This window comes from Arachis stenosperma, chromosome 4, assembly GCF_014773155.1.
Source record: "Arachis stenosperma cultivar V10309 chromosome 4, arast.V10309.gnm1.PFL2, whole genome shotgun sequence".
Classification (NCBI taxonomy): Eukaryota; Viridiplantae; Streptophyta; class Magnoliopsida; order Fabales; family Fabaceae; genus Arachis; species Arachis stenosperma.
In genome coordinates, this window is record NC_080380.1 from 12,728,570 (window position 1) to 12,842,094 (window position 113,525).

At 32.0% G+C, this 113,525-nt stretch overlaps 8 protein-coding genes across 10 annotated transcripts; 5 read left to right on the forward strand and 3 right to left on the reverse strand.

The window, feature by feature from the left end:
* The first annotated feature begins 20,570 nt into the window (after positions 1–20,570).
* Positions 20,571–25,001, forward strand: LOC130977153 (probable WRKY transcription factor 35). The gene is made up of 3 exons (XM_057902182.1): positions 20,571–21,621; positions 22,268–22,408; positions 22,909–25,001. Exons 1-3 carry the CDS (start codon positions 20,963–20,965, stop codon positions 23,582–23,584), a joined length of 1,476 nt encoding a protein of 491 aa, XP_057758165.1. The 5' UTR covers positions 20,571–20,962; the 3' UTR covers positions 23,585–25,001.
* Positions 25,002–33,101: 8,100 nt separating this feature from the next.
* Positions 33,102–35,671, forward strand: LOC130976456 (uncharacterized). Its single transcript, XM_057901328.1, has 6 exons — positions 33,102–33,396; positions 33,792–33,944; positions 34,194–34,287; positions 34,377–34,459; positions 34,908–35,061; positions 35,292–35,671. Exons 1-6 carry the CDS (start codon positions 33,235–33,237, stop codon positions 35,525–35,527), a joined length of 882 nt encoding a protein of 293 aa, XP_057757311.1. The 5' UTR covers positions 33,102–33,234; the 3' UTR covers positions 35,528–35,671.
* A 229-nt stretch (positions 35,672–35,900) lies between these two features.
* Positions 35,901–42,282, forward strand: LOC130974628 (annexin D8-like). The gene is made up of 6 exons (XM_057899488.1): positions 35,901–36,027; positions 36,135–36,280; positions 38,982–39,203; positions 39,331–39,543; positions 41,915–42,004; positions 42,073–42,282. Exons 1-6 carry the CDS (start codon positions 35,955–35,957, stop codon positions 42,280–42,282), a joined length of 954 nt encoding a protein of 317 aa, XP_057755471.1. The 5' UTR covers positions 35,901–35,954.
* A 288-nt stretch (positions 42,283–42,570) lies between these two features.
* Positions 42,571–44,158, reverse strand: LOC130974341 (uncharacterized). The gene has a single exon (XM_057899184.1). The coding sequence runs from the start codon at positions 44,149–44,151 to the stop codon at positions 43,582–43,584; it is 570 nt and encodes a 189-aa protein (XP_057755167.1). The 5' UTR covers positions 44,152–44,158; the 3' UTR covers positions 42,571–43,581.
* A 59-nt stretch (positions 44,159–44,217) lies between these two features.
* LOC130974629 (primase homolog protein-like) lies at positions 44,218–47,896 on the forward strand. The gene is made up of 12 exons (XM_057899491.1): positions 44,218–44,238; positions 44,297–44,352; positions 44,448–44,499; positions 44,592–44,672; positions 44,870–44,950; positions 45,417–45,497; positions 45,687–45,752; positions 45,847–45,960; positions 46,175–46,222; positions 46,309–46,394; positions 46,873–46,933; positions 47,111–47,896. Exons 1-12 carry the CDS (start codon positions 44,218–44,220, stop codon positions 47,192–47,194), a joined length of 831 nt encoding a protein of 276 aa, XP_057755474.1. The 3' UTR covers positions 47,195–47,896.
* A 7-nt stretch (positions 47,897–47,903) lies between these two features.
* LOC130974342 (protein WHAT'S THIS FACTOR 9, mitochondrial) lies at positions 47,904–51,627 on the reverse strand. Of its 2 annotated transcripts, none has more exons than XM_057899185.1 (2): positions 51,350–51,627; positions 47,904–49,509 (listed from the first exon to the last, which is right to left on the reverse strand). In XM_057899185.1, exon 2 carries the CDS (start codon positions 49,349–49,351, stop codon positions 48,086–48,088), a length of 1,266 nt encoding a protein of 421 aa, XP_057755168.1. In that variant the 5' UTR covers positions 49,352–49,509; positions 51,350–51,627; the 3' UTR covers positions 47,904–48,085. The 2 variants fall into 2 exon arrangements, with proteins under 2 accessions (XP_057755168.1, XP_057755169.1); XM_057899186.1 differs by lacking the exon at positions 51,350–51,627 and adding an exon at positions 49,642–49,661.
* Positions 51,628–68,304: 16,677 nt separating this feature from the next.
* Positions 68,305–74,968, forward strand: LOC130974023 (ent-kaurenoic acid oxidase 1-like). Its single transcript, XM_057898743.1, has 8 exons — positions 68,305–68,613; positions 72,103–72,580; positions 73,199–73,462; positions 73,548–73,637; positions 73,728–73,806; positions 73,948–74,057; positions 74,155–74,273; positions 74,368–74,968. Exons 1-8 carry the CDS (start codon positions 68,387–68,389, stop codon positions 74,468–74,470), a joined length of 1,470 nt encoding a protein of 489 aa, XP_057754726.1. The 5' UTR covers positions 68,305–68,386; the 3' UTR covers positions 74,471–74,968.
* A 938-nt stretch (positions 74,969–75,906) lies between these two features.
* On the reverse strand, positions 75,907–80,375 carry LOC130974024 (telomere repeat-binding factor 1). Of its 2 annotated transcripts, none has more exons than XM_057898744.1 (7): positions 80,160–80,375; positions 79,371–79,548; positions 78,829–79,046; positions 78,585–78,669; positions 77,654–77,737; positions 76,572–76,919; positions 75,907–76,294 (listed from the first exon to the last, which is right to left on the reverse strand). In XM_057898744.1, exons 2-7 carry the CDS (start codon positions 79,518–79,520, stop codon positions 76,280–76,282), a joined length of 900 nt encoding a protein of 299 aa, XP_057754727.1. In that variant the 5' UTR covers positions 79,521–79,548; positions 80,160–80,375; the 3' UTR covers positions 75,907–76,279. The 2 variants fall into 2 exon arrangements, with proteins under 2 accessions (XP_057754727.1, XP_057754728.1); XM_057898745.1 differs by having other exon boundaries at positions 79,371–79,582; positions 80,160–80,342.
* Between the last annotated feature and the right edge of the window lie 33,150 nt (positions 80,376–113,525).

The window sequence follows — 113,525 nt, forward strand, 5'->3', positions numbered from 1 at the left end:
GTTGGATTCTGACCTCCCTGCACTCGAAGTGAATTTTCTGGAGCTACAGAAGCCCAATTGGCGCGCTCTCAACGGCGTTGGAAAGTAGACATTCTGGGCTTTCCAGCAATGTATAATAGTTCATACTTTGCCCGAGATTTGATGGCCCAAACCGGCGTTCCAAATCAGCTCAAAACTGCCTGGCGTTAAACGCCATAACTGACACAAGAATGGGAGTTAAACGCCCAAACTGGCACAAAAGCTGGCGTTTAACTCCAAGAGGAGTCTCTACACGAAAATGCTTCAATGCTCAACCCAAGCACACACCAAGTGGGCCCGGAAGTGGATTTTTATGTCATTTACTCATTTCTGTAAACCTTAGGCTACTAGTTCTTTATAAATAGGACCTTTTACTATTGTATTTTCATCTTCGGACATCTAGTTCTTAGATCAGATCTTGGTTCTTCTGGTTCCCTCTCTGGGGCCGAGGCCAATGATCACTTTTGTTCTTATGTATTTTCAACGGTGGAGTTTCTACACACCATAGATTAAGGTGTGGAGCTCTGCTGTACCTCGAGTATTAATGCAATTACTATTGTTCTTCTATTCAATTCAGCTTGTTCTTATTCCAAGATATTCATTCGCACTCAAGAACTTGATGAATGTGATGATTATGTGACGCTCATCATCATTCTCACTTATGAACGCGTGCCTGACAACCACTCCCGTTCTACAAGCAAACAAGGCTTGAATGTTTATCTCTTGGATTCTTTAACCTGAATCTTCGTGGTATAAGCTAGAATTGATGGCGGCATTCAAGAGAATCCGGAAGGTCTAAACCTTGTCTGTGGTATTCTGAGTAGGATTCAATGATTGAATGACTGTGACGAGCTTCAAACTCCTGAAGGCTGGGCGTTAGTGACAGACGCAAAAGAATCAATGGATTCTATTCCAACCTGATTGAGAACCGACAGATGATTAGCCGTGCCGTGACAGGGTGCGTTGAACATTTTCACTGAGAGGACGGGATTGTAGCCACTGACAACGGTGATGCCCAACATACAGCTTGCCATGGAAAGGAGTAAGAAGGATTGGATGAAGACAGTAGAAAAGCAGAGAGACGGAAGGGACAAAGCATCTTCATACGCTTATCTGAAGTTCTCACCAATGAATTGCATAAGTATCTCTATCTTTATCTTTATGTTCTATTCATAAATCATTCATAACCATTTGAGTCTGTCTGACTGAGATTTACAAGATGGCCATAGCTTGCTTCATACCAACAATCTCCGTGGGATCGACCCTTACTCGCGTAAGGTTTATTACTTGGACGACCCAGTGCACTTGCTGGTTAGTTGTGCGAAGTTGTGTTTATGCCATGGTATTGAGCACCAAGTTTTTGGATTCATTACCGGGGATTAATTGAGTTGTGAAAAGTAGTGATCACAATTTCGTGCACCAAAAGCTCTCCATGGCCGGCTTCCGGTGCTTGCTCAAATTTATCACCGCATCCCATCTATATCACCATTATGCCCCTGCTGTCATGAAGCCACAGAAACAATCACTCATTGTTTGATCGATAGCTCTAGAATTAAAGATGTATGATCTCAGAGTTATCTTTGTGACTGTCTTCCCCCTCAGAGTCCTAATGACTTTTGGACATGGTGGACTGCATCAACAGAGATGCTTAACCCGTTGAAGAATGCTGACAGTAATCCTCAATTGCTTGCCATCATTTGCTGGAACTGCTGAAGAGCTCGCAACCAGTTGATTTTTGAAGGTTCTACTTCAATGCCGTCTGCCATTCTTGCAAGCTCTGTCAAGTTGCTCCGTGAAATCCAAAGAACTCCTAGTTTAGATCGTCTTCTCCATGAGGCAAACTCTTAGTTTCATTCAATTTGATTTATGATTCTTTCTTCTTTAAAATTTTTCTTCATTTTTTGACCACGTACCATTGGATGAATACCTTCAGTGTAGTATTTTTGAAAAATTCCCACCTTTTATTATGCTGTCCTGCTTTTGGATATCTTTGTATTTCATTTTTCAATAAATAATGAAATATAACCTACTATCTTTGAAAAAAAAAAGTTAGGAGAGTGATTTACATTTTCTGATAAGTGCAAATATTATTAATCATATATTTTATTTATTGTCTATAATATTTTGGCTACCTAACATTACTTAAAACTAAAGTAAAAATATTTGATAACAAAAAATATCAAAACAGTTAGAATTTGTATTATTAATTATTGTAATAATTAATAAATACTAAATAAAATAAGTTTTGAATTTTTTTTTCTTTAGGCACTAGCATTACCGAAACCAAAAATATAAAATTTGGTGATTCAAAAAAATAATTCAGCATAAGATAACTAAAAAAAAAGAATTATGTAAAATATTCGCACAAATTAAAAATAAAAAAAGACTTTTATGTAACAATAATGTTTAGTAGATAATAAAAAACATACAACTTAATTAACTCAAAATGATTTTATTTAAGTTTTATAAATTATTACTAAAATAATTATATAATTTTAAATATAATAAATATATAATTATAAATATTATATATATAAAATTATAAATATATTATATAAAATAATTTTAAATATTATTTTTTTAGTATTATGTATGTTTATATAAAGATAAATTTTATAATACTTATAATTTAATGTCTAACTTTTACTTAATTTATTTTTTATGATACATTTTAAATATTTAATAATTATTTATTTTTATATTTAAAAATTAAAAATTAATTTACAAATATTTTTAAACACTAACAATCACCTTACGTAAATTGGTGTTGGAGAGATATAATTATTATCAAACAATTTTAATGAATAATTTCTGACAAAGGGCAGCATCGAAGCAGGCATAGGTTTAGTTATTGCCATGTTTGAGATAGCACAAGGGACAACTGTACTAAGATGTTAATATGTACGGCCATTGGGATTCTGCCCATTCTAGCTGCAACCAAAACTAAATAAACCACCACCCCTATGCTCTTCACACCAATTTATATAAGGTGACTATTCAAATAAAAATAGTAAAAATATTTTTTTATAAAAATATTTTGTTAAAAATGTGATTAAAAAAATAACATTTTTATAAATATTAAAATTTAACCATTTAATTTATTATCTAAAGGTTAAAAAAATATTTTTATATAAAGATAAATATAAAATTTTTATATAGTATTCACCGTTAATACGATATTAGATAACTATGTTATAATTCTTAAAGTTTAAATCAAAATTAAATTTTTTTTAATTTTATTTTTAATTTAAAATCATTTTCAATGTTAAAATTATTTTTAAAATTGTTCTTTTGACAATTTTATTCATATCTCACTAATCCTATTTTCTTATTTCTCAGATATCAATTCTATTTTTATTTTCATTAACCTAATTAGATTAATCATCACACATATACATTCAAATAAAAAAAAAGTGAATAAGAATATGGTGTAACAAGAAAAAGAAGAAGAGAGAAGAAGAAGGAACGACATCGATAGGTCGAGGACCGTTGTTGTCGACGCAATAGATATAGAAAGGGAGTAGGAGCACCAACGACAGTAGTTTTAGATATTCTTTTTCTCCGTAATCTCTACCGTTTTTATCGATTTTATCGCTACATTAAATGCAGGTAGATTCTCTAACTGTCCAAACGTGTTTGTCTTTACAATAGGTGGCAGCAGAGGCTGTGAATTGTTTTCATCATCGTCGTCGTAATATAGCTCAAAGGCAGCACATCTTTCACGATCGACGTCATCATTAAGGCCACCACAAAAAGAAAAGAGGAAGCGGACTGTCTCTCACTGTCTTGCGTGGTCTCTCTCTGCGTTTGTTATCTTGTCTTTCTCTCTAGCGGTGGCAACGACTCCTCCATAAGCCAGTGCCATGCTATCATTCTCCTCTTTCTTTTTTCTTCTTCTTCTCCCCCATCACTACATCTTTCTATGTCCTAATTTTTGTCTTTTTTTATTATTTTCAAAAAAAGAAAAAAAATGTTGTGTGTTATTTTTGTTGCTGAATTTGATGTTGTTGTTGTTGAATCTGAATGATGTGTTATTGTTAGTGATGGATGAAATTGATAATTGTTTGAATTTAAATACTGAATTATTTTTGTTGAATATTGTGTTCTTGAATTTGATTGTTGGTATTTTGTGGGATTAAGGAGGTGATAATGGTGGTAAGAGTGGTGGTAGTAGATGATGAGATTGGAGTCAGAACAAACACAGAAATATTTTTGTTCATAACAAATCGAAAGAACAATTTTAATACCAAATGAAATGTTAAGGATGATTTCGAATTAAAAAAAAATTAGAGACAAGAGTATAAAAGTTTCTAGAAAAAAAAAACATAAACCAGTCAGTCCATCACCACTTTATTATGATCCAACTCTTTCTTCATTCTCCATCTTCCCCCTCCCCCCCCCCCCCCCCGAAATTCTTATTTCACAACTATATATATTCTCCTTCTTATTCTTTTAATTCAAAATAAAAAACTTCTCATCTCAAACTCATTCTTATCCTCTTTTAATAGAATAACAACTAGTATAGTGATGAAAATAAGAAAAAGGCATGACAAATTTTAGATTTTAGAGATAAGAGATCGTGAGAGGTGAAAATGAAAAGAATTTAGGGTTTTAGTGCCTTCTTATCAATGAAATAGATTTTAGATTTGGATTGAATTTTGAATTGGATAACAAAATCAAATTCTGAACTGACTTTTTATTGAAAATATAGGGTCATTAACATAATCGCAATTCTGATGAGTCTACGATTTTTTTTCGGCATTTTTGTGCAGAAACAACTCCACCAACTCAGAACAACAAAAACGTAATGAAAAGAGAGAGTAAAACGTAAAATTGTACGTTTTAGCGAGTTAACTAGCTCGCGCTTTTGTCTACCTTAGTTATAATTACTTAATTTTTCTTAAATGCACATCCTTACAAACTCATTACACCATAGACAAAAGATTGCGATGGCCAATTAGCGGCAGTTATGTAACCGCCGTTAAATAGAAGGATTGCAACTATTTAACTAGTGTATGTAAATTCTAAATGTATAGCATCATATGATAAATTGGCAGCAATTTTTAGGATAACTTAATTTTTTTAATGTATTTATAGTCTTTAAATGCATTGGTCTTAAATGTGAAAGGAATGTATTATATATATCTAAATTAAATGTTTGGATAATTTTTTCTTCTTGATGAGTTAGAATTTTTAAATTAAGATATAGACTCATCACTCGCTTAATTAATTGTTAAAGTATGAGTTTATTTTAAGAAAGTTAATTAAACACGTTAAACATGCTTAATTTTAAGTTCTAGTTAAGTTATGGTGGCTAAAGTTTAATTGATTTTTTGTTAAACAAACATGCTTTATATATATACCAATTTCTATTTATGATATATTATATTGAGTAGAAATGTAACACTGAACTTTAAGTCTTGTGGGGGAAAACAATAACAAAAATGTACTCAATTCCACTATAATATAAACTCCTTTACTTGTGTATGATGACAAAATAAAAGACAAAAGCGAGCTAAGGTTAGTTATAAAAGGAAAATAATACAAGAACACACACATCATGGCTTAATTTTCTTAGCTTGAACTTGAATTGCACTTAAAGGAGGGTAACATAGGATCTCTAAATAATCCCCAAAATAAAGGCCAAATGGATTGAACAAGTTCCATTATCTATCTACCACTCGGAAGTAAAGTCATTTAAATAGCACATGGGAATGGGCCACGTGTCCCTAGAGCCAAGGGCCTATACCTATTATTCCTGTTTTTCAGTTAATGCGGATCAAGAAGTTGGAAACAATAACAAGATTATATTTTTTTATTTATAAATTATACAAGTGATGAAAGGATTAATTAAACCCGCATGCAAGGGATCTTATTTTGCAACTCCCAATAGTGTGCATCTTGCATATATGAATTATTAAGAGAAAAATTCTAAATAACTTTTGATAATTATTTTGAAAGATGATGAAGTTTTTAACAAAAAACATATCTAATTCGATTCTTAAAATTTATTTTTGTAGGATTGATTAATTTTTATGGTAGTATTTTTTTTGATACAGAGATTAATTAGTGCCATAAAAATAAAATTCAGGAGTCGAGTTAGGTATTTTTTTGATTGAGAACCTCATAATCCTTTCGAAATAATTGTCAAATGCCGAATTGGATATTTACTCAATTATTAATTATTATGAAGTAGTAACTAAGATCCTCATTATCTTCATAAATTGAACATGTCTATACAGTTTCCATTTGAAACGGGTCTGTATTGTCTTTTGCTTGCTCTACTTTAATTTTCTTTTTTATATTCATGCTGATAAATTGCGGGGAAAGTAAACATAATTTATATATAATATATGTGTAAGTGTGAATATATTAGTAACGAAATGGCGTTAGACTCTATTCAAATAATGATCTAACGCTTGTTATAACTTTTAATTTTGTGACTGACACAAGTATATTTAAGAAAGTTTTGACCTTGACCAATTATTAGACTCAATAATGTAGTCAGTTTAATTACTTATATAAATATAACATTAATAAATTTAAAATACTAGCTAGATTCAATAGTTTAAAGGAATTAAAAGGGTGCTGTATTAAGGTGCATTTTACTGTTGTGACTATGCTTTCGGTATCTGTAGCTCACTATGCTAATATAACTATTACTATTCAAATATACCATGATGGTTTGAATGTTTCATTTTACAATCATAATTAGGAGACAATAAAAATTCAGTTAAAATAATTTAAATTTATTTTATTTAATATTTATTAATTTTTATTATAATAAATAAATTCTAAATAAAATAAATTTATTTTTTTTGTCTTTCTAATAATACCGTTATTTTTATTTGGCTCCCTTAATAAATAGAGTATTTTTTACTGGGTTAAGAATAATGATAAATTAATTATTACAACTTTTAGTTGCGTCAAATCATTTTACGATTCGATACTTATTCCATAGTAATTATCTAGGTTTAATCTTTTAGAAATGATGAAAATTTTCAATAAATCAGTAATTTTTGAGTCGAATGAGACAATATAATCAAATCAATCTAAATATAAAAGATACGAGAATTAGGATAAAATAACATACTTTAAGATAGATGTATGTTCTACTTGATATTTATAGTGTATTCAAATATAATAAAAGCTTTATATAAGATCTTCGTTAAATTTAACATAATATAATATAATTTAAATATTTGGTATTTTTAGAAAATAACATGTACAATCTTATTTTTTCATTTTTTTTCCTATTTATGATGATTTAATCATACATACGTGAGTTTAGAATTTATAATTCATTTGATAAATCATGATTAATAAAACTAAAGAAATTCAAACAATTGTTACATATTCAGCATATATAAGTATAATAAGCATAAAACCCAGGGTATATGAATTAATTATAAAGATGTGAGGAGAATAATATACGTACACATAAGATGGAGAGTGCAAATGGTATTCCATGGCGTGCATATAAAATTGAACAGCTAAGCCTATGATGTAGGCACTGTGGTTGGTGGTCGGGTGCAAGCTAAGAACCCCACACCCTATCACATAATATATAATGTATAAAGTCATTTTGTCCTCTTCTTATTGGCTTTCATTTCTTTTTTATTCTATCTAATTGCACCTCACTAATTGTATCAAGCAATCTTTGATCATTTAGCTAGCAAAAGTAGTGGGTGCGAAAGTGATTCAAAATTTTCAAGTGGACCCCTACTTTGACCTCAGCTTGTTTTAAACTTTTAATTAAGTCGTTGTGCTTCACTACATATGCACGTATTAAAATGTGAAAAAATCTATTTACACACTAAAAATAATTATTGTAATTTATTTTTAATGTATTTTTTTTTACCGAAAATAGGGAGATGCGACTTCTTAGATAAATATGAAAAGATTATATCATTTGAATTATAATTCATTGATAAATTTATTTATTTTTAATGTGTATTTTATATTTTAATATATATTTTATTTTAGTAATTAATTTTAGTAGTTAATTTTAATGTATACTTAATATATATAGTTATAAAATATATTAATCTTCAAGAAAAAATGTGAGAAATATAATTAATTTTAATTAGTTAATTATTCATTTTTTAATTGTAAATTTATTTGTTTAATATTTATTTTTTTTAAAGAATTAAAATTTAGAAATAAATTATTTAAATTTTAGAATTTAAAATTTAAAATAAAAAATAACAAAAAAAATACAAGAACCAACTTTTAAATAATTAATCTATAAGATTAGAGTTAAAATTTATAATTTATAGTTTAAAATTTAGGATTAAAAAAAGTGAGCCGAAACAATTTGGCTCCCTAATTAAACTCAAACGTAATTTTAGAAAGTTAGCAGATATTGATTGCGAAAATCTGGCTCCTTACATAAATTATTTTTATTGAAGATCAATAAAAAGAGAGGTGGGATGCACGATCATAGCCGTCCAACAACACACATAGTGGGATTAATTTAATTAATTAATTAATGACAGTAATCAGCGAGCATGAAGGGTTGGCATTTTAAGAGTCACTTGTTTAAATTAAAATAATGAGAGGGGTGCTTCACATACATGTGGCGTGGTAGTGGCAAGACAAAAACGAATGTGGTTTTATAATGCTCTAAGAATCCCAGTTCACTTTTGTTGTTTTCTGCTGCTCAAGAACGTGACCAACCCAATCCACTTTAATAATCGCTATTATAACTTGAATAATATTAATTATTTAATTGGGCGAATAGTATAAGGTAGAATATGATGTTTAGTTATATCAATTCATTACTAGCTTAAAGATGCACACTTCAACATACTTTAGAATAAAAGTTGGATGCACAATATTAATAAGGAAAAATAATAAATTAAAGAAGGTGCGCAATGGTGAACCAAAATATATATGATGCTAACTTGAAAAATTCCAAATTCCATGCTACTATGATTATGATGTATCCGCAGAAATTAACTATGCGATTGCGATATATGAAAATTCAGGAAATTATGTGTTTAACTAATTTAATTTGGTTGATATGTGATTATGTTTCCCAACACATGTTTTAAGGAGTGTACACGAAAATTCAGGCCAGATTCAACAATCCGTGCTTAAAACCTAATTTGGGTACTCTCTGTTTTTTATTTTAATTGTGTTTAACATTAATTATCTGAGTTATATATATCCTTAGTTGGGGATGTTTGGGGATGTTTTTTATTAGTTATATATATCCTTAATTGGATTCTCAATATATTTTAACACAGGAATTTAGATGCACAATACATAAATTTTGGTGTATAACATACAAATTTTAGTATATAGTAAAATATTTTTTTAAAGATCATATGTTCAAAACATTAACATTTATCCAATGAAATATGCATAATACATAAATTTTGATGTACAATACAAAAATTTTGTGCATATCATAAAATTTTTTATGTATAGTATAAAATTTTTTAAAAAATTACATAAAGATAATATTGACTCATTTAATTAACAAAATATATTCGCAGTAAAAATTTGTATTATGTACAAAGATTTATGTGCTATATATAAAAATATGTGTATTATGCATAAAAATTTGTATACTATACTAATAAGTTTGTATTATATACAAAATTTTATGTAATATTTAAAAAATTTATGTATTATATCAATAAATTTTTATACTATCTAACAAAAATTTGTGTACTGTCAAAAAAAATAGTAATGTATACACAATTTTTTTATTAGATTTTATATTAATTTAATTGGATTTAATTATAAAAAAATCTATACACGTGGCACAAATAAATAAAAGACCCTATAGATTCTAACCAAAAGAAAAAAAAAGGCTCCTTATTAGATAGATAGAAAAAGATAAGGGAGCAATGGTGTTGTCTTACCTATATATATGTGGTAGATTCTCAAAATGTCTCATCAAACATAAGAGGTCGGTGATTCTCTCTATGATCATTGGCCCTTTGAACAAAAACTTCAAAATTATTATAAAAAGTAAAAACAAAACCAAGGGCCAGTTCTTTGTCCCCACAACATGGCCACATCATAGTTTAATTTTTCACACATGAAAACAAAATAACATAGTGGTGGTGGTGGAAGGGGAGGAAATTAAATTAAATTAAATATATTATAGAAACGTTTAGAAACCTATGCCTTCTTTGTCTAAAGTGAAATTGATAAAATAAAATAAGAGCCTTCAAAAGTGTCTTATCATGTTTTGTATCATTTTATCAACTAGACCAGATGATTCTTTCAGCATTATCTTTAATTTGAACCTGTTATTATTACTTATATATTTATAGTTAGATACGCCTAAACCCAATGCAAGACCTAATTAACTTTTGGAACCAAATAACCGGCATACACATTAATATGACCCTTTACATGAAGTTACTAATAAGCCAACAGATTTATATATATAATATATGCTAAGTTTTGTATTTAGGGTTTTCTCACAATTTATTAATGATTGTCCATTATCACTCCGACATGTTAATCGCATCCCACAATCTCATCATAATCACTTTTAGATGTTTGATTTTACCCCGCAAAAAGCCGTCCTTAGTCTCCATATGTGGATTGTTTAACTAATTAATTTGGCTCTTAAAATATTATTTAATTACACTCCTAATATATATATATATATATACCTATATCATCTATCATATCTAGCTTATGAGCTAGCTAGCTCTATCATTCATCAATAATGCTTTATATATCATCAAGTTGTGACCTCACAATATGATGAAAAGTGAGCATGCTTTTAATTAGAGTAATAATGATAAAACAATCAAAAGTGGCTCAAATTTATTATTTATTATATATTATTAATTTTATAATTAAAATATATTCTGTATCATTTTTTTATTACGATTGAAATCAATTTTTTTTTAAGATTAAAGACTTTTTTTTTCTCCTCCTCCTCTCCTTTAGCGTGATCTCTTTCTCATTCTTTCATTCCCATTTTATCTCTCTTATATATTATTATCAATAAATTAAAATTAAAATTAAAATATAGCTATATGATATTACTAATTTAACAAGTAAAATATATCATATGACACTATCTCATTAAAATTGATATGAAATATTTTTGTCTAAATTTAGTAAACTCCCTTCTTCCATTCTCTTATTTACCCATCTCTCCTTCTCTATTTCTCTATCTCTACCCTTTCCATTCAATAGAATACTTATAATTTATATTTTATATTACTAATTTGACAAACTCCTAAAATATTCTTACAAAATGTCTCATAAGATATTCTTTTATTACAATTAAAATAAAATATTTTTTTCTAAAATTAACATATTCCTTCTCTCTCATTCTCTTTCTCTTTCATTCTCTATGTCGCTCTCCCTTATTATTGTATAAAATATAAAATTAATAAAATAATATAATTCAAATAAATTCATAAAATTATAAAAAATATATTAAATTTATAATTAAAAAATAATTTTATAATATTATTTACATAAAAAATATTATTCATTTTTTATTTATTTTTAAATTTTTATTATTTATTTTTTTAATTTATATTTATATTTTTTTTAAATATTTATTTCATATAATTTGGAGAGAATGCTAATGTTGTGATTAATAATTAAAATTATTATTTAATTGTGTCAAAAAATAATTTTAAGTTAATTTTATAACTATTAATGTTATTTTTATACTAATATTTAATTATATATAATATTATTTTTAAATAACAAGTATAAAAATTTATTATTTTTATTTATACAATAAATTTAACATCTAATTAAATATAAAAGTATATATATTAAATTTTTTTAAATTTTTATAATATCTATGAAATTAATTATTAGTAAAAAATTAAACTCTTTTACATAAAAATAATAACTAAAAAATTTATTATTTTATTTTTTTATTTACAGAGAGACCCAGTCTTTTTAGTTGATAAAAATTATTATCATTTTTAAAGTAGTTTAATTTTATAATTTTTTTTATCATAATCTATAATATTAAAACAAAATCAATATAATTTTAAAAGATTTATATTTTTATAATATTGTTATTAACAAAAATACTAGTTAAAGTAATAAAGACTTAACCAAAAATAAAGAGATAAATTAAAAATTTTAGGGATAGATGTGAAGTCAGTTGAGTTTGACTTTGAATATGGAGTAATAATAAGTGGACCTAAGTGCTCTCAATAGCATAAACACATACATTCACTCACTCAACACGCGCAGGATCTAATGTTCAATCGATAATAATTAAGATCAACAGAATTTTTATTGATGAAAATTGATATACTTTGAATATTTGTTATTCCTCGGCTCCATTCCATTGTCTTTATTATTAGTCACTATTTAGTGGTTTAGACGCAGTATTATATATAAATGTGACGATATAAATTAAATAAAATAATAAGCTTGCTTAATGGCCATTAGTAGAGGAGTTTGTGGTACGATTTGAATTGATTTTGAGTAAAATGATTTAAATATTAATTTTATTTGCGATATGGTTTAAATTGGATAATTAGAAAAAAAATTTATATCCGACCTAATTTTAAGCGGTTTGAATTTGATTGAATTTGCATTTTTATAAATTAAAAGAATTAAATATATAAAGGGTTTTTTATTTAAATAAAATATTTGGGCTCCTATATTACCTAATTCCCCTAAATGGTTTTTTTGAACGTGAATCCCTTAAACCATATAATATATAAATCGTCCTAGGGTTGTGTGTTTTAATGAATACATAAATCATTGTATCCTGGGATGATTTATGCATGAATTGCATAGGTGAATAAGGCATAAATCGTCCCAGCCCACTGTGTGTTACGAATAACACGTAAATCGTCCTAGCCTAGAATGATTTATGCATTTTAACCTAAAACACTCTACCCTGACACGATTTACGTGCTTCTTCCTAACCCTCTACCCCTAGCACGATTTACGTGCAAATCCCAAACCCACAAGTCCCTAGGACGATTTTTATTTGTATTTAAAAATAATTTTTTTAATTTAAAAATTAATTTCTAATCAACATTTAACACTTGATTATTAGTAAAAATTATATATTAATTTTATAAAAAATATAAAATAATATATACTATTTTTAAAAATTAATCATTTAATCTTTGATTTTTCATAAAAAATAATTAATTAATACAAATAATATTTTAAAAACTTAAATTTTGGAAACAAAATAAAATTATTTTAAATATTTTAACATTTTAAAATAATTTTTTTAGTTACAAAAATTCTTATATTTTGTGACAAACAAACAACTTGTTACAAACAATATTAAATTTTGTGACTAATTAATTTTTTATTACAAAATAATTGGAGTTTTTAAAATAAATGAATATTTTGTTACAAAATATTTTGAACGTTTGCAACAACTTCATTTTTTATTACAAAATATTATAAAATTTTGCAAAAACCAAAATAATTTGTAACAAAAAAATCAAATTATTACAAAATATCAAAATATTTTGTAACAAATTGTATTATTGTTACAAAATATTATTATTATTATGTAACAATCACTAATTTTTGTTACAAAAATTAATTTTTTGTAACAATTTTAAATTTGTTACAAAATTTTTGTTACAAATATTTTATTTTTTTATAATATATATATAATCAAGCCCATAATGTGATTTACATAAATATTTATGTAGTAGAATATTCTAGAACAAATAAATAAGTCAATACAATATAAATTTGATGAATAAAATATATGAAAGTTAACTTTAATTAATATTAGTTTATTTTTTATTGTAAATTAATTTTTTGTTTTTATTTTTTAAAATTTAAAATTTAAAATTTAAAATTTAAAATAAAAATAAATTAAAAAAAATTATAACTTAAAAATTAACTTCTTAATTGAACTCAAATTGGATATAGTAGTAAATATGGTGTGATTGCATAAAAAAATGGTTGTCATATATTAAAGAAACACATGTCTTTTTACTTTAGATGAGTTAAAATTCGAATTACACATAAAAGTTATCATATAAATCGTCCTAGAAGCTTGTGGGTTTGGGATTTGTACGTAAATCGTGTTAGCGGGTAGAGGGTTAGGAAGAAGCACTTAAATCGTGTCAGGATAGAGTGTTTTAGGTTAAAATGCATAAATTATCCTAGGCTAGGACGATTTACGTGTTATTCGTAATACACAGTGGGCTGGAATGATTTATGCCGTATTCACTTATGCAATTCATGCATAAATCGTCCCAGGGTACAATGATTTATATATTCATTAAAACACACGACCCTAGGACGATTTATATATTATATGGTTTAGGGGATTCACGTTCAAGAAAACCATTTAGGGGAATCAGGTAATATAGAAGCCCAAATATTTTATTTAAATAAAAAACCCATATATATATAACAAGTCTTAAAATTAAATTTTAAATAACCAACAATAATATAACAAGTCTCAATAATATTTTAAAAATCAATGATAACATAACAATAGAAATAAAATTATAAGTTAGTTAAAATAAATAAATAAATCACATTTTGAATATAAAATATTTATTAAATAATAATAATACATGAATAATATAAAAATGCATAACAAAGTAAACAAATTATAAGTATAATTATAAATATAATAATAAAATAATAACATTATAAGTTTATAACACATCGTGCGGGTTGAATTGGATTGGATCGGTTATGAAAAATAGATATGAAATTCGACCCGATCCAACAGTTTGCAAAAAATAAAATCCAATCAAATTCGATTTTAAATCGATTTTTGATTTGAATTGAATTGAATAAACGGTTTAATTTAGATCAGTTTGAATTTGAACACTCATAACCTTTACTCCTCCTCTAGATAAAGGTATATATATTTTAAAAATTTAATAAGGGAGATATTTTTTGGACTAACATCAGTTAATTTTTTTACTAAATTTTAAGATATAAACTTTAATTAAATTCTAACTTTAAATCTCAAAATTTTTGAAAAAATAAAATAAAAAAATAGTTTTACAATTAAAAAAAAATGCTAACATAGACTCCTTAAAAAGTGTTTTCTTATATTCTTCGTACGATGTCATCATTAATTAATCTAAATTCCCGATGATGACGTGTAAATAAAAGGATTACTATGTAAGTTGATTATCATTTTATCACAGCTATCACCATGACTTGGCATGCACATGTTCATTCACAATTGTAATTAAGATTTATATACTAATATATGCATAACACAAAGAACAAGCTAAGCAGAAGAAAACGACAGTAACTGTAATGACAAAATTATCTTTTTTCTTTTTTAGAGAAAAACAAAGAGGATGAAAGAGACTAATAATATTATTTCATAAACATGATTTTGATACTAATTGAACACTTGCCTTGCTTAATTACTTTGCGTATGGGTGCAACTTTCATAGCGTTTAATTAGAAAATGTATATTATGTTATTAACAATTATGACGGTGCATTCCTTCCATGAATTTGTCTATGAATGCAGTTTTTGTCTACGGTATGCAAAATCTTGAGAGTGACACTAAAACAAATGGTGATAAATAATTGTAAAAGCAAAAGAAATGGTTTAGTTTTAATTTATTAGGTTGTCTATTTGGATAATCATATTTTCATATTAATTTAATTTCTCTTCTAATAAAAGTTTGATTATTATAAATACGTTTCACAATTTTTGCATAAATTTGTAGTAGTAAATCATAATGAGAAATAGTAAATAAGTATTTTTGTGATTAAATTTCTAAACAAATTACTGGTTTTATTTTTTTAATAATAGAAGTATAAAAGTTTTATAAAAATATAAGGTGAAAACTCAGCTGCAGTTAGGGCTGAAAGTGAGCCAAACTAGCTCATGAGCTAGTTCGAGCTCAACTCGTTAATAGCTTGATAAGCTAAGCTCGTGAGCTAATGAGCCAAGTTTGAGTTTGGAATTGAACTCATAAATTAAATGAGTCGAGCTTGAGTTTAGATAAGCTCAGTTTATTAGCTCGTGAGCTGACTCGATTATATATATATATATATATATATATATATATATATATATATATATATATATATATATATATATATATATATATAATACACATATCCTATATGCATTTAATCTATACTTTTAATATTATATACATACATATGAAATAGTAATATATAATTATATATATTAATGATCTTAATTATTTAAAAGTTTATATTTATTTTTTACATATAATTTTGATGTAGGATATAAATAAAAAATTTATAATTTATTGATAGATAACAATATATAAAATTAATCTTTTTAAATATTTTTTAAAATATATAAGTTATAATTTATTGATATAAAATTATAGATTATGTATTTATGTTTCTATTATTTGAGTCAGCTCGTGAGCTTTCGGTGAGTCGAGTTTGAGCTTAAGAAATAGGCTCGATTGTTAATGAGTCGAGCTGTGAGCCAAGCTCAATTTTTGTGAGTCGAGCTTGAGCTTGGTCTAGCTCGGCTCATTTCCAACCCTAGCTGCAGTCGACTTCACATGAGTTTTCACCAAAACATAAACTTTTTATAAATACATAAAAAAATTTAAGAAAAATATATTTTTTAAAAAATATATAAATTATTAAATAAAAATGCAGAAATTTTATATATATAACAAAATATAAAGAAGTAAAAAAGTAAAAAAAAAAACTTGTTGAAAAAGAAAAATACAACAATAACATAATTTTTTAATCTATCTCAGTTTTTGTAATTTTTTAACACTTAACTAAATAAAATTTAGTTAAATAATAACGTATATACTTAATAATATTCAATTATACACTACAAAACATACGTGTAATATAATTTTACAATGTGGCATATAACTATTAGTAAAATATTATAGAATCAATATAAATTAAAATTAATGATGATACATTTTTTCTCTGAAATTATAAATAATAATGATGCGAATAATGAGCATGCTGTGTTAGTGTGTAGCTTTGCTTTAGGAAATATAGATCATCTTTATTGGATATTTCTTTTTCATCTAAATCTATTACATAAAGGGAAATGATTAGACACGTGTAATTAGATGTGTTTTAATGTATGCTAAAAGTTGGCATGTACAATGAATGTATATAGCTAGCTATAGGATAATATGATATCAATATCAATATCAATATTTTTAAAAAATAAAAGTTTGGAAAAAGTTTTTACCCGAAAGAATTATTGACAGTAGTTTTCACATGTCCCTTCAAATTCATAGACTTCATACCTAACATAAGACAGGCATTATCAAATATCTAATCTAATGTGGTATATATAGGGCCACATATTTAATTCTTTTTTTATAGAGAAAATACGTTCACATTATTGAAATTCATTATTATTAATTATTTTTTACGTATATATATGGCACATGTGCCATCAATCTTTTCCTATATATAGGGCCAGAGTTAAATTACTTTTTTTGTGGTTAAAAAGATTCAAACTTTAGTCAGATAGTGTGTGATGGAATATATATGGTCCTGTTTACCTAATTTTGGTATACCAAATTAAACAACACTACTAAGTGTCCATAAGACCTTCAATAAAGTTCCAATTCATAACTGTTTCATTCTATCTTCACTCCCATCAAAACACTGTTACATTCTCCCATCATTTGTTTTTGCTTTCAACACCACGTTAATTACCATAAACATCTTCCTCATCAACCTTGTAATGCAATTATATATTAGTAATCACAATTTCTAAATAGCATTAATTATTTTTCAAAAATATTTAATAACAAAAAAGTTAACCAAAAAAAATTAAAATTTATTTTATTTGCTATTAGTTAATTATTAACAATTAATGATGAATACGGATTAAGATAAATTCTGGATGATTTTTTTTCTATCTAGCACTATCAATTATTTTCAATGTCAAATATATATTATGAAAACGAAAATATTTGATAATAAAAAAAATTAGTCAAAAATAATGTAAATTTATTTTATTTAGTCTTTATTAATTTTAACAATAATTAATAAATATTAAATACGATAAATTTGGATTTTTTTAGCATTATATTATTATTGTTATGAAAATAAAAATTAAAGGAATAATATTAAACATGATACATGAAATTAAGTAACAATAATAACTTATTATTTATTTATTTATTTATTTATTTTTAACCAAAAATAAGGAGACTTGAATCTACGACTTTTTAGGTGAATATGGGAAGACTATGCCATTTGAACTATAACTCATTGGCATAGAACGATTTAATTTAGTTTCAACATAAAAGACCAATGTAATTTTAGTCCATACTCTAAACTAACCTTATACAGGGTTCATTTGTTTAAGCTTTCATAGAGAAATCAGTACTTTTATTTAAAGAAAATAACAACTTATTTTATTTTTGGAGTTATTTCTTTATACTTTTAAAAAATGTAGAAGTAAAAAATAAACAATTTTCTGTGTTGTTTGAGAAACATGTTGAAACCTGTTTCTGGTAGCTGTCACAACTAACATAACTAACAAATCAACTAATAACACAGAACTAATTTTAGTTTGTCCCTAATTAATTTGAGAAAGCTAGGTGGGTGTAGAAAGAGATTTTCGTTAGTGTATCTATCAACTAATGATCTTGAATAGGAATGTGTTGAACACAATGCAGTCTCTAGCTAACAATGGACTGATTTAAGACAAAATATTTTGACTTGTTATGAAAAACTGGATAAGCAGTTATAAGAGTATTGTGGTTTGATTATCATAGAAAATTACAAATTTGATTATATATATACAGGGTATGTATTCTTATCTCAAGAGAACAAGTTTTAGAATTACATTATCTCCATTGTGGACAAGATATATGAATTTGTCAATTATCTTTACCTGTATTTATTACATTCTAACATAAATATAACTTTTCATATCATCTTTAGGTCCGTATACCTATTATTATTATTTAAAAACGCTAATATGCAAAATACTCTCTTTTGGACTATTGGTTAACTCATCATGTAGGCACAAGTGCACAACACCTCCTCTACTTGACGTACACATACATCTATCTCTCACACTCACTTGAACATGGCTTTTAAAGCTACTTTTTACATTCTGATTGATTTGATCATTTAATATTTTTTTAAGATGTTCATGGCTCGGATTAATTCGAATTTGGGATAAAATGAAAATTGAATTAATTAAATTTTAATTAATTCAGATGGATTTAAAGTTGAGCTTTTTTTAGAGTAAATCTGAACCGATTAAATTTAAATTGGATTAGTTCAGAAAATTAGATATAAAATTTGAAAAAAATTAAAAATATTCTCTAAATAATAATAATAAAAATAAAAGCACTCTATATCATTAATTTAAATTTATATAACTATCCTAGTTTGAAAGATTTTTGGATTAAGAAATAAAAATATATATTATTGGATTTTATTTATTTTTTAATTAATATTAAACTAATCGAATAATTGAGTTAGTTCGAATTTTGTGATTCCAAAACTGATATCTGAATCAATTAAGGTTGGATTTAATTGAGCTTGACTTTGATTGTACTCGATTATTTAAAGTTCAGAACCAATACAACGGAATTGGATCGATTTTGAACAAATAATCGAATTATCCATATCCGTAAATATTTTTTTAATTCTATTTTTAAAAATTTGTTGTTCATTATTCTTTATCGAACCACCATTATACTAATCTCACTTACCGTCTTTTGCATATAATGTGAAGTCTATGTAATAAATTTTTAATCCATCATCAAATTATTAAATTTTAAATTCTAAATCTTGATTAAAGGTTAGATATTACTGATATTATAAATGCTTTTTTTTTAAAGATTAAATTATTAAATATTAAATATATAGAAAGAATTATGTATCTAACAACTAGATAGAGCATTTACACAAAATCTGCTTTTAAAAGTTTTGATGGAAAAAAATTTACCTGGAGGGAAAAAATACCCTAAATTTTGTAATAGGTGGTCCTTGTTTGGGTTGAAAAAGAGAAAACTGAATTTGTATATATGAAATTGTTGGAAGAGCTGTGGAAATTTTGAGATAGTGGTATGGTTATGTGAATATATTGATTTATTTATAATTAAAGAAGGAAAAACCCTTGCATATAGCTAGTTACATATATGCCAAAAGATGCATGAGTGGCATGTTCAAAAACATTCTTTTCTTTATGGAAAGATAGAAAGAGAGAAAGAAATGAGAGTGAGGAGGTGATTGAATGGGTCGAAACGTTTCTCCGAGAAATGCGGCTACTTGCCGCCTCTTTTGTTTCTTGTCAATTGTTTCATGGAAATGACCATTCTACAACCCCTTTCTTCTTTTTCATTAAGCAAACATATATAATCATTATTAACAAACACAGTGGCACAATTTGACCCTTGGATCCTGCTTCTTCTTATATCTATCTCTCACCTCTACACTTGTGTCTTTTGTATAAACTGTCATCATTATAGTATTATTTGTGAAATTGGACGGAAGCTAAGAGTAAGATGGAGGTTAATTAAATGAAATAATATTTAAAGGAACCAATAAGCTTGCCTTGCTTACACTTGTGTTTAGTTTATTAGTATTATTATACTAATACACAGAGGTACCCATTTGTTTGTTGTTTAGTTTTAAAAATGGGTTCTCTTTCTCTCTCTCTGCTCAAGTTGCGTGTGTGGGAGTGGGATGGAGGTGTTTATGTGTGAAAAGTCAGCGTCTTCTCTCTCTTGTTCTTCTTCGTATAAACCTCCTCATATCCTCTTTTGTTTGAGAATCGAGAAAAGAAAGAAAGGTGTATCTGTATAAAGCTACTGTAATTTAATTTGCTTTTTCGTGCTTCTTAATAGCCATAATAACTCTCCCCACAAAAACACTCTAATCCTATATATTCATAACCCCGTAACGGCGTAACCAACTGAATTACTCAATATCCTTGCATGCTTCAATTCTTCACGTCTTCCACATGACAACAGAATAGAAGCACTTCGTTCTTCATTGTTAACGGAGAAGGTGGAAAAAGCATGTGCAGCAGTAGCGTCAGGGCACCAATGGAGAATAATAATAATTACAAGCATCAGGGTGATTTAACCGATATACTCCGTGGAGGACCATACGGCGGTGCTGCCACTGCTTCCGATGAACCGCCCTCGTCATATCACTGGCAACAGCAACTTGAAAACGACACCACCGCCTGCTACTTTGGGGATCCATTCTCAACCATGAGAGATCCTTTCCTTCACCAGCTCCACATCCCTCCTACTTCTTCCTCCTCTTACTTCGAAGAACCACCGCTACCACCGCCACCGCTGCCGCCGCCGCCGCCTCCTAGCTTGCCTACTCCATGTTATAACAGTTATGGTGGTGCACACCTTCAACATGACATGAGATCTTCCTCCTCTTCTTCTTCTTCCTCTTCTTCTTCAATTAGCTGCAACAACATATTCTCCAACATGATTCAGATCTCTCCCAGCACTAATAACACTTCTTCTTCTTGTTCCTCTTCGTCTTCTTCAAAATTAGCCATCTCTTCCTCTTCTTCTTCTCCTCCTTCTATGCTCTCAAATGTTAACGCCATGGTCAATGCAACGTCAATCCCCTCCAACAAGCAAGATTGCCATCTTCTCGACAACGCTTCCGCACTTCAGATCTCATCTCCGCGCAATCCCGCTCTTAAGCGCAGGTACTCTTCTTTGTTCTTCTTATGATGAATTATGTGAAACCAAAAAAAAAGCATATAAATTAATTAATTATTATTATTATTCGCTAACTCGAGAATTAAATTTTTAATTTTAATTCTGATGTAGTATATATAATTTTGGGGCCGGGTGTTACTGTAGAGAAAATAGGGTTTGGCATGAGTTAGGTACTTGTTGAATTCATTCATTTAAGTGTATTTTTCTTTTCCTTATGTTTTCCAAATTTGTTTCCGTTGACTGCACACACACACAGACTCCGCTTCAATTAGTTTGGTTTGGAGGGAGATTCAATTGTTTCTTTTGTTTCTTTGTTTCGTAGGGTTTAATCCACCTGAAAAGGTACAGTTACCTGCGCTATAGCTATGCAAAAACTGAGCTTTCAAGCAGTTAATTGTTTCGACCAGCTACTTTTCTTTTCCCACCTGAAATGTCCTATTCATTTCATCGTCATCCACCATCATACGGACAAAAACTTAACCCCCTTGCTTGCTCTTCAATTTTCAAAAACAATAATATTTTTGAGATCTTAATTGATATGCCATGTAAATGTTACACTATATAATATGTATAACATAAAGTAATTAAATTAAATTAATTAAGTTAAATTAAATGTATGTGTTGTATGTGCAGGAAGAATCAGGCGAAAAAGGTGGTGTGTATTCCTGCACCAGCAGCTGCAAACAGCAGACAAACTGGAGAGGTTGTTCCTTCAGATTTGTGGGCTTGGAGGAAATACGGTCAGAAACCTATCAAAGGTTCACCTTATCCAAGGTAACTACTTCATTCACATTCTTAATTTCTTTTTCTTTACCTCCTTATTAATTACAATAACATCCATCAAATATTAATTAAAAAGTAAAAACACGCTAGCTAGATGCAACAATTAATAATGTACACATATTACTATCAATATGTGTATGTATTCTTATAGTAAGTTATATAATATTGCTGACCTATAACTGAAATCATCAATTTCTTGCAGTGTACTACTGTGTCTCTTCCATGTTTCTTGACCATTATTCAACACTCACACCTTCGAGGTTTTAAAAAACACAAACCACATACTATTTAACAAGCTTCAGTTAATTTCTTTAGCAACCCGAAGTTAAAAGCAATATCTCCTTTTAATTATTATTGATTGAAGAAATGACATTGTCAATTTATCAAAATTATACAATTTGATTATTGTTGGTGATAGAGAAGTTAAATTTGTGTTTCTTAAGATGAATAAGGCTGTGACATTAATTATTATTTATTTTTATTATTATTAGGGGCTATTATAGATGCAGCAGCTCAAAGGGTTGTTCAGCAAGGAAACAAGTAGAGAGGAGCAGAACAGACCCAAACATGCTTGTTATTACTTACACTTCAGAGCACAATCATCCATGGCCTACTCAGAGAAACGCTCTTGCTGGTTCAACAAGGTCTCAGCCATCCAAGAACAACACCAATGCTAATATTGCTTCTTCAAAGAATTCAGAAACCTCAAAGGTTTCTGGTAATAATAACAAGCCAAAGGAGGAGAATAATAATCAGCAGCATGAGATAGGCAACAACAACAGCCAAGGAGGGAGTGCTTCAGTAGTGAAGGAAGAGATGGATCATCATCATCATAGCAATCATGATCTTGAGCTTGAGTTGGATAATGATGAAGAATTCAGTGACGGACTTTCATACAAGCCATCAATGATTGAAGAGGGTAGTAATAACAATAACCAATCTTCTGAGGATTTCTTTGCAGATTTGGGGGAAATTGAAGCTGATCCATTGAACCTGTTGTTCAGTAGTCATCAAGGTTTCAATGCAGGTGGTGGTGGTGGTGGTGGTGATAATCAAAGGGAATCCAAGGCCTTAGATCCATTCAAGCTCTTTGATAATTGGTCTTCAGGAGACACTAATAACAACAACTCATCATTTGAAGAACCTAATAATAAGGGAAGGTTATAACAAAGACCTTCAAAATCACAAGAAAAAAGCACCCTCTAGTAGTTAATCATACTCCAATTACATTGTGGTGCAATATCATCATTATTGAAGGTCATGTTATATATACACCTCTCTTATGTTATGGTTTTCTTTAAACTGATTCATTTTTCTAGTACTAGTCAATTATGTATTTATTATTTTATTATTATACAATAAAGTGTATTTTTTTTGTTGAAAACGAAAAAATTGCACTTTATTAAATAAAATAATGAATACATAATCATCTTCTAATTGATCATCAGTGTTGTCTTTGAAATGGGTCATGCGGCCTATGGAAGAAGATTTGATGATTTGAGAGAGAGATTTTCAAACCTTTTTCTTTTCTTGTTATTTACCAGAACAACAACAGTTACAAGAGAGTGAAAATGAAAAGGAAAAAAAGAGAGAGAAAGAGTGCTGGTTGATTGGAAGCAAAACCAAAGGAGTGCCCACATTCCTTTTGGGAATATTGGTGGATGGGACAGAAAGCTGAGGAACAGAAGGTTTGAACAGTTGATGGCAAGTACAGTCACTTATATATGAATTGTATTGTATATGTGAGAGACATGATTCGAAAGCTCAGTGATGAGGATGGAGTAGATTAGATTGATGATAAAAAGGAGGATTCATCTTTTCAAATTTCAAGTGATGGCCACAATTATCTGAACCCTCCATAGTTTCTTCACTTTCCTCTCATGTCTCAAAGAAAAGAGTGGAGTTCGGAGATGATCATCAACAATTTGATCAAAGAAGACAAAAGCATATAATATAATATAAATAGGGTTAATTAAAGTTATATATTATATTTTTTATAGTATAATATAAAGCTTGACTTTTCATATCAGTCATCTTCTACTAATCTAGGGATGTGTGACATAAGGGTGGGAAAATGCATGCTTTGGTTCCTCGGCTTTCTGTTTTTCTTTTATTATCCACCAACTTGTGTTCCTTGTTTTCAATTTATTATTAATTTCTTTCTTACATTGCTACTTAACTTGATTAGTGCTTATTATTGTTTCATATATACTATTTTGTATATTCATGTACGTGGACCTTCTTAATTATTATTATGATTTTAGATAACAAGGTTCCAGCAAAACGAGGTTGGCAATTAATCATTTTGCATGTGCATGATCCCTTGTTTCTGAATTTAATATTTTAGGGTCCTCGATCAGTTTAAATAATTATAATATACTACTAGGTTTGGATGATTGTAATGCATAACATATATAAAAATCATATAACAGCTAGCGAGGAACCTGCATCTTCCTTAGTATTAATTTTATGCCTCATGATTTGTAATTTGTCAATGCTTATGAGATAGAACAGAACTTTACTAATTAATGCAAATGTTTGTAATAAATTACTGGATTATTTAATTTACTAATTATTTTGGCAACTGTCACAATAAATATCAGGGTTTCTTTTTTAATTAAAATTTCAAAATATTTAGTTAAGAATTGCTGGTGAAGAGATAAAACTGTTTTGGCACATAGATTAAAGATTTGCATTATTTTTCTACAGTTGTGAGGGTGAATTATTATTACTTTTTTCCGGGAACAGCAGTGATGTATATGATCCTATTTAGAAATGAGACACCCTTTCTATTGTAAATGAACTTTAATACTGTGTGTACCAAAAACTGTAATAAAATTTTGTAGTATAACATAAGCATTTATTGACACAATGTACATCTACACATTATTCTTGTTCACACACACACATGACCATAAATAATTGTTGGAAATTTCGATAGCCAACAAGTTAAGGAATGTCATCCAATATTATTGTCCTCAAGTTCTTTGATGGTTAAAAAATTTATTTTTCTCCCTAGTAAAAAAATTTAAACTTGAGACCTTATTGAAAGGACGAATATCAACTATTTTTTAACTATAAGTGTTGCACCTACTTAAGAAAAAATGAAAATTAAACTTGCGAATAAATATAAGAACTAACTTTGAATTGGTCAATATTAGTTAGTTAACTTTCTATTATTGTTAAATTATTTTTTTTATCCCCATTTTTGAAAAGTTTAGGATTTATGGATTAGAATTTAGATGTTATAATTTAGGATTTAAAATTTAAACAAAAAATAATTTAAAAATATTGAGTGATGTTAACAAAAAAACAAAATTGGTTTTTAGTTAAACTAAAAAATTATATATATAATTGACACACTTGTTGACTTTAAAAATTATTAAACACTTTTCTTTTACAAATTAATTACCATATATAGCTCTATCAAAATAATTATTTTGGTTATTCCTAAGAACCTACTTATTTTTCTATATTTGTGATAATATAACATGAGCCTATTTACAAAAGAAATTATTATTGGATATTTAAACATAAACATTCTTCATGCAATTGCAATATATAGACACATGTGCATGTTAATGTCAAATGCATTATATGATTAGCGGTTATATGGTGAAGGTGCTACTCTATATATCTTGTGTCTAAAATGTGACATTTTATGCCTCAACTCAACACCTTCAACTGAAGCCACATATCTCCAATTCATAATGGAGACAACTTTTATTTTGCTCAAGCTAAGTTATTGGCTTTGGTCTTGTCAAATCCATGAACTTTAGTGAATTCCATTCTCACTCTCCTTACAAAATAATGAAGTCACTTCCCTAGACAAGCTAAGGAAAAATAAAATAAAATAAAATAAAGTCCAATTGGTGCTTTTGCAGATATATGGGGTTACCTTCTCCTATTAATTGATTGACAAGTAAGAGCCATTATATATGTATTTCAAGGAATAATAATAATTATAGGGATCAGCTGCTAATAATCTCTTTTTTTGTGGGAGTAACTGTAGTTCATGATTTTGAAGAAAGAAATGAGAGTTGTCATCAATAGATGACTCAGATCATGGTGGATTTTATATTCATTATATATGCCAAAAAAAAATTACATATTTAAATTTTTTGTTAGTCAAATTTTACTAAGTTGTTGGTCTAAGTCTAATATAATAAAAATCAGTTATAATTAGCATTATTTCAATTTTTATTATTTAATTTAATTAGATTTAATTCATAAAAAAATTAAATGTGTATGTAACATTATAAAAAAAATAATTTGGGTATTAATGGATATTAATTATTTTTTTATTAAAATCACAATATATTTTTATATTCTTTTGTATAGAGATCAATTTATGAATCACTTATTCAAGTGATTTTTAGATTATAAATAAAAGTTGAATTTTTATTTTAATAAAATTGAAATTTATTTTTTTCATCAATTATACCAATAATTATAGAAATAAAATATTATAGATAGAACTGTTAAAATGGACTAAATCTATCAAGTTAGTCTGTTAATGCGTTTTAAAATAGATGAATTTTTTATTTTAAAATTATACCTGTAGACATGAGCAATTAAATAAGTCATTTCGTTTAACTCTAATAAAATTGGACTAGCCTGTTAATTTTTTTTCTTAAAAATACTATTTTTTTAAAAGAAAAACAACCCAAACTCAATAAAATAGACCATACATGTAATTTTTTTTACCTAAAATAACGTATTTTGTGTTTTTAAATAAAATTGTTATTTTATTACCAAATAAATAAAAAATCTAATAAATGAGCCCATCTATTTAGCCCAACGAATTTTCATTAAGACAAACTTCATATTTATAGACTTATGAATATTTGATGTATAACTAATTAACCTAACATGATTAAAATGTTGAACCTAATGCAACTTTGATCCATTTAACAAACCTAATTATACGAATTCGTTTTTCAAATGATTGATCTTAAATATTCCTCTCAGGCTTCTTAGGGCGGTGAATTAATTTTCTGTATTGTGTGCATCAATCTTAATATGATTTGATATAAAATATAAATTTTATTATTTAAATTAATTAATCAAATATCTTTTAAAAAATAAAATCTACAAATAACAATATATACGTCAAATATATGAAATAAAATTATTGATACGGCTAAAATTGGTTGGTTTTAGTTAAATTTCTATTAGACTTGAGATATTTTTTTAAATTATATTTTAAAAAAATTATGAAAATATTTTAGATTAATTATTCCAGGAAGAGGTTTCTGCTTATATGAAAGCAAGCTTATACCCATAAATACTGAAAGAATAGAAAACAAAATAATAATATTTTTTTTTTCTTTGGTAGTCATACATTATTTTACTATTATTTTATAAGTTGTTGGTTGCCAATCATATCTGAGCTATAGCATATAAAAAGGTATTAAATTTTCAAGTTCACATGGATTTGAATATTTAGTTGTCTGAATCGTACTAAATAATAAACTATAAGTAGAATTCGGCTTTTAATAAATATAATATTTAGTACATTGAATAATTTATTGTTTTGTTTCCGTTTTATTTATCTCTCAAAATTGTTATAAAATCTGAATTTCAGAACCGATTTTTTTCATGATAATTGCTTCATTATAATATTATTTGATACGTCTATTATAATTCAGAAAAAAAAAACCGAATTTTATTGAATATAGCAATATATTTCATATTCTGTAACTAATAATTCTAAATGCCAATATCAGACTATTCGAAATGCCAATTTCATTATAATATTACTTTCTTTCTTTTGCTTCCCTCTCTAATCTTGTTGCCACAAAATAATTTTGGCTGAATTTTTTGTTGACAGATTGTTGAGTTTAAAAAGTTGGTTCTCTATTTAAATCAGAACTAATGTGGTGATAAATAACTTTTGAAGGCTAAAGTAGTCGCGATTATTTTTTAATTAACTAAGAGAATGCCAGAAATTTTTCGTGGGACTTATTAGTAATCAATGTCTTAATATATTTAGAAAATTAATATGATAAATGACAAGTTTTTTTTTTTTGTTGACTAGATAAATGATAAGTTGATAACTCTTTGAAGTATTGAATATTTTAATTATAAGAGGCAAGGTTTTGTGCAAAATAAAAATAATTAGGCTTATATATTGCTTATCTTCTAGGAGTGATGGCAGTGAATGTAGAAATCTTTCCACCAACGATTCACTTCAAATAAATTTAGAGTCTATTATTCATATTATTCACAAAAATAATTGTCTATCTAATAAAGTTCTTTGCAAAATAACAAATTCGTGTTGAATCAAGTTAAACATCAATCATTTCAAGATAAATGTAAAAAAAAAAAATATTACACTACTGAACCAACTTTTAATTAGTCAATATTAGTTAATTTTAAAATTTAGATTTATAATTTAAAATTTAAAATTTAAAATTTATGATTTAAAATTTAGATTTAAAATAACCAAAAAGTAATTTTAAAAACATTACTTGACTTTAGCTCGAAAAAGTTAATTACCTATCATTACTCATAAAAAAAGTTATGTATAATCGATTGTCGTGTATACACTAATTTGATATGATGATTCAAGACTAATTTGATTTTAATGTCAAATTCCACTTTAATTTGAGTACCGTTCTCTTTGTGTGGACTTGAAGTTATGCATATACTTGGTGGCCATCGTCATCATTAATCATGTGTTAGATTATGAGAAGAAGAGCATATTTTTGGGTGGAGAATTTCAAAGATCAATAATGAAAAGGGAAAGGCATTTTTCACTTTCAAAGTAATATAGTTCCTTAATATTTTTTATATAGCCAAAAAAAGAAGAGGAAAATTTTATAGTAGGTTATCTCTTTTGTTTTGTTTGGAAATTTCTCATATCTGTTCATATAATAAAAATTTTATTTCTTCAACTTCAAACTTATAAGAGTGATATAGTGTGCATATATGGAACATTTGACTTACAAAAGAGATGTAAACACCACATATTTTACCTAAAATTTTAAGTGAACAGGACATATAAAAATTATCTAACTATTGTCTATCAATAGGAGTAATAAATATTTTCTAGAATAAATAGCTATTTTTTATCATAAAAAATTCAGACATTGACAAAATTAATCATAAAAAATTGAAATTAAAGTTATATTTATATAAGATAAATTTTATTTGACAAAAATGATATATAGTTAAATTTTTGTTGATAATTCTATAAATATTATCTCTCCTATTCTAAATCGATTCATCTATTTTCTCTCTCCACAATCATTGCCGCCTACCATACCTCTTTCAAGAAGCCTTTAAGATTGGCATCATCGAAGGCGAAACGATTCTCAACAAAGATATATAGGGTTGGTGGCATTGGCATTGAAGAAGTGAAAGAACTTGTCGGGATTGCGCTCCGATTTGATTTTGTCGAGGGTGGAGGCCAATAAAGATTTTGATGGAGAGGTGGCAGTGGTTGATTCAGAAATAGTTGCATATGACCAGATGCGGTGGTGGCTGCAGTAGAAAAGAAATTGCAGAGTCTACGAGTGAATCGTATTAGGGAGAGAAAGTAGATGAATCAATTTAGGGTAGAAAGGAATATTTATGCAATTATTAATAAAAATTTAATAATTGGTTATTTTTATCAAATAAAATTTATCTTATATGCGTATAACTTTAGTTTCAATTTTATTAGTATCTAAACATTTTATGATAAAAAATAATTATTTACTCTATTTTCTATGTATACCTATGTAAATAATTCTCAACGAATTAACACAGCAGAAAATAAATAAAAGAAACAGCATAATTCATCAATTCTTAAGTAATTTATCATATTATTTTTTATTTTTTTTATTTGGACCACCAAGATTCTTAATATATCTTTTGAGTTAATACTCAAAATCGTCCTTCAAAGATACCCCGATCTCTATTTTGGTCCTCGAAAGATAAAGTTAATCGAAATCGTCTCCAAAAGATACACGACTTGGTCACGTTAGTCCTTCAGTTGGATGATGATGTGTCACGTTAAGCGCCACGTGGCACATGACGAAATGGCAGGTTGATGCCACGTGTCACGAGATAATTGGTTGACGTGTCATATCAGTGACACCTGGCATGTCACGTGTCAGGTCAGTGACACGTGGCATGTCACGTGTCAGTTGACATGTAAAAAAGTTATTTTTAATCAAAATAGTCTTTGAAAGTTCAGACGTAAGTCATTTTCATCCCTAAAATTTTAAAAAATAATCAAATTAGTCATTATATAATTTTTTTTATTTTTTCTTGATAATATTAAATTTGAAATACTTTTTGAAACTACTAATTTTAATAGAAATGTAATTAACAAACAAAAAATTAGTAATAGTATTTTTTCTTCTTAAAAATTTTGTCAATAAAATTATCTCTCTTTTTAAGTCTTCTCAAAATCTCTTTTATTCTTTTCTATTCTAAAACTTTTTTCTTACATTATCACATTTTGCTAGAATATATATACTCAAAATTGAAATGTATGTATTTGTTAACCTAAACAAAGTTATATGCTCAAAATTAAAATTTATGTATTAAAAGAAAAATTATATAATCTATCTCAAACATATGAAACACACAAAAATTTATGTAATTTATTATATGAAACATATGAAATACACATATAATCTATCATAATAAATTTATGTTGTGACCTTTCCATGTTTAGGAACTTGACTACCTTGTTGGGGTTGTATCAAACCCAAAAAGGCCATTTGCTGCCATTGTGAGTGGTTCCAAGGTCTCATCCAAAATTGGAGTGTGTTTATTATGATAAATTATATGTGTGTTTCATATGATAAATTACATAAATTTTTGTGTGTTTCATATGTTTGAGATAGATTATATAATTTTTCTTTTAATACATAAATTTTGATTTTGAACATATAACTTTGTTTGTTAATTACATTTCTATTAAAATTAATAGTATCAAAAAAATTTCAAATTTAATATTATCAAGAAAAAATTAAAAAAAATTTATATAATGACTAATTTGATTATTTTTTAAAATTTTATGGATGAAAATGACTTACATCTGAATTTTCAAGGACTATTTTGATTAAAAATAACTTTTTTACATGTCAACTGACATATGGCACTGATTTGACACGTCAACCAATTATCTCATGACACATGGCATCAATCCGCTACGTTATCATGTGCCACGTGGCACTTAACGTGACACGTTATCATCTAACTGACGGAAGGACTAACATGACCAACGTTATCATCTAACTGACGGAAGGACTAACATGACCAAGTCGTGTATCTTTCAGGAACGATTTCGATTAACTTTATCTTTCGAGAACCAAAATAGAGATTGAGATGTCTTTTAAGGACGATTTTAAGTATTAACTCTATATCTTTTGCCACCTAAGACAAAGCTTTATCTTAAGTGAAAAAAGGTATATTAAAAATCTTGGTGGCCCAAATAAAAAAATTAAAAAATGTATGATAAATTACTTAAGTACCATCGTCTTCTTCCTCTTGTTTTTCTCCGTAATAATAACTACCATCACCACAATACTTACAAGTTACAACCAACATTATTAACAATATTATTACCAACTAATTATTGTTTTTTCCTTTCTTTCTATATTGTTAGGACGAGGTTCCTTCGCTCAATTCCAACGCTCCACAATCATAGATTTCATAAACTGGTTTGGGATAAAAACACTGGTAAAAAGTAACAATTAATTTTTATATAATTTTTAACACCAAACTGAACTGATCCTTGATAACTGGGTTGTGCCTTGTTAAATGGTAACTAATATACAACTTCAATGCCTTGCCAGTTGCCACTTCACAGATCCAATATGTTGTGTACTTGTGTTCTAGACTAACCTCAATAAACCACGAGTTCACTTGGTCAAGAGTGCTATAGATGCTTCATACCCATGATAAGTAGGTGATGCGTGTTGTTTTTTATAGGAGCTTCTATTTTTGCTTCAAAGCTCACATTAATTAGAGAAAAATATTCATAATTAAATCTAATTTTCTATCAAAAGAGAAAGATAGCAAAGTGGATGATAGGACAAAAAATGAACAAATTGAAAAGAAGGAATAAAAAAGTAAAATTAAAATTTTACAAATGTTAAATAATTTATTTATATTGTTATAATTTTTAATATATAATAATCATTTAATCTAAATTATTTATCACTATTTTTTAATGGTTAAGATGAAAGATTCTATTTGGACCACCAAAATCCAAATATACTTTCACCACCATAGAACCAGCCCTAAGACAAAGCCAAGTTCCCATCACCTTGTTTGGCAAGATACTTTCATTTGTTGAAAATTGGTTAATTAATCCTTTTAATTTTGGACAAAAAAAATCAATCTTCAATTTTTATTAAATTGGATTTTAGTTATGGACCAAGCCCAAGAAAGGACCCAATATCTGAAGCATGTTTATTGGGTTGGGTCAAACAAAAAGATCAGAGAGTAAATGGAAAAGTTTGATCCAATATTTATAAATGTGTCCAAAACCCAAAAATACATATTTTAGACATTTAGTTGAAAGTAGAAAAAAAAGGACGATATCTCAAATTAATTTGTATATAATCAAATTATTTGATACTAAATTATAATGATAAATTAGATTGTAAAAATAAGAGATTAATTTATTTTTCTATTTTAGTAAAACTTAATTTGTTTATTTTATATTCTAAAGTACTAGAGACCCATTTCAACAACACATGCATTACTGATTCTAACGACGTTGCCATGTTCCATGAGAAAGTGAACAACAATTTTCATGGTTATTAACAAGCCACGCTTCTTCAACATTTTTCAGTTCAAGCTTTGATTTGATGCAGCTGTCGACCCAGAACTCTTTCATGGCATCGTCACGCGCCACGCGAGTCTTATCACTCACCCGAAGGCCCTTTTCTTCTTCTTCTTCTTCTTCTCTCAAATTTGATGCTGGGGTTTCCATGGTTCAGGGAGCTTCCAGAGGAATTGGCCTTGAATTTGTGAATTCTTTACTCTTTCTACATTTCCCATATTCTCAAAATTTTACCTTTTTATTATCTTACTATTTTGCTCCCTTTATGTTATTGATGATTCTGTTCTTATAATATTGTGTTGCTATTTAAATAATAGTTTTAGTATTACTTGTGAGAATTGGAGTTGTTTTACTTTTACCATGTATAAGAGTTCTGGGTTTAGAAATTGTTTTTGTATAAAAAATTATAAGCTCTTTAGAATAGACAAGTCCTTCCACAATTCTCAGCTGTTTTAGTCTCATTAGTAAGGTTATGAATTATGGATTCCCTTTTTCAGGTGAATAACTTGGAGCAATCTTATGTCTTTTCTTAAAGAACCTTGGGTGTATAGTAACACTGCTTTCAGTTTCTGCCTTGTACAGGTAAAACAGCTGCTAGAGAAAGATGATAAAGGGCATGTTGTTGCTACTTGCCGAAATCCTGATGCTTCAACAGGTCTTGCCCACCTCAAACATAAATTTCCTGATCGTCTAAAACTTTTGCCCTTGGATTTGACTGTTGAAACTTCAATTCAGGTCATACTTTTCCCTTACAACATTCCACATATCCATCCTAATCTATTATCAATGCAACATTATTAAATCTACTTACCTTTCCCCTTAGTCCAACCTTAATGGATTAGGCTAGCATCTATAAGCCTACTTGCTGACGAAATTATCGAATTCATATCATCTTTTAGGCACTATGGTGGCTCACTTCTAGATCTAACTAATTCCAAAACAGAATAAGTTGCTAAGCTTTGTGTTTCATTCATACTATTTCAGGCATCTGCATCATCAGTTAGAGAGACATACGGCCATCTAAACCTTCTCATTAATGCGTCTGGCATTCTTTCCATACCTCAAGTATTACAACCAGGTAATGGTTTTTGTTTCATTCTTTGGTATTGGACTTGAAATGGAAGCTTCCTTTTGTAATCTCAAGCAAAAGCTGGTTTTATAATACAGAGACATCACTCAACAAATTGGAAAAATCAGCCTTGATGCTTACTTATGAGATTAACGCCGTCGGTCCTATCTTAGTTATCAAGGTAACAAAGACATAGTTACATTTATCTGCATGCAATTACATTACTAGTGGCTTTGAGAGAGCATCTTTGTTCAAGATCATTGCTATTAGCAGAAGTTCAAGATTGATAAGGACCTTTGGAGAACCACACCACAAAAACTAGCCTATTATGTTGGAGAGTTCTGTCCAAGGCCTTAATAGACGATTAAAAGTTTAAAACTCATTCTTGTTCAATGTAATCCAAATTGACATGGATCAAGCAACACCATAGTGTTCTGTTTATCATGGGAGGATTCCTTTTAATAGATTCATCAAGGCCATTTAAGAAATAAGGATTTGAACTATTTTATCCAATGACAGCCATCATTATTTCTCTCTAGTCCTGTATTCTATTTATTTCTTTCCATTATTCAGTTTTATGAACATATATTCTGAAATATGCTATTATTCTTTGAATTAAAAAAAATCAGCACATGTGGCCCCTTTTAAAAGTTGGAGGTGGCTTTGGAACTGAAAGAAGTACTGCAGTGGTGGCCAGCTTGAGTGCAAGGGTTGGATCTATTGGGGACAATCATCTTGGTGGTTGGCACTCGTATCGATCTTCAAAGACTGCACTCAATCAATGTAAGACTTTTTTTTTTTTTTGGTTAAATTCTTAAATGATCATTGTCATGGGATTTTCAATATGATAACTCTCTTAGTCTCATCATGCATGTATGTTAAGATTCTACACAGATGTAGCAGATGAGTTGCTAGTTGTAGTTCTTGTTTTTCAGTGCCCTTAAAGTTGAATTTGAAATTTCCAAAACTGTTTGAATGGCAAATGTTGATGAACTTTATATTTCTGTTGGCAGTGTCAAAGACGGCTGCGGTTGAATTTGCAAGAAAAAAGGATCCAATTGTCTGCATTTTGCTGCATCCTGGCACAGTTGACACCGATCTCTCGAAGCCATTTCAGAAGAATGTTCCAAAAGAGAAGCTCTTCAGCAAAGAGTTCTCAGTGCAAAAGCTGCTAAGCATCATTGACAATGTCAAGAGTAATGACAATGGCAAGTTCTTTGCTTGGGATGGCCAAGAAATTCCTTGGTAACCCATATCAATTTTTTTTTAAATATTTATTTAAGTATAAGATGTAATAATGATATCAGTGACTAGTGTTGAATTCATTGATTCATTGATTATTCCTGAACATATGCTTTTGGTGAATATCAATAACACTCTTCTTGTTTCACAATAGTATAATGCACTTGGTTCATTGTTTCACTACATTAACATTTTTTAATGCTAATTCCGTTATCATTATTTATTAAAAAAAAAACTTCCCTTTGGAGTAACATTTGCTTCGGTTAATTTCTTAATTGAATGAGAGGATAAAACCTTAACATGTTCGGTTATTAAGAATGTTACTTTAATATTCTGAAACAGCTTTATAGCTTTCTCTCCTATAAAATGAAGAAATGGGAACTTAACCATTTCACACAAATCCTGGCATTGAACAAAGATAAGAAACAAATCAAATGGCTACTCTTGTTGTTCCCAAAGATTCTTCTCCCATTGAAGATGCTGAAACTATCAAGAGGGCATGCAAAGGTTTCATCATTCTGCAATTCTGTTCTTTCAAAATATCAATTGTTGCAAAATACATATAAATCTAATAATTATTACCATGCTTATTTTATTTTGTATAATATATATAGGATTAGGGACTGATGAGAGAGCCCTGATATCCATATTAGCACATCGAAATGAAGCACAAAGAAAACTTCTTCGGCAGGCTTATTTAGATCTTTATCACCAAGATCTTATCCAACAACTTAAATGTGAAGTTTCAGGAAAATTTGAGGTAATACAATCTTACACTTTGTAATAGGAATCAACCTTAAATTTTCTTGCCAAAATTAAAGGTAATGTCGTCTATACTTCTATACCTATATATAATAATAGTAAAGGATCTAAAATATCTTTCATTATATTTAATCTATAGATTTTTTTTTTGAACTATTTTCAAGATTTAAACCCAAAATCTTTGTTAAATTATTACTTTCCATCTCATCATTACTATTTTTTTTTTCAGAGCTGCTACATATCCATATAACCATATAATTATATAGGCCAAGCCCAAATTATTTCAAGCGCATTAAATGCTGAGTGAGAAACACGCGCTACACAAAAAACCTCTCATTTTTCCATTCGCGCTTCATTATGAACGAACATTACATCTTTAACACTAAACCAATACCCCAAAAAACTCACTCTCTTCGAATCTCTCTAAACATCACTCAAACTTCAATCACATTCTTTGTGGAAACCACCAAACGAATCGGAAGAAGATTTGCAAGCAACAACCAGAAACAAACGAAAATAGCAACAAAGACTACAAAAGGTATGAGAAAACTACTGTTCACTCAAAATCTTGCAATGTCGCGTTTTCCTTAGTTTTATTTCAGTTTTACTGGTTTAATTTGCTTCGTTTAGTGGATTGAACTATTGTGAATGATTTTTACAGTATAACTAGGGCTTTAAGATATAGTTGCTTGTTCTTATTGGTTTGGATAGTTTAATTAGAGCTCTGTTAGTATCTTCAGTACTTATTTTCCATTGAAGAACACTATTCTTATTGATTAAAAATTGATAATGAAGGATTAACCACATGAACGTATTTCAGTTCGGTGGCCTTTGTGATTTTAGTTCTGTGCATTAAGAATTTTCGGTTCGGTGGTTTGTTGATGTATTGAATGAATTTTGTTTAAAAAAATTCACATTAGAGACAAGTCTTTCACTTTGATAATCCATACTACTATAATAGTATTTTTGTTGATTGAAAGTTGATCATCATTTATTAACCAGATGAACATTTTTCGGTTTGGTAACCTTTTTTATTTTTATGTTCATCTGGTTAATAAAAAAGGTTACCGAACTGAAAAATGTTCATCTGGTTAATAAATGATGATCAACTTTCAATCAACAAAAATACTATTACAGTAGTATGGGTTATCAAAGTGAAAGACTTGTCACTAATGTGAATTTTTTTTAAACAAAACTCATTCAATACATCAACAAACTACCGAACCGAAAATCCTTCATGCATAGAACCAGAATCACAAAGGCCACCGAACCGAAATACATTCATGTGGTTAATCCTTCATTATCAATTTTCAATCAACAAAAATAGTGTTCTTCAATGAAAAATAAGTACTGAAGATACTAACAGAGCTCTAATTAAACTATCCAAACCAATAAAAATAAGCAACTATATCTTAAAGCCCTAGTTATACTGTAAAAATCATTCACAATAGTTTAATCCACTAAACAAAGCAAATCAAACCAGTTAAAATTGAAATGAAACTAAGGGAAACGCGACATTGCAAGATTTTGAGTGAACAGTAGTTTTCTCATACCTTTTGTAGTCTTTGTTGCTGTTTTCGTTTGTTTCTGGTTGTTGCTTGCGAAATCTTTTTCCGATTTGTTTGCAGTAGTAGTTTCCGCAAAGAATGTAATTGAAGTTTGAGTGATGTTCAGAGAGATTCGAAGAGAGTGAGTTTTTTGGGGTATTGGCTTCATGTTGAAGATGTAACGTTCGTTCATAATGAAGCGCGAATGAGAAAACGAGGGGTTTTTTGTGTGGTGCGTGTTTCTCACTCAGCATTTAATGCGCTTGAAATAATTTGGATTTGGGCCTATATGGTTATATGGTTATATGGATGTGTAGCAGCATGATAATCTTAATGTTAACTCATTCTTCAATGATTACTAATCCATTTTTTTATGATAATTTGGTTATATTAAAAAAATAAACTATATCAGATAATCAATAAGGGTGTGTTTGGTTTAGTGTTAAAAACACAAGAAGCATGTTCAATCTTTTTAAACGCCATAATTTTTTGTTTAGCAAATTTATTTTTCTCTAAATGCAAACATCAATTTATATTATTGTATTTTTAATAGAATTTCTAGTATTTATTATTCATATAAATTTTTTAATCATTTTGATTGATGTATATTTTTTTTATAGAATTTTATTATTATTTTATTCAACTTTGTATAATTTTGTATAATTTTTACTATGCCGTTTGTAAATTAATATGTAATTTATTTATTATTGTTATTTTTTAGAATATAAGTTATTGATTTTAGTAGAAAAATTAATTAAATACAAAAAAAAGTACTAAAGAAGAGTACTAAAAAATTATGACTTTAAAAAATACTAAATTTCAACATATAAATTTAAGTTGTTTTCAAAAAGAATATAGTTAAATAATGTTAAAATAATATGATTTTAAATGATATAAATTCATGTCTTTTTTTTAATAATTTTTATCTAAACATAATTTTGAATAATGAAATCCAAACAATATTTATTTTACTATAATTCACTTGATATAAAATTACCAAATATAAATTACGTTAACACCGACTTACTTTTTATTAAAATCAAATTTATAAAATCAATTGATACAAACTCCCATTTGCAATCTTTAATCCAAACACACACTAAAAGAATTTACCATAGGGTAATTTGAGCTGAGTTCAAAGTTTGTAAGCAGAGAGGTTTATGCTATTGGATAATGGAACCAGCTGAAAGAGATGCTGCATATGCTAAAGAAGCATTGGAGAAAGCAACACCAAATTATTATAAAATAATTATTGAAATTGGTTGCACTAGAACTTCAGAAGAGCTTTTGGCTATAAAGCGTTCATACCAGTTTCTATACAAACACTCCCTTGAAGAAGATGTGGCCTCTCACACATTTGGTGACATTAGGAGAGTATGTGGACTACTATTCTTTATCTTGAATATGAATATGAATATTTAAAGCCATTCACCTTTTTGTGTTCTTTTTTTACACTAACAATTATGATCCAAATTATGAGGTCTATGATTTTTTCATGCAGTTGTTGGTTGCAATAGTAAGCACTTACAGGTATGAGGGACATGTGATTGATGAGAGTGTGGCTATTTCAGAAGCAAATATTATTCATCAAATAATTGAAAAGAAGGATTTTAGCAATGATGAAATCATTAGAATCTTAAGCACAAGAAGTAAGAAGCAGCTGTGTGTCACTTTCAATTCCTTTAGGAACCTTTATGGCTCAACAATCACCAAGGTAATGTTAGCTTTAGTTGTTACTCTGTTCTTCAAACATAGCACAAGGAAAATAATTTAGATTATGTGGGGTTTGACACAAAAACAACGGAGACAACAACACAAAATTACATTATTTTTTAAATGGATCTTATATTGGTGTATTGCACAAATGTGAACTAGAAAGGTGAAATATTAATATTATAGATCAGGGCATTTGGGTGAGGCGAAAAAAACTTTTTGATGGGAATGAAAAGAGAACACAATTTTGATCAACTCTTTTTCACAAAAGTGTTACTCTGTGTTAAATCCATAGTGATCCACATATACCCGCAGTCACAGCCGCTTCATTCTCAAAAATAATTTGATTCACCTAAATACATACTGAAAGAACAAGCATCATCTGTTATTATCAATAAATAACGGGGGGACATGATTACAGCTGCACAAGCAACTAGACGAAAAGCCAAACCAGCACAGGAAAGAGATATGAAATGAACGAATCTAAGAGTAGAGTGCGAGAACTGGATCTTGATTCCTCTTATAGAACTGAGGTCCTCATGTAATTTCTTAAATTTGTCAATCAAAGCAGCTAAACCGTCTGCTGGATCCTCAAATTTCTGAGACCTGCAATAACAACAGATCAAGAGAATTAGATCTCTACTTTCTCTGTAAAAATAAGTCATCTAGTGCAGTTCTAAAATTGCTTACACTAAACGATGGAAGAGATCTCCCAATCGATGCTTGATAACAGTGTAGGTGATCTTTTGACCATGAGTACCTGCTCCCCTCTCTACTGCCTGCAAATGTAGTCAGCACCATGTAAACAAAATACTCTAGCTGACTTAGGAACAAGAATGCATAACACAATGAATGAACAATTTTATGGGGGAGGGTGGCACGAGAGATTAAATGTGGTTTCAAATCATGCCAACATTTACATGGATAATGTTGCACATCATCCAAACAGACTTGTAGAAGGGACAGAATTTGTCATATCTATCACAGCCAAACAAGAGGTAGCAATATAAGATAAGCTGCATAATAATACATGTCAAAGAATTTAGCCAATTAGAAAGGAACTTACGGTGTCTCAGAAGTTTTGCAGTTTCTAAGGTGATCTTATCCACTTCAGCTAAAGCATCCTTGCCTACAAGCTGGAGCAATGATTTGCAACAAATGACCCAGTTTAGTTTACAACTTACAGAACAAATACATAGATATCCTCTCAGATTTTGTCAAGAAATGCAAAGCAATGCCATATCATGGTGTTAAAGATAAACTTATCAGACTATTCCTTAGGTTGAAGATAATTTGCAACATCTAGGAGTTTGAGATGCTATACTTCTTAACAGTCTGTTCTCATGTAACATAAATATACCTTCTCTATCCCCAAAATAGTTTAATAATGCTATCCTGTATAGGAGAGAACAGGGACAACTCTTTAACCTATAACCAAGATGATATTAGAACCAATAAAGGTGTACCTGAACAATTTCATTCAGGTCATCTTCTCTTTGCAGTACTTCACCAGCCTTTGTCCTAATGTTGATCAAATCTGGATCGAATTGCTCATAAAAGGATTCAAGTGCCTGAAGGTACAAAATATAAATTAATATAATTGTACAATCATGCGAGGGAGTATAAGCATACAAATGAAGGAACTTTAAAGGGAGAATATGAATTACAAAGCAAACAAATGTAGGGCATAGCGTTGAGTACTTTGAATAAGAAATAAGCCAGTTCACAGAGGGAAAGTGCTTTCTTTGAGCAAGCTTTTTGTCCAACCCCCAGAAAACCTGCAAGATAAGCTACCTTCACTGGCAGTTACCAACAGATCATATATAATAAGTAAGAGTTGCAGATGTCACAGGATCTGAAAAATCTCCTCCAAGGCATTTTACTTTTCCAGCACGTTCATAGAAAGAGGCTAAACGTGCAGCAAGGTAAGCAGGATATCCACTGTCAGCAGGCATTTCTGCCTGTGGAACACAACATGAACATCAAGATATATTAGTCAGTGTCAATATTTGCATTTGCACCTTTTGCTTAATGACACATAACTTGTCTGTCATACGCTAGTCAAGAAAGATGATCCCACCATAAATCACACTGTGAGAACTATTTTATGGTATATACTATATACACTATGGCTCTTCCATATCTAAATTTTTCAGTCCACACAATTAGTCAATTATATCTAGTTTAGTTATAATAGACAAAGCTTCAAATGAGAGTAGAATGAGGATATAATGGAAATGCAATTTCATTAACACATCGAAATACTATGCTCAGGTTCAGTATAAATTATTATATATGAGTGATTGGATAACCTTATTATTTGAATTTGTATTATGAAGTTAATACAATGGTGTGTCATTTGGTAATTGTAGGGATTAGTAGCCAGTCCAAGTGATGAATACTTAGATGCAGTGAGAACAACTATTCGTTGCATTAAGTACCCCCAAAGATACTTTGCCAGGGTAATTACTAAACTCACTAATTAATTACTTTATTTAACTAAAGATGTGATACAATGACTTTTATTTAGGTGTTACGCAATGCCAAGAATGAGTTGGGAATTGATGATGATGGTGTTAGCCGAGTTATAATCACCCGTGCGGAGGAGGATCTAAAAGAAATCAAGGATCTCTATTTTAAGAGGAATAATGTCACCCTTGAAGATTTTATAACTAACAACATATCAGCAGATGGAGATTACAAGAATTTTCTTCTTGCTTTGTTAGGAAGTAATTTCTAACACCACAGATTATCATCTAGGACCAGTTTTAATATTGAGAGACAAAATTTCTGATATGTTTCAGAAAATAATAACAAAATGTGAAAAAGATAAAGAGAAAAAAGTAATTCGCTTGATAGTGTGGAAAAAGTTAACATGACCATTGCCTTGATAGTGTGGAAAAAGTAATTCGCTTCCAAATACCATTGGCGATTTATAACACACATCACAATTTTAAGGCAAATAGAGAAAAAAAATAAAGAGATAATATCAAGATTTAAATAGCTTCTCAATTCATTGTAAGGTCCTCAAATTCAACAATATATTTCCCAGAAGTAACTTCAGTTCATCCTTTGAGTCTGTATATACAACCATATGTTGTGAACCAGGATCTTCGCTATTCACACATACATATGACAGATCTTGAAAGTTTTTTGATGACCTGAAATTTTCAATGTATAATCAGATTAATTTGTTCTTCTTAACTTTGCTCCTGTAATAACCCATCACGCCATTTACTGAATTTGTTTTTCTGCTTCCCTTTCTTGCTCTCTGGATAAATAAGATATTCCTGACATTATATCTCAAACCACAGAACTATTAAAGTTGTGAAGAATTATGCACGTAGAAAAAATGGCCTATTTCAAATAGAAAAACTCTCTGGCAACTTTTAGTATTTTTTGTCATCATTTGGCCAGCACAAATAGATTCATGTGTGTAAACTCTAGTAAATACTATAAATGTGGATGTAAATTATTGCTGACTAAGTGATGGCCAAAAATAATAATATGTTAGTCACGTAACATTGCTTTTTCAAAAATTAATATCAGAGATTTTTTTTATGATCAACGAATCCAAAATTCCTCCAAGTTTGGTTAGTCCTTCAGAAGGTTCAATGTCCCAGAAATTTTTTAGTTTCCTATAAACCTAATATTCATGTAGCTAGAGGCCTTTATTTATCACCATTGAACCATGCAAGCATCTAATCTATCAAGAAGTGAAGTAATTTCTAACAACACAGATTATCATCTAGGTCCAGCTTTAATATTGAGAGACAAAATTTCTGATATGTTTCAGAAAATAATAACAATGAGATATAAACTAATAAACTCTCTTAAACTTAGACCATGGTTGGTTCATGTTTCTTTTTACTGGTATAGTGAAAATTATTCATTATCGTTCCAAGTCCTTATTATGTTTATATAACTTTTGTATTTGAGAACTAAAAAACACATTATCATCACATTTCAATGAAAATGAAGCTATGGAGGCAAGTGATGAATGATTCTACAACCAAAAAGAAAAAAAAAGAATTAGGAATCAATCCAATACAACAGTGGCACCCAAATCTTTGAGCTTCTGGAGAATGGGATCAGCTTCGTCCTTAGTGAGACCCTTCTTCAAGACGCAAGGAACCTTCTCGACCAAATCCTTCGCTTCCTTAAGCCCCAAATCGGTGAAAGCCCTAACTTCCTTTATGATCTTTATCTTCGATGCGGCGTCGTATTTCTCCAGCTTTATATCGAACACCGTCTTCTCCTCCGCCGCCGCTCCCGCACTAGCATCCGCCCCCGCACCACCAGCACCTGATGCTGGGCCAACTGGGCCGAGATCCGCGGCTGGGCCAGCGAATCGGTCGAGGCCCAATTTGAGCCTCCAGAGGACGGAGAAGTCGTGGCGCTCGAGCCTGTCGAGGAGGAGGAGATCGTCAGCGATGCGCTCCAGCTTCTGGGAGCGTGTCTCCGTGGAGACGTGGCGGCGCGTGGAGATGACGGAGGAGGAGGGTTTGGGGCGGAGAGTGAAGAGCCTTCTGAGGGACCTCAAGCTGTGTGACATCTTCACGGAGGCTTTTGGGGTTTGGAGGCTCAACGGAAACAAACAAGGTGGCATTGAGTGAGGGAAGGTGTGGGAATTAGGGTGAACTGGGCTATTTTGGGCTTTTCAGACCAGCCCAACATGCCCAACCTTTTTTTGTATGTGTTGATTTGTCGATGGGGTTTCTTAGTCTTGTTTGTTTTGGATATCTGTGCTATAGTGCAAAGGTGGGAAACTAAAGGAGAGGAGTTTGTCTTTTCACATCATCCCTGATTGGTAAAAAAATTTGCTTCTACTTGCTTTCTTATGTGATTGTAATTGTATGTGATTTTAGTAACATGTTATGATAGAAACTTTTTTTGATGGTGTAGTGAATTTGCAATGTGGAGGTGTTTTCGAGCTAAATGCGGCTGGGCTGGTCGGGTAACATGACACGGCTATATGAATTTTTGTGTCATGTCAAACATAAAAATTCTAATAGGGTGACATGCTACTTCATGGTTATTTGGTTGTAGGTTTTTGCAAAGGATAGCAACTTGCACAGTTATGGACAAAGGACTGAAGAGAGCTTAGGATTGGAACCACTTGGTCCCAAGGTATTCGAAAATTTCTTCTTCTTAGTTAGTACTTAAATGCAGAGGCAAGAAGGTGAAACTATTGTCTTGAATTAGAAAAATTGTATGCCTTTGTTAAAGCCAATTTCTCAATGTCGATTTCCATATGGTGTTGATATATTGCAAAGTGCTACTCACACTATTTGCTTATGTACTGATTTCGCTTTTCCAATTTTTAGCTGATTGCATACTTTAAGGAGAGACAAATATCCGAAAAAACGCTAAGCAGAAATGCTGTCAGGCAAATGTCTGAGAGTAAGGTATTTCAAACAGTGCAATTATAACTTTATAAGGTCTCCAGTTTATTTTTCTTATGATTATAAACTTTTGTTCTTATTGATTGCTACTTGCTAGAAAAATAGAACCAAGATATCTGATTGGTGTGTGTTATACTATATTCTAATATTTTCTTACTGCTATGTTTTTGGTGGCTATGTGGCATTTGGGGTGGCATAATGATATTTTATGACCCTTGTGATGTTTAAAAACAACAACGATAAACTGATGATGGATAAAATCTTAATGCATTGCCATACTGAAAGAGATTATGAATCTTTCTATTTGAATCAAAGAGTGGCACTTTGGATATATTTTTTTTTTTATTCATAGAATTCAAACTTCTAAATTTAGTCTTATTGGGTCCGTTATCATGAAGTGGATCAAATTTCATAACTAGTAGTACTGTTATTGAAAATAGTTATTCATTGTGCATCTGAAATTATGCAGGAAATCATTGCTTTTACTTATAAACAGAATGGATTGCTTGTTGGTTGCAAGTTTAGAACAATGGAGAAAAGATTTTGGCAGGTTAAGTTTTCCATTGTTGAACTTCGTTGGGGTGTTAATGTTGTGCTTTAAACTTGAGATAGCTTGTATAATTGTAACTAAACCAATAATACAACATAGATATGCAAGTTCATCTAGTAAAAATAATTGATCCAATAAGTTTTGTGTACTTGATAAAAATATGATGTTGATGCTAAATTGGATGCTCAGGTAAAAGGCACTGAGAAGATGCTGTATGGAATTGATGACATTAATCATGCCTCTGAAGTCATCATTGTAAATTCTGTTCACTTATGTTTCCTATCTTATCTTCAAATGAAAACTTAAAAGAGGTGAATTGAAGACATTCTAGCATTGAGTATGCGAACAGGTTGAGGGGGAAATTGATAAGCTTTCACTTGAGGAGGCTGGCTTCCAGAATTGTGTCAGTGTTCCAGGGGGTGCACCTGGAAAAGTTTCAAAAGATTTACCACCAGTAGAAAAGGTTCTTGAAATTCATTACTCATAAAGTTCATTTGATTATGCACAAGAGCATGAAATAAAATTGCATCATTAATTCTTTTCCTGTTGATACTTGAAAAACTTATTTGTCATTCTAAATAACCCATTTGAGGTATATTGACAAAGTGAAAAACTTACATGAAGGTCATCTTTTCTCTAATCGTTTGATTTGTGCATGCATGTCTTTATGAAGTCAGGATACTGCATATCAGTACCTTTGGAACTGCAAAGAGTACTTTGACAAGGTAACATATTTGCTGTCTTCTTTGAGTTCAATCTTTCTAAAGCAGAAGTGAACGATTTAGTAGCTTGGCTTTTTCTCTGCTCTTAGGTAGTTAGCATCATCCTGGCAACTAATAATGATCCACCAGGTCGAGCTTTAGCAGATGAGCTGGCAAAACGCCTTGGACAAGAAAGGTCAGGACAGTCATTATTTTGTTACTTTAGAGTTAGATATGCATGTAGTTTGTTGCACATGTAGTTGCGCCTATCAGCTTGATGATCACGACACACAATTATTAAGAGCAATTCAAAAACTCAACACAGTAGGTGTAATTTGATTTCATGCCTGCCTAGTTGTTGTTTATGTATATTTGAATAAATATAGTACATTGATTCTCAAAATTTCAAGTATATAAAAAGTATAGCAAGTGATTTTAAATTAACAAGAAATTTTCTTGAAATAATCTATAGCACATGAGCTTCTAATCCAACGACTATGTGTATTTTTTTTTTAATTCTTAACTTATACTTAAATTGATTTTATTGGATTCAATGATAAGTTATGTATTCTTTTTTATTACGAGTACAACACTTACATTTGCTTTTATTACTAATTGCTCCATGTACTTTTTGCATATTACTAATTGTTTTCTTTTTTGTTTGTGGATATCAGGTGTTGGCAAGTACATTGGCCAAAGAAAGATGATACCAACTGTTTCAAAGATGCAAATGAGGTATAACCCTGGATTTTCGTACCTTATCTTTTAAAAAATTATAAAATGTTAGTTGACAATTTCATATCTATGCGTAGATTGGTATTTTCTTGATTTCTTCTTGTGTAAGACATTAATTTTCTTTGGAAAATATTCTTCTTTGCGATGTAACTATTCGATTGTGGTTTACTGGAACAGGTTCTCAAGTACATGGGAGCTGATACTTTGAAGAGAATAGTTGAAAATGCAGAGCCATATACAATTGCACACTATAGGTATTAGGAACACACATGATCAAAGATTGTATAATTAAAAATGTGAAATGAAGAAAATATTTGCTGGTTTTTACCAAGTTTCTTGGGGAAGCAATGTGAGGGGATTTTGAGGGGATTATTCTGGAAGGTCTTAGCAGGAACAGAAAGGCTCTTATCTTGGGAAAAAAAACTCAGTTAGAAAATGATAGTTTGAATCTTACACAAGCAGTGAAATCCAGAGGAGCTATCTTGGAAGACATTTGGACGCTGTTTGATGTGGAATAACATGGGTGCCAAGAGAGGGTAAAAAAGGAAATGCAGAGTTTAAATCATCCCCCAGCATTCCAGCAAGACTTTAGCAAGACTTTTGAGCAGCAGAGTAAGCGATACCCGAAAACCACTTTTGAAACCTGTACTCAAAGGGTTCCAGGAACCATGGTTCAACCAAGGTGGTTTCAGGTCTCACGCGCAGGTGGAGAGGGAAACGTAGTTGGGGCTTGGAGCTTCTGTTTTTGAGTATGGGTTAGGTTTTTGGCCCGGTCCAAAGATATGACAAATCATGAATATTTTGACTGAGATACTGTATAAAACATTTGAGATCCCAAAGTAACTTTGACTGCAAATTAGGTTTTGCTCACCAATAACTGAGATGCTGTGTAAAACATTTGAGATCCCAAAGTGCAATGCTAAAGAATGAAATATAGTTAATCAGATTGTCACTTAACACTAATCACGAGTGATAATATTTTTACTAATAAATAGATACGGAACTGAAAATATCTTAAGCACAATAATAATACAACTAAATCTGCCATCAACCCATATTGAAATAGCTAATAGGCCATTTCATTCTCATTCAGTAAAAAACAGTGTGGCGTTTCATCTGTTTTTCTTTTTCCCATAATAAATTTTTAAATTTTCATACAACCTGTTCCGCAGAGCAAGCTGCAATCTCATGCTCCTCTTTATCAACATTATCTGAATCTAAATCCTGTTTTGAACTACTCTTAGAAAATCGATTATTCACCCTCCTGTTCTTTAAAATCACTTGTGATTTCTTCATCAACTTGATATACTTCTTCCTAACACCCAACAAAGGATGCTTCTGAAAAGCTGATCTATCGAAACTATAGGCTTCCTTAAGAATAACTGAACAAGTGTTGTTCCTAAAAGATAGATAAAACATATGAGGATGCCGCTCAAATGCTCTGTGCATTTTCTGTGGCAACCCAAAATACTTTTTGAGGCAAAAGAGCTTCTTCCTCTCTGCAGAATGTTCAACAAAAAGTGAAAGCAATTCATGAAGAACCCCAATAAGTCGTTTCTCAGCTATGTCACTGTTTGGATCCAAGTTTGAGAAATCATCATAAGGTGAAATATAAGGAAGCTTTTGAAACTCATCTATCCAATTCTGAATCTTTGTCCTCAACCTCAAACCTTTTGATGGGAATAAGGGAAATTCAATGGCCTCCATTGTTCCCCCAAAGATCAAACCTTTTCTCATCGCATTCTCTTCCATTACAGAGAAAATCTTTTCTCTTCTTTCAACAGCCAATGCCTTCAATCCACCTTCCATCTCCACAAACTTGAAAGAGTCGTCAAGATTTCGTTCTGGATACTGCAAAAAGTCATCAGGCAACCCCAAATACCACTGCATCCCTTGAATTATCTTTAAAGGAAGAACATTCTCTCTGGTCATCAATATCATCTTCTTCAACCTGGATTGTAAATCCTCCCTGCAATCTTTGTATACTCTCTTCTCATCCTTGTCAATCTCGGCTGCTTCTGGTGTCAACCTGAACCAAGGAAGATTGTATTGAGGACCTGTAAACTCCTCGAAGATGGATGGATACTGTCTCATAAATCTGGCAACCTTCATGGGCACATCCAATTGTAATCCCCTCTTCGACACATCGGAGATAGGGATGCACTCATTGGGATCCCGAGCAATGCAGTTTTTGAGGGCAATTATTGGCTTGAGCAGAATGGACTGGTGAATGTCCTCAATCGAGTCATAGTATGAATCTTTCTTCCATTTCATGTACACATTGACATAACTATACCTCTGGATATGTAAAAAACTATTAACAGAAACCTTGCCATCAAAGGAGATAATTGATTCTCCAAAGTGCCCGAACAACTTTTTGATTGTTTTGACTGCAGGTTTGTTAAAGACAAAGAACATTGATTGAAAGCTTATTAGCAGCAGGAGTACTTGCCAGTAAATGAACCAGGAGAAAAAAGGAAGTCTTGGTTTCAAACTTTTGATTGATAATATCTTTCTAAGGAAGCTTGGTATTGAGCCAACCAACTACAACGACAGAGAGAAAGAGTGTGTTTAACCTGTTTATCATAAAAGCAAAGAAAATGATTCAGCCAGAAATGTAAAGAATGAGTATTCAAAAAATTAATGAAATCGTGAATCTAAAGCTTAAGCAAAAAAAGCATCTAAATTAGCCATTCACCAAAACTAACATGATGCCAAGACCTATTATCCATTGATGGTTGATAATATTTCCAACTTGTCAACATTGGTTACAATAACAAAGAAGACAATAAAGCACATTCCTGCAACATTCAAAAACACCAACAACATTTGTACCTCTATTGTTTCATACGGTCACCCGATCAAAGAGATTTAACATATAAGTCATCAAATATCAGGAAATTATATAAATTTAGAAAATACCAGAAGAAGATCATGCACTATTTGCCTTAACTAAAAATATTTAGCCATCATATTACAAAATACATCACAGGTACGACTTAAGAGCATTATATTATAGTATCTAGAACATACAACAAACCAAAAGTACAATAGTCAACTAGATATACATATGATTTAACACTCCTTTATGATATTCATTTATATCATAACTAGACACACAAAAAAAAAAAAAAAGAAATGATGGTACAACTAGATAAAGCCAATCCTCTAGAGTTAAGGAGTGGAATGATGGTACAACTAGATAAAGCCAATCCTCTAGAGTTAAGGATCCACTCGTAAAAGTAAGACGGATCAATGCAACCTAACCCTATATATATCATCCCTTATACACAAGGTTGCGAGAACCGGACCGGTCAATAAACCAGTAAAATCACTGGTTCAATAGTTTATTGGTTTGACCGAAATTCAACCGGTTTAATTAAATATTAAATAAAATTATTAAAAAACCTATATAGAATTTTAAATACATAAATTCAATAATTTCCAACTTAATACAATTCAAAATTTCACAATTTCACATAATAAATTATCCATGATTTAATATTAGAAGTTCACAAACAACTTCAAACATCAAAGTTCATAACTAAAAACAATCAAAACGCACATAGTGACAAACACATAATGTTCTACTATCAAAAAAAACATTAACAAACAAGTTTTCAACTAATCAAAGATACAACTCATCACAAATCATAATCATCCTTAAGTATTTTGAGCAACAAAGAGAAAGAATTGTAATTTCATCCACAAGCAGGATTAATTGCACCTTCAAGAAACTCCGGTGAGTTGAAGCCTTGAAAGTGGGGATTAAGTAAAAGTGTAAAACGATTCAAAGGCAGCATCTTTGCGGGAAAAAGAGAAAATAAAGAGAAAAGAATCTTCGATCAACTTTAACAAGACGCAAAGACGTGGATAACAAATAACATGAATATAACTATATAAGTGATGAACAAATGAAAGCTCAACTGTCATGAAAAATGTTGCAACTGTGTATTAACCTTTTTTTTATAATTTGGTGTACTACTTTTAATATTAAACGTCATTTATCTTTTTTATAACTAACAGAAAATATCTTTTATACTCTAAAAAGGTGCATTAAAAAAATACTAAACGTCATTTCTCTTTTTTATACTAACAAACATTTCTTCTGGAAATTTCTGTAAGATATTCCATGCGTATATCACCGTGGATTAATTTCTCTTTCATTCTTATATAGCAGGGAATGATTACAAACAGCCTATGACAAACAAAATTTTCACTTAGATTTACTGGTAGGGAGACACAAAGGTTACTAGAGTAACTACAAAATTAACTCAGCAAACTCCACAATAAAACTAAATCAGCAAAAAAATAAAAAATAATTTAGAAAAAGGGGACACCGGACACAGAGGGGAGTGACGAATTCGCTCAGCAAACTACACAGCATAAATAATTAACTATTATCACACTGCTTACCGGCGGCGAAGAGGAAGGGGAGTGACGGCGACGACAGAGGAGACGGCGCGACACCGGCGAACAGAGATAGGACTCGAATAGAGAAGAGGAGATGCGGTGGCTGTGGGTTCTGCGGGGCCTGCGGTGGGTGCGGGGCTTGCGGCGGCTGCGTTCTACGGGGCTGTTGGGTTCGGCCGCTAGGGTTCTTTTCATCTTTTGTTTGTTCTTTCAATTTTGACAGAGGAGAGGAGAAGAGAGGAGTCGGACTGGGGGGTCTGGGTCTGGGCTGCGTCGGTAGAAAATTTAGGTGTTTTTTTTTTTTAAGCTCAAAACGGCGCCGTTTTGAAGGAGGCTCCCAAACTGAATAACTTTAAAAAACCGGCCGGTTTCTCCGGTTCATTAATTAACCATTGGTTCAACCAATTTTTTTACCGGTCTTTTTTCAATATTATAAGTTTTACGTGAATTTCAAAGGAGAAAGTATGAGGAGCCAATGAAATATTTATACAATGTGTACAATGGAAGTTTATGGAGTATTAGAGATATAATTATTAGTGTTACATTTTTCTATCAGCTGAAGCTTTTGGGATGAGTGGTATTATCCCTTGTACTCGGATGGTTATTCTAAATAGTATAGGAGATGTTCATTTCATAACTCAATAGCTATTGTACACATTGTACAAATAGTCAGCGAGATCCATTTCAAAGTACCTTATTCTTATGATTAACAAAGCAAAAATAATCACAACTTATCTATACTAATATATAAAGTCAATATCAGAATTTAGTATCCAATTTTTATAGACATCATTTGTTTTTAAATAATTTATTTTACAAATTAAATTTATAAATAAAATAATAATAATACATTTTTGCTTTTTAATTAAAAAAAAAGTTATTAATCCAAAAAAGAGTTAAATAACCATGCAAATCGTGAAGAAATTAAATAAGCTCTACTTACAAACATTTATTACTGTTGTCGATCTCCATCTTACTATCTTTTGGTTCTGACCTAATAAGGAGAATTCAATAAATCAATAATCACGAATTCAATAAATCAATAATCACGACAAAGAAAAAATGCAATATCACCAAGAAGGCATGCAAATCATGGCAGATACAACTTTAATGCCAACTCCATTATTAAGCACATATATCTATATTTTGCCTTTTGAAAAAATACAAACAGATAGAAACACAGGATAATAGACGTTATAGGAGTATAAATAGTGAAAGACTAAGTTGTAATTTCAATCAAAGTTTTGATTTTTTTTAATATGTTTTTTTTTTTGCATAAATAACATTAAAATTATGAAAATGTAATTTAAACTTTTTAAATGAGTAACTAAGTCTAATATATTAACTAAAAGTTTATTTAAGATATTTTAGAATGAGATTTGGCAAAGCATATACAGGAAGTTATGAATTGGAATTGGAGAGTCTTTATTCTTTTAATTAAGAAGAATACAAATAGTGTTGCAAATTGTATGGCTAAAGTAGCTATTTCTGGCGCAGACATTCATTTGAATTGGAGTCAACCATAGAGTGAGTTTTAACATCTAATAGATTTAGATATGAATCTAGCCAATTAATTTGGCTTTGTCTTTTTTTTCTTTCTTTTCTATTTAGTCACAAAAAAAAACTAAGAGTTTACTTCTCCTTGTATTTTTTTTGTAACCTACTTTTATATTTTTTTAAATACAACCAAATCACAACATTTATAAGGTGAAAGTGAAAGTGTAAAACCCTGCAGATATATTTATATTTATTTAAAAAAATTATTGATTGATTTTATGTAAGTTGTAAATTAAGACATTGTAACATTTTATTATTTTACTAGAATTATTTTGAGCTTTTTCTATCGATAGTTCAATACTTAATTTGCTATTTTTTAAAATTTAAAATAATAAATCATATTATTTCTTTATTCATGTGTAAAATTATTTTTATTTCAGGTTCTTTACATATTCAAATATTATTATGTCTATACTTCAGCGTATGTTTGACATAACATACTTATGAATAAATAACTTCAATTTTAAAAAGTGATTTTTGATTACTTACTTGCATTTCATCTCTTTAATTTAGTATTCAAATTATGTTCTAATTTTATCTTTACATTTTTTTCAATTCTATCATATTTAAGAAGAATAACCCAATAAATATCTAATTTTTTCTTTTTTATTCTTTTTACTATTTCAATTTTTAGCATTTAGAATTATTTTTTATTCTTTTTTATTCTTCCATAATTACTTATTGATTATCCTGATGTTTATACTTATCTTCACATAATATTTTATGTACATGTTGATTCACATAAGATTTTTAAATTTTTTTTAAATATTTTTAAAGTGTTATTCACTTTTAAATGTAACTAAAATTAATAATTTAATATAAATTAATAAATTATTTTACTTTTATTAATTAAAATTATGATTTGATTGTTATTATTTCTCCATTAAACTAATTATAATAATATAAAAAGTTTTTATTTTTTTGAAATTTTAAAAAATATAAATGCAATGATCTTTGATTTACATGACTTAGAATTTAAAGATGATTTTTTAAATGCATATTGATTGAAACTAAAATGAATATTGTAAAAATATTGCATAACTAATAGAAAATATATTAATAATATACATGCTAATTTAAATAGCCAAAATAAAATAAAATAACTAACAAAAAAAAAGATATAAAATTTTACCTTTTATTTTGTGGTACAAAAATAATATATAATAATATAATAAATCGTAATGCTTTGATATAAAAAAAAACATACAACTTTTAGGATAAAATAAAAAGATGTGATATTTTATGCATTAAATAATTTAAAAAATACTTATTATAGAGAAAGTTAAAACTATTTTGACCTAAACAAAACTATTTAATAAAATTAAGAGAGAGAGTGTTAAAAGTTTTTAACTAATAAAAAAAATCACTACTATTACCCTATTAAATTTGAGTAATATCAAGTGAGAATAAAAAATAAATCTGAATAATAAATTCAAAAATTTTCTATCTTTTTTTATATAATATTTTACTTTAAGTAATTATTTTTTATGAATAGTATTTAAATGATAAATAAAATAGTAAAAAAATTACATTAGTTATAAAAATTAATGTCATCCTTAAAATACGATTGCATTATTTCAAGACATATAAAATGAAATAATAAAGTATAGTTTAATTAATGTGCACAATATTAATAAAAACAAACGTAAAATTTATATAATAATAGTCAAATATAAAAAGTAATGACAACTATCTGTTTTAAGGTATTATATTAGATTGTAACTTAAATTTAGAATTATTAGTTAAAAATTTACTATTTTTATTATATTAGTTAAAATTAATATATTTTGATATTAGTTTTTAGGATTACTAACATTAAATTTTGATAATTTAAACAAAATGTTTAAATATTTTATGTCTTAAATTTTTTATTAATAGAACAATAAAATTACTTAACACACACGTTAATAAAAAACTATTATTTTTATACATCTATATATTTAAAAGAGACAAAAACGAATTCTTTTCATAACACTTTAACAACTCATAAAAGTTAAATGAATAGTTATAGATCAAAATGATAGATCAGATTGAAAATTGTGATAATTGTACTTTGTGATAATTAATTACAATCGAGTGAAGAAAATGTGGAAGGAGAAAAAAAAGGAAAGAAGAACAAGGCAATATAACGGTTGCGCTGAGACAATGACAGATATGTGTATAGAGAATAATAGTAAGAGAAATAATAGTGTGTGATACAATGAAAGAATATAATAAAAGTATAAATTAATAATTTGAAAAAAAATAGTAAAATTAAAGATAATTTAATAAATTGAATATAAAATTTAGAATTATTGATGAAGATAAAAAATATTTTAAATAATGTTTTATCTTTGTTTCATAGCTCAAATGATATAGTGTTTCCATTCTCACATAGAGATTTTGGATTCGAGACTTGATCCTAACTCTGAAAAAATAAATAAATAAACTTATATAATATTTATAAATAATTACTTTATAAATGTTTATGATTATTTTGTTACACGTAATAATCATATAATAAATTTTTTAATATTTTATTTAATTTAAATTTATAAATTTTTAATATTCTAAAATGTAAATAATTTAAAAATTTTATATTTATTTTTTAAATAATATTTATTTTAAATTTTTAAATTATTTTATCAAATTTATAATTTTAAAAATAAAAATATAAAAATTATTTTCTTAAAAATAATATAAAAACTACTAAACATGCACGATAGTACCTATTGAGCCGCTAGTATATTATAGTGCATCATATCTAGCTATCCTATTTATCTTAATTCAGTGCATCACAAAATGAGAAAATTTTTACATCTAAGCAAAATATTTAATTAAGTCTAATCAAATTATTATAACTTTTTAAATCACGCATTCTTTTTCCTTTTCTGTTTCCTTTCCCTTTTCCTCCTTCTTCTTCTTCTCCTTCTTCTCCTTCTCTTTCTTCAATGTTGCGTCTTCTTCTTCTTTTTCTTTTTCGTTATCGTCATCACTAATAATACTAATATTTTACAAATATCTTTATTAGTTCTGATTTTTGTTGCTGCCATCATTAAATAATTTCGGTTCATTTTTTAATTTATTTTGGTTCATCTGTATGTTAATCAAGGTTCATTTGATACTGCTAATAAGTATTGACCAAATTTTTTATTTCTTAAGTAATTTCGGTTTATTTCTTAGTTTAATTGAGATTCATTTGGATCGAAATGAATTCGATGTGTTTTTACTAATGATTGAATTTTTTTTTTTAACAAAAAAAGAATGAAATTATTTATTATCACTTTATTCAATTGTATTAGATTTCATTCCATTCCATCCAATTTGTCTTAAAAAATATTTGTCCATTGTATAAAATCGAATTCAGAAATACTTATGTCTAGAAGAAGAAGAAAAATAACCTACGTGTGCAAATTTAAAAGAAGAAGAAGGATGAGGAGGAGGAGGAAACAAAAAAATAAAAGGAGAAGACGAAGACAAAGAAGTTACGTTATTAAAATACAAGAACCTACCTGCATGAATTTAAAAGAAAAAGAAAAATGAGAGAAAGAGAAAACGGAGAAATAAAAGTAAAAGATGAAGATAAAAAAGTTGTGTTATTAAAATGCCGTGTAATACACACTGATATAATAAAAATAATTTTTATTAAATTTAAATTAATTTAGTTGAATTTGGTTACCAAAAACACTTAGATTTGTAGTTTGACTTCAAAATTAAATATGCAAACCACATACTTATCCTTTTTCATTTATATTAACATCTAAACTATATACTATCAGAGTTCCATTTATAAATTACAACAAGCTGAAAGCCAAAAGAAATTCTCACAAAGAGTGCAACGTGATTCTTTTTACAAATAAGTTCTTCTCTTGGGAATTCGATTTCATTGAATAAATATAATACTTCAAGCGCATTAGCAGTAGTTGAAAATAAAACTGAGAGACTTACAGAGAGATGACACATAGCGTAGCAGTGACTATTTGAGGAGAGGGACACTGCAGCCACCTGCTGCCACGACGGCGACAGCGACGGCATTGACTACGGCAACGACGTCAAGAACAGAAAGTCTTTTTTTTTTCGGTCATGAGAACAGAAAGTCTTCTCAATTCGGTGGTTTCTTGGGCGGGGTTGTCAGTTACTGTGCTTACTGCTTAGTGCTAGAGTTTGTTGGGTTGATCCGGATCTCTCTGTCTATGGGTCAGGTTTGTCTGGCCCATTATGTGACAACAAAATACGTTTTTGATATATGAAGCCCTTAATTTTATTTTTATTACCAAAGCCCAAAATATAATTTTGAAAAATTGTATGCCTCACGAAGTTAGACTAGAATAACATGTATATTTCAGATGATATTTAATTTGGTCTCTTAATTTGTAAACAAGTTTTAGTTTAATCTTTGATATTTTAATTACTTTTATTTAGTCTATAAATTTTGCTAACATGATTCATGTTAGTCTTTGAAATAATTTTTAACGAAATGCAGACATAAACAATTAGATACTACATTAGACTCTATAGTCATTTCAGTTTTGACATTCAAATAGTCTAAAAATATTATAGATGGTGTTTGTTAAAATTTTTTCTCCTAAACCAAGTGATACAATATTATTTTGGAACTATTTAAGTACCAAAATCAAAACAATATCATTTTACATGTTCTAACGGAATATTTGACTATCTATATAAGTGTTCTATTAATATTTTTGTACTAAAAATTATTCTAAAAATTAATATTAGTCACATTTGCAAAATTTAAAGATTAAATAAAAACAACTAAAATTTCAAAAACTAAAATTAAAACTCGCTTACAAATTTAAAAACTAAATTGAGTATTAACTCATACGGTCATACCTTTAATAAAATGATATAATTGGTTAAATATAATCATCTACCACTAACATATATTTCTCTGTATATATGACTACGAGTCTACGACTAATATATATTAACCATATATAGTAACATGGGAACTAGTACGTATCATTAAGTATGTTATGGGTTATTAAAAGCACCAATTATGACAACTGATTGGTTTGGTTTATGTAGCAGTAAAAGTCTTCAATGCCATCCAGCGTTATGATTATCATGCATGTTCCTGGATCGCTTAATTGTTGGAAAATAATCCACAGTAAGATGCCTCCACATGTATATATAATATAATAACGACAAATATTAGGTAATCACTTTTTTTTTTCCCTTATATTTGTTTTATATTTGAACTACCAAGAACACTGAAACAAGCTTGAAGGCAAAGGATTTTCAACAACCAAATATGGTCCTGTACCATTATTATTATTTCACTAATTTTGTTTATCCTAGACAAATATATATGGAAAAGATTGATGCCTCTTGAGTGAATATTTAGAGAAAGAAGTCTCTATTAATTCTTCAAATGTAACGACCCACAATATTATCTAATAACTTGGTCCAAATTTTTCAAAGAAAGTATCACATTATACATGAACTCTGTTCCAAACCATTGGCAAATTATATTATATGTTGTTTTTCCAAGTTTCAAAATGATTTCAGTGACTGAGGAGTCTTGCAAGGGGCCAATATTATTCATATTATCCTTTCATCTTCACTTCTTTCACTCATTTAATGATTTTCATAATTTAAATCGTCAAGCGTCATTTGAACAAGTTTGACCTATATTTTTGCCTAAAATTTTAAATATTCTAAAGTGAATAATTAATAAAATAATAAAAAATGAGAACTAATAATTTTTCATATGGATAATATTATTATATGTGTAATTCACTACTCATTCTTAAATGTTATTTACTTAGAATTTGGATCCTCTAAATTTTGAATTTTTATTTTATATGGTAAAATATGATCTCTCACCTTTGAATAGTTTCTCTCTCATGTTTTCTCTTGGTCTCACCTATAAAATAAATGACGATAAATCACATTTTACTCTCTAAAATGAAATTCAAAATTTAGATAATCCAAATCTCTCTACTTAATACACTTTGTTAATCAAACAAATATTTATTCTCCATTAATTATATTTTATTTTAATAATTTATATTTAAAATTTAAAATTTATGATTTATGGTATTTAATTAAACATGTTTATTTTAGATTAGACATGATATCTCTTGACCTAACTAATATTGAATTATGTGAGAATTAGAGGTGAGATTTGAGTGTGAAGAAGGTTATAATAAAAAATAGCATACTTTTTGAATAGATGTAACATGACGACAGATGGAGCGATGGCGTGGATTGTTGTTGTTGAACAAAAGATATTTATACCATGATTTTGCTAAGTGGATTCCATTTTGGTATTGTTGAAAGGATAATGAAATGAGCACCACTTTCATAAAGTTCTCTCAAAAATGTTACTATATCCATAAAATCCTTTTAGTGAAGTGTGTTCAAAACAGAAAAAGACTCTCAAAATATAATTTAAGTATTTAACACACCGCCGACCTAGTAGGATGACATCAACTCAACAAAGACATATCTTATATTTGCTTTTGGAATATCATCCTACTTATTTCTAAGAAAAAGTATTCTAAATAAACATTAATTCAATAAACTAATTTAGCTAAAAAGATAAACATAAAAAAATAAATACTAAAAATAATAAAAATAATCAAAACAATAATAAAAATAATATTTAAAAGTAAATCAGAATAAAACTAATTTAAAATTTAGTATTTAAAATTTAGGATTGATTAGATTGTTGGCTCTTAGCATGGATTGATTTGGTTAATTATTAAAGAAAGAATATGCAATACATTTTTTTCTGGAATTTGTCTATGAATTGTGAAGTAGTGAAATTCTTTTGTGGCCTTTTTAATCTTGAGATTTATTTCATGAATAAAACGTATGCAACTTGGAGCAACACCTGAATATCAATCAAGAAAAAGTGTTGTGCCACAAAAACGGAAATTGAATAGATTTGTGATTCATTGTTTCTGGAAGAAATAATATCTCTACATGATTCGTTGTTTCAAGGAATGTGCTCTTTTTTTATTTTTATATGCGAATTGGCTATCTTATTCCTTATCTAGTGATAGTGGAGAATGAATGAAGAATCTTTGATCAATCTGGGAATTAAGTACAAAATATTACGATTAGACACATCAAAGAGAAAAAACATAAGCAACTTGGATAGGTTTAGTAGTTAATTTATTAGTCTGTTTAAGTAAATATTAAAATTTTAAATTTTATTTTATATATATAATAATTCATTGACTAACAGCAAATTCTTAAATAAAATTTCAATATGTGCCGAATTAGTCATTGACCTACTGAATTAAAAAATACAATAAAAAACAAAAAAAAAAGAATATATATTTTTAAAATATATATAAAATTTAAATTTTTAATATATTTATCATGTACTTATTAAAATTAAAAATTTTAAAAATTCTGCTAGTAATAATTTTTAACATTGACACATATATATTAGCTAGATTCAAAATTCACAATTTTTTGTTTTGTCCTCTGCAACCCCAAACGAGCAGGCAAACAAGGAATCTAGCATTTCCTGAATGGTATGACTTTAATTATCTCCATCTAATTCTAACCACCAAAGATTTGAAATTGACCTTTTACAATAATTTTTGTGAAGCATACTTTTAAGCAGTGCTAAACAAGCATTGCGCAACTAAGGAATGTTTAATTGATTTGGATAAACAACACGGTGTTTCTTTTAAAATAATTGGTTAAGTTTAAACTAATTGTGGGCTCCATTACATACAATTTAGAGGGTTAATTATTTTCTACTAACAATGTGACTAGTACACTAAACTTTTGTTAGATGCTCTTTCTTTTTAATTCACTTTTCTCTTTCTCAATCACTCACTTCTCCATTTTGAATGATTTTGAAAGGCCTTGTTAGTTTTTATTTTTTAAAATCGTTAGAAATTCAATAGTCTTTATTTTAGTAAATCATTTAGAATGATTGAAAAGTGTTTTGTCTTTCGAGTAAATAATTTAAAAAGTATTTGCTCAAAATTATTTACTACGTTAATAAGACTTTCATTTTAATATACTTTTAGGATATGTCTAGTTGAGATTTTAATGTGTTTATATTTATGTAATAATATTTGACTTTGAGGATTTGCATCAATATATATTCAGCTCAGTAGTTGATAAGGCTAACAATTTATACCCTATTCACGTATATCCAACTCATACTAATTTATTTGGAGAGGGTTGTCTACTTAACCTGCTGCAGGGTAGGATAAAGTGTAGTGCGGGTTTACTTGCGGATAAGGTAAGATAGGGTACGGATTTAGGGTCTACTCTACTCGCACCCCTAATATATTATATAATATATATGTAAAAGTTATGTATGTAGTAAAAAAAATAAATGTTGAAGTCACAATCTTCTTCTTATAAAAACTTAAAATAATTACTAAATTAATTGATAATCATATTATTTATAATTTTATGTTATATTTTCTTAAGATTGTATTATTTTTAATTTTAATTTGAACTTAGTTTTTTATTTTTTTATTTATTAATATGTATGAAATTTGAAATAGTTGAATTTTATATTTGTTTGAAATTTTTTATTTTTCTACGGGTAAAGTCGGGTAGAGTATAGGATTTAAAATTGTAGAATACGGATAAAGTTAGGGTTGAGAAATTCTCAATTCGCGAGTAAGGTCATGGTAAGGTCCAAATCCTATCCTACTCTACCTATTGCCAGTCTTAATAGTTGAATTAGTAATAAAAAATATTAGGTAAATAAGTTATTTTTGTAGTTAAATTTAACTAAATCGTTTTTTTTATATACATTTTTTTTTGTTAACTGATTTTATTGTGCCAATATATTATTAGACTAATTTAATAAAATTTTATTACTAAAATAATTTAATTATGTAGCATCATCACCTAATCTAGTAATGATAGATAGTAAATTAAGCAGGAAAATTGGTGTGATTGTGAGCATGATCATTCATAGATCATATCATGGTTTCAAATCGACGACAGTGTATGGCATTTTGCAATTGGATTTGAACTATTTTCAAACTCAACTTATTGCATTCACTTTAGGGAACATAATATAAGATAATGTAACTCTTCAGGGGCCCTATTTTTCTCCTAAGAATATAAATTCACACCATAGTGCGATCTATACACAAAGATATAACATATCTTTGATATCCAGATTATCCACCCACTTTTTCTTGTCCACATACATTATGGTAAATTTCTAATTCTGTTACTTAATTTTCCTAGACTATTAGTTTATGCATTTAATTACTTTTTCTATATTTGGTCAAAGTTCTAATATGCTGGATTCCTCATTTAAAAAAGTAAAAAGTGCTATATCTTTACCTAAGCAGATATACTTCTTCGTTGCATTTCTTTTTATCGATATAGCTAAGTTTTAGTTAAAAAAATACAAAAAAATATCGATATAGCATAACAATTTTTATATGTAAATATTTTTTTTTGCACACAACACAACTCGATATAGCACAAAAACTTTTTATACATAACACAATTTTTGCTGCACTCTCATAAATTGTTTCTACCGTTGTTTTTTTTTTTTAGGGATAAGTATGATTTTGGTCCCAATGTAGGGGCTGAAAATTTTTTTCGTCTCTCGCCTTTTTTTTTGCTCCAAAGTGGTCCCCAAGGTTTCAGTTTGTTTTAAAATGGTCATTCGGACCAAAATGCCCATATCCCTTCTTTCCCAAAATCATGCGACCACCACTACCACCAGAACAAGAACCACCACCACCACCCCCCACCCACTGCCACTCCATCACCATCTCCATCACACCAACCAGAACTCAAAAAATCAACATCATCATCATCATCCTCATCAGAACTCAGATCCAGAACTCAAACTCAGACAAACAAAAACTCAACAACAACAATATTCCACAACAAATTTCATAAAAAACTCAGAATCAGCAACAACAATACTCCAAATTTAAATTTCAGCAACAACAATATTCCACAACAAATTTCATAAAAAAAAATCCAGAAATTTCACAAAAAAAATTCAATTCACAGAATTTACAGAAGAAGAAGAAGCGGCGGACAGCGGCGGGAAGAAGAAGAAGAAAAAGGACAGCGGTGGGTGTGGCGGCGGGAGGAAGAAGAAGAAGAAGAAGAAGGGCGGCGGTGGGTGTGGCAGCGGGAAGAAGAAGCGGCGGGCGGGGGCGGCGGTGCGGCGGCATGGGTCCCCTTTCTCTCCCCACTCCACCCTCTCCCCTCCCCCTCCCCCCCTCTTTTCTCGGCCCCCCTTTCTCTCCCCACCCACCCTGCTTCTGTATCCCCTTTTTTTCTTTTTTTTTTTATTTATTTATTTTATATTTATTTTATTTTATAATTTTTTTAATAAAGGGTAATTTGGTAATAAAAAAATAATTGGTAAAAAGGACGATTTTAAAATAAACTGAAACTTTGGGAACCATTTTGGAGCGAAAAAAAGGTGAGGGACGAAATAAATTTTCAGGCCCTACGTCGGGGACCAAAATCATACTTAACCCTTTTTTTTAATATACTAATTTTTTATTTTTTATGTATGTTAGAAATAAAAGACTAAACTGGAGAAATGATTTGTGTATTATTGAGTGTATTCAAGTTGTTTACTCAAGTTATCTAGAATGATACAATATAGAAGGGTATTTATAGATATTAAGAGAATCATAATAATAAAGACGTAATCTCCTATAATAAATATTCGGATATACTAATAATACTAATTGATCCTAATTATATTCTAACAATCTAATAATTTTGTGTGGAGTTTTAATGATACTTGTTATTATTTTATATGCATTTTACTAATTGGGTGAGTAGGTATGTAATACTTTAAAGATTTTTGTACTACTTATTACAAAATTTTTGTATTGTGTATTAAAATTTTTGTATTTAATAGTTTTGTAGAAAAAGAAGAAGATGATGATGATAATAATGATAACGAATGAGGATGGATACAAAGAAGAGAAGAAATAAAAAAAAAAAGGAGAAAATGAAGTTGACGATAATGAAGGAAGAGGAGAAAGAAAAAGAAGGAGAAGAATTTAATATTGGTAAAAAAATTAATTTTGATGTACTTTCAATATAAAATTATTTTACACGTGCATCCAATCACATAATATTATATTAATAAAAATAACAACTTTTTACATTCACAGCATAAATGGTTATTCAAGAGAACGGTTATAAAAATGCTAACATTTTTATTGAAATATTATATTAGTTTTATTAGAGAATTAATATTCATTTCAGCCAATAAATTAAAGAGTTTAATTTTGATACACTGACGGTATAACCAATCACATTTGTTCTTTTAGATGACCATTCACACAATTAATGTAAAAAATAGTTATTTTTATTATGTAATGTTACATAATTGAATGCACGTATAAAACTACTTTACTATCTGTGCATCAAAATTAAATTTAAAATTTTCAAAAATTTAAATTTATATATCTAAAATACAAAAAAAATGTACATTTTAATATCAAAATTAAAGCCAACATTTTCTTTCAGCCATCAAATTGCATGTCCGGAATTTAAATTTTAAAATTCGCACCTCCAAAATTTAAAATAATTTTGAAGTTTATTTTAAACGTCCAAAATTATAAATCCAATTTTACAAACATACACAAAAGCTGCAAAGTCCATCCCTATCTTAGTTTATACTTTCTTGGCTGATATTAAATCATAGAAGTTGACTTTATCAATTGATAGGATACAACAAAATTAAAAATAAAATGTGAGTTGATTCAATAAGGAATTAATGTGAATAAGTACAAATAGGCCACAAGCGAATTCCACTATACCTTATATGTATATAATCTAAGAAAAAAAACCACTAATAGTGACATATGATCTATGCAACCTTAGCCCTCAAACATGGCTCTTTTGGTGGCCCATTGATGGAGTTCAACATCATCACTGTTTAGTTCAAAAGGATTTTATTTTATAATGAAACGCAATATAATGTTAATAGAAACTTCCAATTTTTATGTGTGTAATGGAAGTTGCCATCATTTTCTGTTGTGTTTTGTTTTGCTTTATTTTATTTTATTTCTTCTGCACTACACATATATAGGCAAGTTTAATTTCATGGGAATTATTTACACGTCATATGGATACAATATATAATCCTTGCAGATGAATATGACATTCTGAAAATTGACATAACACAAGCAAAAAACATTACTAAAAAGAGTAAAGAATAATTTGACTAATTTGATGGATAATTTTTAATCTGCATATAGTATTTTTAAACTAATTCATATTATTATATCCAATAATAATGTCCCCAACATGTAGATTATAGTAATAATTTATTAAAAAAGTTGGTACTATAAGACTATAAGTTTACATCTTCAAATAATAATATTTTAGTCTAACACAGTATTTATATAATTATTAAAAATATAATTATTTATGTATTTTTTTTGTCAATGTAAATTTTTGAGAGAAATTATTTTATGATATAGTATTAGAATTTCGATAACCGAAAAGAAAAAACAAAGCAAAATATAAATAAAAAAATACTTGTGCCAAAAGTTCGAACAAATCCAAAAAAATTTTATTTAAAAAATATATTATAGAAATATAATTCTTATATAATCTAATCCTTTTTTCTATAAGTCTTCATAGTTTAATTTCCTACAATTTGAATAATATATTGAACTTATGGATCTATTCGTTTTCCAAAATAAAACAGAGAAAACCTTTATATAGAAATAAAAATGTGATAACTAAAAGGCTATAAAAATCTTGAAAGACCAATAATAGTTAATTTCAAGGATCAAAAACAAATTTTTGGACATTATTATCGTAATGGCTTTTAGATATATGCATTGCTATTACTTGAATTTAATTTTGAAGATCTTCAGTCGATTGATGCTGTGATGCAACAATAGATTAGTTTTATGTTAAATTATTAAATTCAAATGGGTGCAACCGCGAAAACAGTGCATAAATATTTTAGTTCAATATGAAGTAGTATAAATTTTTTAAAGACAAATGCTAAGTAGGGGCAATACTTTTTAGTGGAAGAAAAATAAAGAGTTAATTAATGTTGATTCAAATACAAAAGTTTAAGGTTTAATTATTCGGTCAATTTTTATAATTTTATCGAATTTTTAATTAAATTTTATATTTTTTTAGTTAATTTTATATATTATATCAGATTTTGTAATTAAATTTTTTTATAACAAAAATATTAGAATTAACATAATATTCTATTAAATAAAAAAAATACATCTAACATTTGATTGAATATTTTATTTTGTTTAACAAAATATTCAATTAATTTCAATATTTTTGTGATGGTATAGACTTATTTAAAAAATTTAATATGATATAAAAATTTAATTAAAAATTTAATAAAATTATCGATAAAGTAATTAAACCAATACAAAATAAATATAAAAAATATTAATCGGCTAATATTTTTTATGAGCGTGGCAATAAATAAATTCAATATTTTGAATTCAAATTTAATAAACGATCAGATAATTTGGTGATCTCATGTTAAAATAAAAGTAATAAAAAGAAATAAGGAAATAAAACTCTGATTGAGTGATAAATATAATGTTGATATTATTATTTGAATTGATATCTCAATAAAATAGGCTCACAACAAAATATAATTTTAACCAATTTAAGTTGATTAAGGAGTCAGATTATTCATCTACTTAAATAAGTATTAGGGTTTGAATTTTGTTTTGTATATGTAGTAATCTATCATTTAAGTAAAGGTGGTAACATGCACCGATCTGTGGATATCCAATTTGAATCTACCCGGTCAGATAGTATAGGGTGCGGGTAGGATTCTCATGCGAGTCGAGTAGGGTGCAGGTTGAGCCTCAACCTTACCCGACCAACTCGCACCCTATAAATGCATATGTTATATACTTAAATAAAAATGTGTTTTAAGTAGATATTGAACCAAAAACCTTTCACTAAATACAAAAAATTCTTAATCACTAAAAGAAGATTATTAATTAATAATTTAATACTTTTTTCACATAAAAAACAGTTCTATTTTAAATTATCATCAAATTATATAATAAAATTACATCTTTTTTTGTAACACGCAAATAGAGTCGGATACCCACGGGTTAAGGTTGAGATATTCTCAATCTGCAAGTAGGGTAGGGTTGAATTTATATAAAAATTTTAACTCGCGGGTAGGGTTAGGATTGACTACTCTAAATCTTACCCTACTCTATTCATTGTCATCCATACCCTTAAATAAATGTTAAAAGTTCGAATTCCGCTTTATGAGTGATAAACCTTTAAATAAAATTCAGACATACAATCGATTAATCTTTAATTTTTAACCTGTCAAAATAATAAAATACCGTGAAAAAAAATATAATATTTAGAGGGTTAAAGTTTAATAACCGTATAAAGCCATAATTTTTATTTTTTAGATATTAAATTAAATAAGATAATTTTTTGTTATCGTCTCTCTATCATTGTTGGTTTTAAACATAAGTTAGATCCTTTATCACTGGCAAACTTTGTCTATCAACGAACTAAGATTTTTATCTTAACAAAATTGATTACATTTTATATCATTAAAAAAATAATTTTTATAATCTTAATTTGAGATATAAATATTAAGCTTATGAATATTAGTAACTTATTTTGTTTGTGTTTTTGTTTTAGTATTTTATCTTTATATTTAGAATAATAAAATTTTATTTTTATTCTTTTACAAAATTTTAAAAATAAAAAATACTGAAAATTATGGTTCTAAACCAAATGGATTTTTTTAAATAAATTAAATAAATTATTTATTTACTGATAAAATCTTTTTTAAATTATTTATAATTTTTTCTTTATTATTTATCAATTTACAGTGAATCGTTGCTACCATCAACAAAAAAAAAAAATCACTTTATATTTAAATTATTTCTTAAAAAAACAAACAAAAGAAACCCTCAATTTGCCGATGCTTGAAACTATACTGAAGTACTTAATTTTGTTTTCCTAGATCGATGAGACGGATGTGTCGGGTGAAATATTTATACTCCATATATCGAATTCAGGTGCTGCAAATTTAAATAAAAGAAGGTACTGCAAATTTTGAAATTATACAATTAAAATTTGGATAGAGCTAAGCTCAAAACCTATCGAATCATTGTGAAGCCTAAATAGGTATCTATAAATACTTAATAAAACAAGAAGTATGTTAAGACAAAGCCTTCATTTAAATTAAACCTAATAATATGTATTTGATTGGGTATAGTATTATACGCATTATTGATTTGTAATGTAATTAGTTAGAGAGGACAATACTAAAATTGAGGGGAATGAAATGAAGGCCGGCCACCTCTATTATCCATATGTTGTGTTTACTTTACACAAATCCATTTTGGCCATAAATTAAATTAAATTTGCCTTTTTCTTTTTATTAATAGTTATTAGTGTAATAGTGTCCCCTCTCCTCTCTCCTCACTCACTCACTCACTCACTCTCTCCCCTATAAAAGGGACTAACATGGTTGTGTAGAAGAAGTATCATTAGTAGTAGAAAGTAGTGGTGATGATGATAGAGATAGGAGTGGTGGTGGTGGTGGTGGCCATTGTAGTAGTAGTATTAATGGTTATGAAGAATGTGAATTGGTGGCTGTATGAATCCAAATTGGGGGAAAAGCAGTACTCTCTGCCACCAGGTGACATGGGATGGCCCTTCATTGGCAATATGTGGTCCTTCCTCAGAGCTTTCAAGTCCTCTGATCCTGATTCCTTCCTCTCCGCTTTTGTCTCCAGGTTCCGATCTTATTGCTTATTAAAAATATAACTATTTATATGTCTTCTGCCATCAGTTTAAACTTTTAAGAGAAGGAATTCGTTGCGACAATCTTATTACATGCTGGGCATAGTTTTAATTTGTATGTATGTATGCTTTGAAACTGGATGTTAGGTTCTAGCTAGTAGTAAGTCTAGGCTTAAGGCATGTTTGGTTTGAAAATCTAGATTATAATAATTTAATGAAAAAGTTACAAGGGCAAAGGCCTTTTTTCTTTCATAAACTATGATTTAATCATGCATTTAGTTGTATGGTTCCACAGCTTTGTTGTGTTGAGCAAATTAAAGCTGCTAGATAACATGCTTTTTCGCTTTATTTCTTAAGATGGCAGAAAAGCTTGGAGTATTGTGAAATTACCATAAACCTATGTGCATGTATATCTTTTTAGATTGACTTTTTTTTTCCCAAAAACTACTTCCAAACACTTAATATTATACCTTCATTTATTTATTTTTTTTACCTTTTCTTTGACTCAGATTATAATGTTGGAATTAAAATAAATAAATAAAAGATAGAGAGACAGAGGAGCAACACTTATATTACATCAGAGAAAAAAGAAGAGCCGCACTTATTTGTCATTTTCCTCGTCACTTAACACTTTGATTCTATGTTGTGGCATAGAATCCACCATATGTCAACAACACTATACTCCTACTTTCACCTTAATTACTTTATTGCTTTTAATTAATTATTTATGTACATTTTTTATTCACGTTATATAGGAATTTTAAAAATATATATATTTCACTTTATTCGAAATTTCACAATATAAAAAACTTAATCATTTATTTCAGATTTAAAATTTATTTATTTGTTCTTTAGTCGTATATTACATATAAAAATATATTTAAGTTTCATAAATTTAAACTAGATAAATTCTCAATATAAAAAGAAATCATACTACATAATTATAAAAAAATTAACCATTTGTATAAAAATATAGAATAATTTTATATTTATAATCAAATTTCATAATCGATATGATTAAACTAGATTCGTATTTATAATCAGACTTAAAAAAAAAATCGGTCACACAAAGCTTTTTGTTTTAAAAGAATACTTGACTTTCACATTCACTAATTGAATAATCATTTACTTAATTTTTTTTCTTTTTTGAAAAATATTAAAATGAAGATATTCCATTTTTAAGTTTTGATGTCCGGACACGTACGTCAGGTTGTGCAGTGTGGGCCTCCCGTTATTTGGAGTTGCTTAGGCCCTATTCTTTTTTTTTTTTGGTTTTTAGTTTCATGTGGCTACGGTTTAGGGCCTGTCACATTATTGTCTTAATTTTTGAGATTTTGCGGATTAATTTGAGATAAATATAACTTAATGATAACCAACTTGGTTGCTCGAGTAGTTAGCTCACTCATCTACTTAAATAAGTGTCGGGATTTCGAATCTCGCAAATCCGCGATAGATTAGTCCTTGACCTGTCGGGTTGGGGATCCGTGGACAAAAAAAAATATAACTTAATGATGATTAATAAATTTTGGAGATAAACTTCAGCATAAGAAATAATAAAAGAATTAAAAGTTCTAATTTTATCAATTTTTTATTTTTTTCGTATGGTATACGTAATTTAGATATATGTGAATTTTTTTCTAAAAAAAAAAGTAACAAATAAGAATTTATTTAACTAATTTTATTATTGGGATAATTGAATTTCTCACGTATTTAACATATTTTCTTCTTTTTAAGTTTTAATCATTATTCACTAGAAAAGTTACCTACCTAAATATATGATTACCTAATATTGGATATTTTAAGAATCCAAAGCAAAAGGTTATATGTTTATATTTGTATAATTTTTTAATATAATTAATAATAAAATATAATTAGATATATATGTAAAACATTTATTATACTATCATTGCATACAAATTATAAATCCATAAAAGTGTAGAAATTAGGGATTAAAATTCTGAAAGTGAAATTCATTTAAAATTGAAAATAGAGTGCATTGCATGTGAATCCAGTCCAAAAAACAATTGAAGGGAAGTAGACATGTTACTTTATCATTCTAAACGAAATCTTGTTCAAAAAGATCAATTTTCCATAATGGATAGTAATGTTATGTTACATGGCATAAAGTTCTTCACTATTATGTGCTCTTCTGTCATATTCCGTAGGAATAGTTTTCTCTTTTTTAGAAAAAGTGGAGAATAATTATAATTCATGAAGCTTGAGGGGAGCAATGTTTTCAGTACCATTTGGCAGTGCTACCAATTTGAATCTGAACATATCTTTTGGTCATGCATTATTTGTTAAAACCTTATATCAATTGAGTTTTTACTTTTATTTTTATTTTTTAAAAATTGAGTGAAAGAAATTCAAGAAACAAAAAAGGAAATGAAGTACAAAATGATGATGGAGACAGTATGGGTCTATTAAGAAGATCTCACTTTGACCACCAAAAACAAATAACTCATTTAAAAAATAATTTATTTATTTATTTATTTATTTTTATTTATTGAAGTATTGTGTATGTTATAACTCGCTGTGGTTGAAGAATATTATGGGCAGTGACTCAGTGATGCACTAGGAAGAAGCATCAAAGTATATTAGTATAAAGTTTCTATATACGTCATGGTTTATTTTTATCTAATTATTAAAAAAGGTTAAATAATTAATTTTAAATTTAAAAATATAAAAAAATTTAAATAATTAAAAGTTACTATAAAAAATAAGTTAAATAAAAGTTAGACACTAAATGAAAGACACGGTAGAATAATCTTATTTATAATATGATGATACAAAATTCAAATGATTTACCTTCTTATTAGTATAAGTGATGAAAACTTTATGTTGATATTGACTTTTGATTGGAAATGATGATAAACAAAAATCTGTTAGAATTAAAATAAATTTAACTTAATTGGTTTACACTTGATGTCTTTGAAAAAAATCCTGGCTTCATATTTTATAGAGATAACGTTGGGATAAAGATTTTTACATGAAATTCAATCAAATCTGAATATATAAATACATAAAATCCCTTTAAAAATTTTCATATCTTGAAAGATCCTCCTTTTCTTTGTTTTTATGCAGCTGTTGGTGGATCACATAGTGTTATGTTTTATCTTTTTTGGATAATAATGATTTTCTTTGTTCTGTTTGTTCTTTTTCTGCATCACACCCCAAAAGTAGAAACCTCTTGTCCTTGGTACAACTGGTAGTAGGGTTATCAAAATAATTTTGATAAGTTAATCTAAGAACACTAACTATGAAATGTCATTGATAAGGCTTAATGTAATTGCAATCAAACAATATAAATATGAAAAAAACAAGTTAGTTATGTAAAATTGTACCAAAATTATATTATTGCATTATCTTGGTCTGCTACCATGTGACACTAATATAGGACTATTTGAGTTTGAACTTTAATACTCCATGTATATGCAATAACTAACATTTTTATGTTCCAATTAAAAATAAAATATGCACAGATTTGGAAAAACTGGAATGTACAAGGCCTTGATGTTTGGGAACCCAAGTGTGATTGTGACAACACCAGAAACATGCAAAAGGGTGTTAACAGATGATGAAAAATTCAAACCAGGTTGGCCTAGATCAACCATTGAGCTTGTTGGCAAGAAGTCATTCATTTCGATGGCGTACGAAGAACACAAGCGCCTCCGGCGCCTGACATCTTCGTCCATCAATGGCATGGAGGCGCTGTCGCTTTACTTGACATACATTGAAAAAAATGTGATAAGTTCTTTGGAGAAATGGACCAAAATGGGACAAATTGAGTTCTTAACTGAGATAAGGAAGCTTACATTTAAGATCATAATGCATATTTTCCTAAGCAATGAAAGTGAACCTATTATGGAAGCATTGGAAAGGGAATACACTGCTCTTAACTATGGAGTTAGAGCCATGAAGATTAATATTCCTGGATTTGCATACCATAAAGCATTCAAGGTAATTGTTATTATGTTCTTCTAATTTGAATGAAATAAAGCACTGCCACAACAGTTTCAAAAAGGTTAATGGTTAAAGCTATTTGAAACTATTTAGTTACCAACTTCTCATGTTAACAACTTTATTTGTTAAAGATAGTGTATGTTAATGAAGCTGATTAGAAAGATAGTCAAGATAATTTAAATAATTCATTGGAAAATGAGAATACTTTTGCTCAGTCTATGGAAGATAAAGAAGATAATCTTTTTCTTTTTTTAAACCTTTTTGGTTTCTAATCAAGCATAATAGAGGGTAGTTTTACTTATTTATTATTATTGTGCACATTCTTCAAATCAAGTTAAAGTTTGTCTATGCAAGATTCAGATTGTAATAGAATGTAGCTCTATCAAAAACGATTTTAATTAGAATACTAGAAGTATGAAGAAACAAAAAAATGAACACTGTCACATTAGCTATTATCATAGATTTTAACTCTCACTACTTGAATAGTTATACAAATAAGATAATATAATTTCACGACAATGTAAAAAGTTTTTTATATATATTGTCAATGTATCAAAGTTAAACTCATTGAAAACGCGACATTTTATCGTCATTTAAGGGGGTTTTATTTTTCAGGCTAGAAAAAATCTGTTGTCTGTATTTCAATCTATTGTGGATGAGAGAAGGAAATTAAGGAAGGAATGTTCACCTATGAAAGCCAAGGATATGATGGATTCTCTGCTAGATGTTGAAGATGACAATGGAAGAAAGTTGAGTGATGAAGAAATCATTGATGTCATGCTGATGTACTTGAATGCTGGCCATGAATCTTCAGGACATATTACTATGTGGGCAACCTATTTCCTCCAAAAGCACCCTGAATATTTCCAAAAGGCTAAGGTTTCTGCTTGCTTAATGAATTTTTCATATCCATATGGTTCATTTCGAATTAGAGTTTAATTTTAATACACTGATCCTCGAATAGGAAGAGCAAGAGGAAATCGTAAGGAGAAGACCTTCTACACAGAAAGGGTTGACATTGAAGGAAATTAGACAGATGGATTTTCTCTACAAGGTAGATTATTTGTTGACAGTTGATTTCATCGTCTTAATTTCAAATGAAAATATGTTCATGTTAATTTCGTTTTGTTATGCATTCGCCTAGGTGATTGATGAAACAATGCGTGTGATTACATTCTCACTGGTGGTTTTTAGGGAGGCGAAATCCGATGTCGTTATGAATGGTTAGTCCATGTTCTTGTTAGTTGTTAATACTAGTTTCTTCTACTAATATCACAACAATTTGCTGTCAAAACATAAAAAGGAAAAGAAGAAGAAGAAAGAGTACTAATAACTCTATATGGAATTTGGATGAACACACACAGGTTACACCATTCCAAAAGGTTGGAAAGCTCTTGTGTGGTTCAGATCAGTTCATCTTGATCCTGAGATATATCCTAATCCAAAGGAATTTAATCCCCACAGATGGGATAATGTAAGTTACATAAAACTCTATGTTCTTCAATTCTTGTCTGAATTGAGTTTGTTCCATGTCATATTATTTAACTTCGAAATTTTTTTTTTTAAAATAGAATGAACATAAGGCTGGAGAATTCCTTCCCTTTGGAGCAGGAAGTAGACTCTGTCCTGGGAATGATCTTGCTAAGATGGAAATAGCAGTTTTTCTTCACCATTTCCTTCTTAATTACCAGTCAGTAATTCATAGAATTTAATTTGTATGTACTGAATTTGATTATATATTATATTTCTAATAACTACTTTTCTGTTTTTCATATATGCAACAGATTTGAACAGCTTAATCCTAAATGCCCTGTGAGATACCTACCTCATACAAGGCCAATGGACAATTGCTTGGGAAGGTTAAAGAAATGTTCAACATCAACCTAAAATGGAAGAACATAGAATGCATGTGACATGACCATGGCTATTTGTAGTGTGAAAATTCATCTTCATGTTTGCCCTCAGATAAATCCACAAGTCCAAACCTACTTTGAGCTAAGATATCATAGTAGAAGGAGGGAGGGGAATTTCACAATCTACACACATGTAAGAAATAAGAAAATTTATGAAAGTTCCATCTATCATCATCATTTATGCACTAGTTAGTAATATATGTGGTCCATCTAGGTGGCTGCAAATGTTCTGAAAAAATGGACACATGTAATTTTAGTTTCACTAGCTACTCATAGAAAGGAATTGAGTATAGTTTCTTTCTATGGTTCTCATTTGCATATTTCTTCTTGGTGCATGAAATTCATTAATCTAAAGTTGTAAACTATAGCCCAACATTTTTAATGTAATGGGTAATGGGTTGGTGGTGACTTAGTCTTTTTAAGTTAAAATCACTATAATTATTTATAGAGAATAAGTGAAGTTCAATAATAATTCTCAGACAAGTCATCTAAAATCTTGACATCATTATTTTCCCAACTTAGTATTGATGTCCTTGTTTCTCAAGAATGATTACTCATTTCATGGTTTTTCCGGGAAGTTAAAAAAGTGACAATTAAACTACCCCTTCCACAAAAGGTTCAATCCTCTTGGATAATATTAAGAGCATTACCCAATTCAGTTCATAAATTCATATGTATGAATGCGGAAAATGGGGCAAAGAAGTCCACTAAAATAAATGTCCTTAGTAACTAAAGTGAGGAAACAAGAAAATATTTGCATGTGAATTATAATTTCAGTTTATTTGATGTATAGTTAAGCATACATGTATTTACCGAACTAAAGTTATAGAAATTGTGAATAGGCACAGATACAAACTTACAGTGTCTGAAGTCTAAACTATGGCCAGTGTGCTTATCATTAGTAATCACTTAGGAGAATATAAAATTATAAACAGGGTAGAATGCTATTAGCACCCTTTTTTAAACAATATCAATAAAAATACTATTTGACAATTTTATATTTCAATTAAAATAATTCAATTATTTTATTTTATATTACAAACTTTATAGTAAAGGGGATTTCATAAATACACCAAAAAAGAAACCAAGGATGATATGACCTTCAAATTTGTGACTATTAAATAAAGTTCGACAGCAATTAGAATCTACGTGGGATTGGTAGGGGAATGTGGGGACTGAACCTCCAACATAAACCACACACTCCTAATAAGAGGGAGTTGTCTTCCACCAACTTAAGGAATATGGTAATAATAAATTCATAAAAATATCTTGTTTGTTTTTCTTTAATTGGAAAGTAAAAGACAGCTGGTTCCAACAGAAATCACAAAGCAGTCAACACTTCCAACAACATGGAGATTATATTTCAGTCTTGCTTTTCCACTTAACACGGGTTAAACATATGTCAAATAATGAACTAAGAAAGCTGTGATGTTATTTGAAAAAATATCAACAGATTCCCATACACCTAAAATCTGCTCTCTACAAATGTTACATACAATGATCAACCATTATGCAACAATGACGGGAACAACAGCTCTGAAAAAATTACATGAAAGATTTAAGAGATGTTTCTATCTACAATATGGATTTTCAAGATCCCAAAAAAAAAAAAAAAAGAATAATCTCTAATAAATGTAAAAACCTGCATATAGCCACTAGAAAAACCTCCAATATAGATGTGTAAGATATAGACAATGCCCAGCAGAAGATAAATATGTATCTGGCTGTCAGTCCTACTGAGTGCCATGGTAGATCGCTCTTCATGTCAATTCTTCAACTTCAATTAAGCATGGATCATCTACAAATTTAAATATGTAAAATGAATTAAAGCACAAAATTTATGTACAATTTCTCCAAAATGATAAATCCTCCATAACTAGATCACATATTTGAGACACTATCCCTCCCTTGGATCCAGGTTAAGATGACATTTGCTAGGCATATTTAAACATAAAGCTCTAATTCTAAATTATTTTTCCCCCAAGTTTTCATACAAAAATAATATTCTAAAATCTAAATGTTCTAGCGGATGTATTAGAGTATCTCAAAAGAAGAGGAAAAATAATGAGTTTTACCATCTTTGGGGTGTTTCGACCCTTCAGTGTTTTCATAGCAGCATCTGCAAAAGCTTGTGCCGCTTCTGCATCAGCTTCTGCTGCCTCTGCCTCTCTTGCTGCCTCTTCAGCTTCTGCTATGGCAGCTTCTGCTTCTGCAACTGCTCGAGCAGCAACTGCAGCTGCCTCTTGTGCAGACATCGACCTTATCTTTGCTAATTCTAAATCTACCTGAGACTTCGTAAGGACATTGGTCTCTTCCTTGTCACCTCTCAAAGAGGCTTTCTGCCTCCCATCCATTAACAAGCTTGAACTTCTTCTTCTGTCAGAATATGCTGGCGTAGGTGCAATCCTATATCTGCGTTTTACCTGAAATATCAACTCACCCACTAAGATCTCTGGTTGAAAATGTTAAACATAACTGCGACAAAATGAAAAGTATAGCATCCAGATTCCAGAATAGTGGATTCCTGAAAATAATACAACAAACAATTGCTTCTTATTCATAGCAGAAAACCAAGAAATCTTGCACAAGTCCATGCATGAATTCACAGTTAAAAGTCGCATGTAGATGCCCAAAAGGGCAAAATCCCATTCAATTTACTCAACTGGCAGCTGTATGTAAGCAAAGCAATATAACAATAAATAAGAGGAACAGCAACTGCGACAACAACTGATATCAAGGACATGAACTAGGTAAAATTCAGAGGCTTGGCATCCAAGCCTACATTTTGTAGTTTCTCATTTTAACAGAACTGTAATATGTAACTCGGTGGACACTGGGTAAAAGTATTCATGGTAGGACACTAGGTGGCCTACATTTCAGTTTGACATTTCTCCATGAACAAAAGACTAAAATTAGGGAGCTAGGTAGAAAATTGCAGGTTAGAATTACAATCTGAAACTTTTTCTTCTCTCCATCTTAACCACATTCTGCTTGTCAAAAAGAAATTACAATTTGCACCTTCCTTTCGTGAATGTAAATGCATAATATTGTGCATTAAAAACAAAACCAATATTAGTCACCAGGTGAATAAAAATGCATTTATTGTTTCATATTCAAGTCATCCAAATATTGTCCACAACAGATGGATATGAGATACCTTGATCAGCTTTCCACATGCTGTCAAATACTTTAACTTTGCTGACAACAACCTTTTGAAGTCAGGTGGTGCCCAATATTGGTCCTACATATTACAATCCAATGACATTTAACTAATATGGAAACAAAAAGAATATAATATCTCATGAAATGTAAAACACAGTAGTATCATACAAAACAGATTCTATGATAATTTATAAGTTAATAACAAACACGAGGATTTCACAATTAACAAACAGGGTTAACGTCATTGCTCAACCACATAAGGTTCAGTGCATGGAGAGTTCAAACGGTGTCACATTTTTTAGGCATCATTTCCACCACAAAGCATATTGATGATTCCAATTTCAAAGATGCCTAATCGGTAACCAAGAAGAAAAAGGGAAAACAACCAATCCCACTAAGGAATATATATATATATATATATATATGAATTTAACAGTCAATCATCTGGTCTAAAACTAATAAATTGAATCATATATACAACAAATAGAAAAGTTTGAAGCCATAAATCATATACATATCACAATAATAATCACAAAACACTTAGACTGAACAAAATAAAAAGGCACTTAAAACAGTATAGAAATTCTTATCCAATTAACACAAACTAAAAGCCCTTCCATTCTTCCACAAGGAGGATTAGAGAAGAATTTTAAGACAATAAGAACATACATATTAAGAGGAAGACTAGAGTGAGAAGGAATATAGAGAATTGTACGGTATTTTCAATTTCCAACTCATAATAATGAGACTGCATAACATATCAGGGCCAAGAAAACCACATTAGCCAAATTTTGTGACTGAAAACAGATCTTGTCTACAATCATAAATTAATTACATGAACCAAAAAATCATCCCAAAATAAAAAATAAAAAAAACAAATGAATAAAAAGTAGAACAGGGATTATACTTCAAAATAAGAATAATACCTCTATGAAAGCTGCAATAGTTGTCTTATTAGAACCACCAGTTTCCTTCAAGGTAGTTATTGCCTCCATTATAAGGTTATCCAATCTGTAAAATTTAAACATGATATTCATAAACAGATACCATTAACAATTGCGCATACAACTTGTCAACTTCAACTACTAAAGTTCCACTTTTTTTGCAAACCAGGTAGAGAAATTATAGTGAAATGTTTTAACAAATTTGAAACAAAATAGAGAGTCCAACCTTACAATTGACCTTTTTGGACCAGAAAATGGCACCACATCTCTGGAAACTTGAATAGGCTTAACATCAACAATATCTTCATCACTTGGAGTAAAAGGAGCGACAGTGAAAGGGTTCTCGTCGTGTTTTGGGGCTTGATGCACCCTTCTGATAGCCAACCTAGACTTTTCCCTAGAACTCCATCCATTTGCCATCACACTCAGATTTCTCCATTTATCCTATCCAGTATAGCCCATATCAGCACCACACATATAAGTCAATTTGTATAATAACATTGCGAACATAGCGGAAATGGATATTGTCACTCCTATTTTGATAATGCTACTCTTCTTTTTGTAAATACATGCAAACATACAATGTGCAAAAATCATGTGTGAAGAAGTGGTATTATCAAAAATAGGAGTGGCAATAACATTTCCCTAACATAGATAGTCCAATACAAATTCATTATGATATGTATAAAATTTTGCACTTCTTGAAAGTATGACCTTCAACTTTGAGAAATAAAGCACCAACAAAAACAAAAGTACCAAGATACAGACCTTGAGATCCACATTGGACCGCAGATACAAAACACCACTAAATTCTGGATCCTTGAGTATTGTACGCCATTTACCAACCCCATGCTTGACAACTCCAGCTTTAAGAGCTGCTTCCTCTTCAGATGTCCATTTCTGCTTAGGAGCACCCATCAGGAGTAGCAGAGAACTACTCTCTTGGCTGCAGGGGTACGTTTTACAAATATTAAATCCACCTTAAATATAAAAAACACAAGTTTTCAGAATCTAAAACTGTAGAAACTCTAACTGCAAAACATTTCCTATCCAATAATGAATCTTAAAATGTTCTTAACTATAAATACATAATTTTATAATCAAACTTCAACTTTGGGGGCATGGCTTAAGAATCACTCATCATCCTAATAATAGCATAAAACACATGCCCAAGGTACTTACTCAACCAAAAATTATAGATCCAGCTTCAAAGCTTTTAAACCACATCCAATTCTTCAATTCCACAAGCTCCGAAACGTTCAATTTCACGAACAACATGTTTTACCAAACCATCCAACAAGATCGTGCTAACAAATAGAACTACCCTAATGCTCGATTCATAATTTCATTTCTAGAACAACAATACCAGAACCAGAGAACATCAATGCAAACGAAAACCAGTTCCGAATCAAATAACAGACCTAAGAATTGAGCATCATCGGAAAAAGAAGAACCCGATCACAAAAGCGTTAAGCATGATTTACACAACAAATATATAGAAAGAGGTTATGATGTAAAAAAAAACCCTAATCGGAGAGAGAGAGAGAGAGAGAGAACCTCAATTGGGGAAGAAAGTGATGAAGAAGAAAGAGAAGGTGAATGAAAGAGGCGTTAGGGTCGCCAGTTTGGTGTGAAATTGCATATCCTTCTCAGCCACTCGACTCTCGTCCCGCGCCAGACGCCTCAGCCCTCAACCGCGGACCATACGACCAACTTCTACATTCAACTCACATTTCTATCTTCTTGTCTTTTATCATTTTCAATAAATAAATCATTTTTTAGTAATAATAAAGACTTGTTTCGATGTCATTTTAGAAAATATTTTTTTTAATAATTAAAAAAAATAAAAATAAAAATAATTTTATGTTTGAATATTTTATATAAAAAAATTTATTTATTAATTATATTTGGATAAAATAAAATAAAAATATTTTTTTATTTATTATATAAAAAATATTTTTTTAAGAAAAAAATTTTAGAAAAAAATATAAATTGTAGCTATTCAAATTTTTTTTATTCTTCTAGTGTTTTTATTTTTATTATTAGAAATTTACCAAATTCACTAAAAATAAAAAAAAATTTATTAAAATTTTTTTATTAATTTAACGGTGTTCAAACAAATATTAAGTCTACATCAAAAATCAAAATCAGTTATAATATATAAAAGATGGAGATTCACGTACAGTTCTTTTCAGATGAAACTGATAATTAAGAATCGTTACATGATTTGACAAAATTAAGTATTTAACTAAATTATAATTTAACTATTTTTAATTATCAAATGAAGACACCTGCATGTGAGTTTTTACCTATATAAAAACTGTTACGATGGGTAACCGGAGATTAATGGATTGGATGGCGTTGGTTGGCCCAATCGTTTGAAAGAGGAGGCCTTCGAGTGGGTCTGCACTTTGGGGGCCTCTGTCCGACTTGTGTGCGTGAAAGAATGGGGGGTGGTACCTGCAAAGACACTCCAATGTCTAAGTCAGCAAGAGTGTAAGCAGGTCTAGAGAGTATTGAGACTTAGAGATACCTGAGGGGTGTCAGGGTATTTATAGGGGTGAACCAATAACCACCGCTAAAGTAGTTCCATCTTTTAAGGTGGATAACCGTCCCTTTATCTTAGGGAGGTTGAGATATGGCTCCTGGAAGTGAGTAGAGAGATTTTAGGGGCAGTTACTCATTTGAATGAGTGGTTATCTGCCAGCTAATCTTCGTCCCCGACTTCTTTAGGGTTAGTCGTGATAGGGACCGACTTCATAGAGAGGAGGTCGGTACAAGGCGAAGCTCAACCTTTTTGGGTTGGGCCTTTTGTTGGGACATGGACCTTATCGTTGGGCCAGGGTATGAACAGTGCCCCTACTCGAGCCCAATTTCCTTTAAGATTTTGGGTTCGAGTATTCTGATTGGGGTCGTAACCGACTTGTGAGGGAACCGACGTGATTTGTTTGCAACCGACGTGAATTTTCGTGACTTTTGATTTTCACAGTTACATCTAATCAAACGTCGCGTCCGTTAGGGGTGTGCGTAGGTATTAATTACCTTGGTAACGGTGCATTCATTAATGACCCCTTCCATTTTTACATTTATGCCCCTAACGTGTTTATAAATGCTTCCTTCTTCCTTCGTTTCTTCGATTTTTCAAAGATTTTTTCCCTTTCATTTGTTTGTGGAACACTTTCGTTGAAGGCTATCATCTTCCTCTACTCCTTTTCAGGCAAAGATTGGTTCTTGCTTCCCTTTTATTAAGTGCTTCTGCATGCCTTTTATTTTCTTTGGAGAGGGAGAAGGTGACGTCATAGGTTGTTAGATTTCATGCCCCTTAGGAACTCTCGTTTTTTATTCTTTTTTTCTATTCCCTTTGTAGGTTTTCATCGTACCTTAGGGAAAAATGTCTTCTGTAGAAGTTCTTGCTCAGTGGGTTGATGTTACGGTCTTGGGGGAGGAACCCTTGGTCGATGCCGAGTTCATCACCAACCTTCGCACTCATCACCATATTTGTACTTCTGAGGAGGATGAGCCGAAGTATGAATTGGTGGTCCCAGGTCTGGAAGACCGGGTTTGTTTTGGAAGGGACACTGAGGAGGCCCCTCATTTTTTCTACATGTATGAAAGCATGATTACCCGTTTGGGTGTTTTTCTTCCATTTTCTAATTTTGAAATAGCTGTTTTGCGTCACTGCCGAGTTGCTCCTACCCAACTTCACCCTAATTCTTGGGGTTTTCTGAAAATTTATCAGTTTATCAGCCACGCCTTAGATTTTCCGACCTCTTTGAGGATTTTATTCTATCTTTTCCATATGACCAAGCCCTTCAGTGGGCTAAATAACAAGCAGCAATGGGTGTCTTTCCGAGCCATACAAGGTCGGAGAGTTTTCACCCTTCTTGATGAATCCTTCCATGACTTTAAAAATTATTTTTTCAAAGTTCGAGGTGTAGAGGGTCATCACCCCTTTTTCCTGGATAAAAATTCTGTTCCTCGCTTTTCTCTGTATTGGTTGGAGGCCTCCCCCTGCGAGATTATGGTTTGGATGACTTGGATGAGGTGGAGACAGCCATTGTGGGGTTCCTCCGAGAAGTGTAGGGGAGGGCCCCATATCTGGATACCAAAAAATTTCTCCAGGGGTCGCCGGCCTTTGTCCAGGCACAATTAGGTAGCCTTTATCTTTTATACTTTGTTTCCGACTTGTATCTTGTTTTTCCGACTTGTCTGAATTTTTTGGCTAATAATTGCTTTTACAGAGATGGCGAAGAAGAATGCCAGCGAATCTTACCAAAGAGTCCAGGAGGCCAGGGCAAGATCTCGCGCCAGGGCCGGCGGTGCCAGGGTAACTAGCTCCTCTCTTCCTCCTCCTCCTCCTCCTTAAACTTTGGGGACCCCTTCTCGGCCTATTGTTATTTCCTCTTCGGCTTCTTCTCAGCCACCCCCTCCCCCCCGACCTTCTCTTGAGCCAGAGAAGAAGAAGCGCAAGACTTTAGAGTCTTCCTCTTCTTTTGAAGGTGAGGCTAAGGTGGATGCTCCTGCATTTATCCGGAAACACATCTATCCCCATACCCGTATAGGTATGGATGATGTTTCTGTCCAAAACCACCTCACTATTCTGGCTCAGGAGAGTGTCAGGGCAGCGGCGGTGTGTACCAAGTTTCTTGATGTTTTTGAGAAGACTCCTCTTAGCTCTCTGGGTTCAACTTCGAGGGTTGAAGAGTTGGAAGAAAGGCTTCTCATATATCAGAAACATGAGAAGGAGTTGAAGGAGGAGGTCGCTAAATTGAGGAAGCAGAGGGATGACCTTCGGGAGGAGGGGAGCAAGTTACAAGCCCAATGCAATATGGAGGAGGGCTTGAGGAAGAAGGCGCAGGAAAGTTATTCAAGCTTGTTCAAGGATCTCGTGGAGGTGAGGAAGGACTTGTTGAATTCTCGGACTGCTTATGCCGAGTTGGAAGACTCTATTGCTGAGGGAGCCGAGGAGGCTTGGAGGATTTTCAAGGAGCAAGTCGGCGTCCTTGCTCCCGATTTGGATCTCTCTCCTTTGGACCCTGACAAAATTGTTATTAATGGGGCCATTGTGTCTCCTCCCTGACCTGTATCTGAGTCCGAGTTGAAGACTCGGGGTCAGAGAATCATAGAGTCTCCTCCCCGTCCAGACAATGCTCCGAGTTCTTCCGAGACTCCCGAGACTTCTCTTCCAACTCCTGTAGGTGCCTCTCTCCCTGGTCCTGATGGCGCTCCGACTCCTCTTCCTGATTCTGGTGGTGATCCTACTACTCCCGGTGGTGATAGTTAAAAAAATTGTTGGCTATATGGGGGCCCGGCTTGTGGGTCCCCCCTTTTTTAAACTCTTTATTGTTGTTTGTGGTGGTGGTGACTTGACTATTCCTCTGGCCTTTTAAGGCCGTAAACAAAATATTTATAAATACCCTTTTTTTGGATAAGGGTTTTGTGTTTAACAAAGAAATACCCTTTTTTGGATAAGGGTTTAAGTTACCTTTTGTGTGCATGCTTTTCTGTTTTTGTTTGATACTTTAGAAAGTTTCTCCGACCTTTTGAAAAACCTTTTCTTTAGCTTATCTGTCTTTATGAGCTTGACAGTCTTTTGGCCTAAGGCTTTTTCGATCTCTCTTATTCCTTTATACTAAACTTTTGTGGTTTATTGAGCTTTTATGTCTTAGGTTATTTTTGCGATGCGTTTTTCTTCTACCCGGTTTTGCATTTCGAAGTGTTTCCGAGCTTTTTTACTCGGGTTTTCATTTCGACTTATGAGTCGGAGTGTTTCCGAGTTTCTTACGATCAACTTATATAACATCTTTACACCGACTTGTACCTCGTCGTTTTATCCTGACGACCATCTAGGTCGGTTCATGGGATTTTCACGTTTTGTCAAGCTTAAGTCGGCGCGTTTCGTAGAAAAGAAAATAAATGAGAAAGAATTTTTATGAGAGATATTTAAAAAAGATCTTTATTTATTTGGAAATGTACTTTTTACTACTACTAAGGGCTTTTAACAACTTATTCCCCTTAGGCCCTACTATGATGCCTCGTTAAAAACCCTTCTCCAGGAAAAACCCTTTGATTTTGGGAAAAAATCATGAAGTTGGGAAAAGAGTACATCAGGGAGTAGAGTTCGCTTTTAACTGTAGTACCTTTTCATATTACAAGCATGCCACGACCTCGGTAACTCGGTGCCGTTCAGGTCGGTCACTTTATAATAACCTTTTCCTAAGACCTCATTGACTTTGTATGGTCCCTTCCAATTAGCAGCGAGTTTTCCTTCCCCTGATTTGTTGACTCCAATGTCGTTTCTGATCAAGACCAAGTCATTCGGGGCGAATGTTCTTCGAATGACTTTTTTGTTGTACCTTGTGGTCATCCTTTGCTTCAACGCTGCTTCTCTTATCTGGGCTTCTTCTCGGACTTCGGGGAGCAAATCGAGCTCCTCTTTGTGTCCCTGTATGTTCCCGATCTCGTCATGGAGAATCACCCTTGGGCTTTGTTCATTGATTTCTATTGGTATCATGGCTTCTACGCCATAGACTAGTCGGAAGGGCGTTTCTCCAGTGGCGAATTGGGGGGTTGTCTTGTAAGCCCATAGCACTTGTGGGAGCTCCTCAGCCCAGGCTCCTTTTGCATCTTGTAGCCTTTTCTTCAGCCCTGCCAGTATGACTTTGTTGGCTGTCTCGGCTTGTCCATTTGCCTGTGGATGTTCCACCGAGGTGAACTGGTGTTTGATCTTCATCCTGGCCACCAGGCTTCTGAAGGTAGAGTCGGTGAACTGGGTTCCGTTATCTATAGTGATGGAGTATGGTATCCCATATCTTGTGATGATATTCTTGTAGAGGAACCTCCGACTTCTCTGGGCTGTGATGGAAGCTAATGGTTCTGCTTCTATCCATTTTGTGAAATAGTCTATTCCCACAATCAGGTATTTGACTTGCCATGGGGCCTGGGGAAAAGGACCTAACAAGTCCATCCCCCATTTTGCAAAGGGCCATGGGGACATTATGCTGATTAGTTCCTCGGGGGGAGCTACGTAGAAATTTGCATGCATTTGGCATGGTTGACATTTTTTTACAAATTTCTGGGCATCTTTCTGCAAGGTCGGCCAATAGAATCCAGCTCGGATTACTTTCCTGGCTAGTGACCTTGCTCCGAGATGATTTTCGCAGACCCCACTATGAACTTCCTCTAATACCTCGGTGGTTCTTGAGGTCGGTACGCACTTTAACAATGGTGTTGATATCCCCCTTCTGTAGAGAATATTTTTCACCAAGGTGTAGTGCTGTGCTTCCCTTCGGATTTTCTTAGCTTCTTTTTCCTCCTTGGGGAGGATGTCGAATTTCATGTATTCGACCAAGGAGTTCATCCATCAGAGGTTTAATCCGGTTACCTAAAGGATCACCTGCTTTTCCTCTGTCTTTACCACGGAGGGTTCCTGGAGAGTTTCCTGGATCAGGCTTCTGTTATTCCCTCCCGGCTTGGTACTTGCTAACTTGGATAGGGCATATGCTCTGCTATTCAGATCCCGAGTTATATGTTTGACCTCGGTTTTTGCAAAGCGCCCTAGATGCTCCAGAGTTTTTTCCAAGTATTTCTTCATATTTGGGTCTTTTGCTTGATACTCTCCATTTATCTAGGAGGTCACCACTTGTGAGTCGCTGTGTATCATCACTTTTGTTGCACCGACTTCTTCTGCCAACTTCAATCCAGCGATCAAGGCTTCATATTCTGCCTGATTATTTGAAGCTGGGAATTGAAATTTGAGGGAGACCTCTATTTGGGTTCCCCTTTCATCTACCAATATTATGCCGACACCGCTTCCTGCCTTGTTTGAGGATCCATCTACATAGAGTTCCCATGTAGTTGGCTTTTCCTCTTGGTCTCCTGCATACTCAGCTATGAAGTCGGCGAGGTATTGTGCTTTGATTGCTGTCCGAGTTTCATACTTTAAGTCGAACTCGGAGAGCTCTATTGCCCACTGAATCATTCTCCCTGCAACATCCGTCTTTTGGAGGATTTGCTTCATAGGTTGGTTCGTGCGGACCTTTATGGTATGTGGTTGAAAGTAAGGCCGTAGCCTTCGTGAGGCTATTACTAAGGAGTAGGCAAACTTCTCTAGTTTGTGGTACCTTAGCTCGGGGCCCTGTAGAACTTTGCTGATAAAATAGACTGGATGCTGTCCGATGTCGTCCTCCCTTATTAGGGCTGATGCGATGGCTTTATCTGCTACGGACAAGTAAAGGACGAGGTCCTCCCCGCCTATAGGTCGGGTTAGGATTGGTGGTTGGCTCAAGAACCTTTTGAACTCCTGGAACGCCCCTTCGCATTCTGGAGTCCATTTGAACTGGCATCCCTTTCTTAATAGAAAAAACAGTGGAAAGGATTTCAGTGCTGATCCTGCCAAAAATCTGGAGAGGGCTGCAAGTCGGCCGTTCAGCTGCTAGACCTCTCTTAAGCAAGTCGGGCTCTTCATTTCCAGGATAGCTTTACACTTATCGGGATTGGCTTCAATCCCTCTCTGTGTTAGCATAAAGCCCAGAAATTTTCCCGCCTCTACCGCGAAGGCACACTTTGCGGGATTTAGTCTCATCCCGTGTAACCTTATGGTGTCAAAGACTTGTGAGAGGTCTGACAAGAGGTCGATTTCTTTCTTGGGTTTCACCAGCATGTCGTCGACGTATACTTCCATTAGGCTCCCAAGGTGAGAGGCGAACACCTTATTCATCAACCTCTGATATGTGGCCCCTGTGTTTTTCAATCTAAATGGCATGACCACGTAGTAGAAATTAGCTCTGGGCGTGATGAATGATGTCTTCTCCTGGTCTGGCTCATACATTGGGATTTGGTTATACCCCGAGTAGGCGTCCATGAAGGACAAGTATTGATACCCCGAGCTGGAGTCTACTAGGGTATCAATACTTGGTAGTGGATAAGGGTCCTTGGGACATGCCTTATTTAAGTCGATATAGTCGACACACATTCTCCATTTGCCATTTTGTTTTTTGACTAGCACTACATTGGCTAGCCATGTTGGGTACTTGACTTCTCTGATGAAGCCGGCTTCTAGGAGCGCCTGTACTTGTTCTTCTACTACTAGGGCTCGTTCTGGGCCGAGCTTGCGTCTTCTTTGTTGTACAGGTCGGGACCCCGGGTAGACCGAGAGCTTGTGGGACATGAGCTCGGGATCTATCCCAGGCATATCGAAGGCCTTCCAGGCAAAGAGGTCGGAGTTGTCTCTTAGGAGCTTAGTCAATCCTTGTTTTAGGGTTTCCCCTAGGTTGGCTCCTATGTGAGTATTTTTTCCTTCCTCTTTGCCAACCTGTATCTCCTCGGTTTTTTTTCCCGGTTGTGGTCGCAGCTCTTCTCTAGCCCTTGCACCACCGAGCTCTATTGTGTGAACTTCTCTGCCTTTTCCTCTCAGGTTTAGGCTTTCATTGTAGCATTTCCTTGCCAATTTCTGATCTCCCCTTACCGTTGCTATCCCCGCTGAGGTCGGGAATTTCATACAAAGGTGGAGAGTGAATACTACCGCTCCGAGTCGATTAAGGGTGGCTCTGCCGATTAAAGCATTATATGCTGACCCTACATCGATGACTATGAAGTCTACACTCAGAGTTTTGAATTTTCCCCTTTTCCAAAGGTAGTGTGTAAGGGTAGAAATCCTAGTGGTCTTATTGGTGTGTCGCCTAGTCCGTACAAGGTGTCGGGGTAGGCTCTTAATTCTTTCTCATCCAACCCTAGTTTGTCAAAAGCGGGCTTGAAAAGGATGTCCGCTGAGCTCCCTTGATCTACTAGGGTTCTGTGGAGATGGGCATTGGCTAGGATCATAGTGATTACTACTGGGTCATCGTGCCCAGGAATTATTCCTTGCCCATCTTCTCTTGTGAATGAAATGGTGGGGAGGTCGGATGATTCTCCTCCGACCTGGTAGACTCGCTTGAGGTGTCTTTTGCGAGAGGACTTGGTGAGTCCCCCTCCCACGAATCCCCCTGAGATCATATGGATATGTCTCTCCGGAGTCTGCGGTGGTGGGTCTCTTCTATCCATATCGTCTCGCTTTCTCTTCCCATGACTGTCCGACCTTTCTATGAGATATCTGTCAAGCCGACCTTCTCTAGCCAGCTTTTCTATCACATTTTTAAGGTCGTAACAGTCATTTGTGGAGTGACCATATATTTTATGGTACTCACAGTAGTCGCTGCAGCTCCCCCCTTTTTTATTTTTAATGGGTCTGGGAGGTGGCAGCCTTTCAATATTGCAAATTTCTTTGTATACATCCACTATAGAAACCTTTAGAGGAGTATAAGAGTGATATTTCCTTGGTCTATCGAGACCGAGCTCTTCCTTTTTCCTGGGCTCCCTCTCCTTCTCTTTTGTTGAGGGAAGGTGTCCAGGTCGCCAACTCGGATCTCTCAGCTTAGCATTCTCCTCCATGTTGATGTACCTTTCAGCTCTTTCCTGTACATCACTTAAAGAGATGGGGTGTCTTTTGGATATGGACTGTGAGAAGGGATCTTCTCTAAGCCTATTGACTAACCCTATTATGACTGCCTCGGTGGGCAGGTCTTGGATCTCTAAACATGCTTTGTTGAACCTTTCCATATAGGCTCGTAAGGATTCTCTGACCTCCTGTTTTATTCCCAGGAGGCTTGGCGCATGTTTCACTTTGTCTTTCTGGATAGAGAACCTCATCAAAAACTTCCTTGAGAGGTCTTCAAAACTGGTGACCGACCTCGGAGGGAGGCTGTCGAACCACTTCATCGCTGCTTTCGATAGGGTAGTCGGGAAAGCTTTGCATCGCGTAGCGTCGGAAGCATCAGCCAGGTACATCCGACTTTTGAAATTGCTTAAGTGATGCTTTGGATCCGTGGTTCCGTCATAGAGGTCCATATCGGGGCTTTTGAAGTTCCTCGGAACTTTTGCCCTCATGATGTCCTCGCTGAAAGGATCCTCCCCTCCTATGGGCGGCTCTTCTCGTTCGTCGCGGGAGTTCCAGCCTTTGAGGGAGGATTCCAACTTCAAGAGTTTTCTTTCTAACTCTTTTCATCGTTTCATCTCCTCTTTTAGGCTCTTTTCCGTTTCTCTTTGTCGCTCCCGCTCCTGTTCCAACTGCTCTAGGCGACTTTGGTGGACATGGACTAATCCCATGAGTTCAGTTACATGGGATGGTCCATCTCTTTTCGATTCGCGCTCTTCTGAGGAATTCACCTTCGGATTTTTGACTCCGGAGGTACCCTCTCTATGCTGATCGTTAGTTCCCTGGTGGAGGGTCAGGTTGATGAACGGATTTTTGACGGTTTAGAAATTCACTAACGAAATCTCGTTGTAAAGTATAGTTTCTAAACCAAGCAATAATCCTTTCATACAAAAGATTGTTTGTCACAAGTAACAAACCCCTAAATTTATAAACCGAAGTATTCAACCTCGGGTCGTTCTCCCTAGGAATTGTAATGAAGTGTTTTGTTATTGGTTGTGAGTTATTTTTGGGGTTTTGATAAGGAGCATGAAAGATAAATGACAAGAAAGTAAACTAAGGCCTAGAAAGGTCTTGGCAAGGGTTGGTGGTCAAGGATCTCTATCCTAATCACTAACCACAATATGAAAATTGGCAAGGATTAATCTCATTAAATCATCCTCTAACTAGTAGTAAAAGAAAGTCAAATGAGCTATATCAATCCTAGTCCATAAGTCCTAACTCTCCACTAATTCAATTAGTGAGAACTAGAGTCAATGGCTCCCAATCATCAATTACTTGGACATTAGTAACTCAAGAGTTCCTAAGTTACCTTTCCAAGCCAAGAGTATAAAATTCTACTCTAAAATCCAACCAAGCATTTCATCAAACACTTGGAAGGCACAAAAGGAAAGCATAGTAAAATTGCAAGAAAAGTAAATCTACACTACTCAATTGCAAGGAATTAAACAACAACAAATCAAATGAACACAATTATTACGAATTACCTTGAATTGAATTGAAAGAGAAAGGAAGGAACAAAAGTAGATCTACAACAAAATACAAGAACAACATAACAGAGATTACAACAAAAGAATGGAAGAAGAATGAATGTAACTACAAGGAATTGAGAAGATAGAAGTAGAAGAAGATGAAAGCAAAGATTAAAATCTAGATCTAAGGTTATTGAACTAAACCTAATCCTAATTCTAGAGAGAAGAGAGAGCTTCTCTCTCTAGAAACTAACTCTAAACTAATCCTAACGTGTGTGAATGATTGGAATCCCCTTTGCTCTTCAATCCTTGGCTTTAAATAGCAGTTTAGGCGCCAAAGTTGGTTGAGATTGGGCCCCACAACCCTTCAGAATTCGTTGGCCACGTTTTCATTAAAAAATCATAAACCAGCACCGACGCGTACGCGCACAGCACGCGCACGCGTCCATGGGTGATTCGCAGGTGCGCGCGCGCGTCCATGGGCGAGTTCAACTTCTTTGACTTTTCATGATTTCTCCACTTTGTATGCTTTCCTCTTCACTCCTTTGATCCATTCCTAGCCTTTTCAATCTGAAATCACTAACAAACATATCAAGGCATCTAGTGGAATCAAAGGGAGATTAAAACCATCAAATTAAGGGTCTAAAAGCATGTTTTCACATCTAAGCACAAATAAGGAGACAATCACAAAACCATGCTATTTCATTGAATAAATGTGGGTAAAAGGTGATAAAATCTCTTAAAATCAATACAAGATAAACCGTCAAAACGGGGTTTATCAACCTCCCCACACTTAAACTAAGCATGTCCTCATGCTTAAACCAAGAATGAAGTAAGGGTATGGCATTTATTTAATGGAAACTAACTAAATGCAATCTACATATATGCAACTATCTAGATGAATGCAATTGCTTGGTCAAAATAAATCAATTCCCAAGAAGTATATATGCACAAGGGCTAGGGACTAGCAAGCCTAATCCACAATTGAATTGAGTTATTAAATATTTTTACAAACTTGCATGAAAAGAGATGATCATAGGTGGTGTAACACCCTAATATTCAAATCCTTATGCTCGAGTCATAAGTCAATGATATTACGGTGGTACGACTCTCAGGTGGATTTTCAATATATAAATATAGTTAATTTCGAAAGGAGTATTAATCGAGAAGCCTAAAAAGAGTAGAAATAAAAATCGCGAAGACGTATCACTCACGTTTCGACAACGAAAAGTTAAACTGTGAAGCCGAAAGCGATAAACGGACAAGGCATAAAGGAGATTAAGAGATAGATAACGGATAGATATATATAACATAAGTAATAGCCACTAGTCGCGACCCGCGAAGTTTAGGTCGGCTAGGGTACAGTATGAAAGTAGTTGACAACAGTACATCCAAATCTCTCCCAAAGGAAACATAAGAGCCTCTATAGGCAAGTTCCAAAAGAGTTCAACACATAATATAATCTTTTCAAAACAAAGGTGGAGAGATTCTAAGGAAAACACTAAGTAGAGAAAATAAATATCTTCGCCGTCTCTCAGACGAACCGCAGCTCACTTCTGAGCATCTGAACCTGTATCTGAAAAACAAGAGATATATACGGAATGAGAACCCTGGGCCCATGGGTTCCCAGTACGGTAAAAGTGCCAAATAAATACAATGCACTGCAATAATAACTCACTAAGCATCCTAAACTCCTTTTCACCAAGTATCCAGCCTAGATTCTCACTAATCCATAAATAGGCATCTGTCGTAAGGGGATACTAAATCTAGTTCATGTTACGCATGTTTCCCAATCCGCTGATTCTTTCACGAATCAGACTCAGAATCATAAGCAAAACCATTACCAGTCGTACTGTCTCGGCAATTCTATATCAATACATCATACCCTCACCTGGAGCTAGTGAAACCACATCACTGCGTCTACCCAGGGAGCTCAAATCATCTCAACCAATGATTATCATCATCATGCAATCGTATCATCAATTCATCTCATCAAGAACAGCCCTCAACCTCCACCGACACTAACATGAGGGGCCTCTCAGTTGTACAAACACAAGCAATACAGGCAAGTAATACACAATTAAGGTACAAGTAGAACAAGTAGCACATAGTCAGGTAACATATCACATATAATGTAGAAATCCAAAACAAATAGGCAAACCCAAACAATTCAAACATATGCAAATGATGAATGCCTGCCCTATGGCTGATGATATCATCTGTCGGTTATCAAGCCAACCCGACGTGTCCGGTAGCTAACCCGGGCACAGTCTCTCTGTTGCGTATTAATATCATTAGAGGGAATATGTGTCCTGTCACCATTAGAGGGTATCTGCGCCCTGTCGCCATTAGAGGGTATCTGCGCCCTGTCGCCATTAGAGGGTATCGGTGCCCTGTCACCCTTACAACCAGAGAGAAAACACAAGCATGCTTACATTCAACATTTTTCATCATTATTCATTTATCATATATGCCTTTATACTCAGCCATAATCCATAATGGCCTTGCCGTAACTCGGCGATAACTCAGCCATTCGGCTCACAGTTCAATCCAGAACTAGCCAATTTATCAACATGGCTCCGCCGTATCCGGCAATAACTCAGCCATCCGGCTCGTGGTTCATTCAAGAACCAACCATTTATCAATAATTGTAGCCCTTCGGCTCATGGCATACGCGGTACTTCTACCGCCATCCTCCATATCTCATATAATCATCATTGATCACAACTCTTCCCCTTGCTTCATTCGCAAGTTACCACATCCCCTAACTCCTTTCTCATTGCTAGGCATATCATAATGATTCAATACATAAGGGGTGAGATCGGAGGCTTAAAAGTATGATATTTGGATTTTAAAACTCAAGCATCAACTTTGGCATGAAAACAGGGCCACGCGTACGCGTACTCCACGCGCACGCGTGGATGGCCACAAAACTCATCGGCGCATACGCGCCATTCATGCGGACGCGCGGATTGAAAAATAGACAACGACGCGTACGCGTCAGCCACGCGTACGCGTGGGTACACTTGCGCCCCAAGCACAAGACTGGCACAACTCTGGCACAATTCTCGGGAAAATGGCTGGGCAATGGGTGCAGCGCATCGACGCGCACGCGCACACCACGCGCACGCGTGGATGGTGCCTTCTTGAAGAACGACGCGTACGCGCCAAGTGCGCCTACGCGTGGAGGGTCATTCTGCTAAAAATTTTCTAAGTTAAAAGCTGCAGAATTCACAGATTCAACCCCCAATCTTCCGACGGACATAACTTTCTCATTTTAAATTGTTTTTCACCCGTTCTTCGAACGGCATGGACATCCCGGATCCAATTACATTTCTAAACAGATTTGGCACAAAACAGAGATCCGTAGTCCAAGTTATGTCCCGTCAAAGTATGCCCAAAAACCATGTTTTCATATAAAACCACAAAGTGCCATTTTCAAAACAAGCAATTTTCAACTCTTTTCAAAATCAACCAAAACATGCCAATTTCAACCCTTTTTGAAACCAATCACAATATACCAAAATCAACATCAAGCCTCCTCAACTCATACATTAACACTTTACCACGAATCACAAAACCATCATATAACCATCTTTACCCATTTCAAGCAAATGGCTAAATTACAAACATATCAACATGTCATACATCCTTCCTCATCTCAATTTCCAACAATACTATTTCCAATCAACCATCATTATACATAATCAATATCATAATCACTATCACGTGGTTTCACCCACAAATCAACCTTAATCATTCCTTAAGCATATATCACAATATATATACCTCTCATGCATCATCATACCATCAAGACATCAATAATCATAATCACATATATGACCACATAATATTTCTCAACCCAAAACCAAACATACTTCATCTACATAATTTCATCCTTCAACTCCTCAAACCTTATTATTCAACAATCAACCCAATCATTCGCATATTCATTATATGAAATTCATCCAATCACTTGTGTCATCATACAATGCACACATTAACTTACCTCCCTTACCTCTTTCCGGCCTCCGGCCCAAAATTTACGGCCTCCGGCCCAATTTTACAATTTAAATGCATAAACCACAAATTAATACTCATTACCCAATACATCAAATTTTCAATACACCAAGCATACAAGGCCACACAATTCTCAACCCAATCATCAATTCACATTACATACCAACTATGCATATTAGCATCAACCATTTACACAATCCAAACTTAATCCTAGGGGCATCTAGCCTAGGAATTCTCATCACACCACACGGTACTTAAATGAAACTTAAACCGTACCTCTTGTAGCCAAATCAATTGAGCCTCTTCTTTGGAAGTCTCCACCAACCTTAGCCCCAAGCCTCACCAAAGCTCCTCAAGCAACACCAATCTCCCGATTGTGCATCAAAATCACCAAATACACTAACATAACCAATATCACATTCATACGTCAACCTAGGGCTCATAAAGATGATAAATCACAAGGGTTTGAGCACTTCTTACCTCAGCCCATATGAAGTAGGGATAGAACTCACTTAGAATCCATGTTGGAGTATCCCTAAACACCCAAAATCACAAGATTTCAACACTAACTTCCCAAAAACGTGTAACAGTGGGGAAATTCGAAAAATGGGCAGAGATGAATGGAATACTCACCACAAAACTTAGATAGAATTGTAGAGGATGAGAAGAGCGACGCGTGGCCGCAAACGGCTCGTCAATCGGAGCTCCGTAGCTCAAGTTATGGTGGTTTGAAGATCAAAGAGAGTTAGGTTTTCTCTCTTCTCTTCTCTCTTCTTAATTCAGCGCCCCAACCCTTCTTTTTAGGGTAAAATGAGCTGAAATGCTCATAACTAATGTTTATATATGTTGGGTCTTGGGCTCACTTAGGCCCGGTTCACTTATTTTTGTCCGTTGGCCCAATTTTGGACCAAAACCTTTAAGATTAGCGCTCTAAGTCGCACTTCAAATATTTCTACCTCCCCTAATTATAATTCCTCATTTCTTAATCTTATTTACTCATAATCAATTTTCTCAGCTGCGGTACCAGACAGGTCTCAGCCGGTACTGCCGGTCAAAATTCCACTGCGCGCTTTTACGCAGAAAACTATGTCTTTCGACTCGGAAAAATTCACTGAATCCAAATATCATATTTAAATCATCAAATTCCAATTGCCAAATCTTCTAACCATATTCGCTCCTACTTAACTTATTATTTAATTAATTTCGGTTAGACCGGGTATTACAGGTGGAAACATGTAATTGAGCATCAAACCCTCACCGGATGTGTTTGCACTCTATTCGCTCAAGTGTTTAGGGTTGATTCTCTCAATTCTCTCCTAATCATGCTTTCTAAGATTTGTTTTTCTTCTAACAATCAACAAATATTTCATGCATGTATACATATATCATGAGGTCTTTTCATAGGTTGTAATGGGGTTAGGGTCAAGGTAGGATGCATATTTGGTTAAGTGAGCCTGGAATTTGAATCTTTGATAAGCTTAAACTTTCCACTTAACCTATATAATAACCTATACAATTAAATTCTACTCTAACTACCCATTCTACTCACTTTTTCACATACTCATGCATCCCTTTTCATTTCACAACACTTATGCATTGATCTTATTGAGCTTCACTTTGGGGCATTTTGTCCCCTTTTTATTATTTTTCTTCTTTTTTTTTCTTTTCTTTCTTTTTCTATTTTTTCTTTTCTTTTCCATATTGTTTTTCGTTTTCTTTTGTTTTTTCTCATTTTTCTTTTTTTTTCTTTCTATGTACAAGAATATCAATGCATAAGGTTTACGTTTGATCAATACATGAGTATGTACCCAATTCCCAATATTTTTCAATAACAATACAAAATACACCCCTTTTTCCCAACCAATGTCCCAAGTTTTTCCACTCTTGAATGATGCTCACACACACTAGCCTAAGCTAATCAAAGATCCAAATAAGGACATTTATTGTTTTCCGCTTTAGGCTTGTAATGTGCTAAATTAAGAACAAAGTGGGTTAAGCGTAGGCTCAAAGTTGGCTAATAATGGAAGATAAAAGGTAGGCTATTTGGGTAAGTGGGCTAGTGAAATGATGGCCTCAATCATATAAATGCATGAATACACAAAATAATGGACATAAAGAATCAAACAAATCAAAGATTACAATCATAGGAAGAGAATAATGCACACAAGAAGGAAAAATAAGTGGTTATAAGATGTAACCACACCATTAGGCTCAAAACTCACTTGCTTGTGTTCTTAGCTCAAAAACATGATCCACAATATATATAATTCAAGCAAGTTTTATGAAAAGTTTTCACTCAAATCAATTGAGATGCCCTATAGATAATTTTCTCAAAAAATTTCATTATTTTGACTAAGCTTATTTTGTCTATATATGCAAAATTAAGAAAATGCAACAAAAATCCTAAAATCCTAAAATAAAATGCAAAAGTGTTGAGATTAGAAATTCGTCACCCAAAATCGTCGACCGGTCGGACGACCTCCCCACACTTAAAAGTTTGCACCGTCCTCGGTGCACTCAAAGATGAGCAAGGGGGTACGGCGACTCTCCGGATTGCTACGTGTTCTTAGTCTTGCTTTCGTGGTTGCTTGTGGTGCATTGTTCATGAAAAACAAAAATATAACACCATAAGATGAGAAGATATAAAAGCAAGGAAGCATACATTGTTGGAATGAGGTAAATCACTAGAATGAGGTGAGTGAATTAATGTGACATTAATGACAAATAGGTGTGTGAATTCTAGATTGCGCGGTTTAGAACACACATTAGCCTAAAAGTTATGTCACAAAAGAAGCATGCACTTCACTTATCCTAGTGTACTTGAGATGCTTTAAGTGAACTTGTAAGGTAAGACAATCATTAGAGAAGCATGAAAGCATTCAAGTCAAACACATATGGATGCATATAATCATGAAAGACAATGCATTAAGGTAAATGCTCAACATCATCCATCAAGAGGTTTCCTAATCACAAAATAAGGCTCAAATCACATGGTGGCCAAATCATGTAATTCAAGAAGAGTGACAAGCTCGAAGGCAATTCTCATCACTTGGTATTTCTCAAAAGGTAAGCATAAAAAACTCAAAACCAAGTAGCAAAATATAACCTCAATCATAGAATCCAACAAAGATTATCTAAAAGTATTCATGCTAAAACAGCATTTAGGCAATAAGAGGAAGCAATGCATAGTAAACAAAGTCAATAATCCAACACTTATGATGAAAAGAGAGAAAATAAAATGAAAACTAAACTAAAACTAACTAATCAACTATCCAACTAACTAATTAACTAACTAAAATAAATGGTTATCCATGATGTTTGGAAGTGTTGGATGAGGGGTAGGAGGAGGGAAGGAAGAAAGAAGAAGGAAAAGAAATGGAAAGAGGGGAAGAAAAGAAAAGGATGGAAGAAAGGGCATCCACGCGCACGCACTCATGGCGCGGGCACGCGGGTGGTGGAATAGAGAGAGAGGCGCGGACGCGTACTCTGCGCTCACGCGTAGATGGGGTTGTGGGCATGGGCGCGGACGCGTACCTTGCGCGTCTGCGTGGATAGCTAGCCAGGCCGGCGGCCTAATGTTGGCCCAGAGTTGGCACAACTCTCTGGTAAAAGTACCAGGAGTGCAAGTGGCTTAATCGACGCGCACACGGCATTTGCGCGTGCTCGTGCATTGCGAACTCAGCATGATGGGCGCGTACACGCCAGGTGCGCGGACGCGCGGATGGTGTTGGGCCTGGGGCTCAACATTCGCACAGTGAAGGCCTAACTCTCGGGTTTGCTAGCGGGGAGTGGAACTTCTGCATCTACGCGCGCGCGCCATGTACGCGGACGCGTAAATGGTCGAAAATGCTTGAAGTGCGCGTACGCGCCATGTACGCGTGCGCGTGGATGGTGCTCTGTTTTTCAAAAAGTTTTGCTATATTTTTGCACCAATCCAAGCATTCCAAACCTCCAAACAGCTACCAAAACACCCTAAAACCTTATTTAACATACTAAACTACCAATTAAACTCAACTATCTAAACAAAACATGAAATTAAACTAATTCTATCAATATGTACAAAAGGAGAAATGAAAAGAATTTACCATGGTGGGTTGTCTCCCACCTAGCACTTTTGTTTATTGTCCTTATATTGGACTTATGGGGAGCTCCTCTCAAGGTGGCTTGTGCTTGAATTCATCTTGGAACTCCCACCAATGCTTGGTTCTCCATTGTGCCCCAAGATTTCTTATGGATTGAGCCAAGTGTTGATGGAGTTCTTCACAAGCTTGGGGCTCCCAAAGTTGATCCTCTTTTTCTAATCCGGGATCTCACACTTTATTTTCACACCCGTCTTGAAGTTGATCATCATTATTGGTCCAACCGGGTGGTGAGTAAGGTGAATTCTCTATATATTGGCCAACAATCCTCCTAGACCCATCTAATTGAGCACTACTCCACCCTTTATATCTCATGTTTGATGCATCAACCATAATGAGCCTTGATTTGCAACGCCCACCACAAAATCTTTTCCGCTTTCGCTTCATCCCACAAAATTCCCTAAGTTGGCCATCCGTTTCAAACAAACCATATTCAAGTGGGATAATAAAGCTAATAGAAATGAATTTCACCCACTCAAATGAAGGTGTAGATGGCAACCTAGGCAAAGATGCTTCCAAAGATCTTGACAAAGCATAGCCAACCCTCGTTCTTCTATTCCTAGGGACTTCCACCTCTTCACAAGATCTCTTAATCTCAATCCTTTGTTTAACAATTTTATCTAAACCTTTTCCTTTACTCAAATCATAATAGGGAGGTTGAGAAAAATTTACCTCCTCAACGCTTTCAAATCTAACGGGAGAAGGTTCTTCATGCTCAAAGGATTCTTCACCACTAAGACTTGATGCTTGATCTTCATCACCAAGGGATTCAATCCTTGCTCTATCCCATCCAAGTCTTCATATGGAGTATGCCTTGGAAGGTGTGCACTTTCCTCCCTAGCATCAAATTCAATCATCTTGGAGGGGTTTTCTTCAACTCTATGTTCCCATGGAGGCTCCGCATCTCCTAAGTCTTCTACCACTTCTTCCTTGTCTTCAACAATTAAAGCTTCCTCCAATTGTTCCAATACAAAGCAACTTCCCTCAATTCCCACTGGAGTTTCCAATCTCTCTTTCATGCTATGTTCTTCATTTGATTCTCCACATGTAGTCATGGGAGTTCCTTGAGTGTTCAAGCATTGGGAGGCTAATTGATTTGTTACCGCATCCAAGGCGGCCATGAAATTTTGCACATCCCTTTTCATCTCTTCTTGCCCTTGAACAAGAACACCAAGGGTTTCATCCATTAGAGATTGGGGTGGGTGGAAGGGTTCCTCATTTTGGAGGGAGGGTTCATAGTAGGAAGGTGGTTCTTCTTGGTAGGGTTGTGGTGGTTCAATATTCTCCACTCTTTCCACTTGTTGCACAACACACTCCATGGTTGCTTGAAATTGATCCAATGCTTTCTTGAGACGATTCCTTGACTCTTGTTCCGCTTGGATATCATGATAGGGATCATATGGGTCTTGGATCGATGGACATGAATATTCTTCCATGTGAGGCTGTGGTGGAAAGTAGTATTCATCTTGTGGTTGAAAATTTTCATTTAATGGAGGTAGTTCATCTTGGTCATGGTATGGAGTTGGCTCTTGAAAGGGTTGATATTGTGGTGGTTCCACATATGGCTCGTATGGCTCAAAAGTTGGTTGGTGTGATGAATATGGATTGGGGTCATATGGAAATCTTTGGTGAAAATAGGCTTGTGAGTGTGGTTGAGGTTGATGTTGAGGATATGACTCATAGGCGTATGGTGGTGGTTCTTGGAAGTCACAAGGTGAGTCACCATAGCCATTGGATTGGTATGCATCATAGAATGGCTCTTCTTCATAGTGCATTGGTGGAGGTTGTTGCCATGAGGATTGGTCATATGCATATGGCTCCTCCCACCTTTGATTGTCCCATCCTTGATACATTTCTTCATTGTAATCTCCACTTCCTACAACATAGTTGTAATCACACTCATAGCCAAAATGAGAATTCATAATGGAAAGAGAAAACAAAAATCAAAAGATAATGGAAAACAAGAGAAATAAAATTCTACAACTAGCAAATAAAGCAAAAAAAAAACAAGATATTCACACTATTCACATATGTACAATAACCAATAACATAACACCATTGCAATTTCCCGGCAACGGCGCCATTTTGATGAACGGATTTTTGACAGTTTAGAAATTCACTAATGAAATCTCGTTGTAAAGTATAGTTTCTAAACCAAGCAATAATCCTTTCATACAAAAGATTGTTTGTCACAAGTAACAAACCCCTAAATTTATAAACCGAAGTGTTGAACCTCGGGTCGTTCTCCCTAGGAATTGTAATGAAGTGTTTTGTTATTGGTTGTGAGTTATTTTTGGGGTTTTGATAAGGAGCATGAAAGATAAATGACAAGAAAGTAAACTAAGGCTTAGAAAGGTCTTGGCAAGGGTTGGTGGTCAAGGATCTCTATCCTAATCACTAACCACAATATGAGAATTGGAAAGGATTAATCTCATTAAATCATCCTCTAACTAGTAGTAAAGGAAAGTCAAATGAGCTATATCAATCCTAGTCCATAAGTCCTAACTCTCCACTAATTCAATTAGTGAGAACTAGAGTCAATGACTCCCAATCATCAATTACTTGGACATTAGTAACTCAAGAGTTCCTAAGTTACCTTTCCAAGCCAAGAGTATAAAATTCTACTCTAAAATCCAACCAAGCATTTCATCAAACACTTGGAAGGCACAAAAGGAAAGCATAGTAAAATTGGAAGAAAAGTAAATCTACACTACTCAATTGCAAGGAATTAAACAACAACAAATCAAATGAACACAATTATTACGAATTACCTTGAATTGAATTGAAAGAGAAAGGAAGGAACAAAAGTAGATCTACAACAAAATACAAGAACAACATAAAAGAGATTACAACAAAAGAATGGAAGAAGAATGAATGTAACTACAAGGAATTGAGAAGATAGAAGTAGAAGAAGATGAAAGCAAAGATTAAAATCTAGATCTAAGGTTATTGAACTAAACCTAATCCTAATTCTAGAGAGAAGAGAGAGCTTCTCTCTCTAGAAACTAACTCTAAACTAATCCTAACGTGTGTGAATGATTGGAATCCCCTTTGCTCTTCAATCATTGGCTTTAAATAGCAGTTTAGGCGCCAAAGTTGGTTGAGATTGGGCCCCACAACCCTTCAGAATTCGTTGGCCACGTTTTCATTAAAAAATCATAAACCAGCACCGACGCGTACGCGCACAGCACGCGCACGAGTCTATTGGGTGATTCGCAGGTGCGCGCAAGCGCCAGGTGCACGCGCGCGTCCATGGGCGAGTTCAACTACTTTGACTTTTCATGATTTCTCCACTTTTCATGCTTTCCTCTTCACTCCTTTGATCCATTCCTAGCCTTTTCAATCTGAAATCACTAACAAACATATCAAGGCATCTAGTGGAATCAAAGAGAGATTAAAACCATCAAATTAAGGGTCTAAAAGCATGTTTTCACATCTAAGCACAAATAAGGAGACAATCACAAAACCATGCTATTTCATTGAATAAATGTGGGTAAAAGGTGATAAAATCTCTTAAAATCAATACAAGATAAACCGTCAAAACGGGGTTTATCACAGGTCTGCATCGTTGTTTCCGGTATCCAGATTCTCTTGTTCAGAATCTAATTCCACATGACCCTCTTCGGGGGATCTGTCCGCCATCACTGGTTGATCTCTCGGGTCTCCGGCAACGGCGCCAATATTACAATGGGTAACCGGAGATTAATGGATTGGATGGCGTTGGTTGGCCCAATCGTTTGAAAGAGGAGGCCTTCGAGTGGGTCTGCACTTTGGGGGCCTCCGTCCGACTTGTGTGCGTGAAAGAATGGGGGGTGGTACCTGCAAAGACACTCCAATGCCTAAGTCAGCAAGAGTGTAAGCAGGTCTAGAGAGTATTGAGACTTAGAGATACCTGAGGGGTGTCAGGGTATTTATAGGGGTGAACCAATAACCACCGCTGAAGTAGTTCCATCTTTTAAGGTGGATAACCGTCCCTTTATCTTAGGGAGGTTGAGATATGGCTCCTGGAAGTGGGTAGAGAGATTTTAGGGGCAGTTACTCATTTGAATGAGTGGTTATCTGCCAGCTAATCTTCGTCCCCGACTTCTTTAGGGTTAGTCGTGATAGGGACCGACTTCATAGGGAGGAGGTCGGTACAAGGCGAAGCTCAACCTTTTTGGGTTGGGCCTTTTGTTGGGACCTGGGCCTTATCGTTGGGTTAGGGTATGAACAAAAACTATCTAGATACCCTAAATTCAGTGGTGGAGCCACAGAGAACCAAAAGGGGGCAACCCCATTTTTAAATTTTTGCATATAAATTATATGTAAATTTCAATTTAACCCTCTTTAAAATTTTATTTTAGTCTTATTTTATTGTGTAAATATTTTTAGCGCCCCTCTAATATTTTATCTAGCTCCGCCCTTGCCTAAATTGCAATGATAAGATTATTATTAATAAAATATTTTGAATATTTTTATATTTAATAAATATATAAAAGTTTATATTTTTTATATTTTTAATAAAAAAATTTTAAATTATAATCTTAATAAGTTAATATATATATCTTTAAAATACAAAATAGCTAAACTCAACATAAAAATACGTATTTAAAATATTATATAAAAATTTAGATAAAATCTCATATATAATTATTTTTATATAAAATAATAATTAAAAATTATTAAATAATTTTACATATTTAACTAAATTATTTAAAAAGATGGTTTTAAAACCCCCAAAAAGCAAGAAACAACAAACTAAAAACAGGCCTTAGCTAGCACCCTTTTTCCTAAGAAAACCAATACAATCAGCATCTAAATTGAAGCAAATATTAAGAATAGGAGCTTCAAAGATGTGGATTCCTAGTATGTTTTTCCTTGTCAGCTTGTCTGCAACACCAGAAGTATGTTTCCATTCGACCTTATCCTTATGTAGGCGGCTTAAAAGAATTTTGAATTTTTGATATCATCCGGAACAGTTTTGCAAGGATGCCTTGGAGAGCTGTGACATAAAAATAATTAATAATCATTATTTTTTTGTAAATAACAAAAAAATTTAAATTTAACAAATAATTTACTTATTTAATTTAAATTTTTGTGATAATATTTAAATAAATATTTAAAAAATATACAAAAAAATTAAAATAAAATTTAATTTCTAAATTTTTTTATTTTTTAAAAAAATGTAATAATTCACATTAAAAAATTAAAATTAAAAATATTTTATTTTTCTAATAATTATTACAAAAATTTGCATCAAAATCTGATTTTCAAATTTTTTTAAAATATATATTTAATATCTAATTTTTTTTTATCGTATTTTTAAATCTTTTAAAAATTTAATTGTTGTTAGCATTTTTTAGAATTCTATTTGTCAGGATGTAAATTTTTTAATACCATTTTAATAGTTACTCACCAAAAATTTACCATACTGCTGTAAATAATTTTTTACCAATTTAATTCTCTTATTATACAAATTTAATTATTTAATTAAAAAATATATAAATTCAGTTAAAAATTAATTTTTATTGTTTAGTTACTATCTTTCCTTTAATGTAAACTAGCATCCGAGTTAGGCCCCTTTTTGTTTATTGAGTACTCCAAATTAGTTCTCAAATTTTGTGAAAATATTAAGTTAAAATTCTCAATAAATTTTAATTACTAAATTAATTTGTAAATTTTATTTTATTAAATAAATTAGTTTTTATATCAAATTGTTTGTTGATAGAAAGATACTAATTTAAGGATTTTAAAATTTTTAGAATTTTTTTACTTTATTAAATAATAATAAAATTTATTTATTTAATTTTTTTTGTTAAATTTAATATGGAAATCAATTTACCAAACAAAATAAAATTTTTGAAACTAATTTAATACTTAAAATTTTTTGAGACTATAATTCAATTATTGATGTATAACATAAGTTTTATCTAGTGAAATTAGATAATTAGCTTCTGCATACATACAATACATTACATGATTCCATAGTTCCTTGATATTGATATCTATCTATCTATTTCTATTTCTATTTCTATTTCTATTTTTAATACATAAATTCTGAGACCAAAATTATATTACAATGAGTTATTATTACCACCTACATGATCTAAAGTTTTGCCACAGCAGCATTTTTCTATATGTGACAATTTGGCATTCTCTATGAAAGATTCTTGAGATTAAGGTAAGAAAGTAGGAAACAGAACAGAGATGATGAAGTTCGAGTAAAAAAAATTCTAGAGAGAATATTAGTGAATCATGAAAGAACTTGTATCAGAAACTTGTGAATGAAAGACTAATATGCAGCTCAATATAAGAATTAATTGCACGAGTAGTTTACAGGTTTGTTGACTTGAAGCCTAGGTGACAGATTCATCTACATTATATTAACCTATCTTATCATTCTAATAGTCTACAGAATTAATTCAACTTATTACTTTCTCAAATCTTCTCAACCACTTTGTTTCTCCTCTTTAATTTTAGGTTGTCATATTTCATCTCTTTTTAAATTACTTTGTGTTATTTACGGTACCATACTACCATATTTGATTACGGTAGCATTTATCCTCTACGATGTTGGTCCAATACGTTACAGAACATCCATTTTACTTGTGTTATTCCAGCTACCAAATGAAAATGTGTATTTCAAAAAACTATTCCACAACATACTATACTACAATTCGCTCCTTTCTCTGCCAGTTTGCTCCCTTTGCCTTTAGCCCTTCTCCTCTCCAATTATCTTGGAGATATGTGACTATTATTGTGATAAGAATGGGACGTGGATGTCCATTTCCATGCAGTACTTATATTCTCAAAGAAAGATTAATAGTTAATGAATGTTAAAATTGATCCCCATATACATGTATAAATAGAGGCCTTTACCTCCGAAAAAAACAAACAAATAATAAATCAAAAATCAATTCCCTCTCTTCTTTAAGCAATATTTCTCTCTCTCATTTAATATATATATATATATATATATATATATATATATATATATATATATATATATATATATATATATATCCCTCTCTTATAACATCATATAATATTAAGTAAATAGATAAACTTCTTATATTATAATGAGATACGAGCATATTTATATTTCTATATTTATATTTATTTCTCTTATTTATTTATTTATTTTACAACATGTTATCAGCACGAAACTCTAATCAAATTTTTAGAAAGATTCAGGTAACAAATTTTCATTATGTCAAAACTCTCTCATCTTGAATTCAATGTTCTTGATATATCTGGAAACAATTATTTATCATGGATATATATTAGATGCTGAAATCCATCTTGATTCAATAGATCTTGGAGATACCATTAAGGTTGAAAATAATGCATCCCAGAAGGATAAAGCTAAAGCCTTGATTTTTCTTCGTCGTCGTCTTGACGAAGGATTGAAAAATGAATATCTCACATTAAAAAGATCCTGCAGATCTTTGGAAAGACCTTGAAAAAAGGTATAATCATCAGAAAATTGTGATACTTCCTCAAGCTCGATATAAATGGACGCACTTGCGTCTACAAGATTTTAAATCTATAAATGAATATAATTCTGCAATGTTTTGAATCACCTCACGAATGAAATTATGTGGGGAAAAGATAACTGATCATGATATGTTGGAGAAAACTTTCTCAACCTTCCATGCCTCGAATGTACTCCTGCAGCAGCAGTATCGAGAAAAAGGGTTTAAAAAATATTCTGAGTTAATTTCTTGCCTTCTTGTTGCTAAACGCAACAATGAATTGCTATTGAAAAATCATGAAGCGCGCCCAACTGGCGCCGCCCCATCTCCTGAAGTAAATGCGGCAAATTACCCCAGAAGAGATAAATGGCAAGGTTTTAATAACAAGAAAAATTATGGAAGAAAAAGGAATTATATTCAAAAGAGATGATCTCACCAAAAGTGGGATAAAGAAAGAAATATAGGACAGAATAAATCAACAGAGGATAAGTGTTTTCGTTGTGGTGGAAATGGCCATTAGTCACGTACCTGCTGTACCCCAAAGCACCTAGTCGATCTTTACCAGGCATCCTTGAAAAAGGACGACAAGGAAAAAGAATCGAATTTCGTTTCAAATGATGCTGAAAATCCCACCACTCATTATGATGTATCTGATTTCTTTGAGGATCCTGAAGGAAATATTGGTCATTTGATCAATGATGGAATAATTTAAAATGTGGGATTGTTACGTATCCATGTAAATAAAAAATGTAAAGAACTTATTAAGTTTTATTTTCTATATATTTAAGTTTCAAAAGTAATGTATATAAATAATGAAATATTAATGTTTATGAATTTTGAAATCATTAAATGGGTTATGTTTTAAAATAAAATTTTAGTATATGATATTATTGTTATGTACAGTGTTTCTTAGGAAAATAATTCCGATCAAGTATTTAATTTAACTGTACATGCTACTCATTTTATTATTATTTGTCTTTGAAGAGAATGACAATGATATATAATGAAGATGTATGCCTTGCGGATAGTGCAAGTTCGCACACTATTCTCAAAAGTGATATATATTTTACCCATCTTGTGCCAAAAGAAGAATGTGTTAATACTATTATTGGCTCAGGCAATGTGATAGAAGGCTCCAGAAGAGCTATAATTTTGTTTCCTGGAGGAACAAAATTTATAATAAATAATGCACTGTTGTCTACCAAGTCTCGAAGAAACTTGTTGAGTTTTAAAGATATTCGCCGAAATGGATATCATATTGAGACTATGAATGAGAAAAATCATGAGTACTTATGTATCACAACTCATGATTCATATAAGAAAGTTATATTAGAAAAATTACCCTCACTTTCATCTGGGTTATATTATACCAAGATTAGTGCAATTGAATCACATGCCACTGTAAATTAGAAGTTTACTAGACCAAATGAATTCATAACTTGGCATGATAGATTGGGTCATCCGGGAACAACCATGATGCAGAGAATTATTGAAAACTCCGATGGACATTCACTAAAGAACCAAAAGATTCTTAAAACTAGTTAATTTTGTTGTGCTGCATGTTCTCAGGGAAAGTTAATATTAAGACCATCACCAGTAAAGATTGGATTTGAGTCTCCTGAATTCCTAGAAAGGATTCAAGGTGATATATGTGGATCTATTCATCCACCATGTGGATCTTTTAGATATTTTATGGTCCTAATAGACGCATCTTCAAGATGGTCACATGTGTGTTTATTATCTTCTCGCAACCTGACGTTTGCAAGATTATTGGCTCCAATTATTCGATTAAAAGCACAATTTCCAGAAAATTCAATTAAAGCAATTCGTCTTGATAATGCTGGTGAATTTATTTCCCAAGTTTTTTATGCTTATTGTATGGCTAATGGAATAAGTGTTGAACATCCAGTAGCTTATGTTCACACACAAAATGGGTTAGTAGAATCGCTTATTAAACGCCTCCAATTAATTTCTAGACCATTGCTTATAAGAACAAATCTCCCAACCTCGGTTTGGGGGCATGCTATTTTACATGCCGCAGCACTTATTCGTTTGAGGCCAACGAGTTATCATCAGTTCTCTCATATGCAATTAGCCTTTGGCCAGCAGCCAAATATTTCTCATTTAAGAATATTTGGGTGTGCGATATATGTTCCCATTGCACCACCTAATCGCACTAAAATGGGACCCCAAAGAAAATTGGGGATATATGTTGGATATGATTCTCCCTCTATAGTGAGGTATCTTGAGATACAAATTGGAGATGTATTTAAAATTCGGTTTGCGGATTGTCATTTTGATGAATCAAAATTTCCAACATTAGGGGGAGAGAAAAAGCTTTCTGAAAAGGAACTTAATTGGAATGCATCATCTTTGATGCATTTAGATCCTCGATCAGGGCAATGTGAACTCGAAGTTCAAAAAATTATACATTTGCAAAGAATAGCAAATGAATTGCCTGATGCATTTTCTGAAACAAAGAGGATAACCAAATCTTATATACCAGCAGAAAATGCCCCAATACGAATTGATGTCCCAGTTGGACAAATTGCCACCGAAGCAAATACACGCCAGAAGCGTGGCAAGCCTGTCGGTTCCAAAAACAAAAATCCTCGAAATAGAAAAGAGGTAAATATTATTCCTGTTGAAAAAGACATAGTAGAGACACCTGCAGTTGTCCAAAATTCTGATATAGTTTTAACGCCAGAAGACATTTAGGTACCTGAAAATAGTTAAAATGACGAGATCTCGATAAATTATATCTTTACAGGAGAAAAATGGGACCGAAATAAGACAATTGTCAATGAAATATTTACATATAATGTGGCATTAAATATCATGCATGAAAGTAAGGATCTTGAGCCAAGATCAGTCGAAGAATGTTGGTGCACGAAATTGCAATCACACTTTTGCAATCCCGCACAACTAACCAGCAAGTGCACTGGGTCGTCCAAGTAATACCTTACGTGAGTAAGGCTCGATCCCACGGAGATTGTCGGCTTGAAGCAAGCTATGGTTATCTTGTAACTCTTAGTCAGGATATCAATAATTATCAGGGTTGATTGTAAAAAGCAAAAGAACATGAAATAAGTACTTGTTTTGCAGTAATGGGGAACAGGTTGAGGTTTTGGAGATGCTCTGTCTTCTGAACCTCTACTTTCCTACTGTCTTCTTCTTCAAACACGCAAGGCTCCTTCCATGGCAAGCTGTATGTAGGGTTTTACCGTTGTCAATGGCTACCTCCCATCCTCTCAGTGAAAATGTTCAACGCACCCTGTCACGGCACGGCTATTCAGATGTCGATTCTCGATCATGTCGGAATAGAATCCAGTGATTCTTTTGCGTCTGTCACTAACGCCCCACAATCGCGAGTTTGAAGCTCGTCACAGTCATTCAATCATTGAATCCTACTCAGAATACCACAGACAAGGTTTAGACCTTCCGGATTCTCTTGAATGCCGCCATCAATTCTAGCTTATACCACGAAGACTCTGATTAAGGAATCTAAGAGATATCCACCCAATCTAAGGTAGAACGGAGGTGGTTGTCAGGCACACGTTCATAGTTGAGAATGATGATGAGTGTCACGGATCATCACATTCATCCGATTTAAGAACAAGTGATATCTTAGAACGGAAGCAAGCATGATTGAATGAAAAACAGTAGTAATTGCATTAATCCATCAAGACACAGCAGAGCTCCTCACCCCCAAACATGGGGTCTAGAGATTCATGCTGTAGAAGATACAATGAGAAATGTGTAAAGTGTCATGAGATACAGATACAATGTCAAAAGATCCTATTAATAGTGAACTAGTAACCTAGGGTTTACAGAAATGAGTAAATGACAGAAAAATCCACTTCCGGGCCCACTTGGTGTGTGCTTGGGCTAAGCATTGAAGTATTTTCGTGTAGAGACTCTTCTTGGAGTTAAACGCCAGCTTTTGTGCCAGTTTGGGCGTTTAACTCCAATTCTTATGCCAGTTCCAGCGTTAAACGCTAGGAATTCTAAAGCTGATTTGCAACGCCGATTTGGGCCATCAAATCTCGGCCAAAGTATGGACTATTATACATTGCTAGAAAGCCCAGGATGTCTACTTTCCAACGCCATTGAGAGCGCGCCAATTGGACTTCTGTAGTTCCAGAAAATCCACTTCGAGTGTAGGGAGGTCAGAATCCAACAGCATTTGCAGTCCTTTTCAGTCTCTGAATCAGATTTTTGCTCAGGTCCCTCAATTTCAGCCAGAAAATACCTGAAATCACAGAAAAATACACAAACTCATAGTAAAGTCCAGAAAAGTGAATTTTAACTAAAAAATAATAAAAATATAATAAAAACTAACTAAAATATACTAAAAACATACTGAAAATAATGCCAAAAAGCGTATAAATTATCCGCTCATCACAACACCAAACTTAAATTGTTGCTTGTCCCCAAGCAACTAAAAATCAAAATAGAATAAAAAGAAGAGAATATACTATAGACTCCAAAATATCAAAGAAACTTAGCTCCAATTAGATGAGCGGGACTAGTAGCTTTTTGCTTCCGAACAGTTTTGGCATCTCGCTTTATCCTTTGAAGTTCAGAATGATTGGCATCCATAGGAACTCAGAACTCAGATAGTGTTATTGATTCTCCTAGTTAAGTATGATGATTTTTGAACATAGCTATTTTATGAGTCTTGGCTGTGGCACAAAGCACTCTGTCTTCCAGTATTACCACCGGATACATACATGCCACAGACACATACTTGGGTGAACCTTTTCAGATTGTGACTCAGCTTTGCTAGAGTCCCCAATTAGAGGTGTCCAGGGTTCTTAAGCACACTCTTTTTGCCTTGGATCACAAATTTATTTCTTTCTTTTTCTTCTTCTCTCTCTTTTTTTTCGTTTTTTTTTTTGCTTTTTCTTGCTTCAAGAATCAATTTGATGATTTTTCATATCCTCAATAACAGTTCTCCCTTTCCATCATTCTTTCAAGAGCCAACAATTTTAACATTCTTAAAACAACAAATTCAAAAGATATATGCACTGTTCAAGCATTCATTCAGAAAACAAAAAGTATTGTCACCACATCAAACTAATTCAACTAGTTTCAGAGATGAATTCGAAATCCTGTACTTCTTGTTCTTTTGTGATTAAAGCATTTTTCATTTAAGAGAGGTGATGGATTCATAGGACACTCATAGCTTTAAGACATGAACTTTAAATTTTATTAATCATGAATTAAGAACAAGACTCAAAAATAGATATAAGATAAGACTAATAGTAATAGAAAACAAAAAATTTAAATAGGCTCCTAATGATAGAGGTTATCACAGAGTTAGGACTCAACAACCTTGATTTTGAGAAGTGGATGCTCCCTCCACTTGAGGGGAGGGCTTTTGGCGTTTCATCTCTTGAAGTTCACGCCCCTGCTTCTCTTGTTCCTTCAGTAATTTGCAGAGCATGCAGTTCTGATTCTGCTGTTCTTCCTTAAGTTGCTCCATAGTTTCTTGCAACTTGGTGATAGATGCTTCTAGGCTGGCCCAATAGTCAATTTCAGGAAATTCAGGGAGGAACTCCTGCGCCCTCTTTTTGATAGAGTTGTCTTGCATTTGTCCTTCTATTGACTTCTTGGTGATTGGATGTTCAATGGGTATGAATTCATCTACTCCCATTTTTACCTGCCTCTTTACAGAGCAAGGAGATCAAGCTTGGGTAAGCCAGTTTGGCTTCAGTGGAATTTTTATTTGCAATTGTGTAGATCTCACAAGCAATCAGATGATGAACCTCCACTTCTTTTCCAAGCATAATGCAATGAATCATCACTGCTCTCTTGATAGTAACCTCAGAACGGTTGCTAGTGGGCAATATGGAACGCCCAATAAAGTCTAGCCAACCTCTTGCAATTGGTTTGAGGTCTCCCCTCTTGAGTTGGTTTGGGACACCTTTTGAATTGGTTATCCATTTAGTTTCAGGGAGGCATATGTCCTTTAGAACTTGATCCAACCCTTTATCTGCTCTCACCATCCTCCTATTAAAGGATTCAGGATCATCTTGCAGTTGAGGCAATTTGAAGACCTCTCTTATTTTATCCAGATGGAAGTAAATAATTCTCCCTCTGACCATGGTTCTGTAGGTATGAAAAACAGTTCCAGTCATTCTCTGCTTATCTGTCAGCCACAGATTTGAGTAGAATTCCTGAACCATGTTCCTTCCAACCTTTGTCTCAGGGTTGGTTAGAACTTCCCATCCTCTGTTTACGAATTTGCTCTTGGATCTCCGGATATTCATCTTCTTTCAGATTGTTTGACTTCCGGGATCACTGACCTCAGACCCATTATTTTGTGGTAATGGTCTGCATGTTCTTTGGTTAAGAACTTCTCTTGACTCCAAACATCCTTTGGATTATTCTCTTTCTTGCCTCTTGAATTGGTTTATTTTCCTCTAGGAGCCATGATCTTGGTAAATCTTGGCCTAGTGATCACGGAAAGCACACCAAACTTAGAGGTTTGCTTGTCCTCAAGCAAAAGAAGGCAAAGAGGGGAGAGAGAAGGAGAGCAAATTCGAATGGTGTGGGGAAAGAGGGTGGCCGAACGTGTATAAATAGGAGAGGAGGAGAGATTTTCGAAAAATTGAGGGAGATTTGAGAAGATATGGAAAAAATTTGAGGAGATAATTGAGTTTTTGAAAGAGTCTAGGAAAGGATTTGAAATAGATTTGAAGAAGATTCTAATTTTTGGAATTGGAAGGTGAATGATGATAGTTTGTAATGTGTTTATGTAGAAAAATATGGATTAAAACAAAAAAGTTTGAAAAAATTTGAAGTGGGAACAAAATCTCCTCCCCCTGCCTTTCTGGCGTTAAACGCCCAGAATGGTATCCATTCTGGCGTTTAACGCCCATTTGTTGGCCTATTTGGGTGTTTAACGCCCAGCCAGGTATCCTGGCTGGCGTTAAACGCCAGAAATCCCTTTATCACTGGGCGTTTTGCTAAACGCTCAGGATGCTGCACACCTGGCGTTAAACGCCCAGAATGGTGCCCATTCTGGCGTTTAACGCCCAAAATGGCACACTTACTGGCGTTAAACGCCCAGAATGGTGCCCATTCTGGCGTTTAACGCCAAAGGTACCCCTTACTGGCGTTTTTTCGCCAGTAAGCTCTTTTTCTCTGCTTTTCGCACTGAATCCTTTTGTAACTCTGTGAATTCCTTCAATTTTGATAATTGCCCTTTAATAATATGTATCAAACCTTGATTAAACAGAACAGATACCCTTCTAATCACTGGGTTGCCTCCCAGCAAGCGCTTCTTTATTGTCTTTAGCTGGACCTTCACTGAAAATCACTCAAGTCTCAGTTTTGAGCATTCTTGCTCAAAATTGCTTTCA

What these genes read in the sequence shown, in the direction of transcription:
- LOC130974024 (XM_057898744.1), bottom strand. Translation starts at nt 79,520, where the DNA reads ATGGGTGCTCCTAAGCAGAAATGGACATCTGAAGAGGAAGCAGCTCTT. An exon ending in GGTCCAATGTGGATCTCAAG is followed by an intron (nt 79,047 to 79,370) that starts GTCTGTATCTTG and finishes TATACTGGATAG; the next exon opens with GATAAATGGAGAAATCTGAG. An exon ending in CATGTGGAAAGCTGATCAAG is followed by an intron (nt 76,920 to 77,653) that starts GTATCTCATATC and finishes TTGATATTTCAG; the next exon opens with GTAAAACGCAGATATAGGAT.
- LOC130974341 (XM_057899184.1), bottom strand. Translation starts at nt 44,151, where the DNA reads ATGCCACCTTGTTTGTTTCCGTTGAGCCTCCAAACCCCAAAAGCCTCC.
- LOC130976456 (XM_057901328.1), top strand. Translation starts at nt 33,235, where the DNA reads ATGCAGCTGTCGACCCAGAACTCTTTCATGGCATCGTCACGCGCCACG. An exon ending in GAGGAATTGGCCTTGAATTT is followed by an intron (nt 33,397 to 33,791) that starts GTGAATTCTTTA and finishes TGCCTTGTACAG; the next exon opens with GTAAAACAGCTGCTAGAGAA. An exon ending in CTGTTGAAACTTCAATTCAG is followed by an intron (nt 33,945 to 34,193) that starts GTCATACTTTTC and finishes ATACTATTTCAG; the next exon opens with GCATCTGCATCATCAGTTAG.
- LOC130974628 (XM_057899488.1), top strand. Translation starts at nt 35,955, where the DNA reads ATGGCTACTCTTGTTGTTCCCAAAGATTCTTCTCCCATTGAAGATGCT. An exon ending in TATCAAGAGGGCATGCAAAG is followed by an intron (nt 36,028 to 36,134) that starts GTTTCATCATTC and finishes TAATATATATAG; the next exon opens with GATTAGGGACTGATGAGAGA. An exon ending in CCCAAAGATACTTTGCCAGG is followed by an intron (nt 42,005 to 42,072) that starts GTAATTACTAAA and finishes ACTTTTATTTAG; the next exon opens with GTGTTACGCAATGCCAAGAA.
- LOC130974342 (XM_057899185.1), bottom strand. Translation starts at nt 49,351, where the DNA reads ATGTTCTTTGTCTTTAACAAACCTGCAGTCAAAACAATCAAAAAGTTG.
- LOC130974023 (XM_057898743.1), top strand. Translation starts at nt 68,387, where the DNA reads ATGATGATAGAGATAGGAGTGGTGGTGGTGGTGGTGGCCATTGTAGTA. An exon ending in CTCTCCGCTTTTGTCTCCAG is followed by an intron (nt 68,614 to 72,102) that starts GTTCCGATCTTA and finishes AAATATGCACAG; the next exon opens with ATTTGGAAAAACTGGAATGT. An exon ending in AATATTTCCAAAAGGCTAAG is followed by an intron (nt 73,463 to 73,547) that starts GTTTCTGCTTGC and finishes ATCCTCGAATAG; the next exon opens with GAAGAGCAAGAGGAAATCGT.
- LOC130974629 (XM_057899491.1), top strand. Translation starts at nt 44,218, where the DNA reads ATGCCCAACCTTTTTTTGTAT. An exon ending in TGCCCAACCTTTTTTTGTAT is followed by an intron (nt 44,239 to 44,296) that starts GTGTTGATTTGT and finishes TCTGTGCTATAG; the next exon opens with TGCAAAGGTGGGAAACTAAA. An exon ending in GCAAAGAGTACTTTGACAAG is followed by an intron (nt 46,223 to 46,308) that starts GTAACATATTTG and finishes CTCTGCTCTTAG; the next exon opens with GTAGTTAGCATCATCCTGGC.
- LOC130977153 (XM_057902182.1), top strand. Translation starts at nt 20,963, where the DNA reads ATGTGCAGCAGTAGCGTCAGGGCACCAATGGAGAATAATAATAATTAC. An exon ending in AATCCCGCTCTTAAGCGCAG is followed by an intron (nt 21,622 to 22,267) that starts GTACTCTTCTTT and finishes TTGTATGTGCAG; the next exon opens with GAAGAATCAGGCGAAAAAGG. An exon ending in AAAGGTTCACCTTATCCAAG is followed by an intron (nt 22,409 to 22,908) that starts GTAACTACTTCA and finishes TATTATTATTAG; the next exon opens with GGGCTATTATAGATGCAGCA.